The sequence below is a fragment of the Sceloporus occidentalis genome, unplaced genomic scaffold (assembly GCF_023333645.1).
Source record: "Sceloporus occidentalis isolate IW3139 unplaced genomic scaffold, rSceOcc1.0.p SCAF_32, whole genome shotgun sequence".
NCBI lineage: Eukaryota > Metazoa > Chordata > Lepidosauria > Squamata > Phrynosomatidae > Sceloporus > Sceloporus occidentalis.
The window spans coordinates 130,671-274,849 of NW_028317012.1; the positions used below are offsets into that span (position 1 = coordinate 130,671).

A 144,179-nucleotide genomic window follows, 5' to 3' on the forward strand; every position below is an offset into this window, starting at 1 on the left:
TTGGAATTTTTTATAGAGTGTTGTATCTTCTGTACACAGAATTCTCTGAAGCTGCTGCCCGGCAGCTGACTTGATGTAGGTGCCTGAGCACACATGTAAAGCATCCTGAGCTATTTTTCTTCACTACTTGTTTAGTTGAGAGATGATGATTTTCTCCCCATATTTGTACAGGAGGGATAATTTATTTAATTAAGGCTTAATCTTACTCTGCAGTGCCGACAACTGGATGGTTAAGATACCCTCCATGACCTACGTTAAAACAGAACTGCTTACTGCCGGAGCTGTTAAGTTATTCTTGGTAATCAGGTCACAGGCTAGAAGAAGTCCATTTGGGTTTTCAGGAGAAAGCAATTTGTAACTTCAAAAGGTACATCATGATGTCACAAAATTCTTGGGGAATTGTTTAGCTTTGGAATCTTCTGCATATTGGGTGAATGTGTAGCACTGTCAGCCAGTGGCCCATTGGGCCAGATGACCAGTCCGGGTCTGAGCTTCTGCATCATCTAGATAACTGTTCTTTGTTTCAAAAACGACTCAAAAGTAAACTATAAAAGTAGGATGTAACAACACGATAATTGCATGGATTGGTTCCAGTTTCTACACACATCAAACATGCGGCAGCAGGTTTCTTACACGCCAAGGACTTACCACCGATTAAAGAGCTGTGTAGCAACTATGGAGTTAAGCGATTACTTAATCCTTATGTTATGTTTCTGATTTTATCAGGAACTCCTTTATCATTCAGTTTGAAGTTTATAAAATTTGAATGCTTTTCCCTGTAGCGAGACAGCCTCCTTGGTGACAGCGTTTGCTTTCACAACTAGCACAAAACATTTCACTTGTCTTGCATTGTTCAGTTCATGTTTGTGCTGTGCTTGGCACGGTTCCCACCACAGAGAAAATGTATCAGAAGGTAGGGTGTGTGCGCAAGGTAATTTCATTCTTATTTACTAGATTCATTAATGCTTAGGGCTAATTTCAAGGGGCTCACCTATGAACCGAGAAGCCTTGAGTTTTCCTTCAGACCTTGACCCCTGCTTAATACGGTTTATTAAGAAGAATAACAATGTCGTCTTTACGTCAGCCTGTGGCGTAATTACGTTTAGGTTATTATAACCTAAAGGCTTTGTTCTTAAAACAAACTCAAATTTGCCCACCCGGAGCGTGACAGTTTAGGACTAGCCGAGTGCTAGGACATGGCAACAATTTGAACCTGTTCACATATTATAACAGGAACGTTTGTCATGATGTACCAGCGTGTAACTCGACGCACTCATCTTAATAAGAACATAAAATCACATGGCCTCCGCTACGAAAAATGGCCCTTAATACCCCAAATTCCCCAGAAACCCTTTTGCCCTACAAACTACCTCTGTACATAAACTCCTTCCATGCCCTCCTTCTCAGCCCTTTTCTTTGTTCTGCTCCTTTAATAGGGAAAATAGTAAAATCTATTCCAGTAAAAGCATTAACAGCAATAACTATAAAAATGGTGGAAATTGTTTTTCGATCAATACCGGGCATCCGGCCAGGCTGGGAAATATGGACACAGTATAAAAGATGAATGCATCTACATAATAGATTCTTATCCGAGAAATTACACCTGCGAGAAACCCTTATCCCTTATCTGGAGGAAATAAAGCTTTAGTTACAGAGTTTTGTTTATCTAAGTTGGCCCTACGAGCTGATTATATATACCGTATATATATATATTAAATGGAGAATAATGGCCTTTCTTGCTTTATGTACTATCTGCTATAAACATGAAAATGAGAAGATGTTGGAAGAAGGCATTGGGCAATTGTCCGAAACATTGTGTTCCTTGTATTTACTTCTCAGGCCCTTCTTCAGGCATCAATAAGAAGCAATAAATATGTTGACCAAATGCATTTTGTGTTAAAGTACATTTATTTGAAACATACTGTATGTGTGTCAGTATCTGAGAAACATCTTCTATCATGACAAATCTTGAAACATGCTTCCAGAAAAACACGGACAGAGAGTATCTCATCTAATAAAAAGCATCATTTTGGCCCCGACATCAGATATCTAATCTAGAAGAGTAATATTAAATTAGAAATGATTTATCTCTCCTTTCTCGCAGCCTATTCCGGGAAGTCTAATGATGCTATCCAGCCAATACGTACATTTAGCCATGATGGGATAAGGAAAGGTCAAATACAATAAGAGCTTCTTGGCAGATGATCAATAGAGTACTGGCTTTGAAATAAGCCATTTCCACTATTCTTGGGAATGCTGGTCGAATTATATGGTATGCATACATACAAACGCATGTACATTAATCTAAAATACCAGTTTAGAACAACCTACATGACATATTGGGATATATTGTATTACACCAGTGACTTCTAGTAGAGGTAGGTTGGCAGCTTTACCGATCGAATGGAAGTTATGAAATTGATTCCACCAGCCAATGTAAATTCCACTTGTTAGTTACAAAAGTAGAGCAAACTCTATTCTGAGGGACCCAACAGAGGGCTATAACACTCCGATGCAAAATCTCAATCCTAAATCTCAAACGATTGGGTTTATAAGGCAATGTCAGGACTTCTCATAGATCAGATCCTCTTCTCCCTTGCACAGCTTAGCAAAAATAAATGTATAGATTTTCCCAGCGGCCTTAGATATCCAAGCTGTAGATACTGACTCATGTCTGAATAGCCAGGTCCTGTTCAGCCACAGACTCCTTAGTCTGCAGTCCACCCATCCCCAACAGCGCTAGGATTGAGAACTGCATCCCATCACAGTGTAGAATTTATACAATGACACAACAGTAGCTCAAGACATGATAAACGAGACAAGACATGCTGCCAGAATAAGTTTCCAATCTCCATTCAGCTAAGAAGTACAGGCATAAATGCAGCAGTCTAAGTGACTTTCTGAGCCAACGGGCCACGGATCCGGCCACAGAAAGCTGGAGGTGAATAAGCCAGCCAGACAGACCCAAGTCAGAACTGTTTGGAGGACACCATAACAACCAACAACCATGCACAGGTGTTCTACCGACCCTAGATTGACTCTTATGAGATGAGGCCATTTACATGGTCATACCTATTTTAGGAAATTATCAATGTATGGGTAAAGCAATAAGCGCGGATCTGGTATTACCAGTCAAAACGTTGGCAAGAGTGGTCAAATTTTGAGCCTACTAAATCTATCTTCTCAAAGAGAGCAGAAGGAAAATATAGCACTTTAAAACCAACAACATGGTTATATAATACAAAAGTATGAAGCATAGTTTTGTAAATATTTAATTTTTAGTGATTAATTCTTGTAAGAAATCTAAATGCACTCACAGTGCAACGTTTAGGCTCAGAAACCTTCCTTATTTGTACTTGAGAATCCAAGTTTGTTGCAGTAGCTGGTAGCTAAAATCTTTCTATGGCACAATTGGATTGTTTGCATGAGGAACGTGCACAGCTTTCCAAACACAAAGTTTACACTAAAGAACTCTTAAACAAACCCATCACTGCTATTTTTCTGTATATTCTAGAGGAATTTCAGTTTCAGCAACGTTTGGTCAACAAAATTCTTCAGTGCTCTGGTCTGGTCTCTTTTACTCAAAGAGTTAATCCAAAAAAAAGAAACCAAAATGAGATTCCAGAATTATACATATTTTTTTTTTCTAGAAATGCTCCTTTGTCTCTGGCTCCTGCTTTTCCGCTGTCCTCAGCACCTAAGTCTGCAAAGTTGTTGGGTTATAATTCATATCAAAACTGCTCTGTAAGTGGTTTATCGAAAGATTTGCAAATGTATCTGATTCATTACCAGAGCAGCTGAGAACGAGGAAGGGATAAATTATTCAGCAGATATATTACGTACCTAATAATCAAGAGCTGACGGAAACCAGGCCACACAGTTCTAACATGCTTTTTGCTAAATCTCTGTCTAATCACTTTTAAGTGACTATATACTGATTTATGGTGATTTAAAGGATCTCGCCTGTATGTCCCATTAAAGGGGGTGGATTTACAAGGTTAATATACAGTGCGTCCTCTATGACCATAGCTGTATGCGAGTAGCCACTTTGAGTATGTATTAGTATTGCCCAAGCTGGTCTTTTATATGGGTTAAACATACGTGCTATACTTATTTACTGTTTCAGAGATACGAGGTTTAAATAATACAGTTCGGCGGGAGCATTTCAATCCCATAATTTGCTCTTTAAGATCTGAATTATTATAACTCCATTGACAATCTAGTGGCTTTTAAAAGAGATCGATTATGTCAATAATGGGTGGATTGTTCTTAAATATTGCTGTACCCGCTGATCGGCTATGCATCTCCTGGCGGCCGGAGAAACGAGCGAGCCGTTAGGGACAGGCTTTCCATTGATTGAGGGCAGTCAGAGGTAAACGTCTTTGCTTTAGAGTGAAATGAATAAACAAACATTTGTTTGCATCATCAAACATGTCAGTGCTGTAACAAAAGGGCCATGTGCCACAAATCGTTGGTGCCATCGCTCTACAGTCTCTGTCTGTTCTCTGGTGCTTTGTTCAATGTTTGTCACCATGATCACATAGGCGATAATCTAATGTCTTGGCCAAAAGACAACTTGGAACCCATGAATCAAAGAATTTGTACGTTAAGCTAGTTAAAACCCGTATTGCTCCAAAATCTAAAATATACATGCACAAGTCATGATCCTACAATTCACCTTATTGTTCATAAATGGTTCTCGTTGGTTCTCTTAGAGGGTTTAGAAGGTGCATGACCGCTCATGTTGACCTCATTAATGAGCCATGCCAGAGTGACAAAGTCTTAAGGGTTTGCTCGTAGTAGCACACTCTACACACAAATGTTAAACAAGAATGGGGCTAGGCATTAGGACCATCGGACAAATTGGTAAATTGATTCTAGTGACTTTAAGCTGAAGCTTCTCCAAAATACATTCTTTGAAAAAACAACACTGAAAGACAGAACAACAAAAGTTATATTTTCGCTCTAAACTATAATAAGTTTTTGAGTTGTATTTACGCAGACATCATCAAGCAGGCTTGGACTGGCCATCTGGCAAAGAAAGTAAATGGCCGGTGGACCGCTGGCCAATGGTGCCCCATGCTCATCCGATCTGCTGCTCCATCAGTAGATCGGGTGCTACGGTGAGCGATCTCCTGCTACATATGCCGGCGCCTGAACTAACATCATCAGGCAGATGCCGGCCTTAAAGTGCCTCGTCAGCACAAGTCCCGCACTGTCCTCAGGTATAAAAATAACATTTATCTTCTTGACAAATGCAATATTTGTAGTGCATGAAGCTGAATAAGCCATAATGTCCTAGGATTGTCTGGTTCCACTTATAAAGTAATCTTAGACTGTGCAAACAGAGGCCGCTAATGTGGCTCATGGTCTGCATATCATACATTTTTCAAATTTGTTTGTCCCCAAATCTTTCTAAATAGACTGGTAACCTTGACAATTAATTTTTACAAAAACATACAGTTGGTTTTTTTGTTACCCAAACGTCAAGAACAGATTTTTCAATTATCTCATCATTTGTAAAATGTTTCATCCATGTTTGCATTTTAGTTAAATAAGCAGAAGATGTTTAAGATTGATTGATGAGATGTAGGTTTTAGAAGGCTCCAGGAGGTCAGGAGGCTATGTTTCCAAAGTCCCTGTAGAGGCAGCTTAACAACTTTTGAATAACAATGTTTACTTCCTAATGGCATAAACCAGTGTGTAGGGGGGCTAATCTTTGGAAATCCCTTGGGCTAATCCAAACAAATTTAGCTGGCCAAATGGCAATGCTTTCTCTAATGGTTGGATAAACTTCATGATCTGACTGCTCAAGTTTAGCAGCTTTGCCATATGGTTTTTGGAAATATGTTGGATATGTCATAGACCACAGCAATGTAGGGCAATTAATGGAATTCCAGCCACTATTTGAGAAGTAACGATTTTCTGAATAATAAATAATACAAATACATTTGAGCAGTCACATATTCTTGATTAAGCGTTTGTGTCTTGTTAGCTCTGCCTTGTAGCTATCACCAGAGACAGGTACAGTGCCCATAACTTTTGCCATAACCATTTATTATTAAAGAAAAAATTGTTGCGTATGCCTAGTACTTATGGTCTACTAGCCTCATAAGATGGTTACCCTTGTTGATAAATGATGTGGGGATTGACACATTTTGTGTTTTAACAAAAGGAATAAATAAACACCCCACACAATTTATTTACTAAACCCTATAATCCACTCCAGAAGTGTACTTGTAGGTTTTTGTTTGTTTGTTTTTTTAACAATTTGTTAAGTGCTAGTAACTTTTTACTTGAGCTATAAACATAGTTCCATCTATGACCCACCAACTGTTTCATGTCTCTATATGTAGATTCTGTCCTTTCTTAGCCTAAAAAGTCATTCTTCTTTTCCTTGAAGCTACATTAGTATGATAATCATTTTTTGTAAACAATATTTAGGTACTAGACCCAGGCAAGTACATTTTCCAGTCCAATAAAACATCATCTAATGCAAGCACATTATGGAATTAAAAAGACATGGGTCTTCATGAACCTGCAGCCCTGATCCATTTCTCTCTTCTCAGTAAATAGCATGTCACCAACTGTATCTAGATGCAGTCAGCAGGTTTAGAGAAGACATGGATAGATAAAGCATGATCTTAGCTAAATATATGTGTTAATTTGCATAACTACTATTCCTTATCACAAAAATATATATTTTTGTAACATTCAGGTTCTTTTCCAAACGCAAATGTACTAAATATACAAAAGAATAATCAAACATGCAAATCAGCAGGAATCACAAAAATATCAATGGCACATATTTATGAAACAAAAATATAATTTTTAAAATTGCTCCAGATTAGTTTAACTCTCTATGCCATGCTATAAAATAGCATAAATAGGTATTTTTGTTAATGTTTTAGGGGAAAAAATATTATTCTTCAAGGTTTCAGAAAGGATTGCCAAAGAGAAGTGTTCAGTTAGTCAAGCCATGCACTGGATAGACAGGGAATGAATGAGGCGGTGGACTGATTGTCAGCCTTTGTGCTTTATGACACACCCTCCCTGAAAGAACTGCATCCAGCAACTTGTAAAGGAGAATCCACCAAGTGAAATCTTGTCTGCTTCAGCAAGAAGGCAGGAGGGTACATCTCTTATGCCTTTAAATGACCTTGGTCATTTGTATTTATGTTACACTCCCTTGATGTTTTACAGGATGTCTCTATGGATACAGGAATAAACAGGAGATAATAGTCCTACAGTCTTTAAAGCAGCATTTCATTCTACAGGCCAAGAGGAGAGAGGAGGTTTAAGGAAGAACAGAAGGCATCAAGAGGTGGGAGCAGAATTTTGTCTAAGACACACAACTCACCTCTCTCTGGCAAAAAGGCAACATAACCCCAGGTGTGTATTTGCTTAACCCCAGTAGTTATTTTAGAGGCTGATTTGCACATCAAGATTCTGCATGGCTCTGCTCTATTCTATTGCAGGTGCATACTAAAAGAAGACCATTGCATTGCTGTAGGGATCAAATGTATTTATTTTTTCATTATTTATGCCAGCTGTTCTATATTTTCTCCTATAAAACATGAAACCCCTCCTTGGTTTACAGTAGCAGCCAGGGATGTGTTCCTCTAATATGCTGCAGAATAAGGTCACACATGCAGAAGCAGAGTGAGGTATGCTTTGTTATAAACACAGCTCAGCCTAGTTCTATTTTAGAACCCTGGTAATGAATATTATTTTTGCCTCCTAGCTACTGTGTGCTATAGAAGACAGACTTTTTTACATCTGTTCAGAGAGGGTGGGAAAGAACATTCTTTAAACATGATTTAATAAGGTCATTGTATTTCTATGGGCTTCTTTTTTTTTGAAATCTGTTACACTGAACATCAGATTCAATTACAATGGATGGGAAATTATAACAGGTATATTGGTACCATTGAGACTGTATTAGCTGTGTGTATTACTGTGTTAATGAATGGACAGTGTACTTAAGTATGCTTCCCCATAATTGACTATGCATTTAATAAGTGATTTAGTGGGGAGGCATAACTTGTGTTACATTCTTGCTGTAAACACAATGTGCATTTAGACTGTTTATCCCAGTGTGTCTGGCTGTGTAGTACTTCTACCTCTGCATCTGGATTTAGCAAATAGTTGGTTTTGTGATATAAATGTGTAACTAATACTATATTCAAGCTATTTTCTTACACTGCAGCTGTGGTATGATATTGTGTTCACAGCTTTGTATGATTGTATCTTGTAGACATGTATCTACTGGGACATTAGTGTAGAACTTGTAGCAAAGTGTGTTAGTAAACATTATGTTAGCGTATGAATCATGAATCAGACTTTGTTGGTTCATATAACCATGCGTATGCGGGATATCAATGCACATCTCCAGGATGGCAATTCCCATCTTATTTAGCAGTGATCAGTTATTTTGATGGAATATTGGCATATATTATTACTCCATAATAGTAGCATTCCAGTGTTGTATGTATTATGGTTTCTATAATGTGTATCTGTAGTGTTACCCTGGGCATACTGTCAGTATGCATGTCTCTGTGATATTAATGTGTTATTCTGTAGTATGGTCCCATATGATACTGTGCTACTCTGTAGCATGGCCCCTATATGCATACTGTGCTTTTCTGTAGCATTGGTCCCTCTTTTTTGTTTTGGCATCACCTCCTTTTTTTTGAATGACCAAAATATAGGCGATTCCTAGTTTTTTCACATATGCTAAGTAGCTTTAACCCACAATCACCTTGGATGCATGCAATGTACCAATTAAACCCATCCATTCCAGAGGAATACTGCCCGCTTGGCACCGTTAGAACCTATTGCATTTCATTCTTTGGAAAGGCAGGCGTTAAACCTACCCCCAAAGAAACAAGAATAGCTCGAATCCTCAGAGAATGCCCAACATCTGTTGTATTTGTCCCACGAGATTCTGTGAATGCTAATCACAAAACACAAGACAGTACCTTGCCACGGCATACCGAGAACAGGCATTAACAAGCTTACAATCTAGAGATGGGCAAGAAGAACACTTGGGGTAATGTGAGTGAAAGCCCCCTTCACCAGCGTTGGGTTTTAATGTGTTTTAATGCCTGTTATAGCAAGAACACCATGAACTCGGAGAATGTTGATTCGATCACTATGGGAAGGAGACTGCTGTTTCCCACCCAGACGCAGGCATTCTCTGGGACACACACTGCTTACACCATTACAGACTATTGCCATGGCAACCTGCGTGATGAGAAATAGCAGTGACATGATCTGCCTGCGGGGATATAGAGTAGGGTTGTGTATCCGCATCTACCCAGTGTCACCAATTAACCACTTCCCAGCCAGGAATTGCAAAAGAACTGGATCCTACGGCGGCTCCTGTGTATATAAAGCATACCATTTTTTTATGGCCACAAAAAGCATATGTTAAATAGCATGCATGCATCCCTGTAACAGTATACAGCATTGTGTATTAAAATACATGTGAGCCGGCCTATGATTTTGCAAACCTTAAATGCTATTCCTTACATGGGTCGAATACCTACTGCTACTGGCTTCTTAATGAGAAACATTTAATATATAGCTTGCAAGTTTCTGTTATGTTTATAGATAAGACAACATTCTAAGGCATGGCTTATGTATAGAATGCTGCGTTGTATGGTTCTATGTCATATATAGAATGGGTAGGTGGGTGGGCGCTTCTGTATAAAGTATATGGATCAGAATAATGATTAAAAAAGTCTGCAGGTGACTTATGAGTATGTATGTATTCTGTGCAATTATTAAACACCATCGGCTGCATTCTCAGATCCTTTTTACAAAAAAAATTCCCCAATTTCCTGAAACCATCCATACTGTAACAATATTACTATCAGCCAAACAAAGTATTCTTACATAGACAGCTGTTGTGGCTCACCATTTAACCATATTATTCCATGTGATCTTTGAAAATGGTAATCCCTGGAAATGTAACTTGGCATGATGGACTTAATGGGGTTAATGTCCTCGGATCTGAGTGATCCCAACCCCAGCCAGATGAAGTCTTTATAGATGGGGCTACCATAAGCAGTTAAAAACAGTCACTTTGGGCCACTATTGGTCTATAGCTTATTCATCAGAGCATGGAGAGGGTAATTTTAGATTGATCATACCCTAGTGATTTCCCCACCCTGTAGCGGTTTTCTCCCATTTGTGCCATTGGCACAGACAGCTGTTTGAAAAACGGTGGTGCCAGCGAGAATAAAGAAGGAAGGTGATTATCTGCAGAGAATAGATATTGTGTATAAAAACTCAGGAAGCGCACACCCAACATATTCACTGTTAGGTAAACTAAATAGCCGCTCAAACATGAAGCATGATCAGATGGCCCTTTGTACAGGGAACACAAAAAATGTGTCATGTTGGGCTATCAACAGAAGTCCATATCAACTCTCACAAGGGTCCCTATCTAGCTTAGAACCTCGGTGATACCTATAGAATCAGACTGACTTTCTTTGCTCAACTGTTGCAAGTGAGCGGTGTTCTTAAGTTCGAAATCAATTGAATAGTACTTGCATCAAATCAAAGATGCTTGAGCTTGCATCGCTCATGGAAACTTGGCAAATTGGCATAGTGGTTAATGGAGATGGACCTCAACGAACATAAAACAGTCAAGAAAGCCTAAAACTGCCCATGGTAGAACTTTGTTCTTTAAACAAGCACTAACTTAATTAGTTTTTTAATAAAAAACATATTATTAAAATGGAGACAAAACAAATACACATGTAATGTTATGCTTCCATTTCAAGAACATCTGCTTTCACTTCAAAGTTTAATTTAAACTCCCACTATTCCAAAATGAAAACACTGCAGTAATAAAGGTATTTTTAAAACAATAAAGTGACCGTGGAGGATTCTTATACCTTTTGTTAATGATTTAAAACTAGTCGTGATGGATCATTTGATTCCAGTCTCCGGTCTCAAATATTTGTATAGTTAAAATTACTGCGGGTTAAAATATAGGGATTTAAAAGGCCAGCCACATGCTTTTTTTCAGGGACCCATGTATATTGTGGATACCTACCTTCCAACTGTAGATGTAGTGCATCATATCAAATACAACTATCCCGAGTCTATATCATGGAACTCGTGGTGAAAAACAATAGTAGAAGAGTACAAACAGTGGCAGTATTTCACGTGTTACTGATCGTCTTATAATCATATTTCAAAATCATTTACTACTGCAACCAAATATTTGGATTAACTTCTCTATCATCCGTGCAAGCGGCTTGCCGATAACGTTGTTTGCCAGACCAAGAAATCGCAAATATGCAGCCTTTTGTTTTCTACGTTTGCAGAACAATTATGTTGATGAGAGTTTATTGAAACTGATAATGATTATATGGATTGTATGGATACAGAAAACAAATATATAGGGGGTTACATGCATAAGCACGCGATTTTAGCACAAAGTTCATGAACCATAGACTTTGACGGCACATTAAAATCCATTCGGCTCATCTAGGCTGCCCGTTATTCCTGCTGTAAAGACTTAGACCTTAATCAGTCACATGTATGTTTAAATTCCGTTACGGTGTAAACAGATTTCACCATCCCGTTGTGGTCAATAGTAACTGGGATAGAAAGTGTTCTCAAATATCTCATAAATGTTGCAATACAAATATTAGTTTTGTGGGCTCTGATAAATAGGACAACGCAATGCTGGCATGATGGCGGCGGAATTCATTTAATTGGAAATCCAGCCTTTGTTTGCTGGGGGAGAAGCGATACATCGCCGCACATCGCTTCTTTAATGATTGCATAAACGTTGTATATTGGTAAACCAACAGGTGGCTTAGCAACAAGGTATAAGAACAAGTGCGATTATAGAACGTTTGTGTTGGGTGCCAGGTAGCAACTGCTCGTTGCCATTAAATAATCAGCAAAACAAAATATGTGTTCAGCTCTTCTTCCCTGAGAAAATGAAGCTGCTTACATATCCGTGTAATATTATCTTGGCCATCGCTCAAATGGCAGAAGATTGAGTAACAGAGCCAGCGTGACATGAGTACAGAGGAGAGGGTAACAGTACCGTATTAATGCAGTAACACCAAGCAAGCAGTAAAGATATGAAAGTATTTTACAGACGCACAATAAAAGTTTAAAGGTACAAATTACATTTGCAGGTGAATTACAGTCCATTAATGCCCTTCTGAAATGGGATCTGTTGTATTAATTAAACTCACCGCCGTCATATTATTTTTTTGTTGCTTTCGGAATTAGACAGATTTTGGGGGCTGTGCAAAGAGGCTTGCAGATGTTTCATTGCCAAGTCTGGCACGGATGCCCTTGCTCTGTCACCTTAGTGTGACAGGCGGGTGCCGGCAGTTAACAGGAGGCTTCGGAAGGTGTTATAGCACCCATGTGTTCATTCCTAATTTTCTACCTCAACAAATTCATTTTGCAAAAGTTAGAAATGTTATATTAAAAGTTAACTGCATTCTAATTCTGAGTTCCCTCCAGTAGGTTAACGTGAAATGTGAATTTAAGACACAAAAGCAAGTTTAGCTGCCTGGGTACATGTGCATGCGTGTGCACAGGTAACCCAACAGCACATACACCCAGTGCATTTTACCCTAGTGCCCAAGGCTCAGCCTTGCCTCCTTATTTTGAGGGTTGAGGTTCAGGGGCATTAAGAAAGCCTAGGGTCATCGTGCTCATCGCCAGAATAAGCAATGAACTTAACAGTGCCTCATCCGTGCCACTGGCAACTGTTGAATGGGCTAGGGTGCCATTGTCAGCAAAGTAGGTGGCTGAGATCTAATTAGACAACGTGTTTCTGCAGTCCATCTAATTGTGGCTAGGTTCTGTTTTGTTAGGTTCATATCACTGATTTAATTATTTTGGAACCTCCATGAAGCTTGAGTAAGACTGGACCTCACTGGCTCCATAAAATTAATAGTAACGATAAATGTTTTTACTGTCCCTTTAGAGTTGAACATAGCAAACCATCCCTATTTGTCTTTGGACAAATACATTCTACAACAAGCTGGACAACTCCTCTAGTGTGACATCCTATAAAGAATCATAGTGCCATAAATGCTACATGCAAAAGTAGGAGATGTTAAAGAGTGTTTAACAATCCTCAGTTCATTTCTGGTCAGCTTCAGCAAATTTGAAGCACCGCACCTCAACATGTTCTCCAACCTGGAAGCTGACATATTTAGGAAACATCTGGTTACAGTCTGAAACCTGAAGGTTCCACCTAAAGATTACATCATGAACATAATAGCTTCCGTACCTCCCAATTAAAATAGGTGGGGATAAACAGCAGTGAAATGTTAAGATGTGAGAAGGTCACAGATCCTCAGCTGTATTTTATTCCTTTTCCATAATAAGTGTTTACAGAACTCTGTGGGGCCATCGTGGCCTTCCAAAAAATTTTATGAACAGTGTATTTACTAGTCATCTTTAAGCTTCTTCCTGAAATTGTAAGATGTCTTAATGCACAGAACACAGTCAGGAGAGATGTCAACCAATGGAGAGATGTCAATCAATGGACAAACGTCCATCAATGGAGAGAAGACATAATACGCACCCATAATGACATCAATCTCAAACTTTAATTATTTCCCTCTTTCTTTTACTAGACTAATAAAATACAAGCCATGGCTGAAGATTCTGATATCGCGAACTTGGAAGAAAGCTTTCGGAAGTTTGCCATCTATGGTGACACCAAAGCAACGGGTCAAGAAATGACCGGGAAAAACTGGGCCAAGCTTTGTAAAGAGTGCAAAGTAATCGACGGGAAAAATGTTACGGGTACCGATGTGGACATCGTGTTTACCAAAGTGAAGTAAGTTGAATGTTGATAAGCTTAATATACACATTACGCTTAGTTTATAAAACAAATCTCATTGGGTTTCCTGCAGGACCCCAAATGAATGAGCTGGCAAGCCATTATTTGTCTATGACAACCCAATGCTTTTTTTTAATGTTTGAAAAGTATTTCCGCCCATTTGTTACATCACCACAAAGTTTTAAATGTAATCTCACAGCAAGTGATAATTATATATCACATGGGAAGAACAAGGGTGATGATGTAACGTATATTACGCTTTTCTCCCACAGTCTATGTTTGCTGTTGCCATTGTGATGTTTTGATGATGTAATTTGTTTTAACTAACCACCCCACGTGTGACATCATTGTTGCAATCTTGCGTGCTAACGTATTCCTTCAATTGCACATACAGACAGTCTAATGATCCTAATAAAAACATCTCATCTTGGCCTTTTAACAGTTCCGCCAGTAGAACATACAGAGTCTCTTCATTTCTTGTGATACAACAAACACCACTACACATATATATATATACTCTGTACATTCCTGGGGGAAAAACTGTGTATTTATTCAATTACAAGCAAAAAGCAGAACTGTTAAGATGTTATTATTGTGATTTGCAGAGCAAAGTCTGCCAGGGTGATAACCTATGGGGAATTTCAGAAAGCGCTCGAAGAGCTCTCACCAAAGCGATTTAAAGGCAAGAGTAAAGAAGAAGCATTTGAGGCAGTCTGCAAACTCATAGCTGGGAAAGAACCTGTCAGCACTGGGGTCACGGTAAGACAATATACAAATACACATTCAGGTTGTAGGGCAAACGTCATATTTGTGGTCGGCGGTGGAGATATATGGGAGAGATAAATTACTGGTGGAAGATTGCAGGAACTGTGTGCAATCAATGGAAGACCTGAAGACATGCTTTCTCATACACTTACTGGGCGGTGTTCAGAACGGCTTTCAGCTTTTAGAAACATAGAACTTGATGGCAGATAATGAGGTCCATCTAGTTGTCCCGTTTCTCCAGATGTAAAGACTCAGGCCTTAATGAGTCCTTGTTCTTGTCTCAGAGTCAGGACAGCCACATGCTTATCCCATGCATGTTTAAATGTCCTCACTGTATTGACCGCTTACGTTTCTTCTGGAAGGCTATCTCATCGGTAGAGTAAAAGCAGTAGGAGAGGCTCTATTCGGGATACGATAGGTGAACATTATGGGAAGAAAAAAACTAAATTAGTAGAACAATACCAATAAATGGTGAAGAAGGACAGAGAATAAACAGCAGGTGGCAACAGATAGCTCTCTTGCTGTTTTTGAATTAATGTGTTGATTCCCAATGGTGGTTAATAGTCTAGCAATGAATTCAAAGCACAACTTTCATCATGCTTTCTAAAGAACTTCATTTCATATTATCGTCCCGCTTTCACATTTGCAGAAAGCAGCAGCAACCGGAGCAGTGGAACGCCTTACGGACACATCGAAATACACAGGGTCCCACAAGGAGCGTTTCGACGAAACCGGAAAGGGCAAAGGCAAAAGCGGACGTGAAAATATTGTGGAAAACACCGGATACGTTGGCGCGTACAAACACGCTGGCACATATGATACTAAAGTGAAGAAATAAGGCGGAAGGGGTTTTGCCCTGCACCAACTCTGCTCCTGGGCAGGTGCCATTAACCCTTTCAATGCCAGGGTAGCTGGGCAGGCATACCTAGCATTGATTTGGTTAATGGTAATCCTGCAGTCCCATCTAGCACCAATGATAATGAAGAAACAATGACTTCTCCCATAGTCCACATCTGTATCCTGCTTCAGCTGGGAGAGCAGCTCAAAGATGCCAATGACCAGGCTGTCCCTTCAAAAGCCACGAAGAACCAAAAACATGGACAGACTACAGTATCACTGGGAAGGAACCGAAAGTTCTAATACACTGCTTTGTGCATTTTTTTTTTTTGAGGGGACATTATGACGTGTCAAAAAGCAGCTGCTCTCCCCTTTCCACAACCAGTGACCTCCGGCTGTTCTACATACCCTACTTTGGTTGGTATTGGGATAACTAAAGCTTCCAAAAATGAATAAAAACAATGCCAAGCCACGAAAAATGTAAAACAATTTTTTGTTTTGTTGTAATTGTCATCATTTACATTTGATAAGTTGTTTACAATGTCTTTTGTGTTGGTGCTAAGTGGGACTGCAGTTTTAAGCCGTATTTGCCTTGCTCCAGGGTGCTGCGAGGCTTCTTTCCATGGCTGGTGAAGACCTATCACCCATGAATTAGGCTGGAGCTGATCTCCAGAGCACATGGAATGTGGCAGATGGAGGATTCTGTTATAAATACACTGTGGCACTTATATCTTGACCTAAATCCTTAGTTAACTATGTTGTATTATGAATGGTATGTTGAACAAAAAATGATGTTAACCTTTATGCTTGTTACTTTTAATGCGCACATTTACCAAGCTATTCTATTTATCACCGTTGATGTTCCAGAGGTTAATTTCCCTTGCAGTCAGGGCTGGGATGATACCAAGTAGAACAGGAGCTCGTCTAACCACAACCATTTGTCTCATGCGCACCGCAAAATAAAATAACACTAGTCAAGTGCTTATTTACATCACATGGAAAATTTCGCACCATTGTGAAATTCCGTGCTACCCTGTCAATCAAATGTCTAACTCGGCATACTTAAGTATGCCAGCTAGCATCTTAAACCGACTTGTAAAATGCACTGCTTTGTAAATGTGGGTTTGTGTCTCCGATTACTACAAATGTATATATTTTTAGTCTTCTCTCTTAGGAAAAATACTTTAAAGATATGGCACCAGGACTAAAAAAAACAAAAACAAAAAAAACATTTTATTTTTTAAATCTTATAAAAAGGTGTGATGGTACAGAAATTGAAGCTAAGGAAATCACAGACACTGTGACCTTTGTATGGACACTAACTAGAATTGATGGTTGATTCCACCAACAGTTCAGAGTTTTTGTACCCACCAGTGATAATTTATCATTGCTATATTTATTACAATAGGTATGTATCATCAACACCATCACTACTGTCTTGATTAAATCCGGTGCTCTTTTGACCTAAGTGTCCAGACTTCAAAAATATATACAGTATATATATTTATAATGTTATGCGTCTTTCCCATTCCTAGCACTATTTATCTTTAATACAACGTATACCTTTGTATGTTATTTTTAAATGTCCGGATCAGTGTATTTGCAGAATGATTATATCATAAATGTGTAAATATACCGAACCCATGCTGATGTTTCAATGGGCCAATGTCTTTTCGTGGCAATAATCGTGTGCGCTTACATCATTTACATTATTTGGAATTTTGTTGATTTTTTTTGTTTATGTTCTTTTGTCGTAATTATTTTGCTTTCAACACAACATGTTCATGGAAAATTACACATTCTTGGCTGACTTATTTGCAAGAAATATACTGAAACACAATAGCATGGTGCGGGTTACTATACAGAAAGGAGAAGCTAAAGGGCATGTTAGGGGTATCTTATGTTTGCAAGACACATCACAATGGCCAAGGAGGTGGAGGGGCAACTTCCCTCGGGGCTGCTCTGATTTAAGACTATAGGCAGGAATTATGCCATGACTAGATCCTTTATGTGGCTCGTAGGTGTCTTGCTTACTAATGTTTTTGGGCTACGTTGTTTCAGAGCTGGACTTGCTTCCTAAGCAGAGTTTTGCCAGCTTTCCCCTGAAAGTAATACGTAACAGTAGGGAACAACTGATGACACCATTTCTCGCTTTCACATATTTACGGTTTACTGCTCATACATTTGTTGATAAACAAAAAAAAATGTTAACATTTGTGTTAAAAGAAAACATTGTAATCTCAAGGGAAATTCTGGATGAAGAGCCGATAATCTACAGAAACATCTATTCAAAGCAGCTTGAAGACGTGAGTGTGATATGAGTTTACACCATCTTTTAAATGTTTTTTGCAGATTAAGAATAAAAAAAAAAATGTAACACATTTCCATAAACACATTCAAATTGATAAAGGTAAAGAAATGAAAGATACGTTAATCAAGTTACTAATTGGAAGAATATATCCAGATCAAATCTTTTGACTGTCAAACATTCAGAGATTTGGCATAATTGAGGATATTTTATATACCAGGTCCTGAAACCGTAGAAAAAAATAAAAGAAATCAGAAACATTTCACAAAAAAAGGTGAAGACTATTAAGCAATATTTCTCAATATAACTTTGTTCACCTAATAAAAACAGGGTCAGACTGGCGATGACAGGCACTTTAAGGCCAGCAGCCGCTTGGAGATTTAATGGTGGCCGGCGGCCGGGTTAGATGTTGGCCCATAGGCTGTGATCTAAAATATTATTAGTATTATAGTTACATTCAGAGGTTTAATAAACCCTTTACTACTAATTCTTCTTTTGTGTAGAACCGCAATGACCAACTGGTGGCTTATGTTACCATTTAATTGCTTGCTGAGGATAATCGAAGCTATGATCAAAAGTTGAAGCCACATGTATGTCCGCTATAGACCAAGATGATGCTTTAAAGAAATGTATGATGTGCCTTGTGCATGGAGTAACGTTGCCATAATAATATTTAGAACTCCGTGAAATACTCATATAGGTATAGAATTGAAAAATAGTAAATTTGGTAAATATGATATGAATATTTAGTGGCAAACTGATTTGTATTAGATTGCAAGCTTTTGAGACTAGATGGGTCTCTTCTTCATGAATTGCTTGGAAGTTCTTTTATGATCTCGTACCTAATTATTCTTTATTTTTTACAATTTTCCAATAAACATTTTCCAAGCGTATGTTTACCAAAGTCTTTACATTTTTCGACAGCATGCTATGCAAAAAGCAGTTTTTGTTATAGATCTCGATCTGTTGTGTCACTCAGATCTCATTTTCGCTAGGCATTAACCAGCATTATTAAACAGAATCCAATCCCAAAAAAAGATGAGCCAATCAAGAAGACAGACCAGATGCATTCTGGGAAATAATCTACCCAAAAGTGCGTAAATTATTTAAAGAAATTGTATGGTAAATTAACATAATATCTAACTACTGACTGGTTCACTTGCAGTTTTTATCATTTTATATATTATTCATTTGATTTCTGGCATTATATCAATTGAGGTTAACCAGTTGTATTCCACACAGATTCATTCTAATAAATTCTATGCAGTGAGTTTGGGGATTTTTGGTTCTGTATTATTTAACTCTATTTCATATGAAAAATAATTGTTTCTGTATTAAAAATCCTTAATCTTTCTCAATCAGTATACTTATAGATATATATATGTGAAATATGATTACTCTGGAATAAATATATCTTTTTTTTAAATGTGTGTTTTTTAGACTTTTATGTCTACACCTTATTATATTTATTTTAACTAATAATAATAATATAATAATAATAATTGTTTTTTTTTTAATTTCTGGGGTAGGAAAACATTTGTTGGTGAATATTGGGTTAATTATAACTCTGATGTACATGATAACCAAGCCTTACTTTTCAGGAGGTGTATTTGGCAGATGAAAGGTTAATATTTCAATATATACATGCGTTGCCATGTGGCCTTGTGTTTTGGTAACAAAAACATGAAGATCGTTAGCACCAGGTGTTTTCAATGTTTTTGGCTGGTGTGTTACTGTTTCCATGGCGAGAAAGTCTCTACTTTACTTTTCATGACCCTGAATTGACAGGACCTTATACCACATTCACGTCTCCACTTTATCATTCCTTGACAAGAGAGAGACGTATGACAATTACCTCCAGACGGAATGAACCCCTAAGGGACGAGATGTACGGTCTACGAAAAGCCAGCGCGCCATGGAGCATGAGAATGGATTGGAACATGAATTGTAAAGCTAATCCTATGTTGGGATCAGTTGGATTTATTGAGTGGTGGAAGATGTACCTGAGACATTGTATAAAATGGGGAATTTGAGGGTTATTCTTATGGGTGGGTGCCTAAGTGTAGTAGCTGCCAATGTGACAAAAATCCACAGTAGAACCCTCCTGAACCAGTTCTGATTTTTATTAAGTCTAAGCAAGATGGCCAAGCTTCATTCATGCCGATTCACCACCATTTTTGACCACATCAATGCGATACGGAGCTCATCATACGCATTCTTCTAAGCCAGTCTATTCTGTTTTCCAACGCAGTCGACACAAAACATGTACAAAAATCACATTGTACCTCTCCCTGTCTATGTGATGTAGTCTCGCACATGCCTGAGCTCGTAGACTTCCTGACTCTCAGAACTGCCTCTACACAGCTGTCTCTCTAATATGACAACATAGCTGAGTAAAAACAAGAAGACCATCACTCTTTAAAAAGAACAAAAACTTTTTGTCTACTTTCAGCAAATTGTAATTGATGAGTGTGTGCGGGGCCTCGACTCCTTGTGGGTGGAACATGGAAGGCCGGGATTATACACATATGCATGGGTTCTTTCGAAATGTCCTTCTATCCATCAAATCCCCGAAACAGCAACAGAGGGAAGAATGTAAGATGACTACAAGTTCAAGAGGAGGAAGGGATGGCTATAAGTGCATAGATGGAGGAGAACTGGCATGTGTTGTAACATGAGAGAAGAGCAGGGGAGGGCTGAGAAGTAGGACATAGGCAGGAGTAAAGAATAGAAGGATAGGGGTACAAGGTTGGCACTGTCTTAAATTAAGTTTCACATCAAGATATATAACTGGCAATAAGCAGTTTGAGCCTAATTCTACTTATCATGTTCCTTACAGTAAAGCAGAGGTAGTCATCAGATAACGGCTCTCCCAAGACCCTCAACCAGCATTCATCTGCCCAAAAGCTGAAGTTAAAAAAACAGCTGGAGGGCTACCTGCAGGTTACCCCAAAGGAATGTCTGGCACATAAACACTTCTTCTTATAGATATCCCCGAAACACACAAACATCTTCAGTTTTAATCCCACATGCGGTGAGCGTACAACAAATGCCTGAGCAAGCGATTCCAGTTTTAATGAGTAAGATTATCACAATGAGAAAACATTGACAGCCCACACATTCCAGGTTGCTCCGTTATAGTTGACCTACAGCTGCCCCATGTGTTTAAAACTATGCAATTAATCGAATGTTCACGTTGTGGGCAAATGGAAACGCGGGTTCTTCAGAAATAGGTCCTATACACTTTTAAACTAGAACCTTCAGCAAAGAGATGGCGTGGGGAATATATTAATGGCTATTCCAGAGAGATGCAGTACATGGAAAACCACCGGTCACAAGTAACAGACCTTAGTCCGTCTCATAACCCTCAAATGAACCGTCTCATTAACTTTAAGTTTGTCCATATTCAGACACATGCCCCAATGGGAACCAAACGATCATGGAAGTCTCAAAATTCCATGTTCACAGCCAAATCCAGGAGTGCACCCAAAATACCCTGATCAGCAGCCTAAACTCTAGCTTAGTGAATAAACCCCCATAAAAGTTGATATCTACACGCCTTACATGATTTAAATATGCAAAGGAACAAAGTTTGAGTCAAAACTTTACAAGGGACACTGTATAAAGAACAGCATTAAAGAAAAGAAAATTTTCTTTAATGCACGTTGAATACGTTATATGTTTTATACTTTATACGGTTAACATAATATACTGATCCGTCAAAGTTACTCTCTTCAAAGAGTCAAAGCTTGGACTGCTATCAACTTATGTCTAGAGAAGGACTTTTTATTCAGTGATTGACTGCGAAGGATTCTTGTTCTCTAACACCCTGGCGGATTACACATTTTGGAAACAATTTTCAGCTAGGGTACTTTTGCTTCGTGTTGAACACTCTTCCCGACTGAGGCAAAGTCTATTAATACACGTCATATTTGTGGCACAGAAACTGTGTCCATAATGCCAGATGTCGCTTTAAAGCATCAGTACCCAGCACTCATATTTTATCCTCAACTGGTTCAGCCCCAGGATATTTATGGCGAAGAACCGAACCCTACATATGGGATGAATGTATACAGCTGTACTTAGAGGCAGGTTTATGCCTTTGGGGACTGTGTTGGGTCTTGAGTTGGAGTACAGTGATATTGTCTACCGGTGGGGTCGGTTACTTGAGAGGGGTCATATCTGATGGTGGGTAAGTGGTCTGCTGGTTAGTTAGTATAGTATGTAAGTATGTAAGCATAGTTGCTGGCTGTGTGTGGCCTTATTCTCATGTGCGCCATGAAAAGGGATGTTCAAAAATATGGAAACTTAGCTGATATGATTAAGCTTGATTCATAAGCTCCAAGGCAACAGACACTCAGATTCTGACTCCTAATGATCACAGAACAATGAGCTTTCTGTTATTGGCAAATATTACAATGTGAGTGCAGAGGAAGAATCCTTCATCGCTGACCTTAGGCTTTGACCACACCATATCCTCCTATGGGCATTCTGTGTACCGGGTGTATCAAAATATGTTTGAGACCTTAAACCTTTTGCCGTTTTTGAGAAGCCACAGAGAACATTAACATAAACGATTAAGCTCTGTAGTTTCTGAAAGCTGTTTAGTGCAGATGGTTTTAATCAATAATGTTTCCGTTATAGCTAACCATCGTAAACATGATGTCCTACTAGAAAATAGCCAGTAGAATGATAAGAACCATTCAGCCCATCTAGTTTGCCTTTTTCTCTTGATGTACAGACACAAACCTTAAGCAGTCCTTGATCTCATCTTAGATTCAGGATAGCCATATGCCTACCCCATGAACGTTTAAATTCCCTCACTCTATTGACCTCTATCACTTCTGCCGGGAGGTTGTTGAACTTATCTACCACCCTCTCGGTAAAGTAAAAGGGGCATTAAAGCATTGCTGTTCTGCGATTTCTTTGTTCTCTGTGTAAATATCTGAATGATGATTGTGATTGGCATAAAGCCATACTGGAAATTATTCTGGATCGTCCGCCTCCGAGATCAAAGTCCTTGCAGACGTATCTAGTCTCAGATATCTGCAAACACGCCCATGTTTTCATCACGTTTTGTTTATTTTGCCAACTCTCATGAATAAACTATATAGATAGCTGCGACTTCCAATAATCTCATCATTCCTATGGAACATCCACCAGAGCAGTCTTAAAATACACCGAGTATACGGACATCAACTGCAATGCTTTGCATTTATATGTACATTTTATGCAGGCAGTTCTTATGCACGTGAATTAGGCAGGTCATTCATATTTTATCTTTCATGGTCACTTTCCCTTCTCTTCCTTTCCCCTCGATATACTTTCATGAAATCAAATATTTCCCTTTGAATGAAAAGCCCTTTTGTAAAGCATTCTGGGTAATCAGATCAGAATACGATAGATTCTTTTAGCTTAGCACATTCATATATAAATCTGGCTGGAATACTTAGCTTTAAATCAACATGTGTCTCCGGTCCTTGACCCGCTAACACTCGCGGGAACATACTTACAATATGTTCGCAGTGTGGGGAAGTCACAGAAGTTGCATGCATTGTTAAACGACAGGTGTGGTAGGTTCAACATAGCCTTCTTTGTTTTACTTAGTCGTCGGTCTTGCCTAGCTTTTGCTTGGGGTGGAGGATAATGTTACCTAAGCTCTTAAAAGAATCCATAACTGTCTTTTTTCTGGCATTATGATTTTTATTTTCGCAGTATTTATCAGTTCTTCACTATGACAGAGTTTGGTTGGCCCTGGTTTGAGGTAGAAGCCTCCTCACCCATGCAATGGTATGATGCACCATTCTGTGTGTTCCTTGGTCTACTTAATAAACAAGCAGAGTTCCATCAATATAAGATTTGAGTTCTACTCTCAGAACAATATGGATTCCATTAGATGTTCAATACAAAGTAGCAACTGTAGACTACTACTTTTTGTGTGGAACCTACCCCACAGAGGGCAGGAAATTGTTCCTTGCAAGAAGTTACTTACTAAGCTGATCTTGAGTGCCTTCTCCATACTACTCAGCCCTCTACACTTAATAGATCAAGAAGGATGACCCAGTGACATCGGCCATCGTTTAGTAAGACTAACTTTTCCCCTTAATGGCATTTTCATTCTGACAACCTGATAATCTGTGTGAGTAGGATCCTGATGGCATCAGGAATGTCGTTTTGTAACATAAATAAGATACTTTGTTTATTCTGTTTAAGGCTCCAGGAAGTGAGTGTTTGTCGCAAGAATGGCAGTAGCTAATGAGCGACAGATTCTTAATTCCAAAGGTGACGTTGCAAGAATCTTAGCAATAATAACTCATTGCCTGCTAGAACAATATCTAGACAAAGAACGTATGCATTGTACACGTTGCCAGAAATGTTAGATATTAATGCAGATCGCACCAACTAGCACAGTACACTACAACAGCGACTCATCTTTCTCGCCTCCTTTCTGTCCCGAGGCAACATTTTAATGATGATGTCATAGGGATTATATTAACCACATTGTTGCTCTATGTAATACACTGAGTTTAAGCCATTATTTTACCTGTTTAGTTCTATGGAAGGCTGGCGGACATGGCCTGTCTGACAAATATGGATGTAAATAATTTAACACGTAACAGATGTGCATAAAGACCCGTCGGTAAAGGAGAGATTCTCAGGCTGGCTTATGACAATAGACCCGATACAGACAGCCATTACAGCTTTACCTAATAAGGGGGTCAAGATATGACATCATATGCCAACTCGTCAAGCCTCTGCTAGCATGGATCAGTGAGAGATCAGTAAAATATCTATGCCATTAATAGTACAGACCTCCTCTGTTCCATGCCACCTATAGAAACCAAGATTGTGGGGTTGAAGGACTGTTGGGACCCCTGGATGGTCCAGTTGCAAATGTACCCTCAACACCAGCAGCCTCTATAGAAGGGGTAAAGGCAATGACCCAGGAGTTAGTCCACATAGAGGAAAGAAATAAAAAACCATTGCAACCACCACTGTGCCTAAAAAACTTCATTCAGAAGTAGTAAACTCATTTTATTTTACACACATATGTCTTCTGCTGGGGACGACACAGCGTCACATGCACACGTAGCAATGAGAGATGTGCCAAGCCAGTGGCAAAGTGTTCCTGGAATCTTTTTTTTCCCCCCGACAGGTATGTGCTGCCCCCCCCCGGGAATGAAGGGAGTTATGTTTCCCTTACATAGTCTGAATCCCATTGCTGCCACGATATCTGCGGATGCATATTCTGTGTGCCGATAGTCCATTATGGATGAGTAAGTGTTAATAATAGCAAACAGCTTTTCGGTCTGGTGACAGTCACCTTCCCTGCGGGCCCAAGCAGGAAGTAGTGTGCTGTGTTTGTGTGCGTGTGTTGCTGGGTAGCCAGTGTTTATACGGGGACACACACGTTGTCACGCTTAACAACCAGCTCACCCTAAATCCATGTGTGGATGTCATTCTGCGAGCTCCCTCAAAAGGACATAAAAAGGAGCCAGGGTGGCTTATGCACTGGCTACATTATAACTCTTTCCATAGGGCAGGGGACAAAGGCTGCTACCGTATTACCCCTTGAAACTGAGATTTGTAGGATTGTAGTGGAACTCGCCCTATTATTGTTTCCATTTTTTTTTCATTGGGGCATGTGGTGACAGTAGCAGACCTGCTTGGGAAAGTTCTTTCCTGCCTGCAAAACTCACCCCTATAAAGAGTATAACAACATATATCGGCAAATAACTAAAGCATTAAGAATGCCATCTCTTTAATCAATGTGTATCCAAAACATACTGATAGGCTGAAAGCCTGTATTGCCATTGCAGCAGAGGAAAAACAACACATGACGTTTTGCGTCCATTTAAAGCTGCAAAGGGAAGAATATAATCAGACATCTTATTACTTTAATTTGACCTTCTAGGTTAATATTCGGTGTAGATCAAACCAGAAGTTCTGAATTCCTAATTCCAATATGGGGCATCTGGTTAATTCATTATACGTGGGAGCTGAGCGTCCTTAAACCAGACCACCCTAGTAAAGGTAGTGAGGATGCTTACCCAAAGCTACCCCGCTTTTGAATCACGATCTATCCAAAGGATCTCCATACTACAGCCAGACCACAAATAAACAATTATTAAAGACAGAGATGTTTCTAATATTAATTACTAAGCATTTTTTTCGTATAAGATTCTAACTAATAAATAATTGAGGTGCATTATATACACAAATATTACATATGGCTGTATTCCAGCATGTTAGTACAAGGCGTAGAGGGTAATTATTCTTTATAATCCATATGCTCAATATTCTGATGAGTCAGATGTGTCATTCGAACCCTGAACCATATTCCGTTATAGATTTTAAACAGAGTCAAGCACACAGCCCTGACTGCTTTAAGAATGGGGAAGAGACCCCCTGTCTCCTGACATCAAAATATGCAGCTTGGTTACACAAAGGTTTCCCCCACAAATTTGTACGACAGCAGTGGATCTTGTGGTCTCTGTAATAAAAACGGAATATGATGCGTAAACGAGGAGGTCAGAACAAGGCCAGGGTTTAGGAAGCAGCTGTCACTCTTGCACTGAGGTTTTAGGATATATTGTTCTATTTTCTAATCTAATCTGCACCTCCTACACCAGGAATGCAGAAATGTAACCCATCCACTGCCATAAACAACGAGAAGGATATAATCAATAATCCATGCGGTTTGTTTGGTTTTTAGTTAAACGGGGTTCTTGGACAGGTCTCTTCAATAAAGCATGGATGAAAATGTCAAAAGTGTCTTAGTTGTGCTATTATTGCTTAGTGTATTATTCTACGCTCAGTCTTGGTTACCCCAAACAAACCAATTTTGATGCAAATACATCAAGTGACAACTCACATTTGGGTTGCAATAAGACATGTAGTGTCACAGAAAGAATCTTTCCTTCTGTATCTGTAATACTCAATAACGTGAGCATTTCTATTAAATTACAAGTATAGTTAATCCTAGCATTATCTGTCTACTCATGGTGAGATGTCTGGGTGATGGGTGTTCTAGCAAAGTAAGAAAGGTGGTTTGCATGTAAACAGTGACCCCGGGAGCAATTGGTTATTCTATATGTGTGGGCAAATGCACAAACATCCTATATCTGCCAACAATCCTGATATGGCTTTGACAGTCCAGGATAGTGTCTTAAGTTTTATGATTATAGGCCACTGTGCATTATCAATACCCTTAGCTGCCATACAAAAGCCAAACCATGACACGGCACCTCCGCACAATGGGGTAGGAGACACACATGACATGACAATGTTGGGTGTCCTTATGAGGGAATCCAGAAGCTGCTACCCAATGGCGAGCTCCAGCCAGGCGCTGCTACCCAATGGCGAGCTCCAGCCAGGCGCTGCTACCCAATGGCAAGCTCCAGCCAGGCGCTGCTACCCAATGGCGAGCTCCAGCCAGGCGCTGCTACCCAATGGCGAGCTCCAGCCAGGCGCTGCTACCCAATGGCGAGCTCCAGCCAGGCGCTGCTACACAGCTGCACAAATGGAGCAGCCAAAATTTGACAATTGAATGACTGAGAATAAGACCCGAGAAACCAGGTAGTTTTAAAAACCTTATTCTATGTTATTGAAATTAAACATGGAAATTGTGTGATCTCCATAAGTTTATCTCTCTGACCTCCTGACTCCTAGGAGGTTGCTCCCAGACACCCTTTAATAGCTGGCATACATCAGATCTCACTTTAAGACATCACTGCTTAGACAAGAATCCTAAGCAGATCATCTCTATGCCAAAATGGCGAGAAAAATACCCACTGATATTTCTGCAGTGGCTTTTTTATTTACAGCTTGGCATATATTTTATTATCCTTCTATCTATTGTCCTTCTACACAACTTGCTCTACATTTTAAATGCCTTTACGTAAAACACACAACATGTATTTATACGGACATAGAATATGTAACAACAGTATGTAGGCTGATTTAGTATATAATAAACATAAAAACATAAAAGCTGCTCTTGTGCAAAGTATGTTTCAAAGATGTATAGACTTTAAAGGTACATTAAAGTGCTTGAGCACCATCTTCTGGATAAGGAGAAAAATGTGGTTGAACAACATACATGCAACAACACATATTAACTCCTCCGAGACGAGGTTAAAAAAAATATGTTAGCCAACATGAAAAAGAATATGAATGGAGCCCTGTCCCTCTGACACAGCACACGCTCCTATAGAACGTGGCAAACGTATATCCATATAGCTAGAAACACAGGTATATGTGACCTACAAAATATGGTTTCATATAACTTAATACAGGTAAGTCCACATTTTACCTTGATTCAGGTTACATCAAGTCTCCAGTCTAAACCAGACTTCAAGTTACATCATGACAGACTCATTAGCATCATAAATCCATACTATCGAGAAGGCAATAACTACTGGAAACAATCTTGCCACAATTTCCTTTCGATTCAAAAAATCCCATCGAACTGAGCTATTCTTGGAAAATAAATCTCAACTATATTAAAGGATTTTGCTTTAATACAGAGGACCCACTCGGTCTCTCAAAAAGAACAGAACAAGTGAAATACCCAAAAGATCTAATTTTTTTGTGTCTTACCTGTTAATCCAAAATGCTAGAATCTTGATGCCCTGGTTATTGTTCAGCGGCAGATACCAGTTCCTTGGTTTCAGTCCTGAGATCTTCAATCCCAGTAATGCAGATTTCTTTTTTTCTTTCTGTACAGGTGGCTCTTTAATTAGTACACATCTGAAATATAAATGCTGATTAATTCACTAGAGTCATACAGAGGTCATCTTCTAAAACAAATTGTAGCAGGTGAATAGATTCTGGGCCATGGACCCACCTGCAGTAAATTCCAATGTATGCTGGGTTCTTCAACTAGGTTACAGAAAAAAAACCGATATTCATGGAAAGTATTAATGTATGTGACAAGTTTCACCATTTGCTCCGAATTTATCATATTCCCAGGCACCAAAGCAGGGGTACTGCATGAACATAGGTGTGTCTATCAAAGATTGATGATATGCACAGACAATAGTTCTTATCACATTCATAGTGAGGGTTCTTACCTCAATTCTACACGACTCTAGGGCTTGTCATCTCAGGTTCCAAGTCTTCCTCAGGAGGAATACTATAGGTGTCCCAAAGCACTAAAAAAGTAAATAGAAATAATATTTATAATAAAAGATTTTCTGGGTGGGATAGAGGTAGAATGGGGAGATATAAGAAATATGAAAAATTGCTATTAGTGATACCAAGTACACAATCATTGCAGCTTGACAGAACTTACATTAAGTTTTCTTGTGGTCTCCGACCAATTTAGAAACATGACAATTTTAGCAACTCCAGCTTGGCCAGCTGAGCGCTTTGGAGTGGCAGTAGCTGCTAACATGGGACCACCTGATCAGAATATGAATCTAGAGACAGCTACATTGATGACAATAAACCAGACTTGGACCCCAGAAAGGGACAGGGGGTGCTGACCAATCCACTCCTGTCATGTCCACAAGCTCCATCATGGGAATGAGTTTTTAATGGGTGGTTTCAATGAAGAGACTATGGGCTATGTTTGTAGAGCTAAACCCAGAGCAAGGTGTCCCCTAACCTACACTTTGCTTTCATGTTATTTCATTCCTCCCGCTTTGGCCCTTGTTTCATCAAACACAAACCCATGCAGTGTTAGGACTGTTGCTTCCACACCTTTAAATTAACTAAACCAATCTATTCAAATTACCCATAGTTTTTTTCTTTTTGTTTGACAAGTATAATTGTTTTGGAGATAATTTGTTTTAATCTTATGGAAGCAGTTATCTTTTCTCCACCCACTTTGCAAAGGCTGTGTGAATTAATCAACAGCGACTTAAATGTAAGGCAGAGATAAAACGATGAGAAGGAATAATCACGCACACTTAGTTTTTTTCCCTGTGGTATATGCATAAGTGTCAGATAAGTATCAAAAAGTATCAAAATGAAACAGGTCCAATTCTCAGCCCAGTTGCTAATTTGTCCCTTGTTTCAAATGTTATTCCCGGTCTTTTATTGCAACTGGTAGCGTAAAGTAGTAAAGAGGTCATCCATCTTCAGAAGATCAGGTCTCATCCCTTGGCAGTTCATATGGCGCAGGTCCCGTGAGTTGATTTCTGCTATCAATCTTCTAGAGGATGAGCGGCTTGTTCTGCTCTTCATTCAGGTAAAGGGGTCTATTCACTAAAGGAAGAGTTGTGTTTAATCTCTTATACATCATGAAGGCCAACCCCCAGTGAGCATGCACTGCAAGATCTTCTATAATGTATAGTTAAATTATTGAGATTTCTTCAACATCCCCATGGCCATTAAATTATAGGAGTTCAGCCATTCTAATTGGGGAAGCCTACTGGTGTTAGCTTCATAATGAATATGTGATCGACAACCTGGAGAGATCCCATTATAACCAGAAGTGTATTGTGTATCGTGATCACCCAAATGGTCCATATGCCCAGTTTTGTGAGTCTACCATCACCCACCACCACCATTTAGACCTGCTGCCAAAGGCCAGAACACACCACGGGTGACAGTCACATGCAGCCAAGTAGGATATTTTGTAGATACACCTTATGATGCATTATTTATACACTTACCTGAAATTGGGTTCTTGCAGGCCTAGTTGGGACATCAGTATGTTTTATCTGCAAGTTATCATGCTATCATGTGCTGAATGAAATGCACCCAGCTTGAATATTTTTTCACCTATACATTAGCATGAATATGACACAGCACAATGTATAGGTGGAATTTTGTGCCCTACAAAGTGACCGCTTTTAATTTTGTACACTCTAAAATATGCAATTTGTCTTATTGCAAATTCTGTATTATCATTGTATGCACTGTCTTCATGTATGTAAATGTAAGCGTGTAAGCGTGAAAGACACTGGTTCTCAAGAAAAAAAACAAACAAAAACACAACTACAGTTGAGATATACAAAACATTGAAACATGCATACAAGGATAGCTTTAATTCTGACGGTTTCCATTTAATATTTAAATACCACACCAAACGTTTAAATTTAATGGTTCAAAGTCACATATATAAAATGTCAAACGTAAATTGCTACCCAGATTCAGATAGGGAACTACAAATGGTATGATTATCAGAGTTCACTTTTAAGAGACCTCGCAATATACATTTACCAAAATAATTCAAACTTTAAAATAGTTAAATATTATATGATTACTTTAGGTGCCCTAAATGGAAATATAGGCAATTGGCAAGCAAGGCGTTATCTTTATTCTAGAATAAGACATGCCTCTTAGGAGGCTATTAATTTAGACAAAATGTAAGGGAAGTTTAGGGATCTCTTTAAGACAAACTGTTAAGTTTCTTGTGCTTTTGGCTTCTTTTAATAAACATTGATTTGATGTAATACATTTCATATGTAAGTGTAACCATGTTTTTAACTGGAGCTGTTTGCATAATTAGCGGGTAAGAAAAATAAAAGTGTATTTAAGAGTTCAAGAAATTTTCAAGCTAAAGAAGAGGCTAGGAGTTTCCAAAACACATTTCCATGTATAACAGCTATTGCTTGTTAATACTCATCATGAACGAATTAAGAATCTCACAGGGTTTGGCCTTGCTTCCCCGGGGTCAGTTTATTATTTTTCAGGGCAGGAGCGGTGTTAAGCCATGCCCATACCTGGGAACTCTCAGGGTTTTGCATGGCTTCTCTGGGTAAACTCTGGGTCACAGGAGCATCCCAACAAGCCCCACTCCCTGCCCACTTCTAACAATGGTGTGTGTCCCGCCACGTCAGCAGGACCTGCATCCGGCAAGAGGGGGCTCCGGGTAGCCGGAGCCAGAAAGTTCCCAGGTATGGCCATGCCCAGTCACTATCCACGTCCCGACTACTCTCTCCAACCCAAGGCTGTCTGAGCTAGCCTTGCCCCATGTGTGGCTACCGCTGCCCCCGTCACAAAACCACGTCATCAGAAGAGTGACAGCCCTGGGTAGCCTATCCTGGGAAGTTCCCAGGTATCATTATTATACATTCAACTTTTAAAAGGAAATGCTAGCATTGTTAAACTTTTACAACACTTTACAACAATGTAAACAGTAGCTAAAATTCTTAAGCGAGTTTCTGAAAATAAATTAAAAAAAACAAAAAAAAACGCATTCATGCTCTATCAAGGTGCTGCCTTAAGAAAAAAAAAACAAGGGGCATAAGTACATTAATATTTCCATAGCCAAAAAATATACAGTCTAAACAAAAGTGCTTTTAAATAGAACATTATCATTTATATTATATACAATGGTATCATGTATATAAGTTCCAATTATGAATTAAACATAGATAATAATAAAACACTATCACTGGGGAGCACCATTTAAACAAAGGATTTACTCTATACTCTCCTATATATCTCCTAATAAAGAAAACAATACTCATTTTAAAAGTGATCTGTTCGGTTTCAAACAGTACCGCTTTCATTATTGTAGAATGTTGGCCCACTTAGATTCTAGCCTGGAACCTAGGATAGAGTTTTGATATTCCGAGCATACAAATAATGTGGTCATCACGCTCCATTCTGCTGACCCTGGTTCTACTAAAATCTTGTAAGTGGACACGTCTTTACCTGTGGCTGGAGTGGAATATAGATTCTGAAGATGGGAAGCCTTGCACACATGCACCAAAAGGTTTGAAAGGTTAACAAGGTGCAAGCCTTTCTCACAACTCAAAATCACTAGATCCATACAATATTAATACTACAAATAGTATTAATACCACTGTCCTTAAAGGTTTGTTTTTTTTTTGCACTGGTTAATTACCATGGTCAATACTGCCAACGATGATTAGAGATTTAAAATCACATACAGAACACTGGTTATGTGTGATGTAGCCATAGTGATAGTGTGCACAAATTTAGACAAAAAGTAAGAAACCAGCTCAAATGGTGTATCATTAAAATGAATAATTTGTATCCCAAGCACTATTGATTAACCAAAGCTTAGTTGTGTTGGGAGGAATCGCACCATCTCCACTCATTAACTATCCATTATAAGTCCCAATACCATGTTCTTGCCATTGGGACTGGGCCTTCCTAAATGAGATGGCATTTTTGTGTCAATACAATTCACCATTAAGTAATTAAAACACCTTTATGTAAAGCAGCTCTGTAGGGAATATATTAATTATTATTATTTATCCCCTCTTAGTATGTTCAGCTTGCTAACCATAGTCTGGTTTGTGTACAGAAGTCTACTAATTCTGGTGTACCTTCAGCTGCCAAAATCGTACTAAACGCTATTACAGAGATTTCACTCTACAAGTAATGTTTACTTGTACTTTATGTGTATTAATTCCTACCAAAACAGGACTGACCATTTAGGGATTAAGCTAATGCTTGTTGTTTGCCAAACCATTGGGCAGTTAAGAAAATCAATATACAAAATCAGTATGTGACCAAGGTCCGGTCACATTTCAGACTGGTTGCAATACTATTTACATTATTATGATACATGAAATGCATATTTTTAAGGGACTCAGAGGCTCCCTCTGTCATTAGCCACATCCCGCAGTCTTCTCAGGAGGGCAGTGTGGTTTTCAGGGCACATCCGCTTGGCCGGAGACTCGCTTCCTTCTTCTAGGATAATTCCTCTTTTCTTAGTGGGAGTCTCTCCTGTCCGGACCATGCTGTTAATGTCTTGTAACCTCTGTATCGAAGAATAAATGAAAAGAAAAAAATGTAATAGCAAATGGTGTTTTCTCAAAACGTGCTGCAGTCAGGGCTATGAGGGATGTTCTCATCAGACATAGAAGTATATGTGAAAAACAAGATGGTGACTCTCTACAGTTTCATCTATAGTGGCGATAAATGGGGCAATTATGCTGATAAGACACATTTTTGCATTAATTGTTATCTAGAAGTTATTATGCCTATGAGCCGGTCACGTGGGAAACAAATGAAAGGGTCTGCCATACACAATGAATACGAACTGTCCGAAAAGCCCTTCTTATCTATGTCTGACACTAGCTCACCTTTGCTGGGCTGAGGTTAAAGTAGTAGCAGATCTTTTCCCCAGATGTCATGGACGAGGCTTCAACATTGTGAGGGGAGATGTATATAGGATGACTGAGAGACAGCTGTACACGTCGCGGGGACAGAGCTTTTATTGAAGGGAAGGGCGAGAGTGGAGTAGCCTCGTTCTGTAAAAAAAAAAAAAAAAAAAAAAAAAAAAAAAAGAGATGCTGGTTACAATATTGCAAACATTAAGAGCAACATAAGGAGCAATGGTAATCCAAATGTGAGCCACAAACGCCAGTTGCCAGCACCGCTCTCCTGCACTTACCATATTAGCCTTAGAATACTTCTTTGCAAAGCTTTCCATCTTCTCAATGTAAATGCTATTGTAGAACTGAACAAGGTGCCCCCTTTCGTCTGCCTCCAGATCGCTGATGGCTCCGGTCGGTTGTGTGGGGGTGGAAGGAGCGCTGCTGGGCTGCGGCAATGGTAAGGTGCTACTGGACCTCACCACTGGACTGGGCTCACGGCTCTCTAGATAAGGATTAACAGAAACACCGTCGGGTTATGAACAGATAGCCTATATAGACAGACCATTGTCTCATCAACTACAAACTGATTTTTATTTCTTCTTCAAGTATTCCCTAAGGCAACTTCCCAAACCATTCCAGGAATACTATTTCTAGTGCTATTTTCCAGTTTTGTTTCAGGAGTTTTGTGTTTTCAAACTACACATCCTTTCACCACACGCAGCAGAAAGTTCCTTATTGGGATCTCTGGTGTTACCTAGAGGGGAAGTCTCTTGGGCATTAGGGTTACTGCCAGACTGCCTTCTGCATCTCTTTAAGAGGACACTTCGGTATACCTGTGGGAAGAAATTGAACCAGTTATGGAGGTTAATTTTGTACAATATATAGTCAATGGGGTTGATTCACTTGAATGTAACATAAAGTATTTTTTTTCTTAAGGAAAGGAACTTAATGAACACTTACATCACTCCTTGCATGGGGTTGAGTACGATAGAATCCCATGATGCTGTGGAATGATAGATTTTCTTTTGTGATCTGAACAGTGAGATAAAATAGAGGAAAACAACTAAATATGGTTCACTTTGTAAGAAGAAAAACCATCCTCATCTTAATATCTATGTGGTAGCTGATCCTATTTGAGTTCTCCCATGTATCTTACCTTGGCCATCACATACACGGCACACATCAAGAGCTGGTCTAGGTGTCGATCCTTCATCATGTCCGGGTAATGAACCAGGCTGTACTCTAAGCAAGTCCAGATTTTATCTCGGAGATCATCAGAAATATCCAGCTTCTGGCAGAGATCTTGGAGACGGACACTGGCTAAAGTGTAAACCTATTCAGAGAATAAACACAGTAAAAACAATGATGGGGAAAAAAAAAAACCATAGATATAATTATGAATACACATACAAATTGATTTGATGGAACACTTTTGGCAAGCATTATGCTATGAAAGATTCTTGGTCTCGTTTGAACCTATTTTGTGAGAATTACCTTTCTGCAGAATAGAGAAAAGGAGTTGGCCTTCTTCAGCTTAGCGCTGGCCAGGTTCTGCCGACTTGGGGATGATGGAACCTGTGTGGCAGTGATTTGCATCGGCTGAGGCGTCACTGGTCCTGCAAGAGCCTGAGCGGTGAGGGGTTGCACCGAACCGGCCACGTTGTGAGGCTGGCTGCTGACATTCACTTGTACGGGGAAGAACGTTATCCCTCCGCTCTCATTGGCAATGCCTGAGTAAAAAGTATTGCAGACTTCTTAGAACCGATTTAGCAGCTCTTATTACAAGTTTGTGTTAAATAAAATGCACGGCATTTTGTTATAATATGTCGATGAGCATTTTCAAACAGCTAGAGGTTGTCACCTTGCACAGGGATGGTGACCGTTTGGCCATTGTTGGCTGTCACAGTGGCAGTAGCCATCGTTACCAAGGTCTGCCCTGGAAGCGGAGGAGCACTAGCAGGCTCAGCTGGAGTAACGCTCTGGGAAGCTTGAGGTGTACTTGCAGCATCAGACGGGCTGTCTGTATCAATAAAGAGGCGTCTTCGTGTAGTACCAGCGGCGGGGGAGCTGTATCGCTCACTCAGAGTAACCGGGGAAGAGGGAACACCTAAAAGGAGAGAAAAGAAGAAAGAAAAGCTTTTGATTATGTTTAAACTATGCTTAGAACATAGAAAATGTGTTCAGTCTTGGTTTCCGACCATCTTCCATATAGACATCATCACATCTGATACTCAGACTTTGGGTCACTTACTCCTTGCTAGGCCTGCTGCATCAGCACGGATCTCGTTCACTCTTCTTGGGGTGAGAGGCGTGGGGGAACTAGTCAAGCTGCTACAATGCGATTTTACATAATGCTGAGGAGGCATGACCTGAAATAGAAGAAAACCAAATATCAAGTTATTTTGGAGTATTGACTTGAATTGATGAATGTAAAATAATGAGCACATTGAAAAGTAACGTTGAGCTCTTTGTTAATAGATGCTGTTTTGCAATATTTATTTCTGTGGCATTACTAACCTCCTTGCAGAATGGGATTTTCCCATCATTTTCTCTAATCTTTTCCCATAGGGGTGAATCCAACTCCCAGGCCATGCTCTCCAATATTTGCTCTTCAATATGTTTTAGATGTTTTACCATCTCCCGACAAAGACCATCCTCTGCCTTTATGAAGATCTCAATCACCTGCAACAGGAAAGTGTGGCAGCATGAATAGTTCAGTGTATGTATATGTGTGTTATATATATATATATATATATATATATACACACACACACACACATACATGCACACACACGTAACATCAAGTCCAGGGATGCATTATGGTACACCCATTACAAGGCCCAGGTGTCTCTCCTTCACAAGGAGCTCAGTGTAAGCTGCAGCCAGCACCAAGTAAGAAACCCACTGTGTGTGTGATTATGTGTGTATGTAACTGTATTTGTCTGTGTGTGTAATGTATGGTAAAGAGGGGTTAATTCTCTGAAACCGCTCATGCCTGGTAATACAGGGGTTGATTTCCTGAAACTGCTAATTTCTGGTAATGATTGTATTTATATCATAATTTAAATACAATATTAATGGTAGAAGTAAAATGTGGTCACTAGTGCTAGATTCTAGCGACGGCACCCCAAATTTCTGATGGCAGCCCTGGGAAGGGTCACATCATCCCTTGTCCACGTTAAGTAGGAACGGCGCAACTTCAAAACATGCCCGCAGTACATTTCGATACTGACAATATTTCTAATACATAAATTAAATCCCTGCAAAATGAAAATGTAACCTGGTTTTAACTGGACAGGGGCAGACATGCGAAGGAAGAAGAATGGTAGCAATAAAAAGGGGAAAGGTAATTTCTCTTTGCATACCTTATAAAATTCATAAGGCACCAGGTCAAACATTACAATTATTTGAGGGAAGTTGCCTGAAGGCTTGTAGGCAAATATGATAATCTCCAGACAGCAAGCTAACAGTGATCTGTGGAAGACATCCTGTTCCAGAATGACCTGAAATAAAGTGACATCATCCATCAGATTGCTTAACAGGGCAACGCCATGTCTTCTTAACGGAAAACCAAAAACCTTAGTTCACTTACAGAAAGGTCTGCATCACCAAGGCGCTTTTTCTCCTGGTTTATAATCGTCTCTAGGACCTTGTAATAGAACACTTCAGCAAAGCAGAAATATTTTCTTGCAATGTCTGTGGAAAGAAAAATATCTTGCTTCATCTATACTGGCCATAGTCAGAACGTGCTGCCATTGCATTTGTTTGGATGTGATGCTTCATAGTGAAGCGAAGTTCATAGAATCTTATATACATTCAAAAACAGACCAGGTTTCAAGGTTGGCTCTAGGAAGTGGGATAATGACATATTCTGTCAATTAGGTTAATTTAGCAGTACTCCACAAATCATGGTTTTAATATTTAAGAGATGTGGGGCTGCATATGAAATAAAACCTAAGATCCCTGAGCGTGTATATTGCCCATTACACAACTATATTCCTACATTATACCCCTCGCCGGAAAATTAGGTTGATATTAAGCTGCATCAGAAATACATCTTCAATTGCCATAAGCTAACTTTTTGGCTCATGCTATTAAAACCACAAACTGATTGAACCACTTAAGTGATCATTTTCCTTACCTTTGCAATATTGACTGTCTTCTCCTTCAGAAACAGTGTGCTCACAGAATGTATCAAACATATCCTTCAGCCGCTGCACAATTGCTTGAGTGGGATCTCTTGAACAAGACCTAGGGTACAAATGAGGTACAGGTTCAGTATAAGCCCGCAAGAGCAGGGCCCTCTTACCCTCCTGAACCGGTTGGTCTTAACATGTGTATGTTATTGCACATTTTGTATACTGTCTGCAGCTTATTAATGTAAATTCACTAGGCCACATCTTCTGATCTGTCGGTAGCCTCCTCTTACCTTAGCATCTGAAGTAGCCGCTCACTGGGAGATGGTTTCAATCCAGATAGGATGGCAAAAAGCCGGCTCACACTGTAGGCTGCGCTGGACACTGGCGTAGTGTACGGGTTGCTATCCCGTATGTATTTTACACTTGTAAGCGGGGTGGAAATCTGAAGTGATTTCATCTGTGATAAAGGAAATAAGCAAGTGCTACATGAATATACAATAGTGTTTCCAATATACAATGTTTCCAAATATTTTTTAAGGCATTGGCTGTATCGGCCAACTCAAATCCATACTATTATCATTACTGTGAAATCCACATCTTTATTGCCCCTGACCTGAGGTACAAACTCATTTGCAAACAACGATATGAACTAACATTAAAGGTCTTTTTTCACGCTGTCCTACAATAAAAGGGTTCATCAGGGAACATCGGGTCCTACCGCCACACTCATGCGTTCCTTAACCTTTTTCATGCCTTATAACCCTACTCAAGGAGCGAGGCTTTTGCTTAAATGTCTGTTGGGTGGACTCAGATCTTTCTCTTTCAACGTTTTAACATTGACACTGCCTGCCTTTTCTTGGCTTTAACAGGGGTAAAAATAAATAAAACAAGGTTGTGATTTCGACTCATTAGTTTTTTTTCTAATTACCATTTCAAAGTGTTGCTGTAAATTCTGAGTCAGCTGAGCCCTCTCTGTAGACCCAGTTGTTTCTGCAGAATTCAGACAGCGACCTATACTCCCGATCTCCTCCACCGCGTCCCCGAAGAAGACTCTCTCATCCAAATGTCCGGCAGACAGCACATATCCTTCGTACGCCTTATTAATGGATTTCCTGTAAGTGAGAGCATTACACGTATAGATTCCATAGTTGTTTTGTAGAAGAAACATCTTGCTGCAGAATTAATTCGGATTAATATTATATGCTGTTGGCCCTGTCGTATTATCAAGAGCGACTGCCGGCGGCATTCTTGGTTTAGCTACCTTACGCGGTTGCCCGGGTTCACCGTCACTAGAGTATCAATTACACGACAGATGAATGTAATTCACTTACAAGCACTCTGCAAAGTTCCCTGGATCCAGAAATCCTGTGAGTGCTTCAGATTTCCCCTTCAGGACCTGGAAAGTAGAGATGTCGTACCATTTTACTGGTCATGTTATCATGGAGTGTGCCCTGCGGTTAATTTACATATAGGGGCTCATGTTTATGTCTACAGACTTAACAATATAATCGTTTACATGGCCTATTAATGCGCTGCCACTAGTAGGAATGTAGAAAACACATTTTTAACTACTACGTGTAAACAGTTTTAGGTATTATGTCACTTAGAAAAAAACAAATAAGTTATGACCTAATAACAGTGACAGAAATAGGATGAAATAGGATGTAATAGGTTTAAACCCCTGAAATATGCTTCCTATGTCCCAAAAAGCAAACCTTTCTGTGGAAGAGTTTCCGGATATACGGCTTCCAGAAATGTTCCTTAATTCCCTTGGCATCTAGAAGTAAACCGTTATGGAGGCTACAGAGGGTCTCAATGATGCAGGGAGACTCAGCAGGAGGTTTAAAATCTTTACTTTGGAAATCTTCAGGAAGACCTGCCCAAAATACAAATGGTGTCCCGTAAGCAGCTAAAACACTTAGACTACAGTATCCAAAAACAAGGGAATTTACTTGAATTACGATACTATAATAACGAGTCAGCAATCATGATTAATTTAAACTAAATAATGTGCCGTAAGGCTCTTATGTTTCTAACGTAATGTCAGGGGGACAATTTATCATTTTTGTGTAGTTTATACCACTGAAATTGGGGTTCAGAAGCTCTCGGCGGTTGGCGCACTGAAGGGCATTCCCATAAACCAGGTCCAAAGTGCAGAGCAAGAGATGGTATGAATTCACCAAATCATCACTGATCATTGGAAAGTTTCCTATAAAACAAAAAAAAATCAGAAAGATGCTCAGAACAGATCAAGAGATGAATCAGCCAAACGGGCACAGAAAGGGGCAAATGCATATGGGGGCTCGACACAATCTCCCCATGTAAGGGGGATCCGTGATAATTTAAAGAACACATGATGAAGTGTCCCTTTAAAAATGGAAGATTCTGTATCTCAAGCCTCTAACATCTTTTAAAGGGGCCCTTGTGATTTCTAAAACCCTTAATCTGCTTACATGGTCCGGATGTCAAGTATAACAAAAAATGTAGAACTTTGGTAAAAAGCCAATATAACATATTCCGCAACACTTAATTACATCTCCATTTTATCACAAAAATCTGCTATGTGATGGCAGTGTCCCTCTCAATAAGATTACGAGGTCCTGTCCATGTATTGTAGAAATAAAAATCCCAACAAGCTCAGCAACCCAATGGCTTCCTCGTCATCATGAGAGTTGAAGTTCCATGACCACCTTTTGGGCTGTTCCAGCGGACAGGAAACGTCCAACAGATGCGGACCCACAACGCTGCCTTCTGTTTTGTGGAAGATATCTGCTGGGCATCATGAGAGTCGCATTTTAACAAGCGCCCTGACCCCCCCCCCCCCCCTATAATTCTCTGCAGACTGTATGATTTTAGTAAAACCGTGTTACAAAAAAGCAAAAGTAAACTCAACACAGGAAAGCATCTAACCACAAAACCAAAACAGACCTGCAGTAGCAGCACGATGGCGGCATCCGGTACGTTCATTTTCCAGAGTAATAAACCATTTACACGACAAAGACCCTTTTGCGCAAGTTTCATTGTCCAAGCATAACACATGTTCCTCTATTCCAGACACCGAGCCACATTTCTAAAGAGCAAGTCTGGGGCAAAGTTCTAAATCAATACACAACTATATTGTGAACACCCCACAATACACACACGCAGGGGTATTTTTTCATTTGAGAGGTTAACTATCACCCGATAGATCTGCTGCTTCCAATGATTTTTGTATAATAATAAAACGTACAACGTGCTATGTCATATCACTGCTGGCTGCAGAAGATAAACCCCCTTTAATTACCTGTCACCGCATCCAGTCACCTGCCCCCAGCAAGCAAGAACAAGCACCGGCAGCTGCGAGCGGCTGACAGACAGAGTCTGACTCCCATCAAGAAAGGCAGGGCAGCCCCGGTAGGAAACTGCTCCTCATTGGTCTGAGAGGCGACGCTCTCTTGCACAGACAAGCCCAAACTTGCCTTCTGTGTATAGTTGCTATGATAAGAGATGCTGAACCAAAAGGATTTAAAAGGCCAGCCTAGCTGAAATATCACTGCTCGGCACTTTTCCTTTTAATTAGCGACTTAAGAATGTGTTTTCCTTAAAAGGCAAAATGAAACAATAAAATAAAAGCAAAAACAAACAAAACAAAGCAAAAGGAAAACGAGAAGTATCTTTACTCGCTCACTAATACTCGTATGACTAATGCAACCGGCCACAGAAAACTGCAAACTGGAAGAAATACATACATTAAGCATTAGCCAATACTCCTAAATCATGACTAGTCCAGACAGGACTCGCCACCTGGGACTATATAGACCCGTGTCTCGCTGGTCCAAGGTAACAAGCCAGGCTTCTCACTGTAACAGCGTTCAGAAGAGGGAAAGTCATATAAATGTATCGTTTGCATCACTGATCTCTGATTTATAAACTACCCATTTACAACATCCACATGATAAACAAGCAAACCTTCGTTTGTTTATATTACAGGAGCTCTTCTAAAGCAACTATCGTCTGTGTGTTTGCATTGGCCGAGACACCCAAAAAAGTTTCTGCTGCTGTATAGCATTAGAATATGCGTTTACCAGAAGTAGCTGCACCCCTCTCACCTTGACCCTGCGCAGACAGGTGAAACACTTTAGCCTTCATATGTACTTTAATGCATATGATAGCTGAGTGGCCCCGAGTGAATAACACTTGATACATATCCCACTGGCCCAGTCCTTAAATACCAATATCTTCAATGTCTGGCTTAAAACCAACTCTCCAGATCTACACGTGCGGAGCTTCAATTTTCACAAAGAATTTAAGAATCTGAAATGTGATTATTACAATTACCTTTGGTGTAGATGAAGAGCACCCAGCAGAACTGGAATACCTCAGACACGGTACACGGCTGACGCCTAGAACAACCAAAAGAAGATCGTCATGCCTCTGACGAACACATGATCTCCACCACAATCTTAAGGTCACCAATATCACTATAAATCCAGGTTCAAACTACCTTTTTCCCCCTCAAGCTGAATGAGTATAACTTACCCCTTGACAACCACTAGGAAAGTATACAGTTCTAGAACACAAAGTAATTATTGGCGGCTAGCATAATGTTGCTGTACAGTGCTGCAGAACATGATGGCAATATATACCGTAAATGCATAAATAACACAACGAATCGAATACAGATTTTTTTATACCTGGAGTAATCACTACGGAAACCAATAATCTTCCTCTTATTTGTTCCCGTTCTGATATATTAATTATATAACAACATGTAATGCGTAAGGTTTTTGCTGGAAATAATAGGACCTTAGGCTTGTGCACCTTGCATCTTTATAACCAGGATTGGGATGGCTAAAAGGGGACAGTAATGCCCCTGTTTTTTTAGACATCAATGAGTCACATGGTTAATATCTCACTGATGCCCTTCGTTCACTGAAATGAACATTGTTTTACAAAGAAGCAGTCCTTGTTCACTGTTCCACCAGCTGCTGCCCACCTCTTGGCACCCATCCCGGTCTACATTATTGTAGTCCCAATTCTGTTTCTGGTGCAGCCACGATCCGCATGTTAATAACCTGGTTCTAGAACCCCTCTACCTACACCCACCTTTGCTTTCGACCTCTGTGCTGCCGTGGCTGTTCTTCTTGTGGGTTCTTGAAGACTTCTAGAAAGAGCGGATTGTATTTCTGGAACAAGACAGCAGTGACCGTGAAGTTCCGTTCCAGCTTCTCTGTCCTCCGACGAAATTCTTCTGGTAGATTTGCCATGTCCTCCCACTTCTTCATTTTGCTGAAAAACTCAATCAGACTAAAAAAATAAAATAAAATTATAACATAAGCTAGGATCCAAACTGTTGAAGCCTTGCATCAGTGAACAAGTAACTATACAATTATAATACGGTGGGGAGAATTGACCTGTAAATTTGAGGAGCTATTGGTAGTCATGCTGCAGTTCTGGTGCATTTCATGAAGGTAATGATTAGCTTGGTCGCTAGTTATGGACGCCGGCTGCCTTAACTGTGCCATTGATTAAATGTCATTGCATTATATGGAAGCGAAGATACTAATTAGACCACGAAAGCCAATAAGCTAGACCTGCATGTACACGGTTCCCATGATTCTGTAAAGGGATGTGCTTGTGGCAGAGCTTTTTAGGCCCCAATAGTTATATTAGTAACATGAACTGGCACAGAGGCCAGCGTCTGCTACAGCCTACGACTTCAAGGTGAAAATCAAGGTGGTACCTAAAAGTTTGGCTTATACATGGTTTGATACCACAGATTAAAACACTTTCACAGTCTTTCCTATGACGTACCTCAACTCTGAAGAGCTCAGGATTCTGGTCAACGACACATAGTTCCCCTCCACCGTCCCTCTGCCCACCGTCGGTACAGCTTGCCTGCATGCCACATATAATGCACATGCCAACCAGTGCAGGGAATTACCCTGTCAAAACAAGAAGACAGAGGTTGAAGACGGAAGTATCGACGTAGAAAAGGTAGATGTTACATTTTAATTGGAAGCCGCTGTGAAAGATGTAGGACTGCACCCATCCATCGACTGTTACCATGTAACAATTAATCTAAAGCCGGCAATGTTTGATGATCTCTCTTACAATAAGGACAGACATACACACTATTCATGTACATGACAAGCTTGATAAATCCCAGGAGCCATTGACCCATTGCTTCTAAAGTTCTTGCTACCAGCTTGACTTATTTTATATATTATTCTATAATCTGATGACCAGAGTATGTAAATCTCCAACCATATACACGTACTGTTCCTCCTAATCATAAACTGAATCAGATTGAGTCCTCACTGATTGATTGTATAGCTCTGAGGAATTTGATGGAGCTATATAATTTTAAAAAAAAAAATGAAATAATCTGTAAAGTAGACTGGTCAGACTTGGACCAGGGGGCCACAAACCTGTCAGAATCTTAGGATTCCTATGAAATCCAATCAAGTAATTAATTACATTACATCACAGAGAATCAATGAGGACTTCTTCATTCATAAGAAACTGACAGACAACCCTGGATGGCCAGGTTCTAAAAGAGCTTTGTGAGATAATCAGTAACACTGAAAGTGAATTAAAACAAATTAAAAATCGATTTTTAAAAAAAATTAAAAGAAAAAGCTAAATTCAAAATAGTTCTAAGCTTTGCTCTATTAACAGATCAAATTGATATCAACAGAGATCAGTGCTTACTGCCTATTAATAAATAGAGATGGGCATTATGAAGAGCAATTCTCGGTCAAAATTCTAAAAGTGGGGAAATCATTACTAAAACTTTCCTTATAAACTACAAATCAGGGAAAACATTCAAATGTTTACAGATCTAATAAATATTTTTAACACAAGTGTTACTGTGTTGCAGATGGAGAAAATATTTGTGGATATGGTGACTGTTCCTCTTCCTTTGTTTTTTTTTTTTTTTTTTTAAAACACGTATAAACTTTAGTTATCTTAATTTCAGTATTTATATATGCAAGTTCGTTAGTGCCAAGAAAAAAAAAAATTCTGCCTTCAAATGGAGGACTCGACAGTGAAATCAATTAAAATATCAATTACACTCCAGCAGCAGTCAGTGGGGACTCCATCGAACTACTCACCATACCAACCCCAAACAAACACCCGATTTCAAACCCTGTGATCCAGCGAGCTGTAAGCCTACAAGCCAAGCCAACAGGACCACCAAAGCAACCTGCGCTATGGCAACAGCATCACAAGCCAAGACTGATTATACCACACCAGACTACTGGTATCGCTGTACCTAAATAAATACTACGAGTGAAAATAGGATATAAAAAGAAAAAATGTGCTTTTTTGTCTTTATAAAAAAAATAATATATTGATAAATTGACTTTGTTAAATATATCTGGCTCTCAGGGTTGGACCCAGACACTGAGCGTTTTTGCCCCAATATCAGGGTGAAGGGGCAGATTCCCAGGGTCACTCAGTCTGGCACGGACTCCTTTCTATATGGAAAGTGCACAATGTGATATTAAAGGGATAATATATGGCATTCTCCCATCAGGCGTCTTCCACTTGATGTAAGAAAATGTAAAGTCATTATAAGCCAAAAAAACGCCATATGAGGTCACCGCAAAAATAAATAAAACTAAATAAATAATACATATTATATATATATATATTTTGCATGGCCTATTATATATCTGTATAACAGATAAAAAATACCTGTCCCTACATTTGATCGTCATTTTACTAAACATTTAACCCATTAAGGCAAGGAGTTTGAGCAATACTGTACACACTCCTCTGGCATTATTACATAAACACATCTGTCAAGCCCTTTAAGTCCACAAGGTGGGGTTGGTGGGTGTAATGCCTCCCGCCCCCGCTGTCACTAATTGCCCCCACCAGGGATATATACCCCATACCCTACTGGCAGGGTTACCCCAGGGATCGAGTGCCCGTGTAGCCCCTCACCTCCAGGGTATAGTTCTGGCTTATCCTGCCGTAGCTGTCCCAGGCCTCCCCCCGGGCCCTCTCGTCCATGTTAAGGCTGCTGCAAAGCTCTTCATAGCGGTGACGAAGCTGTTCCTCTCCATGTCGGCTCTCCTTGTCCTCCTCCTCTTCCTTAATCATCTTCAGGCCTCACCCGGACCCCTTCACGTCCCTGTCCCCAAGTAAAGCCACACAGCGCCGCGACTGACAACGCGAAGACATTTAAAAGTCTCGTCTCCGTCTGACAGCAGCGCAATGGGATTCACAGACACAGTTACGGCATTCTGTCACTGTAAACCCCCCTGTTCCACAATCGAAGCTACGCAGTTTTCGTAGATATGACGGGAAGCTGTGAGTGTAAAGGGGCGGGGTGAACTCTGCTAAATGTGCCTTTCTGATTGGACAGTTCTATTAAAGCGCCCAAGTCTATTGGTTAGTTTTACCTCTTAGACATTTCATTGGCTGTCGTTATAAATGTATTTGTTTGGTTGTAGAGTGGAGGATTGGACCTGAGCTTGTTGTCAATGAGACTGTAAACTGTGCTTAATGTTATGGTTAAAACAGATACAATCACAAGCAAAACAGTATAAACATTTACCCCCCCCCCCCCCCCCCCCCCGCTAATGGAGACTCCGGATTACCAAGTGTATGAACTACAATTATACAGATATCTAGGTAGAAGGCACAGCCATAAAACATTATATATTTATAAGATCTCTATAATAAATATATATCGTATAGTGTATTGATTAAGATATTAACATATGATACAGTGTACAAGGAAAGGCTGTCTGTATACATTTTAAAATTTTAGGGGATACCCAGCGAACACCATTCAAAAACCAACGGCATAAATATTGGGGATTCCAAAGCACTATACAGCCATATATTGCTTGGCCCTATTTAATTTATCTCAGTTATATTGCTTACTAAGGTGCTGAATACCAAATTGTTTGTTTTATGTATTTGTGGGTCATTATCGTTCTAGCAGCAACTCGGGAATCTGAATGTGTATGCGTTTTATGCTTTTTAGGTTTTGCCTTTCCCTTTCTTTATATTTTGGTGTATGACTGAAGGTGTTTCATCCAGGTGAGGGATTTCGCAGTGAAAAAGTGTTTATGCTTTGGCAGTGGTGGGTTATCCATCACGCACACTTGGCAAATGCCTGGAGAACTCTTGTGCTTATGGATACCAAGGCACAATATAGACTACTGTGGCAGGAATGGAAGGCTGACATATTTGTCCCTCTCTAGATTAAAAGTTATTTTACATGTTTGCAACTTATCAGCTAGATCCAGAGTTTTAAAAAAAAAATAGAAAAATGGAGGGTAAGGACATTCAATACAACCAAAAGTAAAAAAAAAACCCAAAAAATACACACTATGTCAACGGTGAAGACTTAAAATTACTAGATGTCCTCTCAACCTACACGCATGGATGCAAGGCAACCCTGGTTCAAACTTCTAGAAAAGCTTCAGAGGCCACCAACAAGCAGTTAGTGTGTTTTACCCCCAAAATAGGGTCTTTTACAAGTCTTAGATACATTCTATACCTCCAATTAAATATGTGCCTAGGCATAACATTATATATCATAGCATGTATAGAACCATGTGGTACTCATCCTTAAACCCGGGGGTGAAGGAGATCCCACAAGCACCGATGTTTCAGACCCCTCACTATATCACATCATCTTTCCCATCAAACATTACTTACGAATCATCATACCCAGGTCGTGTGTCAAAGAGATTTACATCACAGATAGTCAAAAGAATATGTTTAATAAAAAATAATTAAACTTCCATTTGCTCTATAGAACACCATAGAAAGAAATTCAATAAATTACAAAGGACTTTTCTCTGAAGACGTGTGTTCAACTACAAGCCGATTCAGACCACACAGAACACAACCAGCATATTGTATGTATCTGGAAAGTAAACAGAACACTCAGTTTGAGAAGCCAGGGGCTATAAGTACAAGTCATTTAACATCCAACATCCTCATACTATCTATGAACAAACAATTAATAAAAAAAATTTGGGCACAGAGTAGATAGTAATGGGATTTTTCTTGTCCTCCAGAAACGTGTACCTTCCACCGACTTGTTCTTCAATACAAAAGACCCCCCACCCTAAAGAGATCAAACTGCCCAAATGCATACTTAAGTAGGACAGTTTCTCAATTTGTCCATAATGGACACCAATATGTTTTGAATAAAAATATACATACCTAACTCATCCAACGTTTCACTAATGAGGTTCCTCAGAACCCACCAAAGATCAATCGGAATTGGTAACTTAATTCGGTTTCTAACCTCTAGAGTTTTAAGGGAAATACTTTTATAAACACCAAATTCGAGCTTGGCTCATTTTAACATTAAAATATTGACTAAACCTGAAATTTCTGGACATTAAGAAGCCACTTGTGGGTTAAGCAAGTTTAAACACTGTTTTTATAGAGATACATGGAAAGTCGCAGTTAATGACAAAAAAAAGGACTCAAATTACAAATGACAGCCACTAGCAGATCAGCATTTTAAGGCCCATAAATATTTCAAATGGAAAATGATCACATTATTGTTTTAAAAAATGCATATTTGCTTAAATCCCCTTTGGTGCTTATCAGTGCTGTATAGTAATACGCAGTCAGATCAAATGCACCGGATCCATCTTATGCGTAATAAAGCACAGATATCCCCTGGCTACAATATTACTGTATAAATTATAATTAAAAAATGTATTGTTATCAAAAATCAATCTATAGGTGCAGATATCTATCCAAAAGTGTAAGAAAATGAATGTATTCTCCGGTGAACCTGTATACAAGACCATCTTGGACCTCAGACACTTTGCACCACAGGGATGAGGAACATCAAAAAAGGGAGAAGGTGGCAGTAAAGAAATACCCATCAACTTTGGACTGCATTCAAAAATGTCCTAAGGGGAACAGGTCTAAAACAAGCCTTCAAGGAATGGTCTGTTATATGAAAATCCTTTCCTTCATAGACAGGTGTGGACACCTCGACCTTACAAGGTTCAAGAAAAAAAGCACCCATTGGCACTGCACCAGGTGCTGAAATGTTTTTAGTAGTTAAATCAATCATGCCAAAGGAAGAGCATGGAGATAACAGAAGGTTCCTTGGATCTCAACCCCCATCTACAATCTTCAATGTACCGAAGCCCTATCAGGCAAAGGGTGACATGGAGCAGGCTGATAAACCTTGTTCATCCAATGTAGAGTAGGCACTCTGTAATCATGGACTCTCATTAGTATGAGGAATAGATTTATGGCGTGATGCTTAGCCAACCCTTATTCTCTAATCAATTGATCGGTTTAAAGATGATAGACAATGGGGTCGACAATATTGAGAACCCTACATAGAAACACTATGCTTCGTGGCTAGCTCAGAAGACGTATAAACCAGTAGGGTCCACAGTATGCATACTTGCTCTCTAAGGGATCCTTTTCCTACATAATGGGAGGTCTATCTTCAATGACCTTAACTTGTACACTTTGTTTAATAATTAATTAGTTATTTGCTTTTGTAGTCTTGTACATGATAAAATGGATGCAAAAAAAATAAATCTATATTTACCTAAAATATATAAAAAAAAAAAGAGATAGGAACACAGATTCGCACCATAGTTTGAAGATCTAACCCCTCCATCGCCCAGTCCAAATTACTCTAAACACTTGAATTTTGCATGTTCTTCTCTGTCGTAAACCTTATTTTTTTTTGTAGTTTTCATCCTTTGTATACATTAAGAATGGGAACTGTATATGGGTGATCTCTTTGGGTGCCACTGCTACTACGATGATCCAATAAGACCATCTAAAAAAAGGGATTTTGGGCAAAATTTAAGTTGTGGTCTTAACACCATAGCAACCAAGGGAATGATCTAACTTTTTACACATCAAAAATAATTTATGATAAATATTCAAAAAAAATAAACCATACTTAAAATAAAATCATAAAAATACTGCAATATTTTTTTTCCGTCTGTCGTTACCTTTGTGCCTTGCGTTTAAAAGTCACTTTAACCAAATCTATAATTTCATTTACAGTTCTACAGACTAAATAAAACCCTGTGTCTGTTTAAAACACACTAGCTCAATAGCAATCAGCCAATTAACAGGGAAGAAATAAGTTAATGGGGGGAAATAAATATGCAGGTGCTGAGAACAGCACGGTTAAATACCTTTTCCCGTGTATTTTAACACAAATATATATTAGTTATTTTAATCTGTAAACACAGATTTATAGAACTGTACAATTTTGTTGATTTTGGGGGCAGATCCGCTTTAAGCATATATCGTAATGATCATTGTGCTTTTTCTAATCTAACGTTGTAAACAAACATATCCGATAAGGCAGGGCCATTTATAATAATAAAAAAAGAAAAAGAAAACCAAAGCACTGCATTTAAAATAGCATTCACTTCCATTCATGAAAGCGGCGTAGTTAACATACTAAGCCATGTATGACACATAAATAAGGATAATAAAGGATTGCGGGGAGCAAACAACTCCACTCGTTAATAGGGTCAGACTGCATTTTAAAAATATATATTTTTGTTTCCTATTCTGTTTTGTTAATTGCCATCTTAACGTGTTCGAAGAATGACCGGTGATGTGATTAGCGGCAATGCTAGTAGTGTGGACTCTTTTTTTTCAGCCTAACTATGTGTATAATGGAAAGGAATATAGTGCAAATTATTCATTTTTGCCGATATCCCTTTTTTTGTGCACCCTTTATAAAAAGCATCTTCAGGAAAAGTTCAAGGTGAAATGAAGACAGTGCCGTTTGAAACTTTTTCACCACATTCGTAAACTGTCCCAAATTATTGCTGAATTCTGTAAATGATACCCATGAAGGAAATAGCAAAAACTAAAAGGCAGAAATGAAAACCACAATGTACTAAGAGGATTCTGTGTTTCACTGCAAATATATTATTTATATACAGCTCTTATAGAGCAAAACTTTTTTTTTTTTTTTTTTTTTGTCCGTTTCAGTTTTTGTTTTTTTTTTCCATAAAATTACCCCGGCCCGTCCCGAGACAAAATTTATAATGCCTTTTGCTGTAATCTTCTTACAGCACAATGTGTATTTTTTTTTTTTTTCCTTTCATTTTTTGATATTACATACAAGTTCAGAGATCCTGCGAGAATATTACATGCAAAACGTTTGTTAAACGCCGTTTGCATTTTCAGAGCAAATACTGAAATGTTTGTGTCAGTTAAATCCTTGATGCACCCGCAACACACAATATTTACAGTTAAAATAACTGTAGGCGGGAGAGGGGTTCATGAGGGTTTCTAGTAGAATTTAAGTGCAGGGTATGGTCGTTTTCAGTCTTCCTCTGAAGACTCTGAGACTTCAGACGAAGATGATGAAGTGCTGTTCGATCCTGATGAAGGATCCACCTTCTCGGAACCTTCGTCAGTGCTGTGCTCGTTCTGAGAAGCAAGCTCCTTTTCGGGCTTCTCTTCTCGATTGGGTTCAGAAGAAGGTTCTGCGGTGGTGGTGGTGGTGTCCGGGGGTTGAGCCGTTACCGTTTCAGTACTAGCATTTGGTACATTGTAAACAGTGGGCTGGGGCACAGCTGGGATGTGGAGATTAAGGCCTGGAGTGAGAAGCATCCCTGGGTACAGTATGTTGGGTAACAGCAATGGGTTGATTGCTAAAGAGTTTGCGCTTAGTGCAGTTCCCGTGGACGTGGATGGGGGGCTGGAGTTCTGTCTGTGTTTGTCTCCAGTAGGAGACACCGTCCTTTCTTTGCTTCTATCTGCTTCTTTGCCTTCACTTGAGGATTTTTTCTCGTTACCGTCAGCGCTGGGTTCTGGAGACTTATTCAACAAATTTCCCAAGCCCAGAAGATTAGGCAACCCAGCCATGCTGGAGAGCAGCATAGGAAACATAGCGGCCATGTTTTTGGCATCTCCACCAGAAGCTGAGAGGCCAGCGGGTAAGCCTATCAACCCAGCTGTCAGCTGCAGGGACTGTAGGCTCTGGAGGTTCTGCTGAAGGGCTTGAAAGCTGGAGATGTCCATGCCTGGGATCAAACCATTGGCCAGTAGAGGATTCACACACACAGAATTGGCAGCCGATTTGGCTGCTGTTGCAGGTGCCTTGGCCATCTCACTCTTGGGCCTCCTCCCTCTCCTGCTCACCTCCTCTCTTACCACGGGTCCTGTGAGAATGCGGTCAAACATGCAATCTGGGAGAAAACCCTGGCAAAAAAATACAAAATAAATCATACTTAGAAGACCACATTCGGAATCAAAATTTTAGAATTAGTCTTTCAACAATTATAGTAAAAACGAGACCTATGTGGTCCCTACAGAGATGCGACTGTGGATACCTTATTTAACAATGATAATTACAGTGACATCTGCTTTTACCAATTAAAACCATGAAATGAATGTGAAATACAGTAAAATATATACATTAAAAAAAAACAACCGAAAGGACATCAACTGCTTCAAAACATATGTACAGCATGTCATACTTTAAGTATAGAAACTTTAAACTTTTACTTTGAAGAGCTGATTCAAAACCTGTGATGTGAATCTTAAAACCTGCCCTTGACGTCTGATAGGCTACATGCTCGATATAAACGTTTATTGGTAAAATGTTAACTAGAGCCGAAGGTTTGTACTCACAGACTGTTTCACGACATCTCCCCATTCGGGTGCCACTCCATACTCTGGATTTCCCTTTAGGAACCTGCACAGATCCTTCAGTGGAGGCGCAAAAGCACCCCCCACCTATAAAAAATGGATAAAAACAAATATATACATTACACATAGGGGAAGAATAACCTGAATCAATCTCTATGCAGGTAAAGCTCCGACTGAAGTTACTCACCTTGCGTGCATTCCTCCTGTTGATAAGCTGAACTCGCTCTTCTCCAGTAAGGCTGTTCACATCAAGTTTATTGGGGTTCCGGCAACGATGCCTTTTCTGCTTCGGCCGCCCATCATGGAGGGGCATTCTCTAATCAGAATGAAAAGGAAAGTATTCCTGCATTACTATTTACAGCCAGATCAGAGAGTGACTGCAGAGTTTACTGGCAAAAACCTCTATCACATGTTTACTGCTGAACTATAATCCAACTACCCTTAGCACAATATGGTGAAATGCCATTTCCATGGTCATGTAATATCAGTGCATATATATATATATATATATATATTAATTATACATAAATCTGACAGATTTCTGGGATAAAAAAAGGTGTAACCACAATAATTCAATAAACAACAGTATCACTCACTGGGATAAAAGCACCAAGGTCTTCCACGTAGCCAGGGTGCTCCTTCAGCCATCCTTCGAGGTCTTTTCTCTTTGGGGCATCATCTCCTGCCAGTCTTGTGCCATCTTTTAGGTTTATCACAGGAACAGGGCTCTCTGCGTCCTGTGGCCCCTGAAGTCGTGGGCAGGGGAGATTCTGGGGGTAGGAAGCAGACTGAGGCAGCACAGGGTTCAAACATGGAATAACCTGGGGGGGAAAAAAAAAAAAAAAGAACAGATAACATCAGAACGACCATATGGAGGCTGAGAGCAGAAATGTGGAGTTACTGCCACGTGGCATAAAGTCAAAGTAATTTTGCTTATTTTAAGGATTCGGCAAAATAACACATTTGTTTTTCCATTCTATTGCAGAAGCTGGACTTACGTGGTTAAGCCCTTTATTACTATTCATATAAAGAATATCAACACCCTCCACATTCTTCCTCCTGCCGCGTCTCTTCTTGACTACTGGCTGCGTGTCTGGTAATACGCCATTGGCATTATCCGTTGGTGGCTGTAGCCGATTGGGGGTACCTAGACAGATCAGAAAATGGTCAAATTAATCAAACTGCAGCGGAACGCGAGAATCTGATCTTTGCTTAAGTTAGTAAATTCTGCTTTCAATTTCTGGTTTAATAATGCCCTAGGGCGGTGAGGTATGTTTGCATGACATATACTCCATTTACCTGATACTGTTGTTGATTTGGGGAAATGGAACAAACTGGTTTCAGAAGCATTCTGGAGATCCTGGAGCCGAGCCAAATACTGCTGTTGACTCAGTCGTCCTTCATTATCCAACGGTCGCTTTTGAGGAATTCCCTGCTTCTGGAAAGTCAATTTTAGGCCTCCTTCCTGTTAAGTGAAACAAAGTTTGTCATTTAGCAAGTAAGTCCCCGTGCTTAAGAGAACAAACACCGCATAAAGCAGATTAGACCCTTTGGCGGCTCAAAGCTTCACATCAGACACCAATGACAAAGCGCAAAGATGGGAATTGAAAGATTGCCAATTTATGGGCTCAAAGCAAAACCATTCCAAAATGCTGCCTAGAAAAAAAGTAAAAAAATGTATATATATATATTCTATTAAAAAACCTGTTATCTTTCCCACTACAATGGTAACTAAATTTTTTAATGTAGACCCATTAAACTATTTCTCGTTAATTAAACTTCCTTGAAAAAGCCATTTATTTTACAAAAGCAGTTATTGCTCACTTTCCGGGTAAAAAAAGCTCATAAACATAAAATAAATATGCTTTAAAAGGATATCTGTAAAGCATGGGGAAATGCAACATATTACCAACTCCAGCAATGCATGCCAAGAGGGAAAAAAAAAGCAAGCCAAGTACATAAGGAAAAAAAAAACCATACAGGATTCAAAACTTTAGTCCTGCTTTGTAAAAGATGCAAGAAAAAGGCAGTTATAAGCAGCACAAAACTGTGAGCTCTGGGTATAAACATACACAGGTTGCAGGGTCAAGAATAACCAGCAGCAAACTGGCCACAAAATGGCAAGATTTGGAAAAAAAAACCCCAAAACACACAAGTGGTTAAATAGTAAGAGAGCAGGCAGCCAATTGAAAATATGAGCATGCTGCACACAGCAATCAGGTCCCAGGGCAAGAAAATAAATAAAACATACGTCATTGATTTTCACGGTAAACTCCTTTTCTGGTACATGCTTCTTCACCTTTGACAGCTGGGGTGAATGGCCGAGCTCGTCCTTGATGCCGACGAGCGACGCTGTCTGTGGGACAGGCTCGCTGTAATCGATGGCAGCTCCTGGGCTATCCATGAGCTTAGTGGTGTAGAAGGAGGCCACGCTGCTGCCATCGTAGCTTCTTCTAGATGTTGGCCACTTGCCTTTCAATACAGCCTGGCAAATACTGTCAAGCCTGTTGATCATCACACGATCCTGTAGGAAAGAACGGAAAATTCGGGTGACCGTCGGGAATGCTGTAGAACAGTAACAATTTTCTGCAGAAACAGATTATTATACTTTTGGTCAGTGGGGTAAACACTGGGTAGTACATGGGTGGCTGCACATGTAATCCCGTGCATGATGATCTTAAACAGAATGGGAAGAAATACTTCCTCAACTCTCTGAATATAAGACGCCCATGGGAAAGTGGTGACATTTAAAAATCTGATTACCTTTTATTTATTGGCATCACTTACGTACTGGTGTGATAATGCAACCTCACAATTTATTCTATATACACTATGATTACCTTAGGCCAATGGGGAGCTGCAAATATGAAGCCCCCTTGGACAAGATAATTGGAATGGTGGGTCCCATTATCCATCTGAAAGCTATCCTGAGTTTCATCTTGTATAGTGCTTATAGAGGCCACGCTTTCTTCATCATAAGCTTTCACATGAGGCACGCGGTCTGTTAGAGCAGAAAACTTGGATTAGTAAAGCACTATTCCATACAATGATCCAAAAAAAAAAAAAGTACTTTAAGAAGTAATCTAGCTTAAAAATTAAAATATATTTACTTTAAGTGACTAAATTATGAAGAGTGAATCTTTTTTTGCAATATGAAAGGAAACTAAGGAATATTTTTGAACTCACCACGTTTCTGTTCTTCATCACTGTCACTGTCCTCTGATGAAGATGAGGAAGAAGAAGAGGAGGAAGACGAGGATGAAGATGATGAACAAGAGGAGGATGATGAGGAGGAAGAGCTTGATCCTGAGCGAGAGCAAGACGAGGACGACGAGGAAGAAGATGAGGAAGATCTGGACGAACATGATGATCTGTTAGAGTCGGAATCAGAATCAGAGCTGGATGCTGAGCCTCGCTTGCTTATCCTTTGTTTCTTGGAAGTCAGGTTAGGGGTGAGAGGTTCAGTCCTTGCTGCCACCATTCTTCTGTCTGTTTCTGACTTAACAGCTGGTTTGTGTTCTCCTCCATGAGTTAATGGACCATTGACAGGACTTGAAGGCTCTGCTTTTGTTTTTGCCTTGTTCTGCTCTGAAAGTGCATAGTCTACCTCTGGTAAGGAGTTGTCCTCATTGGCCATCTCCCATTTTATTTTGACCTCATCACTTGTGCTCCCTTTAAGCTCTTGCATCCGCGGCTGAGGAGTGTGAGGAGATGCAGACACGGTTATCTGGCTAGGCACAGCTACAGGTGGAATAGAAGAGGTCCCTTTGCTCTGGTTGTAATTCTTCTGGGAAGCCATGAAGGACAGTTCTGGGTCACGCATAATGTGGTAGTCTGTCCTGCTTACACCATGCTTTGCAGCTCCGATTAATAGATCTCGGTCATGGGTGCCACACTCCCACCACACAGGCAAATCTGGATTCGGCTGGCATAACTTCAAGCACTCGAATAGCTGTGGGTGGCGAAGAGCCTGTTCCCGTACCTTTCGAAGGAGTTCAATGCGGTACAACGTTCTTGAAGCTCTCTCCTCTGTGATTGGTTGAATCGAGATGGTTGAATCTACATAATCTGAAAAACAAAATAGACACCAACATCAGTAACTGCTTCTTGGCAGATGCCCACAAGCACAATCCAAAGAGTATATAACATTGCATACCATCCTTAGTGGGCAGTCGACACACCCTCCGGCACATTGCCATGAAAGCATAAAGATATTTTTCCAGACTCTCATCTGTCTTCTTATGAAGTCTAGCCATAGCACGGAATTTGGTCCAGTCAAACTGCCCTCTTCCCGGATCAAATACCACTCCAAATGTAGACACCACTCGGTAAAAATCAGCCTCTTCTCTTCTAGTCCACCTAAGATTAAATATGTCAATATATGTGGAAAATCCTAATAAAAAACATCCGAAAAAGGAACTGATGCTACACAATGTAATGAGAGAAGGGGCTACATCTGATTGCCCCAAATTATCCACTATATGCAGCCTTCATAACACCTTCCATTCCTGGTAGCCACACATGGCAATGCAACCAGAAGAAAGCAGGATACACATGATATATACACCGAGCATAACAATGTCGAAGAGCAGAGTTACAAAGCAGAGTTACACCAACCTTTGCTGTCGTTCGATCTTGGCAGCCATTTTTGGATTCAGGGAGGCATCTTCGTAAGGTGCTTGATTCACTACCGTGTGGACTGGGAACATCGGTGGGACCTGCTGTACCTGCCTAATCTTTGTCGATCTCTGGAATGCTGTTATGAGCCGGCGGAGGCGTGTGGTCAGCGCGGACTGGGTCGGCCAGTAGGTCTTGTCCCCTTCTGTAGCCTGTCCATCTGCACAAATCACAAGAGAGTTTTGCTTATTGGAGCCCTACCTCACCAAAAAGGGGGTTCTGTATATTTAAAGGGATCCTGCATACTGTGTGATCATTTACAGACCCCCTTGCTAACGTAAGACTACAAATGAAATATTCAACAAATGAAAGAGCAGCTTGTTCATTAAGACAGGGAGATCAGACATGCCACACAGGACTAGCTATTGTATCATATCGTACTCAGCTATACACATAAGCTTGTCCAAGATCTCTGTAATATACTTTTCACAATAGGACTATACCTTTTTATATTTAAATATTTAAAAATATGTTCCAGGCAAACTTCTGTCAATGATCTGCCAAAGAACAAAATGGTTTTTTCTTTACCTCCATCTGTTATAACGAGGTCACCGGGAGATGAAGCGTCATCCTACGTAGGAGGAAACAGACTGTCAGGAACCACAGCAATGACTTGACAGGTAAAGCAGTGTTTACCTGTAGCGCGATAAATGTACTTCTACACAGCTGCCTTAAAATAAGTCCCGTCGAATACTAACATATGTTTATTAGTTATTTTAATATTTATTGTAACTCCATTACTTGCTACAGCAGTTGGATCTACTATGAGGTTTGCAGGCTAAGCCTTTTGAGACAGAGGTGTAACATGTATTTAGAGTTTTAACAGTAGAATACATCTTTACCTCTATGTCATCCTTAAATAATGCAGGAGCTGGTTTATACTCCGGATCTTCAATATCACTGGAGGGAGAGAAGGCTGTTAGCATGGAATGCCTCACTGACCATGACTATTTGCCCCTATAAACAAACAACCCCACTATGCCCAGTTAAAGTGTAGAACGTACCCATCCATGTAATCGTTGGCTCTCTGCTCCGCAGCCACTGCCTTCTCATCTGGTTTGCCGACTCGCTCAAGGAAGCAGAGGGTTGGATCTGCCCGGACTGTGTTGTATTTCTCATACCCTGATGAGAGGAAAAAAAAGGTATGTTTTTTTTTTTTGTTTTTTTTTTTTTTAAAGCACACATCACAGAAAACGACCCAATACAGCTATCCGCCACCGGTTTAGCACTCATACCAATAATATGGTTTTAAATCCTTTTGCCCATTACCCAGAAATCTTCTATGTGAAACGTTACTTACCGTGCTTATATACACCCATGAGAAGAGATTTGTCCGCGTCGGCATCCCACCAGTCTGCAGGTAATTCGGAATGATCCGGCTCGGGAACCCACAGGTCAATTTCACTGAAATTGTCACATCACCGGACAAAATGGTTAACGGAATTGTTGCAAAAAACTAAGTGCTATAAACATCTAATACCCTTAAACTAATACTGCTTAAAAGTACTTCAATACGGCTTCAAGAGAATCTTTATAGGTCACTTGCTGTTATTAAAAAGGTACAAAGTATACATAATGTACCTGCAATCGACTCCATCAATGACCTTCTGGCAGTGAATACCAATTACTTCTTGCTTGAGATAATACAGCATTCGCACCCTCAGTAACACCCTAAAAAAACAGAAGGGAAAAAGTTATATTCGGTTGCGTTTAACTCGGCAAAACCAAACGTATTTTAATGTTCAGTGCACCTGAGTCCAAGAATATGAGGGGCCATTCTCCAAAATGGAATATTAGAATATATCTTCAGATGCTAATGCTTAAAAATTAAGCACTACGTATTATTCTGGGGCCATCTTCACACTTTGTCACCAAACGCACAATAAAATAATATATAATATATGAGAGATTAAACCAGATTTGATACGGTGTATGAAAATTAATTGAGCGCTAAACATAATGGGCATCAATTAAAGGCAGGAATTGCAAGTTTATCCTTTAAGAGGGACTAAGATAACTCTTCCTAAAGATTTGGTTTTTCATCTCACCCACAACAATTCTAACTTTAGCAGGCAAAGGTGTACTTTGACATGCCGATGCATATGCATTCTGTGCAAGCTATAAACATTCAGCAAACATATCTTAATATATTGAAGAAAGTATGTATTTCTTACTTATTGCAGTGGTGTTTCAAGTGCTTTTTGTAGCCTTCATCTTGCAGGAGGTGTTCAGGATTGTATTTCCGGAGCCAGTCTGCTTTGTGGATATCAAAGGTGCTTGTCTGGTTCTTTATCTTTTTCCCTTTTCTTCCCCGTGGTACAGGTGCCGATAGACCTAAAAAAAAAATCAAAAAAACCAGAACATCAAGAAATAGCTGAATCGCTTAAAAATGACATAATATCTATAATAGTGGATTTTAAGTACTTAGATTGTAAATACCCAAGTGATTCTGTAGCTCCCTTGTCTGCCCATCCTCTGTTGGAGTGATTAGATCCCAGATGAAACTCTTTATCTTCTCATCTCCTCTGTAGTGCACAAGGCAATAAGCCAGGAGAGCTCTGCAAATGATCTCGACATCCTGCTCATTCAGCTGCCTTTTGAAACGACCGTGGGATAATATATCTCTCCATCTTCCCCACCTGAGCAGATAACACGCATCATATCAAAACAATTGAAACACACGTTTAACCTAGACAAAAATTCATCACGGACAAAAGGGCGGACATTTACCCATAGACAAGCAGGTTCTTCTCGACTCTGAAACACTCTGTCCTGCCGTAGCCAGTGGCGCGGTCGTATGGCCTACGTAACTTGGGCTTGTCGTCACCTTCGCTCTCAACTTCCGATAACTCTGCTAACTCGTCTTTGGTAGCACTAAAGGGTCGGGTCTGCTTCCTGATCCTCGGTGTGTCAATTACTAGACTGTTCTGTAATGGTCATAAAGCAGGTAGTCTCATTACTGTGACAACTAGAACCTGCTTCCAACATGACCTTGTCCAGACAGGCTACCAATGTACAGTATAAGAATGCATTACTGACTGTTCTCACACACTACTATATAATAAAATAACATTTTAAATTGACTGTTCTCACATTGCCATCATAGACACCCCTCCAAACTACTTATATTTAAATGTACGTAGGAGGAAACATACCCGTCCACTCATAGAGTCAATATCAATTTCAGCTTTTTTTGCCCATTTCTGCCAGAAGTTAGGATCATCCAAAGAGATATCTGTCCTGTTGCCCGAAGCCACAAAGCTTGCCTGTCAAACGACAAATAATTACTTTTTACATCATGCAAACAAATTAATCGTACCCACAACACCTATCCTTTCTGTTATGGAGTATTCAAAGCAGATCCATCACCTACAAATCCTTTAACATCATTAAATGAATACAAAATGTAAATGTTTTCTTTACATGTTATAGGCTACTTTACCCAAGGGACTCAGAGTAATTGGTGGCAAAACATGCACAACTAATCAATTCCTCCTCTCCTTGGTTTAGGGATGTCCATGGCACTCTTCTGAGCAAGACACACCTTAGCAAAAGTTGACCCTCTTCCTTCTGACTCAATGGTTATGGTCTTAGTTCTCCTCTGCAGAATCTGGTCGATATCTTCTTCACAGAACTTTGAGCCTTCGTCTTCTTCATCCATGATAGCCCCGTAGGCTCCTCGCCTTAGAAGATCTTCAATCTCTTTCTTGGATAGTTGCTGAATCTGTCGAAAGATTTAAAATCGGTTAGTCTGCTCCTCATTAAAACCACACAGGACAGATCCCTCCCCACGTATCAAGATATATTTGCTTCTGTAGAGTGCTCATATACAGATTTCTGAAGTGTAAATTTAAGAAATGAGCAAAAAAAGGAGTGAGCAGGAGAGGAAGTGCTGATAAAAAAATGGCATTAGAGAACATGCGGGGGGTTCGAGGGAAGGGAGATGCAGGAGGAGAAGAAATCATCAAAACGACACGTAGAGACCATAAAGTACCAAAATAGATTCTCAAAACTAATGCATTACGGTAAAAAATGTGGTTAGTATAAATACCAGGGACTAATGACAGCCTAATTTATTGCTGGAACCACACTCAATAAGCATGTTTGAAAGAGCAAGACACTTACACCACCAACACTGTTCTCTCGACCGCTCATGCTCTGCAGGACAGCTTTGTCCAGTCCCAGTTTCAGACTAGCGCGGTCAAACATCTCCCGCTCATAAGAATTTCTTGTTATTAACCTGTAAACCTTCACAGCCTTGTTCTGGCCTATCCTGTGGCAACGGGCTTGAGCCTGCAGAGAGAAAAAAATTGAAACGCTCATTTTTGCATCAGGCACGCTTCCATAATGATGATCGCGGTAAATCACGAGGAGACGGGATTCTGGTGGCTGGGGGATTCCGACACACAGATATGGGGAAGACAGCTTACCTGGAGATCATTTTGGGGGTTCCAGTCTGAATCAAAAATGATGCAAGTGTCAGCAGCTGTCAGGTTAATCCCGAGGCCTCCTGCCCGAGTACAGAGAAGGAACACAAAACGGTCCGAGTCTGGTTTACTGAAACGATCGATGGCTGCTTGGCGTAGATTCCCACGGACTCGCCCGTCAATCCGTTCATACAAGTACCTTGTGTAACGGTGAAACCAGGGCGTATGAACAATTACACATACAAACATGTCACGTTCTAACCTAGTTAATGCCAGCAGAGGCGGTATTAAAGAGTATGTGTAGGTCTGACCATACACACCCTGATGCCCAGGCTGTGCAGAGATCGAATGATTTATGGACTACGCATTTCTTTTATCTCAAAGCCTTGCAGTTTACTCAGTTAATCAGGCATAAAATGTACATTTCAGCAGATTTCAATCTCTAGACCACGGGCATTTTGCCATCTAGTACCATAGTAACATACTCTCTGTACTAATCGGATAGGAACAAAACCAACTCAATGCGATCGCACAGGCAAGAAAACTACAAAAAAAAAGCGCCACATTTTATCCTGGGGAACAGACATTGATTTATCAGGTATAAGGTATGATCTGTTCTGAGTGCATCTTCCTTTGAAACCACTGCATCTCATTCATAATACTTCACACCCGACGTTCAGTAACTCCAGGCTTTACCTTTTGTGCATCAGATAATCCTCCAGGATGTCCAAGCAACGCACCATCTGGGAAAAGATCAGCACCTTGTGACCTCCCGCTTTCATTTTCGGCAGGAGTTTGTCTATGAGGACCAGCTTCCCGGCAGACTGAATCATGGCCTGGAGGTAAAAATCTGGAGCCATCGGATTGTGGGTTTCTCGAAACTCCCCGAGAATCTTCTCTTCAGCACCTGGAACATTTGGTCATTACTGTGCAGGGCCGGTTAACAATATTCCATAGGGATAATAGTTACTGTTGAGCATAGCACCAACAAAAAATGACTATTATTAACATGTGGTCTTCAGTTGAATAGGATCCCATTTCTGGGGCCTATTTAGGAAAAGATGCAAACTCAAGAGTCATTAAGTATATTCCATTGATAAAATTAGAATAGGATACAGCACATTCTATCCCTTTAGGGGGCCTTGCACCTTGAAGGCTTATGCGACACACACACACACACACACACACACACACACACACGTTCTAAGCTTAGATTGGTTTGTGCTGAGCCAACGTTCCAAAGCATGAAATTATTAGTTCCACAAGCATCTCAGTTTTACGTCTAGTCACAAGGACCGTTATGGTGGAATAACGGTAAAATAATTCCACATTACTAGGTTAATAATAATAAATAAAATTGCAGATCAGTTACCTTTAATCAGATATGGATGGTTGCAGCATTTTCGAAGCTCCATCATAGTGTTAACCAAATTTGGCACATTGGCTTGCCCTGCGCCCTTGGACAAGAAGGCAAAGTTCTTCTCCAGGATGGCTCTATAGTATTTCTTTTGGATATTGGTCAGCTCCACCTCGATGATGGTCTCTTCTTTAGGAGCTAACTTCTTCTCCACATCTTCCTTCAGCCGTCGGAGCATCATCGGCTTCAGAATGGCCTGAAGTTTCTGGACCTGGAAGGAGCACCCCAAACAAAAGTAGAGGATGTGCTCAAGCAAAGGAACCACCAAGGGCAACATTATGGCTTTGTCGAATGAAACAAAATCCATGTTCATACCTGTTCTTCTGTCTTCAGGTCTCCAAACTCCTGCATAAACGTGGTTTCCGAGGGAAACCTCAGCGGCTCCAGGAAATGCAGGAGGCTGAAGAGCTCCTCCACTGTGTTTTGCAGAGGTGTCCCTGTCAGCAGCACTTTGTGTTCCTGTTGAGAATAAGAAGGAGCACTTCAGGCCTCTGGAAACATCCCAGGCTGCAGCCAACCATCTATCACAGCCGGAGGCTTTTCAGCCGCACAATACAGACTACGCTGCCAAGCATCATAACTTAAAACGTCAGGACTCTGTCAAGGAATATCTAACGAAGGGCTCATTTCCAAGCATGCGATACAGTAAGAGCATGCATTTCACCTACTCTGCAAAAATAGTCCCGTATTTAGGACATACACACAAACACTTAAAAGCAGTGTTCACATCTTTCAAACTGAGCTTGTAATACATTTCCGGTTCTAATTATGTGGCCTTCACTAATAAAAACTTGTCAATATATTAGAATGCTATAAACTATCCACACTGACATGATCAGGTCCAAACACAATAATGGGGAGTCAGAATGCATTAAAGAATGGCAAACATTTAAAAATGTACACCATAAAACATAGGACCAAGTACTACTGAGTGGCCATCAGGACCTATCAAAATTTCGTCATATGCAATTAAAGCCCCGACTCGTTAGGCACTTACCAGATTCATGAGCTTAAGTCCCTCTAGCAGCTTGCAATTCTTGTTCTTCAGCCTGTGCGCCTCATCGATTATGACACAGCGCCATTCAATAGCATTAAGCTCCGGGCAGCCTCCCAAAATCATCTCAAAGGTGGTGATGATGGCATGGAACTTGTAGGCACCCCGTACGATGCGGCCCTATGAAGGCATGAAGCGTCCCATTAATGCCCTGCCACAGATTCAGAGATTTGCCGATGGATCGACCCTTATATCAGACCAATGGTTTCCACTACGGTAATTTATATCCTCTTCATCATCAGCGCCTACTCATAATCACTACATTTCCTAAACATTACTCATGAGAGAGACCACGTTCTATGAAACAGAACTCAGACAGACATTAAGTATAAAACTTATCTGGTGTTCTGAGATAAGTACATCTGATAATGAAAATACCTGAGAGTCCCTGAAATACATCTCATATTGCTGGATCATTTGCCGGCTGATCATACTGCCGTGGTACACAACCACATTGAGGTCTGTCCATGTGCGAAACTCCCGTTCCCAGTTTGTGATGGTGGAGAGCGGAGCAATGATGAGAAAGGGTCCTTTGATCCCAGTTAGGAGGATTTCATGCAGGAATGTGATACTCTGGATAGTTTTTCCAAGACCCATCTCATCTGCTAAAATGCAGTTTCTCCTATAAGACAGAAAGCATAGTAAGCAAAGACATTATCTCAAATGTGCCTATCCCAAGATTCTAGATGTGGACTCATACTAGACTATTAGTCTACTTTTGCAGTACCTTAGAACAAACCATTTAACCAGGCTGTTGCTCTTCTGTGGCCAATAGCCTTTCACCAATCTGAAGCCCAAATACTAATAGCTAGTCCCAAGTAGTATACTATTACCCTTTAACAAACTATAAGAAAAGTGGCCAATTTCTAGAGATCTTACCTATTGTACCAGTTGAATAGCAGCCAATTGAGTCCTTCCAGTTGATACTCTCGGAGCTGGTTACCTGTTTTATATTCTCTTGAGTGATTGATCTTCTTCCAAGTGTTTGTGGGTGGTCGTTCCTATCGAGACAATAACAGACTACCGTTTAGCGGTTTGAACAATGAGACTAGAAGATGACTTATTTCATCAGCAGAGAACATTACGGTACTCTTGCAAAGACGCTTTAAAATATCTACGAATGTAATGTTAGCTGGCAGCGAACCCAACTTGGGTTTTGAATGCCTACCATTCTGCGGGTATCCGGTCGCACTGCCTGCAGCTGTTCAAACTCCTCAATTTTTGTTTGGTCGACATCCTCTTTCAGTTCCCATGTGCTGTCTTCGTATGGCAATGAGCACCACTTCACTAGATAATAAATAACGGGCTGAAGAGGGATAAAACACAAGATCAGAATATTGATTTGACTCATGGGGCACAAAGATAGGTACCAACACATTGAAACCTCAGATTATCACAAGCATTTTGGCTTTCTCCATCATATATCTTCAGTTCTGCTTCAGTCGTTAAGCATGGCTTCTCCAACTACGTGATGGTCACTAAATGCAGCTTTTTGACATTTCTACCAAACTACAGCTGGCTCAACAAGATATCTTGTTTTATCTCTCGGGTTTGACTTGGCAGAGCAACCCAGTCCCTTCTGGCACGGGAAACTCGCCAACAATTGTAAGAATGCTACAATTACATCTCCCACACACAAGAAATGTACCATAGAAAAGATATTTCACTTACTTCCCCAGTGTCTTTATCTTCACAAAAGGAAACTTCTAGTACGCGATCTACTTCCACATAGTCTGGATTAAACATTTCTTCTTCCATCTGCAGATGAATTCGGTTCAGGATAAATGAGTTAGGTAGAGTAACTGGACTCTTACAGGAAAGAAGCATACGCTTATTTTAAACACAGGTTTGTGAATCCCAAATAAAACAAGACAAACACCTTAACTTACATCAGCAAAAAAGTGCGCCCGTTGTGCCTGTCTGATCTTGAAGCGTTTTATTTTTTGCTGGATCCTTTTATCCTTCAACAGCTGCTGTTCGGTGGCCCATTCACAGTGTAAGTAGGAACTAAAGGGAAAAAGGAAACAGAATGAAATCGAAGAAGAACTCTGAAAATCAAAGACCAAGCTATACAGTATGATCTGCTCCAATATTCCCAACTACACAGATTAGGAAGGAAATATCCATGGGCTTCTAAAACCTATTGCTAGTTAGAAACCTGCTCGTTGCATTCTGATCCATCCAACAAGGTGGCTCCATCCTGTCTACAATTCTGCTATGCAACGCACATAAATGATTTATTACCACATAAACTAAATGGAATGGGCCATAAAAAATGAAGAAATTGAAGAAAATGAAGCTAGAAAGTCCACAGATAAAAATCCAAGATGACAACGAAGTGGAAATAAAGTGCTTTTGTTATACTCACTAATTTTTGTACTTGACGTAAAATTCTTCCAATTCGACAAACATCCCAGATGACGTCTGAAACATGCAGAAATTAAATCACAAACTAAAGTTACTTACACAAATAGACAAACATGTCATCTGATTGTTCCCTACCTCTTTCTTAACTATTCTCGAGGATAAAATTTTATCCACGATGGCTGCATCTTCTTCACTCGGGTTTTCCTAAGAAAAAAAAAAAAGAAAAAAGGTATTTGGTCACATCTACTCTCCTGCCTCGGTTATTCATTAATGAAAAATAACAAGGATATAGAACACATCTGCTCTAAACTGTACTAGAACATTATTGCCCCTTAAAGCAGGTCATGGCTACTCAACAACTATGATCCCAAGGACGGACTTACCACAAACAGCTGGAGCGGCTGCTCTGCTGGCAGGGATGGTGTGCTCTTCTTGGGTTTAACATTGGCCTTCGGCTCCTCTTCAGACTGCTTACCTTCCCCCTCCTCCGCATACTTTTTCCTCTTTACTTGGCGGTTGGATCTTCGCTTCTGTGGAAAAAGATCCACAAGTTTCAAGACAACTGGCTTCCCATGTCGGCTGAAGCCCGTGACAGAGGGGCTTCCAACCCATTGTACAAGAAGACTACTGAAGGTTGTGAGATAACCCTCACTGCTTGGAGCTTCTTCTTCATTATTTAAATTTATAAGTTATAGCCAATCATTGGAACTCCAGTTGTGGTGGTGTCAATGTCCATAGCACACAGAATGCTAATAATTTCCTATGGCCATAGTCATATAATCATAATAATCTTGTTTATTTCTGTCCCATTAAAATTCAAAAGAAGATAAATTGAGAGCGATGCTACCTTATATATAAATAAGCGCATAGCTTGAGTGATTTTTGACCCAACAAGCACCCACAGCAGCGTTGTGCCAACAGAAAGCTTGTCCCATTGTGCTTGGTGACTACTGGCCCCACCTGTTCCACCTCTGATCTACAAAAAGCCTTCATCCTCCTGCTGGCATGGAGCGTTTAGATCTGAGGTGTTTTATTGGAAGCGAGCATGGGTTTGTACCAAAAAGGAACGAAAAAGGGCTTTGATGCCGTTCCTTAGCAGTTATAATGACGTTTCAATTGCTTTATTTGCTAAATCATGGAAAGGTTCTCTATAAAAAAGCTACAAGGGAGCCTCTGAACTTTCCTTAGAAGACAAGTGCATGCATTCTGCGGCTCTATTTTAAAGCTGACCCTAAATAATAGGTTATTGTACGTGTTGGAAGACTGAGGCAAGCCTCCGCAATTAGCTTTTTATCCTTTAAAACCGCCAGGATAGATACAGAGGCGAAAGAGTGATACCCAGCGTGGCACTCGGCCCGACTGATGGCGGTGAATGAACGCACAATACAAGAGACCAAAGGAAAACAGATTGAGAGCAACAAGAAAACCAGGGGAACTGTGTGAAAAATTGATTTTACATCTTCAAACACTCAGCTATGCAACCCACCTGAGGATCGTCTTTTAATCCTCGAGGAGCCCCTTCTGCATCAGAAACGTCATCTGAAGATTCAATCTTCCTCTTTTGCTTCGGGCCCAGCGTAATAATGAGTTTACTGTAAGAACAGAAGATGCATTAAACGCACTATACCTCAACAACACACACAATATATTTTGCACTCATGGCAAAAGTTGCTGGTTTGGGGAAACAATGATTTCCCCCTTCAGGCCCAACCTAAATGTAAATTGACCATCACTCTTCCCTTTGTGATTTCTCTACTCATTGTACATTCCAGATGCTGCAGTCTTTTAGAGTATGAACCTAGGACTGTGGTGGGGCAGGTGAAGCAAATGGATGGGTGAGAAGTCAAGGGAAGAAAGGGCTACTTATTATTTCTGTAGAAGAGGAGATAGCATGAAGGTTTAAAGACGGGAGGAGTGGAGAGAAAGCTCTCATACGGTAACAGACATATAGCTACTCCGACCAGCAGCGAGATATGACGAATGAGGCAGATATTCCTATTAGCCCAGGGATACTGGCCTTGACATAACTCCAGCGAGTTATTCAGCAAGTCACGGCACAGAAGAGCTTGCAGTCGCTGGATTCTACATTTCTGGCTGTGTGGGTAGAGCTCCGGAAAGCACATCATCTCTCCCTGTGTAATGATTACAATGGAGGAAAAAGCAGCACGTTCACGTCAAGTGAAGACCATGTGCTGGCGGTGAGCAGTGACAACTTGGCGTTGACTTTGCTTCCATTTGCTTCACCAGACTCTAGGACTGGGGAGGTCAAGAGCTATGAGCCCGGCTGCTGCTGAACAACTGTACAAGTGCCATGATTGCAATCCAGCCCTTTAGCCACTGATTTCTAGGTAATGCGTATACGTGAAGTGGCCCTTACTTTTAGGACCTTTGGACAGCATCCTTTGTCTGATTTTAACCTCCCCTTTATAATGGAATCAATAGGCTATTCTAATAAATTATTTCCTAAGAATAAAGTGGTCAAGCATGGCGCGACAAGTCTATGTAAGATAGCCGGTCTAGAGAGGATTATCCCACAGAGGTCCATATAACCATTTCCCGTCCGCATCCCTGAGGTCATAAATAACAGATTGCTCTACCCTAACCAACCCTGTAGATACACATAAATAGGATGGCCTGTATTAAAAGGGACACTACGGCCTCCTGACAAATCAATCATGTGCCATCTCAAGTTGGATTGTGGAAGGGGCTAAAATCTCCATCTTCAGGAAGCCTGAAAGGTCCAAAATTAGTTTAGAATCTTTTCTGTAAATCTTAATTACAATATTGAACACTGTAAGGGGTTTTTGTCTCAAATACCAGAAGTATGAACAATCTCAATGATTAATTTCTCCGATTATACAGCTGGACATAAAGATGAGATAGGACTTAATTACCAAGAGTCTTCACCACCCCCTTTAATCGCAGGAACCTTAATCCGTGTAAGGTAATACATTTGTATAAATGTTATACGCCTTTATTGGTAAAAGGCTGGTTAAATTACAGGCTACATACCGTGATCCTTTAGCAAAAGACCTTATTAACAGCTGAAGATCTATGCTCAGCTCACGCGAGCTACGCAAGTCATACCGTTCTGTGACAGTTTGGAAAAGGAAAAGCTAACCAAACGGCACCAAAGAGCTTCTCATCCTACAGAAAAGCCAGCCGGCTAAGATGATAATCACAGGCAGCAGCCATGGAGAACCCTAAGAAAATCAGAGCAAGCTGTCCTCGCGAACACTCGGCCCATACTGCAGATCTGATAATTACGAGCTAGACATGGCATAGGATGAGCTTCCCCGAGTACAAATTGCTCTGCAGCTCGGGCTTTTTATATCAAAGCAGAGAAGCGACCTTTATTGTGTAGTCAAAGCAATTAGTTTACATCAAAGAAGAGTTTTGACGCTGCGGGCACCTAAACTCCTCGGCTCCTCCACCCTTCCTTGAAGGTATTATCAATCCGATGTCTACTCATCGGCTGAGAAGAGGCAGAACAGCGCTTAACGTGCGATTTATTCGCCTTCTGCCAGAGAGGTCTTTTTTAACAGGATTATCCTCATTGTCCAGTTTACTCTAATAATACCGTTAACAAAATTCAGGGAAGGTGATCTGTCTGTGCAAGGATTTTATTTCTAAGGGGTACTTGGCTCTTTTTTCCCTTTTTTTTATGTTAAAATAAATAATTTGTTTTATGTTTCAATATCTCTATATTCGATTCAGCATGAGAATCAGTGTTATGGTAACTGGTTTAGACCATGGTGCTATATACCCTTCTACAACACTACATAATAATGCAATATAATAATATAATACAACAACTGCAGCTTGCTCATGAACTATTAAAGTCTAGAGATACCTACAGCACTGCCTTGTATTTCCATAAATAAGATATGTATTATACACACTAAGTTAATGTCATCTCCATCATAAAATGCTGAGCATGTGTTTTGTTAACAGAATACTGACATTTTACCAATTCCTCATTAATCCTTTTAATGCTAGATAAAGGTACGTTTCCAGCACCATAACTGAAGCCCTCATAGATGGAGCATGGCGTGCATCGTAACACATGGGTAGCGACCTACTCCTCCACATAAAAAGGTCTCATGCATCTGTCAAAGTTTATTGCTAGACATACAGGTTCATATAGATACAATCTTTCCTAAAAAATAAAGTCCATGTTCCACGCATCTGTGAATAAGAAGTATTATGGATGCTCACACCTTCCTCTGTGGCAAGAATATTCTGTAACACCTTCTAGTATCTCTCTGATCGGGGGTACAGAAAGGTACTTTCTCTAGGTGGTGTTGAACTACAAATCCCATGGTGCTCTGCAAGGCTGATACCAAACAGCTGGGAAAGGGCCAAGTAGCATCAATACTTGGTAACTGATACAGAACAAAGACGGTGCACACGTTAAGCATGGAAATCAATTTGTTGTTTTCATATGCACTAAAAAGAAAAACCCAACCCAAAGTGGGAGAAAACACCACTTGTTAATATTCAAAGATAACTGGAAGTCTGTGTTCATGGCTTTTGGCTGCTAAAAGCTAATAATAATCTTTCACGCACCATACGGCGGATATTCATTCCATCTGCAATAAGAGATTCCATCATCGGCACTACATATCAAGCCTCCGCGCTGCTGAAACGACATAACCCAACACCCAACCGACCTCCTTCCCGATGGGCTGTTCATTCGCATGCACCTGCGACGTGCTTTGGAACGGGAAATACGACACGGGAGGAGGTTTAAAAAGGAGTGCGTTCAGCGATTAAGGCCTCATTTGTAGGCTGGGGTTAGTGGTACTCTCGCCACGCAAAAAGAAAAAAAAAAAAAATTGTAGGAATAGTATCATATGTTTTGCTAAAAACAAAGCACTGTTCCTTTTAAATATCAAAATCCCCACCTGGCTCAAAATCCCGTAGAGAAAGTATCACTCAAATTGGCCCCAACAACATAACGCAAGATGAGAACCCGTCTGCTGCGCCTTCTGCCAGATTTAAGAGGTTTACAGAAGACTATGGGAGAGGTTCCTTTTCTTTACTCCGCCCTAAAAGGTCTGCAAGGACCAATCATCTTCCTCCAAATAGGAGGAACAACTAAAAAAGTGGAGAAGCTTTCAATGAATCTGGCCTCAACTTATAGTGCAAACCCTTGTATTGGGTTATGTACAGGTTAGTATTTCATCAGAACCAAGACATCAGAGGGACACAATGTAAACGCACAAGTCTCCTACCCAATTTTTTTCTTCTCCTTAAGCTTTGAGGACAGCCCCGCTTTGTTTTTTTTGCTCTCTTTCTCCTTGGGCTTTGATCTGGCCTTCCTCCCTCGTTTCTCCTCCTTGCCTTCAGAAGAGGAGACGCTGGGGAAGTTCTCCGGACTCATTACACGTGGGATGTTCCTCTCACCCCTCTCCTTGGCCTTGGCAATTGCTTCTGAGATGATGCGGTTAGCCTTCTCCTGCTTACTCTCAGAGTCGGCCTTTTTTTTGGGACGCTTCTCGGACGCCGACCTCACCTTAGGATTTGAGAGCCTGTGGTACGTCCGGGAACCATCAAGCTTTTTGGAGGAGGGAGGCTGTGAAGCATAAAAGGTAATGATGTTAATACTTGGTATGTTTGAGAAACCCCACAAACAATTCAAATAATGCTTGAATAAAGTCTTAAAAACAAGAAAGGGTTCCATGTACATGAAAAAAAGATCCAGGTACCAAGTTCTGAACCTCGTTTTCTAAATGTTATAAAGCTAGAACAGTTTAAGGTGGTCTTCTCATCGTAACATCCAATGGAGAGTTTTTTCCACATACCCTTGATTTTATACATATAGTTATCCCGAATACAGTAAGGGTACCTAATCTTCAGTAAAATAAGAGGATTTCGAACAGAAGACTAATAGACAAATAGATCATTGCAGACCATACTGAAGGAAAATCCTATATGTCTCTTTAGCATCCTCCTTCACAAATACAGCTTAACAGCGCTGTGGAATATTAAGGCGCTATATATTATATATACACACACACGTATATGTATATATATACACACATACATATAAATCAATAAATCATAATTCTTGGGAAAGACGACAACAACATGTTCTTTCGTTATTAAGGATCCACCAGATTTATCAGCAAGAACGGTATCTCATACGGTAAATAATGCCAATTCAAATAACGTATTTTAAATTCTAAATAATGCCAATAAAATAATGGTAACCGTGATCTTAAATGACAATCAATCTGCCCATTCTCAAACATGAATCTGTCCTTGGCCTCGTCCTAGATTCAGGAAGCATATGCTGGGAGGCTTTTCCATTTCTCTACCACCCAGCAAGGTTTGAGCATCTATAGGAAGCTTATCACAGCCTAGTGCTCGACAATTTCAAACGCACCTTTTAATGTAATTCTCAGGCAGAATTTTCGGTCTTTCGGGTGGATGCCTGCTGGGTAATTTCACAGCAGACACAATGACCAGGAGGAAAGTGGGAGCAATTTGTTCACAGCCTGAACAGGTCATTAAGGTCTAGGTGAATGCAGCAAGAATGCATCACCTGCCCAAATGGCACACAGAACGGGAAGAAAGACCAGGGTAGCACCACCAGGGTCACGCACTAAACCAAGATGTTATGCAGACACAAGTATTAAATGTATGTATAGAACACATTTTGTTCATATCCTGCAGGCGTTAACGTGGACATGTAAACCCTACAATTCCAAACAAATCGACATGTCAGGGGTTGGTAACTGTAGTAGAATTAGGCCAGGGGACCTATACAGATGTGATTAAGTTTAGGAGACAGGATGGAACATCACTGTGCCCCATGCGAAACAATCCAAAAGATACATATACACACACACACACTTTATTCTCTGCTGTAGATTGGTGGTGTGCTAAACAAAACAAAAAAAGCCACTATATATTATGCAAACATCACTTAATGTATATAAATATACAAATATTTATATTATACATAAATAAGTATACTTTTGTAACTACATTTAACTAAAAACCTACAAATCTAACTATGAAGATTATATTATTATAAGAACTTAATATAAATTATTATATATATACTTACACACACAAATATATATATATTTATTTATTTTTTTTAAAGCACCTACTATACATACATATATAAAAGATAATACAAATACATACATTATATACATACACGCACATATCTGACATCAGATTCTGCTTATGTTGCCAGTAAAATGAATAACTGTTTCCGATGCAGCACTGCAGTCTGCAGCTCGTATTATTTCATTCTACCAGCGCCTCCATAATATATGCAGCTTAATATACAAAACATTAATTTATTGCCAAGAGACGCAGCCACATCAGCACAGACTAATTCTGTTGAAGCTCCCCCCTTCCCAACAGTTTTAATAATAATACAAATGGGGGGGGAAATGACTGCAGCCCTTCCCAAGCCAGTCCAAAAAAAAAAAAAAAAAAAGAATGAAATCTGGATGCCAGATTTCCACTAAAATAAAAGCGCCGTGTTCTCGTCTGCGGACGGGAGCAGCAGGCAGGATGCTCACCCTTCTCTAGGCTCCCGTGGGCAACTGCGGGAGATGTCAAAAGGGGTATCCACATGCATCTTGAGATCCCGAGGCACTGGGCGCCACTGGGTCTTGCGGCACGGTCGGAATAAGTGCTCTGATCTGTCCCGGATCCCACAGCTAAAAGGGGGGCTTCGGCTCGAAACACACAACTAAAAACAGTCAGGCACAAGCTCAAGATGGCGATGGAGCAGGGCCAGTTACAAGAGAGGTTATACAGCCCCGTCAGCCACCCCCTCCTCTTCTTCTCTCTTTCAGCCTTTCACTTACCCTTCCTCTTGGCCTCTTCACCGAAGACATTCTTGATCTCCAAGGATTTTTTTTTTAACCTCCAGGCAATCCCCTTCTGAAAGTAAACCACCCCCCTACCACAGAACAAGGCTTCAAAACGCAGGCACCGTCAGGATCTGGCTTCTTCTATCGAGGAGCGGCAGCCTTACACACCAACTATACATTGTGTATCCTGAATGTTATTATATATTTTTTTTTCTCTCCTCCGTCCTGATGAAGCTGGGGAGGGGGGGGGGGAGCTGGGAGAAAAGAAGAACGAGAGAAGGGATTCCTCTCTGCTGCGAGGGATGGAGGCAGGAGCTCGGTATACGGAAAAAAAAAAATGGTAAAAAAACGAGAAGGAAAAGGAGAGAGAAGGGGAAAGAAAATGCACAGTAGCATCAAAATGCATCAGCATGAATATTAGAGATGCCGATAAAAAAAAAAAAAAAAAATACACATACACAGCAGCTAAACGGGGATGTCCAGTAGAGGGTGCTGGGAAGCAGTTTCTCCTTGTTAAGGTCTATGGTTTAACCCTTTCGTCGCTAACAATCTCCCCACCCACATATACATATATACAATCACACAAATATACATCTATTTTAATTTTTACAGAGCCAACGATTTCTGCAGCGCCTCTTACGGTCCATACGTTCAGTTGGTCCGAGAAAACTAGAACTGACAGACTTAGACATTAGGGCCCGGCTCACAAGCTTGCAATCTAGTAGGAGTGGGGTGAGGAGAGACATAAGGTAGGAGGGAGGCGAGAGGTAGCGTTAGTAGTGTATTAGGGGTCGGTAAGTTCTAGCTACAGAGATTTCTCCGAAGAAGTGGGTTTTGGGGGGTTTTCTTGAATATTGGGAGGGAGATTGAAAGCTGGGGATCAGTGGAAGCGAGTCCTAGAGGTATGGGGCAGCACGAGTGACGTCTTGTAGACGGGAGAAGGAAGAGGTGATCAGTGAGGAGCCTTAGCCCCCAGAGGAACGTGAGGATCGAGTAGGGGGGTATTTTGTGATGAGGGCTGAAACGCATGGAGGAGCGTTTTTATGAAGGGCTTTATGTGTTAGCACAAGGATTTTAAGGAGCCAATGGTGGGCTCCGCAGAGCGGGGAACCAGAAGAAGATCATTGAGTAAGGAAGAGAAGCCCAGCAGAAGCATTTTAGATAGATTGCAGAGAATATTTATTATATATATATAATAAGAAAATGGTGTTTATTAACCCAGATCTATTTAGATCTTCTTATAAAAATATCTAACGATCCACACGGAGCAGAATATGTTTCCTATGGCGAATTCTCTGCTCCCCAAGCAGCTTTTTCCCCAAACCACAAAGGCCCTTCCTGAGTTGATTCTGATGGAATTGTTAAAAAAAATAAATTAATCCATCTGCAACGTAAGAAATGCCCATTTTACTTGTGTTCTTAATATCAATTTTCTTTAGTGATAGCCAATGGTTTCAGGCTATATTACATACATACAATAAAAACGAAGGTTTACTCTTAAACCAATGTGGTATATTCATGCCCAAAAGTGCCCCGTTATTCATCTATGGCAGTGGGCGACAGACCAGAACAGGAGGCTGAAATGAATGCCATGGTACACGCATACAGTAAGTCACATATACCCCCCTCCGTATGTTTTAACATAGGTTCATCTTATTTATTACTACTGTAATTGAATATTTATTGTATTTATATTTTAACCGCGCTAGGGGAACCGCTGCCGCTATATAAAACTAGCATAGCATCTATATACAGACAGCTATATCACACATTTTAAAAACGCAGAATGAAAGTTGAAGTTACTGACAAAAATATTAAATGTGAATCTTTGACGAGACAAAATGTATTTTATATAAATATTTTCATTGAATATGATGAAAAAAAAACTAAACAAAAACTTACAAAAAAGCAACACAAACAAAAACAAAACCAATTGTTTTTCCCCTGTGCAAGCAAGAGAACTGAACGAGTTGAGTCTAACGTCATTTGGATTCAGAGAAGCAAAAAAGGTAATGAGGGCGCACAGCTAGGACAGTAGGGCCAGCAGTCCTGAGAAAACCAGGACTGTTGGTATGTATGCGATACAGCCATGGAAATGTTTTTTTTTTTTGCACAATTTCTTAAAGCAGTTATGGACCAGGGGAGCAATAACTTCCGGAATGCGAAGAGATAACTTAATAGGGAGGGCTCGTTTTTTCCATTACGGAGGAGAGGACGGTAAAATGGCTGCTCACACAGCATGCGCATAAATGCGTATTTCTCATATATATGTTTTTTAGTGGAATCTGTAAACGCCATTATGTGGGTTCGTTTGGCATCCAGAACTGTAAAAACGAAGAAAAAAGGGGCAGATCATGTGGCTTTGCTCTCCTATTTCCTATTTTCCTGATTCATGTACACTAAGGATACAGATGTGATGTATGACCCATTACATCACGCAAGGACACCACCTCCGTAGCCATATCCCCTTCGGCCTCCTGCCAACGCCAAAGCGAATATCAAAAGCTTGCCGGCCGAGCTAAAAGGAATCGCTGCAGGTCAGGCCATGGGCAACGTCATTCCGAAAATCCTCAAACAATTCATAGGATATCAGCCTATAATAAAAGTATTACAGAAAAGCGGCTGCGTACCGTCCTAATCAACGTGGGCAGGCAGCGACACAAAACACTACCACGTCCACAAACATTCTGCCCCGGGGGTTACGTCCGTAATCCAGACCACTTAAACTTGTCTTAAGAGATATAGCCCTTAACGCACGCGGCATTCACAGAGAAGCACATGTTAATAGCAAAAAGTGCAGGAAAATCAAAGGGAGGGCTTTCCACGCATGCACACGGAGTAACTGTATAATCATTCCCTTTATCTTGAAGATAGATTGCCCTAACCAGTCATTCACAATTATCGATGGGAAACACTAAATTGTCATGTGGCGCAGAAGGTGGCACAGATAGGCTGTTGCCGTAAGAAACAGAACAACCTTACTGGAACAGCGCCCTCTGCAGGAATCACCCTGCTAATATACGCGGGAGCCACCATCCTGAATTTCTAGTAGACATTCTTGGTAACGTTTGTAAAAAGGAAGCTGGCCGGTAAGCGATCTTCAAGCTGGGTAATAATTTCTGTCACTTGGACCTGTATTTATACAACACTTTGAAACACTTATCACAACAAATAACCGGCTTTACACTTAACTTTAAACGATGGCACTCAGCCCACTGTACATATAGATACAATGTTCCCTCTGCACAACGGCATGTTAATTACAAGTGCGTCACCTTCGGTTTTGTTACGTGAAATATCACAACGTGACAAGGCACTATGTGAAGTCAATGTAAAGAAATAGCTGTGTATCTTGACATGTGCATTCATTTTTGCACTTTTTTGCAGGGAAACCTGGGGCATCAGACTGACCGTGTGTTAGCCACGGCGGGCTCAGGGTGGATTTGTGTTGGATGCATCCAGCTCCTCTTTTAATCAGCACTTTAATCGCTCTGCTGAATGCGAGCTTTTATATGATCACCGCACTCATATGTCAGTCTAGTTGGTCTAAGAGCAAGACGGCTTCATCAGTGACTTCTTCAGAACCCTTTCTTCGTGGAAGAGCCTCTTTGCTCGCTCTAACAACGCGTCCTTTTGCTTGGCCACTGCTAAGGGCTATTTTATACATAAAATAGTAGCTGCTCATGAAGTTGGCATGTTCACAAACGGCAGGGGTGGAATCGATCTCATTAGCTGAACCACCAAGCATTTAAATTGAGCGAGAGGACACCTCTCATTATAACCGGTTGTTAGATCTGAAATGTAGGCGCTGGTATTCGTAGCAGGTAGGACAGCAGAAATAACAAGCTGATCAGATATCAAGACCTGGCATTTCACGCAAATGCCTTTTTAAAAGTGTTTTTTTTCTACCAGAAGCCTTAAAACATAAGTACGATAATCTACCCTTTCTGCAAACGTTAACCCCAAGGGTACCAGGGGCATTAGAGGAATTACTTTGGCATCCTAGTACAGAAGAGGCTACAAAGCTACACCAGCAATGACCACCTTCCGCGCCTGCTGGAGAGCGGCGATAATTGTTAAGCGCGCTGTGCCGTCTTTGTATGGCTTAGCATTAAAAATGATTAGCGTGCGTTTAATTAAAACTCTTCGAGTTCTGCTGTATCAGGAGATATTTCTCCCGAGCGTCAGGTGAGCAACTGAGAAAATGGACTTGAATTGACAATTTTTTTTTTTTATCTTGAATTCAAAGATTCAAGATATCCGAGCAGAAATAAAGCAAGGTGTCCCTCTTTCTTCAGTCTTTTGTATGTGAAAGAGGATGGACTGCAAAAAACAGGCATTGGTGAGCTTTAAAAAAAAAAAAAAAAAAAAGAAATGTAATCTGCTCATTGCATTACCAACCAGGTACACCAAAAGATTTAATTATCAGAGAAGAATCTGATACGCTTATAATTCAACACCATGAGCAGAGGCGTTATCTAAAAGGAGATAAGACGCTAATTTCCTCTTGGTTTTAAAATCCTGTATCAGGAACGTGTCATATGAACTTATCTTCTATGTAAAGGGAGACTGCAGCTGTCATACACACTTTAATGCATATAACAGCGTAGAGGTCCCTTTAATTTAATGTGGTATCCCCCTTGCAAACGCATGGGAGAATTCTGCAGGACCCCAACATGCATTTGCCTACGTTCCCTGCAGGAGAAATGCGTTTAGATCACGTGTACCGACCAGTCTATGGACCTTCCATTGCGCCATTTATTTTAATGGAAGTGCTTTTCTGCCACTTCAAGCAGCTGCAGCTTCTCCCTAAGTATTCTTTCCGCCCCCCTTCAACTTAGTTAGTACTTTCACACGCATTTATTGTTTGCAGGGCTCCACGGGACACTTGAATGTGTCCCTTTAAACATATGTTTGCCATTGGTAGAGATTGGCTCAATTATTACATAAAATACTGTAAATTTGCTACAAACTTTCCAGATATGTTACAAATGACAATACTGTCCATTAAAAATACAGCACGTGGGCAGCAGAGAATCATTTGGACCATCAGAGGACCTCCGAAAGGAAAAAGAAAAAAATATATCTGAAATTTACTATTACAAAAAAAAAACCTCAAAATGCCCAAGCCAAGCGTGAGATAATAGAAAATGCTGTTGGCACAAGGAATGTACAAAGAAAACCTATTCACGGCATTAACCCCTTCATTACCGTCTAGTGCTAGCACAACAAATAGAAGATGAGTCGTGTTCTAGAAGGCGGTCACCGCAGTACCGACGTCACTTGTCTATACAAAGTACCGATTATTATTGTTAGAAGGAAAGATGGAGCACCCCACGGTTATCTGGTGCTTCTCCAACTCAAACATTTCCAGTGCCATGGACCAAAACTATTCCACTTAACACTCGGATGGAATTTAATGGGCTTTTAACACAAAATGGCATTTTCTGGCCCCACGGACTCTGGCACAGTTAAAATTCTATTGTTTCCTACAAGGAAGCGGTCGCATGTGTAACGCAGACCCGACCCGCTAACTTAAACGCTGTGTGCCATTAGTCATTAGCCACTTGTTCTCATGCGTTGCGGTCCCCTCCGAGACCTTGTTCTCCGCTGATCCCTCACAGATAATGTGCCACTTACAGCTTTGACAGGAGACGATCCTGCATGTTGAGTGCATCTTGTTTTAACCCTGGCTGGGGGCACTTCTTTCCTTTCCTTCGCTCGGCTTCCTGTTCACCCTTTAACCTATACGTCGGAGAGTACGGCCGGGCCAATGAGAGGGCAGATCGGAGCTTGGAGAGTCTCCAGCTATCTGCAATCGTCCCCCCCCCCCCCCCCGCAGCGTATCCCCCCTCCCTCTGTGTGCACCAGCGTAATAACTGGGATCGGATTACACCGCTGCCTAACAGTCCCTATCTAGCAGGAGGCTGGGGAAAGGAGGGTGAGACAAGGGCGACACGGAAGTAATATAAGCTGCAACCCTGCCTTCCCACTGAACTTTCCTATTATAGGTACCACAGCTTAAAACGGGACATGGCAAGGCTGGAGCACATACTGCATGTACCCATCACCCCCTGCTGAGCCATAAGAGCGAGTGCATATCGCTATAAGGATCCACGGTGAAAAGTCACTAGTGTTATCATACCGTAGAGTAAAAAAGCACAAGCAGCACTGTTAGAATAAAGGCAAAATGCAGAATACTGGCAGAAATACCTGGTTCAGGAGGTATGGGGAGAACTGTTCTTGGGAGCTTACATTCTAGTAGGAGTTAGGGGTGATATTGGACCTTCAAGCAAGACACGTGTAAAGTACATGTATGTAAAAAACCAGGGTCATAAAGTCAAATATAACTGTTCTTTTAGGCCACCTCACGGTCTACATATCTGGTTTCATATGCTGAACATTCATACAACAGATGCCCAATTAAATGTTTGCTCCAATTCAAGTTAGATAGGACCTCCTATGCTAAAGGATCATAGTGCAGAACAGTTAGGGTTCTCAATCACAATGGGGGGGGGCTTAAAAGGTGAAAGTAATTCTCGACAAGGAAAATAAAGAGACGTTTGGCTGATAGGTGGCTTCCAGATAATTTGCCCTTTCTGTAATATACGATCAATATAAAGAAAAAAATCCCAAACGCCTGTATCTTTAGGTTGTTATTAAGGTCTAGGGATGGGATAGAAGAATAAAAAATTGTATTTGTAATTTGGAGGCCAAACAATGCCAGTAGCCATTCGATCAGACACCTCCACCCATCCTTCCTCCATTTAGCAATTGTGCAATGCAGCAGACTCTGTTGGCATCATTAGGTGCATCCCTAATTCTGCTAAAAACAAATTAAAATTCTCTGAAATGCAAGAAAAACTTTGGGAAGAATTGTTTTAAGGTATTACTGGCCCTAGGCAACAGATCCCTAAAACAAGGGATTATTTATTGACAAACAGTTCACGCAGGCTTTAAATAAACAGCTAAACAAATGTAACAATAACCACATACACTGGCACCAGTAAGAGTGCTTTACGGAACCATAATAATCATATTCAGCAGCTAGTACAGCAGCAAAGTCTTTCGACCTATCTGCGCTTTCTACTTGCATCACATGACTACAAGTTAGACCTCAAGGGTCTCAGAAAATTAGTAAACATGAACAACTTTGCTGGAAAAACTTAATGAGTTTTCTAAATGTTGGACAATGTGTTGCAGAGTAAAAAGGTAATTCAAGAAAAAAAAAATAAGTGTGAAAGCCTACCTTTCCCCTGGAGGTCACACAAGGTCTCTCTTGAATCTGAATATGGTTGGACAGAGGCGAGGGCCAAGGATGAGGATCCTGCTGTGTAGTAAGGAGGTCAGTTGAGAGCTTTAGATGTTGACCAATATGCATATCTAGGTCTTGGTCCTCTAAGACAGTATGGCTTGAATTGGAGCTGTCATGGCCATATGAAGCATCATCAAAACTTTGTAGTAGATCTCCCTGAAGCAAATCCTCTGGATCCAGTCCTGTAAACGGTTCTGCTTGGGAATCCACCGGTTGTAGCAAATTGTCCTCCAAAGGAGAGAACCCATTGCTTTCCATATGATCATTAAAATGGCTTAAATGAGCTGAGGAACTGTCTGGAGTAGGGAAATTAATGGTCACCGGAGGCATTTTTGTTCTGTTGAAGTTGCCCTGAGGGTGTGAAGGGTGCATCATCTGGAAATTGTTTGAATGTAATTGTGCACTTGGATCTAGAATGTGCTGGTTAGTCTCTTGCTTTGTTCCTAGGTCTGAGAATGTTGGGCTTCCAGTAAAGTCTGATAATGAATGCACGGACTGGTTAAGGTGGTTACTGGGGAAGGGATAGTGAGCCGAAAAGGGTGGAGTAGCACTGACCGGACAGGAGGACATCGTAGTAGACTGGCCCTCAAAGGTGCTTTCCTGTTGCGTCACTAATGGATTGCCACAAAAGTGCATCGATGCATCTGTTTGAGAAAACTGTTGAACAGGAAGAGACGGGAGTGAAGTCGCAGTATTACTCATCTGTGGCTGTTGGGTAACACTGGTTCTGTGTGGTACAGAAACATTGACTTCCATAAAGTTTTTTGGCTGGCTTAGGTGCTCCTGACCTGAAGCAATATGATTTCTATTGTGCTGCCGCTGCATCGGGACTCCCTGTTGCTCATTGGTTTGAAACAAGGCAAAATCATGGTGTGCAGCAAAACTTTTGTTTTCCTGCATAGCCTGAGAGTGTCCATGTTGGTGGAACGGTGAACCGTTCTGACTAGGAATACTGGTAGCAGTCTGGTGGCCCCACATAGGGCTACCATCATCAGGGAACAACCCATTGCCTTGGCTAGGCGGGTGAATTGGCGAGCAGCTGAACTGTGACCGCGGAGAGAGGACGTTTTCCACCGGGCTATTGTATGATTGGTTTACCTGGTGTAGCTTAATACAGTCAAACTGATTCAATGCGTCAAACTCATTGATCTTTTGGTGTGTCTGAGAATCTTGACAATGATTCAGAGAGTCCACATGGAGAGGCTCAAACTCAGCTCCAAGGTTCAACTCATCGACAAGGGACACAGGGCCATGCTGAACAAAGGCATCATCCGAGAGGCCCAATGTATCGTCAAAGAGGTGTGCATCATCAAAAAAATCCATCATCGGGTCTGTCATATTGAACAATTGATTTAAGACTTGATCATTAGAAGACTAAGCCACGACTAGCCAAGTCAAGACCCTAGCCATGGCTGCATAGTTCCTTCCAACAAGATTTCGCTACATTATCAATACCCTATAAAGAAAACAGAATAAACAGAATTAGTAAACTAATTTGCAAAACACCAGCAAAAAAAAAAAAAAAATTAAAAAAATACTTCCTGAAGATGCCACTTTCAAGGTTTGGTATTAGTTACCCTTTTAAGCCTATTTTTCCCGCTATATAAACGCAAACCTTAATCAGTCTCTGGCTTAGTCTTAGATTCAGGACCCATATGCCTATCCCACAGACCAAGAATATCACCACTAGATGGAAATATGAGAAGTTCACTTTAATATATGGTTTTTTTTTTTTTTAGAATTATGATATACACCATGTGCTTATCAGTAGACGGCATATAAACAGGGCCAGTAGATTTTTGTTTATGTTTCCTGTAGTATAACTCAGCGCCATTACTAGATCCTCCCTCTCCCAGTAATCCAGAAACTGGCTTGTGCTTTGATGCCCCCTTCACACCGCACAGCCCCCGGACCCCAGCCATAATTATCCAACGGTCCTAAGTCATACACGCTTGGCGGATGTCACCAACACCATACTTGGCTTCATAAAGTTCACTGCTATGGTAGCAACTTTCTAACAATAGTGTATAATAATGCAGATTTTGGGAATGTATAGAACAAAAACAAACTTCCGTGTGCATACTAAGAACTTTGGGATTCGTTATCACGCATGGAACTGGTTTAGAAGGCCAGTGGAAGGTAGCGGTAAGAACTGATAATATATATAATAATAATAAATAAAAAAAAAGAAGACTGGCCTGAAATATCAATATAAAAACAAAATGAATGTATACATATATATAGAACATTTAACATAGCACAGGGTTCAATTGTCTTGCCCAGGTGGAACAGCACCTACGCTTACAGGCACCGTTGTAAATAAACCTGCTGGTTTTTTTATTTATTTCACCTAAGGGCTTTAGAACACTACTACTACTTTCCATTACAGGACCGTGGGAAAATTCACAACTACGAGGTCGTGATTCCAATGAACCCTTTCGCAGTCACAATACACCAATCCAAATGTGCGACGGCTTCCCATAAGCCATTAAATTGTGGCTCTTATCGGAGCTCTCATCTCAGATTCCCACGTTGTTCACCTGCTACACGGTGGGTTACAACAACCGCCGCGGCAGAAAGCTTTTGAATCTGTCAGCAGGACCTCTAACAAGCCTTCCGAGAACCTGCACGGATTGCGAATGTTTTACCCAAGATTACAGCCATTAACTGATTATTCCTTATTCAGAGTGCTCAGCACCCTCGATCATTACAGAACACCATCACAGACAAGCGCGGCAATAAGGGGCTCCAACGAGTCGATGAGGGAGATTAATCTGTTCCAAAGAGCAGCTGCATCACGGTTATACAACGCTGTGTATGTACCCGAGGGCAGGCAGGGATGAGGTTCTTTAATCCACCTGTGCAAGTGACTGGGTTAGACATTAACAGGTGGAGAAGAAGGAACAAAAACTGTGCCAGGTTAAGATTGTTATGAAGTGATAAATAAAGGCCCCAGCAGCACCCTCACATAACATTTAATGGATCAGCCCAACCAGTATATTAAAAGCATATTGTAGCCCAATCACCTTGGATCCCAATGGATTTCACTGCATGCAAATTATGAAATCCATGCTTTAGTTACCGGAGTTAGAAAATTACGACGATCTCCTCCCTCAATAGCCTCTGCAGAAAACAGGAAGCATACTTAAGTACGCTTCCTGCACAAGCGCTGTAGTAACACCATCCTACTCAACTGAAGTCACTGAGAGCAGTGCCAGCGAATTGCATGTATCAGAGCAAAGCAATCACATCAACCAGTACACGTCATGACAAAAGTATGTTTACTAACGACCTAGTAATGCTTTAAGGGCAGATCAGATAAGAAGTGTCAATTTCTGTACGAGCTGAAAGTTATATTAATATATTTGAGTACACCGCACGAGACGGTGGTTAACAGTAAACATTAGCAAGTCCCGATGACATACTTCAGCTTGCCCATCACTGATGGCACATTAGCACTGCATCCTGCGACTGCGAGCTGGAGAGTGAAATAAATCGACTTAATAATATTATTGACTTACTCTGGAAGAAAGAGCTATTGATTATGTTCAGTGCATTCGCAATGATTGCTCAACCAACAAGTTACTATCGCTTGTCTTTCACCAGGTTAACCATCTAGATAATGGCAAATGAACACGCTGCCGGCGCGTGGATAGTTAAAGTCTGAAACGTTTACTCCATTTGAAGTGGCCTCCACTTTGAAAATCCATGCCAAGTTGCTTACACAACTGTAAATAGCGATCATAGTTTGTATTACGAAAAATGATTTTGCTTACAGACAGAATACACATAGAAACCAGGACAAAGGTATGAACATTGACGTTAAAACGGCAGATGTCATGAATGCCCCGGGGGGGTGATAATTCCTCAATATAACAGCCATTCTATAATGTAAATCTATTGAGAGTATATATAATCCAATGGATTTGTTGGGGTGATTTTTCTTATTGTTCTTCTTGTTAACGTAAGGCGGGCTGGTAGTTCTTTTTTGCTGGCTAGTAAAATTGTCATCTTTTTTCAACTACTGAATTTAACAGCTAAAACTAAATGCAGCATTAGAAAAATAAATCATTTCCTCGGAGGTGGATTCAAAGAGAGGTTTCGGGGTCACAAGCCTTCGTTGCACCTTATTTACTTATATAAATATCATAATATCTAGAATGTTGTATCAGCTCGACGACTTATCTCTGGAGCGTCGTGTATTCAACGGAGTAGCTAAGGGATTAAATTACTTTTCTTCTTCTCTCTTTCGGTTTCATAAATTAGAAAGAACCAGTTCTCTTCCCTATGGTTTTCTAAGACACAGGAATGGAATGCTAATTGCGGAGAGAAAGCCTTTATTCAATGCGGAATATTGCAGAGAAGATATTAAATCATTATTTCTCAGTTTCTTCCAACGCTTGATGCGTAGCCCTGCCTCTAAGATTCTCCCCCGGCATGACAAAGAAACCATGTATCTAGATCTATATAGGGACCAAAAGCAATGTGTTCCTTTTACAAGTCCCTCAATGTAAAGTAGGAAAGAACAAAACCTCACTCAAGTCAATGGTTGGCAATTGCACCAAAAATTTGAGTGAGTTCAAAATGGTGGACGTGGATGGAATGATTAAAGTTACATCAACACAGCTTCTAGTTGGTTAAAGGGTGACTTAACACCTTCCAGAAGAAGGGTATCAAAGTCTCCAAGGTTCCACAAGGTGTCCCATGCTGAAATGATAATATCTAGTGTGAGGTTCAAATCCATGCTAATCCCTAGAGAATCTCACTTAGCCAGGCCTGCATTTCGTTGTTCATCTCGACAGAACTTCTAATGAATTAGGACTGAAACGGATGGGCTTTACGCGAGTGGAAAGGGGGTTCAGGAAAACCTCTAGGAGAAAATGATTGGACATCTTCAGGTGTTCTATGGACCAAGAGGAACCATTGTTTACCTTATTTTGTAAATGGCCAACTATGTTAATGATCCCAACCTACCTATCACAGTCTGGTACTTAAATATTTAAAAAAAAAACGGGGAGAAAACACAAGTAATCAGTAACTAGTTGGTAAAGAAGCAATATACATGCATACTATATAACTGGATATGGAAGTCACTGAGATGTGTGTTAAACATTAAACTGGCTGAGCAAACAACTTTCTGCAAGAAGAAAAATAGCTACAGTCGAATCTCCAGAGACAATTAATACTGAAACTCTACAACATCCCTCATAGGATCACGCCTTGCTAAAAACCATTTCACTTCTTCGCCCCGTCTCCTCGCTACCTCGTTTTCCTTTCATTATTACCGGCGTGAAAGCCCTTTCTTTACTGATATATATGCACGGTATAAATAATGTAGATTAAGGGATAGTACTGGAGCAAGACTCAGCCGTAGAAGTCTTTTTGGACTACAAGTCCTATAATGCAAAGCTATCACCATCTGGCAGGCCAAATAATGCTCTGCCCTGAGCATTTAAACCAATGACGTCTAACTTGTACTAGCCCAGCTGTTCATGGCTGGAGAGCTTCTAGGAAGCTGTCCACGGAAAACTGTGCAAAGCAAGGCCATGGCCTTATCTTCTTGAGCTATGGTGGTCGTTCACCACAAAAGCATTCCAGCAGAACTTCTCAGAAAACCAGCCCTTCAGAAGCAGTAGCTACCTTATTAAAACAGGTCAAGGACACAATTTTAAACATTTTTCGGCAAGGCATGCTATTTTCAAGGGGAAACATCAACATGAAAACGATAACTATTGTACAGAAAACACAACGTACCAAGAGTAGAATGTGAAGAACCTGATCTGCATAGTGGAGGACCCACATCTCCGTCCCCAAGCACATACATATGTCTACCCACACACGTATTGTGTATAAACTATCAGCAAAGTATCAAAACATTGCAAAAACACAACACAAAATTAATACATTATACATTTCCCCCATGTGTTACATTGTATAGAGTCACACCTGCATGTAAAACTAAGTGGACTTGACAATTTCATCAGACAGAGTATTTCTATTGCAATTTTGGTCTCCAAATGATTAAAATTAAAGCCATTATTACATATATCCAGAGCAGGGTTGCTTGTTAAACGCCCGTTCTCATGATGTTCCGTCACAGGACCTTTGTATATATCACGTAGAAGCGTGTGCCCACCTTAGAAAGGAACATGGTGTATATAATAAAACATTACTACGAGGACTGCTCATGGACTGCTGCGTGTCAAGCCTTATAGGTTGTAAAAAGAAAAAAAAAGGAGAATCTTCACGGAATGTCTGATAACTGATTTTATTTTGCACGCCATTTACTCGGACGGCCGCAGGAGAAGATACGGCATTGATTACTCAGACAATATGAATAAGCCAAAATGCGCAAATCCTTTTATTTCTCTAATCTTTTGGGGCCATTCAAAAGTACTCACAGTACCTCTAGAAACAGGCAAAACTGGCGAACCGATTCATCTTGCCCTGTTCTTCCCATCTTATGCCAGACGTAAATCTCCTAAATATGCATATGACTCAGCCCTTTCAAACTCTCTCCCACACCCTTCTCCCATGTGCACAGTTATTCATATCAGTTTAGTCATGTAATTTATATACAAATAGTGAATGTAGCTAGAGCCCGATCTGTATCTGGGGCAATTTTTCCTACAGAATAGACACATGAGCACTGGCACTTTTACCCCTTTACCTTGTCAGCTTTGTCCAAAAAGACCCATCCCAAAGAGAATGATAAAGGGTTCTATCCAGCAGAACCGAACAGAAGGGAAATTGTGTTCTGAAGGGTAGATAGAAAAGAAGCCTTGTTGGGTCTTGCTCTAGAACTGTGTTCTTAGTCAAAGTTGATACCTTGGCCCAACACCAAAAAAGATGCCGTGTCACATAACCTTTGGGATCTCAGACATCCCTTCTTCATAAAGAATCATCTCCGGAATGAGAAGCTCTGGTAGTGGACAACCAGTAAAGGCTCCAGAGAACAAAATCATACCACCTTTGATAGCTGTGGAGATAAGGGGATGCTCTTCTGCCTATGCTCCAAATGGGTATAAAAATGGGCAGGCATCAGTATTTACTTCTAAAAGCAAAGGATAACATCAACATTCTGTGTGACAGAGTTCATGATTATACCACTGATCAGCTAATATCCAGAAATACAAAACTCCAAGACCTTTTCTTTCTAGTGCACCACAGAGTGGCGGGTGGGAAAGGTGCAAAGTCTGCATGGACACTCCGGCATAAGAGGAGGAGGATTTACAGGAGTGATGTCTAACACGACTCCAAGGATGTGGAATGAAAGAGCACACTGTCTGCTATAGCTGAAGCGGGATACTGTTTGCTACTAGTCCAGAATGCGTCTGCTACATTCTATATGCTACTGACGGTAGAACAACCCTTGCCTTTTACCATAACAGAGAATCCACCATGTCAGGGACGCCCTAGCTTATCGGGTAATCAGAGGTTGCCATGGGTACTCCTTCCTGATAATGCTCCAGACAGAAGTGGGCATCAGCGGGCTTCACGTGTCACCAAGGTCACTATATGCTACGGCTCTAGAGAGCAGAGGATACCAAGGTCACACTTATCTGCTTCTTAATTTTAGGGGCAAAAGTACAGCGTGGGTATTCAGTCTACCACCGAACACACATTAACAGCGCCAGCTCCACAAAGCGAAGGTTATCGGATGCTTTGTATGCTTTTTCTCTATTAAAAAAAAAAAAGATTAATAAGGTATCTGAGCAGCAAGGATTTCTCCAGAGAACAGTAGATGAATAACAATAGCTCTAAGCACCTCTCTGAAGAAAAGGGGCTAAAGGGGAATTCCTGGTCTTATAGTGATCGAGATAGCTGGGTGGTATGAAGGGTTCTGTGTGCTGTCAGCTTCAGAGGGGATCCCCCCCGACTGCTACTCCTCCAGAGAGTGAAGATTAATGCAGGCAGGCGCTCAGTCTGCTGCTCTACACAAATACATGTGTGTGCGGAGGAGGAGAGAGGGTTGTTGCCTGCCTGTCAGATAACTGTGGGTAAGCACTGCCTGTCTGCCTCTGCTCCAGAAGCAAAGAAAAATATGGGGCATGCCCTTTTGCTAAAATACAACAGAGAAGTTCAAATGTGCGCCGCCTGACACAGCTAAAGCCAAAGATATCAAACAGTTTAGGCTACTGATCAGTGAGGGAAGCTGTCTCCGACTGATTAAGTTGAGGAGAATGGGGGCCACCCTGTCAGCTGCTGCTCCAGAAAGAGCGGAGCGTGCAACCTTCAAACACCAGCACCGATATCATCGATGTGAGTGCTGTCTGATTCCCCATACAAAAGGAAAGGAAGATACATGACCTGCGTGGGAGAAAACAGAGAGGAAGGGCCCCTGTCTGTGGCATGAGGGAACATGTCTGTGACTGCTCCTGATGTAATAGGTTAAAGAGGGGGGAGTGGAGAAGAAGGGCATCCCTTCAGCGTGGCCAGAAGGGGTGGAGTGACACAGTCTCACCCTGTCGCCGAGTCTCAGGCTACGCTCTGGAGACACTAGGAGGAGTTGGCGAGAAGACAGAGGATCAGCCCATCCGAGGCTGACTGTCAACATCCTACGTGGGTTCACTTTGCTCTAGAAACCCTGCAGGTGCTACACCACCTAATCGGCAACTCACAGCCTCCAGCGCCCACGCGTAAAGGCATAAGTAATGTTAAACGAGGGCATTAAGATAAGCAGCACAGTATTTATATTCTACATTTAAACATCAGCCAGTTATTAAGTCACTCAGGAAACAAACAAGTCCCAAGACAGCCTGCTTTTTTTGATAAAACGCAATATGTTTAAGATGCTGTTCCACTTACACAGAACTGTAACCGCACTCCCCAGCAAGCCATCTAAATAAACCTTAGCGGATACGTCATCTTATTGACGCATCGAGCGACCACTGCTTGCTTTTATGTCACATGGCAATTAGGTGTTCCTGGTAAAAACCATGAATGGTCCAAAACTCCACATGATTATTGATTTATTTCTAGGAATCACCTAGACATTCAACAATACCAGGAATGGTTTAAGTTTCGAAAGGCCAAACAGAACCTCCAGCAGCAATTATATATTGCGAGGTAGTTTAACCCCTTAACGGACATATGACATCAAATACATTTACGCCATGTAAATTTATTAACACTACAGGCAGAACAAGACTGCGGCTTGGCCCTGTAGACAATGTAAAGCCTCACCAAAAACTTTTATCAGCCACTCACAACACTAACAACTCAAGAATGACAGACCCATCTAATCTACCCATGTGTCTACCCATTACTGCCATGTAATGGATATAATCCTGATGACATGGGCCCTATTAGATGACTTTTAAAAGGAAAGTCCTGAGTTCTAGAACACCCTGCAACTTTTTTTGACATGTCATCAAAAAAGCGAAATGACCGGTTTTGACAGATTCCAAATCCAACAGGAAAACTTAAATAAAAAAGTATGGTGTAATCACACGCTGGCACAGCGGCCAAGTCAAATAACCAAGAAAAAGTACATTTAACTACTCAAGTCCTTCGATTCATCAGTCACCTGTGGTTGATTTCTGGCCCATAGCCAAGGCCGCAGACTATATCAGTTTATTACTATGAACAGGTACTTTACCTTTACTGTATGAACCTGTTAACCCTAAAAGGCTTTTAATCTGATCAGTGATTAACCCTACTGATCCTTGAGGCAGACATTAGCTGAACCAGACTTTTCTGAGATCAACACGTTAGACATACACGTCAACTGCAGGACAAGTGACGTCACCTGTAAATACTGTAGTGAGATCACCAGGGTCCACAATAAGTATTAATGACATCAGACTCTGCTCAATGTTTTAAATGCCAACGCGCAACTTTAAGGGACTAACATGCTGTCAGCCATTGCTGTCCCCGCAGATCTGAATCATATCGTCGCATAAGAACAAATATACCCACAGTTTAACCCTTGTCATGCCAGGGCATAGTGCCACACAGCGCTGTCACCACCACCAATATGACAAGGATTACCAGCTCCATGCTCTTCAAAGCAGTGTCAGCACCAGAGTATTCATATACATTAATGCCATACATGTTCAATCTTTGGGGAGGAAAAACTGTAATTAACCCTTTAAATAGCATAATTATTTATCTAAGAGAGGTAAGGCTGATGGCCCCATGCCACTCACAAGTCTATGATTTAAAGGGACCTCACGACACTGCTATAAGGGCAGGTGCCACACTACCTATGGCATGACACAGCTCCATAGCCAGCAGCACAAAGCTACAGTACCAAAAACACAAAACGTGCTGCCCCTGTGGACGTGACATCCCAAACCTTCATCTCAACTTACATAAAGGGGTGCCTATCCAAGTCAAGGCTCTGAAGCCAGAGCCGGAGTATCCACTATGCACACTAGGGACGTGTCTAGGGGCCCCCGATCTCTGGGGGCCCCAGGTGCTGTGGATAATCCGGCCGCATACCATTGATCCAGCGCCCCGCGCCCGTCATCTACTGGCGAGGTTCTACGGCCGCCCGGGTGATCCTTCTAGACATCCAATGTGGTCCTTCCGGTATCCGGGAGCCGCAGCTTCGGATAGCTGAGGCGCTGCACGCATGCGCAGGATGCCGCCGGAAGAAGACGCTTCGACAGAGTACGCTTACACAGGGGGCGGGACAGAATGTCTGACCACGCCCCTCATTTTTCAAGCTTATAAAAGCTAACTCTAGCGTCATTTCAGAGCCAAAGTGGTGTTTTGATGAACAGCAAGCAAGCAAGCAAGCAAGCAAGCAAGCAAACAAACAAACAAACAAACAAACAAACAAACAAACAAACAACAAAGCTAAGGGATGCTAGGAAACCTACTGCAACCTGCAACAGAAGAGCAACCAAAATAAGTGTGCAAATTCCAAACTAGCTCAATAAACTTCTGAAACAAGATGCTCAGAATGACATATATTTCCTGCATTTTTTTGTCTTGTTAAAAATAACGATTGAAGTAGTTGTTTTTTTACCATGGTTGGAGTACACCTCCCAAGTGACAGGCCTAGTTTTTAGACACTGTTCTACAGGCAGTAGTTATAAGGGGTCGGTTATGGAGGTCAGTGGCTGACTGTCGGAATATTGGTGCTTGTGTGTGTGCATGAATGTGTATGCTCAAGTGTGTAAGCAAGGCTGTGTATGTGTAGGTGTGTGACCATGGATGTGTGTGTATAGGTGTGTGAGCATGGATGTGTGTAAGTAAGTGTGTGTGTGTGTGTGTAAGCATGGATGTGTATATGAAAATTTGAGTTAATATGGCTGTGCAGACTGTATACACAGCAGTTTCAACCTACAAAGTCCCTGACTGGGTAAGTGAGCCTAGAAGAATTTAAGGTTAGTCACACCAAATATTTATTTGATTAAGATTTTTCTTCTGTTCACTCGTTTTCCATTTTGTTAAACAATACAAATCAACATGTCTATTTTTGAAAGCATTCTTACTTTGTTCATGTCTACCTAAAACTTTTGCACAGTACTGTTTATATACAGTATATACACTGGAATAACTACAGGGGTGATAGTGACCACCTCTGACCCCTTCTTGCTGGTCCAAAATTGTTTAGAAAGGGCCCTTCCAACCTGGTCATAACCCCTAAGGCGAAATCAAGGCTGCAGCCAGAGAGAAAGCTGCAGGAGCGGTGAGAGGTAAGGAGGGGCAGAAGGTGGGATATATGTATATGTATTTGCATTTATGTATGGATGGATGTGAGACATGATGTGTACTTGTGTGTGTAAACTTGGCTGTGCATGTGTGTGAACATGGTTGTGTACTGGATTGTATGTGGGCACGGATGTGTACTGGAGTGTATGTGGGCACGGATGCGTACTGGAGTGTATGTGAGCACAGATGTGTACTGGAGTGTATGTGACCATGTATGTGTACTTGTGTGTGTCTGTGTGTGTGAGCATGTATGTGTATATCTGTGTGAGCGTGTATGTGTGTGTGAGCACGGATGTGTACTTGTGTGTGTCTGTGTGTGTGAGCATGGATGTGTACGTGTGTATGAGCATGAATGTGTGTGTGTGTGTGTGTGTGAGGGCATGGATGTGTAAGTAGAGTGAGATGGAGTGTGTGTTAGTAAGTATGAGTAAGTGTGTATGATTTGTGTAAGTGTGTTTACATATGTTGTATGTTGGAAAAAGGGGAAAAAGAAGGCACAGATCAGTTGTGTGTGTCTGTGGGGGGGCAATTACGGGACATACTAGCTGTTGAAGTTTGGGGGCCCCGGGCCGGTTTTCGCACCAGTGCCCCGTGGTTTCTATTCATGCCCCTGAGTATATATTTATGTATATACATACACACACACACACACACACATATATATATATACTATATATAAAAAGTGCTATACATTTGTTTTCAGTATTATTTCACTACTATTTTGTTACAATTATGTGAATACCAGCTGTGTAAAGTGTGTTCATATATATATAATATTATACATTATAATGTTTATATTTATTATTTGCATTTATATTTATTTAAGTTGCAGTGTATAACATAGTGATTTGAATCCACACACCAGAACCCGCAATAAGGGTAAAGGGTTTGCAGACTGGCATTGTCACCCTCTTCCACGCTAACAGGAGTCAGACGTAGGATGTCGGTGTCAGAATGGATTATTTCACTATGTTTTCCCTCCCACTGTGGTTTTTTCCCCCAAGGCCTCAGCCAGGTTCTGCTGGAAAAAAGGATTCTTTTCCCACGCAGGCATCACGAGACAGCCTTGCCACGAATGTTAACTCTGCCTGTAGCAAGAGTAACGGCCGGACTGCAAACACCTTCGCTTGTATAAGACAGAGAGCTTTTATGGTACTAGAAATGTTTATATATTTATACTGGGAAAGGTTTGCTTTCACAACTGAAACACTGAAAGGCATTTCCTACTGGGGGTTACACACACACACACACACACACACACAGAAATTATATAACTACATAAGCAGGCATACTAAGACCTAATGTAGAATTATTAAAGGGGCAGTATGATGTCCCACATGGAAAAAATGTATAATAAACTACTTTCTTCAATATGCATTCTTTAAAAATTAAATCTCCGTAGGGAGAAGCTGTAGCCCCCCTCCTCCACCATCCAATGATTCTGATCGTAGACAACACAAGTAACCCAAAACTAGATAAGGTAATACAGCCTGAACTGGGCTTTATATTTCCCTGCAAGTGGATTTGGTCAAATTGGAGGACTGGACAGCCAAGAGGCGGATGAGATTTAATATTGACAAATGCAAGGGTATGCATTTTGGGGGAAAATATAGTCCTTAAATGAGCGGGAATTATTGTAGATAATGAACTTGGTAACAGTGTTCAATGTCAGTTGCTGCACAGGCCAGAAATACATCACCATGGTAAAAAGGTGTATTACATGTTTTTTCCTTTGTATTAGTCAATGGTAAGACCCTGGCTTGAGCATGCAGTGCAAGTCTGTGCAGCTGTTTGTGTGTTTCTATCTTGTATTTCGGTTGTCAGAAAGCAGTACATCTGGTGCAGTTCTGGCTCCAGTGATGGGAACACAGTGATTGGTTACTAGGATACAGCTGGATCCCGTCACCCGTGTAGCATCACCATTAGTTGAACAGGTTTTCACTCCATTGATGGAAATCTACCCATTTACTGTGTAATTCTACGAATCTTACCTATTGAGTTACATGGGGGTTCTCATTTTAGAGCATAGAACCCTTTTCTTTGGTGCCTATGTCTTTATTGAAAGATTTCCGGCTTATCACAATTTAGTGGTCTTACAGACCTGTGGCTGCATTAGGAAACTGCATGATGGCCGCAGACAGACCAGGAGCCTACAGAGATCAGGAGTTTGCAGACCGGATGCAGCTAAAGATCTGGAGACTGCAGACCGAATGCAGATAAAAAAGACTGCAGACTCGATGCAGACGCAGATCAGACGACTGTAGTCTAGAGAGATCAGGTGGAGATTACAAGGTAGAGGCAGACGGATTACCAAACTCCAGACTTGATGCTCACAAAAATTAGGAAATTGCTCAATGGATGCATAGGCTGAAAATATTATAGTGGATAAAGCATTTGGCAGATTGAAATGACTGAAAACATTTAGGGTTAATGAATCAGGGCATGATAACGCAAGAGCAGACATCAGGTATGGTATTTAAGAACAGGAACCAAGGCGTAGGACTAGAACCAGATAGGTATGCAAGAGAGGGACAGGGGTAATGTCTAAATTGGGTGGGCTTTCAGAAAGAACATTAAAAAATCATTAATCAAATCAGTAGAATGGGAATTAGTTACAGGTATAAATTTCTCACGAACATAATCATATTGGGTCAAGAGAATATGGAGTCTGTAGTCAACATACCAAAAGATGTGAGGTGACATGAATGTCTCAGATATATCCTCCTTTTTCTGTTGGTCCAATAAAATGTATCACCTTTGACTAAAGAACGAATACACTTAATTACCATTTTAATTTCAAGAATTGGGACAGCTCCATATAAGGTAAGGTGTGGTCATCATAGAGACTCACCTTCACAATACATTTCTTGAAGACTCTGTCTGCTGCCTTATATATCAGTTCACCTCTCTAACGTCTACAAATAGTCTACATTTTCTTGAAAACTCTGGAATGTGGCAGATCCCCTTCAAGTAGTTGGACATTTTAGAAAACTAGATAAAATCATGCCTTTATCTTGATTATGGACAAGCTGCCCCTGACTAGAGGCTTTCCACGCCACAAGGGCTCTTTGGAGAAACAGGACCCTGGCATTGTTTTTGCGTACTCGGGGTGCCCGTGTCACCCTTCTAATAGTAAATCAATGATTATCACCAAGTTTTGTTTTAATATAGTCAAGGATTTAAATAGTTTCAATTATTTACCAACTTACTTACAGCTTTACAAGAAATGCAACCACACGTTGTTAATAGATCAAACAACCCTTTCCACTACTTCACTTAAACGTCAAACAAAATAAATATTATATGATTTGCAAAAAAAAGACACTAAAAACAGTCCTTTACTGATATCGGTACCTCTGTCTGCTCCGAAGTTAATCATGACAAAGAGAGCGACAAATTGAATTAGCTGAGATGGAGACAAGACAATCGTACATCTTTCATTTATAATTTGAAAAGTACAAGGCTCAGTAAAGTAAAATTAATTCATGGGGACGCACAGCTATTTTTGTGATGTAAAGCATATCGAATTTTGTACAAGGTGGTAAAAAACCAAATGTTGCTTTCAACATTAAGGGTAGAGAAGGCGGGTATGGTAAGATCATCGATAACACTGGAAAAACTTTGATTGTGGTGGAAATGGATGCTGGTTTGTAGGCCACCTAAAAAAAGTCACTTAATTTGACCTGCTTGGTGACTTCTGTGGTGTCTTCTGTGGTGTCTATTAGATTTGAGGATATAATTGATGTTGTGATGATATGATCCCAAGAACTTTGCTTGCCTTCATAAAGAGAACCCTTGCTTGTTGTACAGAGTGTAGGGAAGCCAAAACATGTGGAGGCAAATTTCATACAATTCATGTTCATATGAGCTAGAAATTCAATATGGCAATGAAGAATTCCCTGTCTGATTTTCTCTGTAGTCCGATTTGTGTTATTGTCAAAGAGTCAAAGGCTCGGGGACTATAGATGGTCCAGAAAGAGCTCTGAGCCCATTTGTAATAAAGTTTAAACATTTTCTAAGGTAAGTAGCTGAGTAGGAGTAAGTAGAAGGTTAGAAGAAGGAAAAATATTAATAAAAAACAATAAGATATCCCTTCAAGTTGCTGGTCCTGTGTTACATTGGTATTGCATAAGTGCGGGTGGACACATCATTTCATACCCAGTTCTACATAGACAGAGTATTTAGGTCTAGGGCAGCACCATGAGAGGGGTGCCACATTTCGCAAGCACATATCTGCAATACTTGCAGGGGATGTAATGCGTTCAGTGAGAAATACACACTGCTGGACCACCAGAAGCGAACCCACCAGGACAAGGTAGATGTGACGGAGAAACTTAATAAGATGCAGGTTGAGCAAGATTGGGGACGATGAGGCGGCCCTGGCACTGGTAGACCGGTGGCCATCAAATAAGGTATGCCGATGGCAGACAATATGCCCCTGTTGCTGGATCCTGCTACTTAATTAAAGATATATACTTAAGTAGTATTCGTTCTTGACTACAAATTCCCCTCTGTTGCAGAACAATGTAGATATGAAATTCAAAGATTTTTTTTTTTCAAAAATGGAAGAAAGTAAAAAAATTAAATCAGAGCCTTTGCTTTAAATTGTATTGTAATGAGAAAATAGATAATAATGTTGTGACATTTCAACACATGGCATATAATTTGCTAGAAAACAATACTGATGTCAGCATGGCACGTATTGGTGCCAAGTTTTTGTTAGCTTAAATTTGACAATACGAATAAAACTAGAAGCAGACGTTATTCCTCTCTAGATTAAAACTTCGTTTTTAGAGCCTCAGCTTTGTTCTGTCTGACAGATAGCATAGCTAACTCATCAATCTCCCGAATGTAAAAATCTCTTATAAAGATAGTGAAATTGTGTGACATTTTCTCAACTGTTTGGAAATGTATATAATGTCACATGGTCTATTTATAAAGAAAAAAAGAGTAAAACGGCGATTGAAAAAAATGGTCCGGAACTGGTCCTGTATGTAGAAGTAATTTGTTAAACCATGAGCTATAAACTTCATTGCACATTATGAAAGGCTGATCCCAATAATTAACATTTTTGTGTTGGGGCCCATGTATAAAACTTAATCTGGGTGCAAACACTAGCAACTGCTGGAATTGTCCAATAGCAGGAACATTCCCCTGGTCTACTGAGGGCTGATCCCCCGATTGAGTGATTAGTTTCTCTAATGTGCTGCATCACTCAAGCGACATCTAAGAAGCCCAGATAAGGGAAAAAAAAGTGTCCCTCTTTCCCATTTTGAAATGCTGGGAGGTATGCGATTCCATTGTCACACAAGCATGTTTGACAGATTAATAAGGGGAAATATGTATATATATCAAGATATTACTCTGAATCTTGCATAACGACAGTCCAAACTTGAAGTGCCAGACAATCCTGCTCTGATTAATATGACCATAGGCTTGAAAGTGGTGATTGTCCACCCAAGGTTACCTCTTAGTTGTCTTTGGTGGCTTGCATTTAGTTAGGATATGGAAGTTTGCTGCCCTCTGTTGGTATTTTAAGGGAACAACCTTCCCATAAAAATGCAAATAAATAGATTTTGGCACCTAATTTTAGAAAAACCATTATAACTTATCAAAAAATATATGTAATTGTAGTGGTAGGTTAAAAAAAAATAGACCTTGGACCATGTAGAGGATGTGTATCCCCCATTGTTATGTGATTCTCTGATACCCGATGTATTATGCATCAAGGCGGGTGTGATGTCTCTGATGTCCTATGCACATTGCTAGTTGTTTAACACATATCAATGACTGTGTTAATTGACAGTGATGTCCTTCGACCGTCGCTCGCATAAACCCATGTTTAAATAAAGTGGATCACTGGACCTTTGCGATCCCGGTGAAAACTGGCCATGCCTCACTTTTGTCCACAATAAATGTTGGAAGGTATATAATTGTAATTTTGAGGATTATTTATAATTTAATACATGATATCTAGCAATATTTCCAAAGCTCCAGGTGGCATCCTGCCTGTTACATACACTTTCATTTGCTTGTCCACCGCCATTTCCTTTGGTAGTGTCGTTTTGTGGGTATTGGAATTGTGACTGGGTTAAAGTCACTCAAGCTCTCAAGCTTTAGTTCTCCCTGGGTACACTTGTTTATGGGTCCCTGCAAATCACTGATTTTAAAATCAAATATGAGTCTTTTATGAAATTTGTTTTGGCATAGACCTAATAGGAAGACCACCAAGACATTGATACAAAGTGTCAGTCTGTACATCAGCATATTGAGAACCCAGCTGGTATTCATCTGCAGAATATAGCTTTGATGTTCATCAGCTGTACTACTTCACTTTTGTTTCAAGTTCATTTTATCTTATTTTATTAAATTGTTACTGTTGGCTTCAGGGTCCAGGGTCTGCTCCTCTTTGTTCCCCTATTTTGACAGAACCTGGACTTCCAGATGGCCTCCATTGTGATGACCAACTCAGCAAAGATCCCAGTAGGGTTTTCTGATGCCCCTTGATGAAGGGCCGTGGTACCCACAATTTGACAAGTTAGCCCAGAAAAAAAGAAAAGATACTAAAACATAGGAAATATCTGGAATTTCCATCTCTAGGATCTTCGATAACTTGTGTCTTTTTTCTTTTCTTTTTTTCTTTTAGCAACTGCTCTGTTCTCTGAAGGTCTACTTTACTAGAACTATCAGACTCTAGTTTCAGAGCTTTTGTTATGGATCTCGGACAATGAAATGTAACCTAAGAGTCAGCTGGTTTTTAATCCCCACTGATTCAGCTATTAGATCCATAACAACGAACGTCAGGACAACCGCTTAACAGTACACAGAGGTTACTTGGCACCACCAAGCCTAGAGGTTACTATTCTGTAAAAGTAATTATACTTTGCTAATTGTAACTTACTTAATGCCAGTATTCATTCTGTCTTGAAAGCTGCAGATGTTTGAGTGCCTGCCGTGCCAATGATTTTTATTATCAGAAAAAAATCAATACTTTTTTGATCATCTTATATAAAGTCATTTTCTATCACAGTTCTAATGTGCAATATTTACTGGGATTCTGAATGTTTTCTGCTACTGCCAAGAAAAACAAGATCAGCCAAATATCTTTCACCTGTAGAAATTTAAAGGTGCTGTTCCGCTCAGTATGTGGTTTGATAAAGAAAAGTGTTTTTCCAAATAAAGCTAAAGCTATTGAGTGCGTACAATATATATATATATATATATATATATATATATACAGTTTATATACATGTAAAGCCAAGTGGCCCCCTAACTTACACACTCTAACACCTAATCACTCTAACACACTTTGAGAGCTGCGCTACTAGTTACGTGATGCAGCTGAGCCCTGACTAAGTGAGCAGCTGGCTGAATTTGGCTTTGGCCCAGCCTGGTTTGGAGAATATAGACTGGTCTGGATGGGCATTATCCCATATCCATATATATATGTATAACCAGACTTCTGGGTTAGCACCCCGGTTGCCGCTTTATGGTATTCAAAGTGTGCTTTATAATACAGAAGGGTCTCCTGATTTAGCTCCATGGTAAGCAATACATCTATATTAGATTAGATTAGATGGGACTTGCCAAGATTGGGTCATTTTGACGTAGTCATGGCAATAGAATGTGATGGAATCCCCAATATTTATTCTTTAGATTGGTGTTTTTATATAGCATATATCAATATTTAACGTAAGTCAAGTGTAAAGTATAAAAAGTAGCCCACCATAACCAGTAAACAGTCCGATAAGCATTGTTTTGCTTTGCTAAAAATGTAACAACATTTTGCCCTCTTTTCAAATTATACGCATGGTACATTTAACCTTACAATTGACCACGTGTGGGTTTTAAGGATAACAAATGGTTAACAGATGTCTTGATTGTACTAAAAGGTTCAATAACAGTTTCCAAGAGTTTCCAAGACTCCCGTTGTTATACAAAACTATCTTCGTATGTCTGCGTACAAGGGTTGAACATGACAAATGATTTTAATATAACATCGCTGGTCTGAACAAGTTAATAGAGAAGCATTAGCCAATTATTAATATACCCCCCCCCCGGCCCACACTGGGGTCAAGCAATGGTCTAAAGTTAACTTTTTAAGTACCACAGGTAGAAACTATTATCTAGCCATCTGACTTCTTCTAACCCTGACCGTTATCATGGCCACATCGCCGTTTGGCACCTTGCACACTACCATTCATGCATCACCATGCATCCCCATACTCATATATGCCGCGGTCTGGCCTTGCCATGTTGGGCTCTTGATGGTACTTTTGGCAGGTAGAAAATACACCCCCAACCTGAATAATTATGCTTTCGCGGTACTCAAAATGTATGGTATCGGAGTTTGAATGCCAGCAGAAAGAAGAGAAGGGCAGATCGATTTATACTACATAATGGCACAGACCATTGCCCCCTGGAGAGTGACCAAATGCCAGTAAACTCAGCATTTGTTTGAGCTGGGACTCCATTTGGACGTGTTAAGGTTTCCTTAGTGTTTGCCTACAGCAAACAAACAATACGTCTACAGATACCCAGCAGCTAAAAGCAGTCTCAGTGTAGTTGCCGGAAGTAATACTCGATCACCAGTACATTTTACCAGGGTCAGGACAGCAACAAACTTGTTACCATTCTTGCAAATACACACTTCACAGGAATGGGAACAAAAAAAAGTTTATATAAAAAAAATAACCAAAAAATAAAAAAAAAGTTTATATAAAAAAAGTTGGGTGAGAGATAAAAAATGTTTTCATAAGTGACATTTTAAACTTCGCCCCAGGCGGCATTATGTCTTGGGCCGGCCCTGGTCAGGAAGGTCTAGGTTTTTCACTGAGACGTCTGTAAGATCCATTTCTTTGTTTGTAGGAACCGATTGTGATTGTGATGTCATATATACTATAATCATCATTTTTAATTAAAACTCAACCACCCAACTACCCAACCACTCCTGGTGATAAACCAGTTCTTTGAATTCGGAGAACAGGTTTTGGTATAGTAGAATATACTAGCCATAAAAACACTAATTTGAAGGTTTAAGTATCATCACATAACAGTAAAAGCAGGATCTGCCAACAGGTTAGACCAACATCTAAACCCAGCATATTTCTCATACAATGTTTGTGTACCAACCCATCCATTGCAATATTCATCTTTTACTCCTATATCCCCTAGTTCCTCTTCCCCCCTACTAATCTCATATGGATTCTCCAGCCATTGTCCTATTTAATATGTACAGTTTTTGTTTACGTTACAGTAAAATTATAGAACAGATAAAGCTATTGTAAAGAATGAATAAGTGAATGTATGGGCAGACTAAATAGGCCATTGTGTTTTAATGTCATAATATATGATTCTATGTCTTAATAACAAATACAGCAACTGGATCAGTGTACTTTGCATTTTCAGTTGGCGAGACGCTTGGATATGGTTTACTTAAAAAAAGGTTCTTTAGCTGAGACTCAAGGTTTATAATAAGTTAATATTTAAGCATTCTCCTGGTGAAATGCAGAGAAGCCAGTGGAGCAGGACAAGTGCTAATGGAAACCACCTGGTGGCCTCGCAGCTCTGGCATTACTAAGCAGCTCACAGATCTGTGTGTTTATGTTGCCAAGGGGACAGAAGCACTTTCACTGTTGACAATACACCAGACCGGACTATTTAACTTGGAATAAGGAAGGATCTGTTCATTACACTTCTGTCTCACTCCGTGACACACACAGGCTGTCTGAGCATAGTGCCGCAATGGGCTGCAACTCCAGCAAAAGTACAACAGCAGTGGAGCCTTCTCAGAAGCCAGGAGAGCCGGAGAAGAGAGACGGTGAAAAGCATGAGCAGGAGAATGATACCGCACCAGGGGCTACCCAACATTCAGCGGACAATGACAACACGGAGACCAAAAAGAGCTGAAACTCCATGTTCCTTCTCATATACTTGAACAGATGCCAACTTTATTTATTCCTCACATCAGATTAAGAACCCTGTGATTTCACCACTTAAGAAAATACCCCACCAAAATATTTTGAACCTCCTAGGCCACCTGGCCAGATGCAATGGATATTCAAAAACGTCCCAAAACTGTTGAGAGCACCTTACAAGACAGACAAGTCTTCTTCAGGACCAGCATGCATTTAGGAATTAACTTGCAACAAAACTGTTCAAAGACTTTGCCATCTATCAAGTGAGAACGTGCTTGATAAAGAAATGTCTAAACTACGATCGTCATTGTCTACAAGTGAAAGACATTTTATGCAGATCTTCATCGTAGCTAAAAGTTGCCTGGGGGATATGTGCACAATGACTACATTTAGACATATATTGAATTAAATTATTTGGAAATCAAAGTCACGGCCGTTAAATGGTTTATGTTGCTGTAATAGCAAGCTGAGAAGTAATGCTGTTTGTTGCAATGGTGGTTAGTCTAGGATTTAAATATTCATGTATTAATTGAAACACATATGAAAATTTGAAATGAACTAATAGCTAAAATACAAGTATTATATTGCACTGTCCTGTGGCTTTATAAAGACATTTTCATTCTTTTGTAGAATACATCATATTATGTATGATATATTTTTTAGTTGGCCATGGGACTAGTTTGTCCTACTTGAAAGTAAATCCCACACAAATTAAGTTCTGTCTATCAAGTTATAGAATATTTTTATAGAATTACATTTATAAAAGACAAACATATAATAGATATGATTTACAGTCAAACATGAAAAGTCTTAAGAGGTGAATTCTTTCTTTCTTCTGATATGAGAGTGGTATTTTTTTATACAATTGTATTCCTGATTGATTGTATCGGTTGGCAATATTAATTTAAACTATCGAAAAGTGATCTTTATTTAAGAAAAAGCAATCTGCTGTAAATATTCTCGATTTTCAGAATCACACCTTTTCTTTTTCTCACCGGCTCCAAAATTAACAAACCAGCACTGTGATGTTATTCTATAGGATTATTTACATTAAAAAGCTTTAACACAACACTGAATTGACTCAAACTGTTAATTAGTAACATAATGGGATGAAAACAAATGTTGTGGTATAATGCTACTGTTTACCTGTTTTTGTCAGTTCCTCATTTACAAGAATGAGTAAAAACAATATTAATTTTCCTTAACTGTATCTGCAAACTTGTCCATTCTTATGCAAAGATAGCTAAAAACCGTTACTGTTAACGGGACCAACACATTATCTAGGGCCTCACATTTTACTGGACTTGCAGTATATATATATATATATATATATATATATATATATATATAAAGCAAGTCCAACAATAATATTAGTGAATAACCTGGGAGAAAATTGCAGAGCCCTAATTGGGGGAACTGAGAAACACAATTGTCCCAATAATGACTATTTAGTTGAGGGACAGACACAATTTTTTTAATGAAAATAACCAGAGGCAATACACATTTAATGAATTCCCCAAATAATTCCAGCGTGACACGGTTGATAGAGATGTAGTTTAGTTTACACTTTTTTTAAGCCACATTTAACAAACGTCATACCAAATAGAAAACTATTGCTAATATATCGTGTTTGGACCTTTCTGTGGTATTGTGAATAAATTGTGTGCATACCTGAAATTTAAGTTTAATTAATAAAAAATATTATGAGTTTGCTCAAGATTTGCTTAACTCTGTTTATATGTATTATTTTCTTTAATGAAAGATAATAAAAATATTCGGCATTATGCAAAAATTGGGCAGCGGACTGTAGAAAATGTTTGTTTTACACAAAACTTAACTGGAGCATTTTTGTTTTACAAATCATCAGCATGTGTCGTGGTTGAACGCACCTAGGAGAAGAATTGCGTTGATAATGATCACGTACAGGTATAAAGCGTCTGGCCCCGTTTGTTAGTACAATAGCAGGAGCCATATATAGAATATAATTCTGGAGGAAATTTGGAAAGGTGGTCTTCTTTCCATCTGATGGAATGGCCTTATTTCTGAACAGTTAAATGTCTACACTTTATGTATCCCTTTCCAATTAAACATACATACAAGCATGATTAGGTGGGCTCTAGGTATCCTTTCCAGTCTTATCTAGAAGTCTATATATAGAGGGATTTTTAAGCAGTTGCTTTAGATGCTAATTAGTCATCTATCATTACATTAAACGCTTACAATGGAACTGGGTATTACGTATAGTGACTGGCTAGTGGACACTAGTAGACAGATGGATAACCCTTAGGCGCTGACGTAGGCCTTACACAGGGTGGCGCCCCCAGCCGCTTCCCAAACCACACCACAAAGCACTGTCGTATGATGTCATAATCAGTCTACGGAGGCTCCCTCATAAACAGCCCAAAGAGCAGCAGCACAGTGGGGGCCTAATTGCCCAAGAGGGTGATCTGACCTCCAGTTCTGCGGCAGGGAAATGGTCCCCTGTGCATCTGCCACCCTAGGCCTAGTAGACTACACTCAAATCATCGCACATCTGCCTGTCACCAAAATGACCACAACTGTCATGTTCAACTTGCCCATAAAAGCTGAAGTTTATTTCTATCAACCTCTCGTGTTGCCAAGAGTCCTCTTTGGATGCTCTTCTGTTCTTGGAAGGTCCCTATAATATTTGTAACCCTGCTTTGAAACCTTTCTATCTGAGAGGGTGCTAATCACTGCCCTACATCCCCCTGCACGGCTGATAAGGTGTTAATCATTACTCCGGCTCTCTCTGATTGTGGCATGGAAGATGTTAATCATTGCCCAACGTACAGGAAAAGTTGTAATGACTCCAATCCCTAAGAAAAATTATTATATATTCCACCCTTAACCACATGGACATATTTGTCCAATTTTTTATTTCCACCAAAAACACCTCTGATGAAGTCTAATATGAAAATAGTTTAGCAACTAAGGTGCCAAAATCACCTGATTGTTTGTTTACATATATCTTGAGACTTAATGTTCATTTGTTCTCTGCGGATAATTGTATATATATATGTTTCCATGGTTACAATTGATCAACCTTTGCTGGCGTTTATACAGGTTTTCCATTTTCATCTCTGACTTACTCTGGCAGGTCTGGACAAGCCTCAAATGTATTTATTAACATCTATCCTAATTGGTCACTATGCTATAAAAGTAATTCATGCTTTGGGTAGGGCAATAGATTGAACCACTGAAATTGTACCCAGTGTAAATACCTAAATAAATACCTTGTTTTTTAATGAATGCAAGCAACTGTTACAATAAACTTTGGGTTACTATTTACTGTGTTAAGCGGTTTTGTCATTTTTATTCCACTCAAAAGAATTTAAGCTGGAGTAGTACGTGCCGACTGTCACGCAACGATCACGCGAGACTCAGGATTTTATACGTTTGCTGTAAATCTGCTGCTCATTTCTTTTAACGCTGACTTTCATTATGTCTTCTTTCTCCTTCAAAAAATCAGCAGTAAGATGGTGACAGCCACAAAAATCTTAAGGATTTTAGTTTACTAAAATAGATATTTGTTTTTACTTTGTAAACACTGTAATAGTTTGGGAGCTATTATTCAAAGTTGTTGGTTTTGTTGTGAAAGCAGATATAGAGAAACATAGAGTTTACCCATTCGGCCCCCGTCTAGTCTGCCCGTTTTTCCTGCTGTAAAGACTCAAACTTTAATCAGTTCTTGGTCTCATCGCAAATTCACTTTTACATAGCCCCTTACTGTACGTTTCAGTGTTACACTTATAGTACAAAGCATAACCACTACCTTTTGGCAGCCCACAGCAAAGAGAAGTCTGAACAATTCGCCAAACCTGTTTTCTGAAATGTATTTGCATATATATTAGTTTCAGGCATTTGCAAAGAAATTCAAATAAATCTGGGTTCCATACAATTTAGGCATAATCGAGTCACCTCTGTGTGATGATAACACAATAACCGTCCAGTCGCATGTTAAAAACGTAATCAATGTGGTATGGATTTTACATTGTCCATCAAGCAAAACTACATGTGATCGATAACTTCACAACCCAGGCACAGATTAACCACTAGTTAATCATCTCACAAAATAAACCCATTCTCTAAGAGACTTCCAATAGCTAGACATATTTCATTAGCTTCATATTCACTGGCAATTATTAATTTAGACCCGCACATACGGAATGATTTCACTCAAAAATTCTCAAAGATTGGGCACGGTTGCCATATACAGTAAGTTAAATGCTTTCTTTCTAATGATAGTTACCTAATGGCTACCGCCTAAGATTAGTTAACAGAAAAAAGTACAGAAAAGAAAAGATAGAAATTTTCAAGCACGTTTCTGGGATAGGAACATATTTGTACCTGCTAAAGCTACAGCATGGATATTAATATCATATCCCATATTGTGGTCAGAGATAGTCTGGATCCTGGCATTCAAAACTGGTATCGCATCCAGGTTATGACATCTAGAACATTCAAGGCAGTTATGGCATGGAGTTAACTACCAACTATGGTAGTCACAACACTATGGAATCTGCTGACACTATCTAAGTAAACATAATATTACAGATTCTGATGTTCTGGCTAGTGGTTTTCAATGGATGATATTATTTTTGTTTTGGAAGCATATTCAAAAGTTGTAAGGATATGATACACATTCAATGACATTCAATTATTTTCCATTGCTAGTTCCTTGCAATATAGTAATATTTAGAGACATTTTATTGTTATTAACAAGAAAAGACAACGGACCGATTAAGGTTTTAGTCTTTGCAGCAAAGAAAACGGACAGACTAGATGGGCTGAATGGTTGTATAGTTTCTATATCCCAGTCGCAAAGCAAGAAACAAAGATGATAAATACTGTATGTTATTATTTGGGCTCCTACTGTTTTCATGAACTATTAAAAGTAATAAACTCCTGTCCCCAATAGTATAAATATTACATTTAAATGTATGCCAGTTTACAGTCTACTTATTTATACACAGCTACACCCTAGTATTTATTTACTGGATCAAATTATTGGATCATTTATCATGTAATTTAATTGTGATTACATTGCCATTAGTTGGCCACCAGGTGGCAGTGCTGTTATGTATTAGTCTCAATGTAACAATTCAGCCTGTGCAATGTTTTGAAATATTTATATCCATGCTATTGGTTCTATAATTTGTGTTGATACAAAATAACATAGTAACCATACAAAGCTGTGAAATTGCATTAAATCCACAGGTGGGAAAAGTAAGATTCTTAGGGAGCGTTATGATTAATGTGTGTGCAGCTCATGTATATCATTGTGTAATTATTTTCGTTATTAAGAAACATTATTTAGATCTTTTCTACAATTTCTTAATCAGTTTCTATGACATACTAGAATATATTAAATGATAGGGAGGGATGAAACATTACATGTTTTTGAGATATTGACTGAAATTGATCTGCTTTTTTTGCTACTTGAGATTAGCAACTGCCACAGTCCCCAAATCATTGAGTTCTCTAATTACCATATGTAAGATTAGTTCCTTTGACCTTTATGGTTCATTTGCTGGACATGATTTTGAGTTAGAAGAAAAAAAATAATAGAGCAGATATGAGTTTAACTCACTTGACTTAATATATCTTCAAACCAAGCCTTTGGCTCAGGTTTCCAAATACCCTGTTTGGAGTAAAGACCTTAGTCTGCCCCCTATTTGGGACTAGTGTGGAACCCATGTTGTCTCTTAATGTATTAATGCCATATTATTGTAGGAGAGCGCATGGTGACATGTTAGCTACTTATCCTTAAATCATCCAGAAGCATTTTAGATTACATTGGCCTAAGGCTTTTATCCATGATGTTAAGTAAGAAAAGTATTACTAACTTAGTAGAAGAAGAAGATCTATTGGCTTAATGAGTCTCCATGCCAGGTAATTATGACCTAAAGCAAGTAAGCTTGTCCGAGTAAACTATCCACTGAATTTCTATTGAATATCACATGTTATTAGACTACTTTACTAGCTAGTATGGAAAGATGCAATTAAAAACATTTTTACAGATTAAATGGGAAACCAACTCTTAAAAAAAGGAGCGGGATTTTGAGAAAGCAAGAGTGGTTCAGAATGGAATAAAGCAACAAGAAAACAGAACACCCTGAGGTGTCTAATGCAACGTGTTTCACAGAATGCAACATTTAAAAGACTAATTTATAAGTCAACATTCCAACTCTCAATGGACAATTTTTTTAAGGATCAGTGGTATATGGAAAACCAATAGTAAAACATCTCCTATGCTAGCCATTTGTGCTTAAGTATGTTTGGCTACATGTGTATGTTTTGCTTGTTATTCTTCCCTTTGTGTCTGTATTAGACACAAAGGGAAGATATATTACAGAGCTTATTTACAAATACAGATTTTTTTCAGAAACAACAGAGGTGAAGACTGGTTGCAATTTGTTTTAAATAAACACCCTTTGGGCCATTGTACATATTAAATTTATACATTAGTATCACAAGCAATTATGAGTTCCATTAAGCTAACTAGCGTGCCGTGATAAAGTTTTCCCTGTTAACGACTGCAGTGAAAATTGCAAAATGTTATTACACTTGCGGTAATCTTTAAAAGAAGGTGTTAAGACCACATAAAAAAAAAAAAATAATGCGTTTCTTCAAGTCTTGTTCTTTTCCCTCTGTTGCTTGCAGCACCCAATCAATACTTGTTATTTTATTAAACAGTAGCCATGTGGATGTTTTGAGAATAAACAATAATTGAATAAATGTATAATGTTTCTTCCATCGAAGTTTGGATTAAAAATCAATCTTGTTACTCTCGGTAGCATAAATGCAGAACTCTGACCAGAATAGAACATTAATGTTCCTTTAATACTGCTGGAAGCAAAATTCAGACATGGTTGATTTGTCTCAGTCACTTTCTTTCCCACAAAAGATTACATTTCATAATTGGAAAGAACCTGTTTTTTTCCATAGCAACACATATCAGACTGAGGAAATATTCTATAAATCTTGAGGTCTAGTTGCTCTTTCAATCTAGCATATAATGCAGTTTAACAACCTGTACTTAATTACTCTGTATGCCTACGACAGTACTTTTTTTACAAGAAATTATGACATTATTTTCCATTGTACCCTGATTCTGCAGATAAAATATTCCTCCAATTTGTGGCCATAATGATTCTCCCCGTGTACTACATAAACAAAATTAACTGAGCAGATCAAAATATATTTTTGATTTGTACAGCAACAGTGTAGGTTTTCTTAATCTCTTGACACAAAGCTAGATGTATCAGTTAATTACCCATTACTTTGAAACTTTGCCTGAACCTAGGTGAAGACAAGAAGAGATTGTGAAAACCTTAGGTGGGTTGCCTGTAGTAGAGTACTACTAGTCTACTAGTAAAAGGCAACACATAGTTTTTATGGTCTTCCCTATATTTCTCTCATATATTATCCTCCCATCTAAGCAAGCCAATATGGTAATGGACACTGGCAGCCTGTAGATTTTCCACTTTGAAGGGAAAGGGAGCAGTAGACCAGTTGTAAAAGTTCTCTGGTGGTGGTATTGATTGTGAGTAGAGTGGGTGGCCAATAGGGCAGTTCACAATAGCATTTCAAGGCCCAACCTTCCCATACTTCTTGATTCACTTGAGTTAGATGAAATCCAACAAACATTCTCAAACTATACTTAACTTTGTTGAAAAAGCAGTGTCTGCACAAGCATGATGGGACTTGCAGTTCAACAAAAAACTGAAGATCTACATTTAACTTGTTGTCCAAGATTCCGATGACTTATCGCTTCTAAACCTAGGTTAATCGCCTTTATGTTTAATAGTTATACTTCACACGTACACGGAGGGGATCAAGATGTATAAGAATATAGAATTCACTGCTGGACTTTACTACATTGAAAGAAACACACAATTATTATTCAGTTCCTGCACATTTTATATCAAAGTGTAATCAAAGATTCATGAATCTGTAATGCAATCTTTCTTCTTATTGATTGATGGTGCTCGTCTCAACCAACTCAAGTAGATGTCTATGCAACATGAATTATGTCTGTCAGATATTATTTCTTTCCTTCTTCTCAAATCAATGGCTGCAGTGAACACTGTATTTTCAAATTGGAATTGAATGAATGCTTAAAATAAGAAGGTTATAAAACGACGTAGGTCTGTCAGTGTGTCAGAAAGAAGATCTAGCTCCAAAGGTCATTTTCATATGATGGACAATTGTCTGCTTGCAACATTATTCACAGCTGCTGATATAAAACAGCTTATAATTTACTTACTTCCTGGAGGAAATAAAATATATAGCAAGAGGCTGCATTAGCTTTAAATGCAGTATTTATGTTCCATTTGCACAAAATATTACAAACCTAGGCTACATATGTAATCATAAGATTACAGATCTTTTTTATAAGTATAAAGTGGATGGTGGTCAGAAAGCTGTCCATGATTCCAGGCCCACTCAAAATTTACCCCCAATAAATTATTAGATAGCAATGTATGGAGAGTAAGGCTAGAATATATGCTGTAGAAAGTATTAGAACTAAATAACAAGACAATACTTTTTTTTTTAACTACAGATGCAATAAAACCTGATTTTCTTAAACGAGGCAACAGACAACCTAATTTAGGTCAATACACAGCATTGAGTAGACTTCTGACTCCAGCTTGATCACTGATGTCCCATTACCACCCATGTCTGCTATGTACAGATTATCACATCTAGTTGGATTGCATCAAGATCTTCCCTAAACAACGCTGATTATCAACCAGGTAATCAGCAATACTGAAGGCAAATGTAGGTGTTTTCTCCATACCATACCATGCTCTGCTGAGATATCTAACAATTTGCTTAGCTGGTCTAACAATAAATTCACAATGGAGCCAATAATTTCCTAATCTGAGTTTGTTCGGGTGCTTCATCCCATGAATGCTCACAGAATCATCATCTAATTGGAATATTAATTGTCATACTTTTGTAATTTATTTATATGTAGATTTATATTATTTCAGAATCCATCTTCTGCAAGACTCGATTTTTTCCGCGGCCAAATGTCAAAACAGACTACGATGACCTTTGTGAAAAAAATTTGAATATTAAAAGTAAATGTTTTTTTTATTTTTTATAAAGGCAATCAAATATTTGGTGGGTGCGATAATCACACGCGGAACCTACGGAACCCGACATAAGAATGTTAATTTCATGGAAAAAGAAAAAACTATACAGATGAACCTCAAATCCAATATTCATTGTTTTTCCTATGATGTGAAACTCTTAAGTTGGAGGTATTTTGTTTTAACTGGAAAGAAAACAAGTAATGTGAGATGGAAATGTATTGTAAATGTCAAACTATGTTTGATCAACTCTCAGTGACCTTAAAATGCCATCTTATCAGGTTTAATTTAACAAGCATGATTTCTTGAAAATATCAAATATTTGACGGGAAAGAATATATGTTAAGCTACTGCTATGAATGGATGAGAAATATTTGACTTTTCAGTTTTTCTTACAATTTTTGGGTATATTTTCAAATATTTGATTTTCAGTTTAACCCCACAAAAAAAAACAGCACTATTCTCATCCATACTATTTCTCATGGCTCTTCTTATAAATAAGTAGAAATATTATTCTAGGAACCAATAGAACCAGTTGTTTGTTGGGATCAATACTAAAATGTAAAAAAAGGAATATCTATGGTCCATAAACAAGTCTTTAGAATAATGGTTTTAAACTATGGAAGGTTTTGCAATTCAGTATCAAGGGACATTTCTTGCTATTGTAGACAGATTACTATTATCCATGTCTTCTCAATCTGCTAAGGGGCTCCACCACTGGGTTCTCAACTATACAAGTAAATACAGAAACAGGGCACCAAAGACATTGGGGTCTGTTCACTAAAGTGATTTTAACTTTCCTCCTTCACTAATTATTATAAAGGGCAGCAGTGGCTGCAAAAGGCTAGCTAAGCTAGCTCTGCATAATTAATCATTACATTGGTAAGGAGACTTTGGAGAAATGTGCCTGATTAAACAATACATAATACACGGCCAACTAAGCTCTGGCCAACTAATACACGGCCAACTAACCCTTTATAATATATAGGAGCTGGAAATCCACTTTCAAGTTAAGTCTCCCTATGGTTAATAGACCTCGTTCTTCCCATGGGGCTACATTACTATATTTTAACTGTTATACCTGGGGAAAGAAAAACATACCTGAATGCAACATTTGAGTTCTGTGGCTTCTATTATTATTACATTTGGTAAAAAAAACATTTTATTAGTGTACTATAATTAGTTGTTTTATCAAATCCATAAGCTTTCAATCATTTCTCAATTTGTAATTAGCCTATTATGAACATTACTTAAATGATTTTAGTGTTAACTCTATTATAATACATTTACATGGAAGTGAAATTCTATAATATATTAACTTAGAACTTCTGATTTTCTAAAAAAAAAATGGTGTCATGACTGTTGAATATAACAAAGGTCACAATAATTTCAAAAGGCTTTAGTAACACAGAACAAGATGTAATTTACTGTACCGTATGTAAATTATTATAGTAGTTTGGAAAGGTGAGCTATTTGCTTCCCACAATGCAAGCAAATTATGCAGATGTAAAATTACATATATTGGGTTAGAACCATTTCATTATAATTACATACAATTAAACCATAAATACCTAACCCAATGTATCCAGAGTATATATATATATATATATGAACAGTAGCATTAGCAAGAAATACACCAGGGTAGGAGCTTGCTGTGTTTTATGTTTTACTACTGTAAAATATTGTCTGTCAAAAGTAAAGATGCCTGAAAACACTTTAAGGATGTTACTTTGTTCCATCTGCAACTGTTACAATCTTTCTCTCTCTCCCTCTCTCTCTCTCTTTGTGTTCATTGTACCCCAACCATAATGTCATTTTGACTATTATAATTATTATATGGCTGCGGTTATTGTATCCCCCCCCTTATTATACCGTTAAGTGCTAAGTACATCTGTTACCTACAAATAAAATACGCATAAATACATGCATGTACACATTCTTGTCTCTCTACATTTGCTTATACAATAACTCTATCCTTCTCAGGGATGGGGAGTCAAGAATTCCTCTTAAGAAAAAGAAAAAAAAATCTGTAGAAGAGCTCATTTATCTAAGGGTTGTCTACTTTATAATACTACGCCCCGAACACTGAATTCACCTATTTGTCAACATACCTTATACTGACTGAATTCTCCATTGAATTCAACTTGATGACTAACATCAACTCAACATAGCTAACTGATGTTAACACTGTTATTCGGCCTTTTTCATCACTATTAGATTGTAAGCTCTTGTGAACAGCACACTCCACTCAACCTGTGTCAGTGCATTCAAAGATTTTCATCTCTGCCATTTAGTGCTTTGCTGCCTAGCATCACATCCCCTGTATTTACCTTGTACCTTGTAAGGCTTTGTTGTAATGGTTCTGGACCTGAGAATTATGCGATAATAAATGACAAATTCAGAAAATAAAGACATTTGGAAGACACAGGAACGGCGCACACAGAGCCACAAATCCTTTTCTTATTAGTCTTTAACTTAGCATTACTACATTTTCACCATTATTTTAGAAATATCTGCTGTGGATCCGTGTATCTACGGTAATGAAATTCATTTCATTTGTAGTTACAGCACGAGGGCAGAAAATGTTTAATCACATTTAGACAGACTTTCATATTGAGCTAGAGCAAACATAATACATTCTAGCCACAGTGCTTTGCTTGTTATTTACAATAACCCTAGAGTTACCTCAATTCACGGTTTTTAGAATACAACGCTCACAAACTTTACAATCTTTGTGCTGGAACTTGTCCAATTTAATCTATGACCTTGAATGAGACCCAAGTCATGTTCTTACCTTTGATTTTGATTTTTCGCGAAGGCTCTATAAAACATTTTGCGCATGTTTCTTAACAGATTGAATTTGGTTGGTGTCGATAAGGAAAAAGAATACAACAAAATCTACAGTTTCTAATAAAGGTAGATATTTAATGTTTAAAAGAGAATAATTTCTGATAGTAAAAGAGAATGGTTATTTCGTAATGGTTCGGGAGCGGTTGGTTGCATTTTGAGATGTTACATATTAAGTAATTCTTGGTAATTCATAGCTAGGATAATCTCGTATGTTTTCTATAATTTGTCATGATAATGAAACTTGATCCTAATCCTTATTTTGCTTTTATTTAATTACCTCTTAAACCGAAATCTAATGAAATAATCCTTAATAATAACTTTTGTTATCACGCCGAAGATACAATCCTATAACCTTTAGGCGTGCCTAAAATAGGTTGACTTCAGCATAAGACAAGACTAACGGCCAGCTTAGCATTAAGGTTTTTCAGCTGAATAATTTTGGCCAATGTCGGCCATCTTGTGTGCCAGTTCTTCTGGCAATCAGGACAGTTGTAAGAAAGGACTGGAATGAAACAAATTGTTTAATATGGCTAAAATTAAATAAGGGAAATTTGACTGAAAGATGACATAGAAACAATGACATAGGAACAAGGATAATTTTGATATTGAGCTTGGCTTTCCACCCATTTGGAGAATTTTCTAAGGATGCCCATCTAAGCCACTTGGTTTTTCCTCATGCTGCCCTCCTAAAAAATGTCAACCTAAGCAAAATCCAGACCTCTTTCTCAGTTCTTTTTAATAGGATTCATGATACGTAAAGTCCAAGAAGGAAGATCTAGGGCATTTGAAAACTAATTGGGATCGGGGAGGCCTCACCCTGACACAAAGCGGTTCAGACTGGGTCAATGCAGAAAGCAGGAAAAGGTAAGTTATGCCCCATTAAATGACAGCTGACAGAAGCAGTGACATCGCAAAAAGATCGCTGCCAATACCTTTGATTTGATGTTTCCATTTAGTTAGTTAAATCTTCATTTATCTCCAAAACGTAATTATTCCTTTTTATAACCACCCACAAAGTAATTTTATATCGTAAGGAAAAGATTTATGCCTTAGTTGAGTTTAATTAAATTATCTCCCCAATTTCGGGAATAGATTGCTTTAAATTAGAGCAACAGCTAAGGTTATTTTAGATTTGCTATGGAGTTAGTAAGTGGAAAGATTTTTTTTTTTCCTGCTGACCTCATTTAGTATAGGTGGAAGTCAGCTATTCTGTGTCTATTAATACTTCAATAAAATGTGTCTTTTATGATCAACTGAAATAGTTGTCACATTTAGACCTGCATATTAATTGGCTGATAATGAGGTGTTAAAGCCAGTTCTTTGCAGGTATACTGATCAATCCCTGGGAAACAGAGATGATAAGTCCATTTTCATATTGTGTCTATAATTAAAAAGTGATTTATTCCTTCTAATAAAGTGCATTCATCGATCCTCTGTAAATGTATGGTTTCATTTACAACCTTTTAAATCATAATAATTTCCGTTTGTATAACAATGATTTTCCTGGGCAATTTTGTCTTTATATATTACAGTTGAATGTAGCTATCCATTGCATGAATAAATCGTTAACCCTTACAAAAGTTTTGAAACACCGACAAAGTTTTAAAACACTAAAGTAATAGTTTAGCATTGTTTCTACACCGTTATGAGTTACGCGGCTTTAAAAGCCTCTTCTTTCACCTATAAATGTTTTTTTTTAGAGATAGCTGTTCAGAATTGCTTTTCCAAGAGGATCAATATGACATTCAGTCATTTGTACCAGATAAACTCATAGGATATAGGACGAGTATTTGTTTGTTTTAGTATTGCTTTTCACGGATTTACTCAATGTCACATTTTCCATGAATCAATGACATGCTGAACTCTGACCTGTTGAACATATTTTCTGTACCCTGATACAACAAAAATAACCTAAGCCAGAAAATCTTATCTGATTTGTGCATTTTTGAGAAAAGAACCTTACTTTTTTTCTCCAATCGTCTAAAATAATAACATAGTATTATAATAGTCTTTTGGATAATTTGTTGGCAATCAAAATCCTTTGTAAGGTTACAGATTCCAAAACAGAATGTGGCTTTAACCAGGAATTTATTTTATCTCTGACTCTCATGAGGTCATTAAGAAATCCATCCCAGATACAATCATGTTCAATATTGACAATAGCTCATTAGTTGTTTCTTTCTCTTAACTCGAAATTATACAAACTGGTAGATGTTAGTAAGGTTGAACTTGATCGGTTTATTTTCTCAACATTGCTGCTACTATCTTACTATATAAATCCCATTCACCCTGTTTCGACTGAGATACTGCGGTGGGAAATATTTGTACAGATGGTCTTCTGTTTTAGGGATTTGCTTTTCCAACTGTCATTGTCTTCCAGCACTGTAGTGTTGACACTTGTCATTGACCCAGAACAACCATTTATACATTAGGGTCAACCATTTACTCTACCACCAACACTATAGTCCTTGATTGTGTATAGCCGCCAGGGCGTTGGTCTTTTCTGGAACAAAAATGTCCATGTATTTAGTGAAAACAGTGTTTCATAATTTTAAAAAGCAGTGTGCAAATTTCTGTTTACGTACTTTTTAAAATCTGTTTATTTGTAGCTTAGTAAAACAGATTTAACTTTTGCACTAGGCAAGAGCTCAGTGTGATCAATTTCCCCTGAGAGAAGCAGTGCTGATATAGTGTTATAGTTGAAGTATCATTGTCTGGGATTGATGTTCCTTGTAGAAACACCTTCAAAATCAGCAAGGAATGTTTTGGCATCTGAAACCACTTCATATATTTATATTTCATTTTGCAACATGTATTCTTGAGCTTCTATTATGTGCTAAAGTAAATTATATCAGCCTCCGCTAACATGGCTCTTGATTACCATGGCAACTATAGCTAGAACACGTGGCAATATACATCGACCTAAACAATTTCCTAAATATACAACAGTAAACACAGCCACTGCCAATTTCTAAAGTTGCAAATTATATGAGTTAACGCTTTTAAAAAAACTAACACAATTTAAGAGCCATTTATATCCCTCAAAAATGTAAATAATTTATTAGTCTGTTCATGTCATTAGTATATAAACATAAAGAAACATGACAAGAAGGACAGTCCCATGTTCATTGGAGATTTGGAATTGGAGATCTAGCATAGAATCCTTAATTATCTTTGTTTTAGTTTGTGATAAATATGGCTGCTTAATTAACCACTTGGTGACCAGACTGCTTTGTGACAATGTCTGTTTTAACATTTTTCAGGATAATAAGGGCTTTTAATTTTGATCATATCAAATTTACTATAAACAAATAATAAAATATGTTGATAAATTGTAGACTCCCTTTTCCCCCCTTTTTCTGACTTTTATTTGAAAAATATTTTACTAATCTACAAAAGCTCATTATAAAACCTGCTAGATAGATTCTAATATTTGTACTGAGTTGCCAAATGCCAAATGTTTTTATGTATTTTACAAGTTAATAGGCATTAAGTACAATTAGTGTATTGCTATTTCAAAACCATTTTTTCTAAATCTGGTCATCCTGTACCCATGTCCCATATTTGGGACATCTTTAAAGCCTGCCAATTCAACTTACCTCCCATCAAACCATAATTTTTGGAAAACAAGATACTCCAGGTTATTTCAAATGGTAGCATTTTACCTATGCATCTTTACGTATAATACTGCAAGCTACTGTATCAAAACAATCTAGTAGCTAGTAGTACAAGTGATACCCTTTGTTCATAAGGGGAAATATTAGGTTCCAATCTCGGCACTGGTCCCCAGATGTTCTGGGCAACCTGGAGGGTCAAGGTGGCTATCCGTTCTCTTGTATACCTGGAACCAATTCTACTTTTGTATATCCGGATATCCTAAGTATACTCAGTCTCGCTCTCGCAGAGCTTATACATCTACACTCCATACCTGAAGCGCTTGCAAGGTATAAGCATCTAAAAACCTGGTGGTGACATGGGTAATCAGGACGCAGATTTTATACAGCCTGTCAAACTGGGGGTGCTCGCTAAGAGGCACATGCTGTTGTCACAAAAATGCATAAAATGAAGGATCATTTCATACCTTTTGCTAGTAATAGACAGGGCATAAGTGGGGGTACTACAGATGGGGCTGGCACATGAATGGAGGTCCATGGCTGCTTTCCCAAAAAAAGAATTAGGGTTAGCTGCACAGAACTGCTGGGCGTAAAGGTTTGATTTGGAGACAATGTCATCTCCCAGAAAAGCCTGCACAAACTGCAAAGGGGGAAAATAATTGTACATCAATACTGATGTAAAGAATAGCAGTAAAAGGTCAGGTAAGTGGCCCATAATGATTAGGCGCTACCCACAGGGTGATCAATAAGCTGAACTCCTTTGCCCTGCATTGTTGATCTCAGTACCTGTGATCAACATGTAGGGAAAGACCCTCTTGGAACCTTTTTACTTTGTTTACAGAGAGTGATCACATGGTGCCCCTGACCCTTTTTTGTTGCTGAATGTATTATAATCATTGATGGCTTCCTAAGCTCTTTCCACCAGCAGGGCAATGCCAAATTCAAAATGGGGTGATCGCTTCAGAGAGTGATCACGAGTTGCACCAGCCTATTTTTTTGGCGTTGCTGAATGCCTCAATATTATCAGTTACTTTCTAAGTTCCATTACCCTCATACGTCAATTGTCATCAAGGGGATCCATATCTATTAAATAAAACACCAGAATAAAAACACACATATTTCTGTTTACCAGCATTGTTTGGTTTATACCTACCTAGCCACTGGATATTGGACCTTATTGTAGCGGTTTAGAAAGTGAAATACAGATTAAACATAATCAGAAGGCAATGAGAAGGAAATAAGATATTCACAGAAGACAATGTATGATTAGAGTCTGCCAGGAACAACGAAAAAGTGGAACATCCTATTATTCAACGTGTGTGAACTTCTCAGCATTGACACATTACAAAAAAGGAACAAAATGTCATTTCAATGCAGCATTCAGCAGCTGCCATGGTTCAGTAAATTAGTTTTTCTTTCTGGGAGTTTATTGAAAGTAGAAGATGCAACTATAATAAACCACATGTTCAGATGAAAAGGGAGGAATTCAGCAATTTGTAAAATGTGTTTACTGTTATAAGCATAACATTGATATGGAATGAGAAATGTTACCAGATAAGTGACCATTTTTTCCTTAGAGATTTTCATGAGTTCTAATTAGAGGGGTTGTGTGCTTTGATGTAAAACAAATGTATGACTGTAATCAAAACCTCTTTCTTTTACACGCTGACTTTTATTGGCTATGTAATATTTTTAGTTTTACTTTAGTTATCTTAAATGTAAAAAAAACCCCCAAAAAACAATGTAATCTAATCATAGTCCAAAAAATTTAATTTTGCAATTTTGGGGTGACAGAAACCCTTGTGGGTCATTATAATTTAATGACTTTAGCCCTGGGCACAAGCAATTCTAAGAAGAGCATATTATAACAGCAAGAATGTAATATTTCAAAACAACTTTGATCATAATGGTTTAATTAGTAAATAATAAGGGAACTGTATTCCCTGATTATTTTCCACAAAAAATGATAAGTGAGACAGAAGTTGAGTATATTCTTAAAAGTTTACCCACCAATGATGCTACTGGTGTTTGATGTGGTAGTCTACTAAGCAGCGAGATCTATGCCTTCATTTACCTTTTTTCACGTATGCTCCCTTATGGACCCATGCACTAGAAAAGTGGACCATAGTGAATAATGTCATAATCTCATGATCCCTGGCCATCTAGAAAATATTGAGTGGCTTAACAAAAAGTTTCTACTCTGGATATGATTTATTGGACCAACATACTAATGAATTATTTGAAATACTGCATTGATTTGGGGTTCATACAGTTCAAAAGTAGACTAACCTGCTTAATTTTAGTCCTAGTCCAGGCCTTTACCAGCAGATCTCAGATAGCCTTGGTGTTGTGAACACTTATTAAAGGGCATTAGAAATAACAAGTTAAACCATCATAGGATAATGGGATCTGCACTGATTTGTATTATTTATTGTACAACAACTATATTCTGTGAAGCACTACTGGAGATGCCACAGGAGAACTTAAGTGTTCAAAAATCTTAAAATAGTCAAAATATAATTTTAAAGATATATTTACATTTGCTGAAGGAAGGCAATTACATTGGTAGTGATTTTTAAAGAGCTTCTTTTTAACTTAAATGCTTCTTTTTACCACTTTACAAAGAAGTAACCGAAACATACATTCTACTTGAAATTGCAATGCCATTTACGACAGTTATGTGGACAATTTCAAGGAATTCATAACTGAAGATGAAAGACTAATAGACAAGAAAGAAATCATTCTGATTCCATACAATTGAAGATACAATATTTTACTTGATTGACTTAAACTATTGGAAATGTAACAGCGTGAAAGTAAAATGAGATTTAGTTTACAAAACTGCTAGGGACATCGATGTCATCTTGTAAATGACTGTAATTTACTTTTTGCCTATAGTTGGAAGTTGATGGCAGATAAAATGCAATGCTAAAGGAGAACCTGGTCGTTTTGATTAAAATTACCTGTGTTTCTTTTGATTGAAATAAAAGAAAAATGAAAACAATTGGCAATGTTTCAATAAATTATGTAAAAGTTTTATGGAAACAGGGATCTGGTACTTGTGCATTCTAACAATGTTTTTTCCATTGTTTAACAAATCCCAAATTAGACTGTTTTTTTGCAGCTTATACTTAATATGTATATGTTGTTGAGATGAAAGAACATCTAGGACGATACAAATACTTTTTTTTTAAGAGAAATTTAGTTTTGGACAATGTGTACTTTTTCACCAGATACACTAAGGCATTTACCTGAGTACATGTCACCTTTACTCTTTTACTCCTAAAATACGTTTTTACCCTTAATATTTGAGTAGTTGTGCATTTTATCTTTCTCACCACCCAGAAATGTTATTATATCCCATCAAATACAATTGTGCAAAACCCTAACCATCAACTCCATTTAATCCTTATAACTATCAATTTTACTTTTCTATAACAAACCTAAAACTTACGCACAAGCTTGAAAAGCCAAAAATTTTCAGCCTCGTTGGAGTTAGCCCTTCATAATGTATAGTGAACTCAAGTAGCTAAAACCCAATTCTCCTGCCAAGTCTTTAGTGAATAAACAACAGAGAGTCACTGCTAAAAACAATACCCCATTATGACCAACTGGCCAGGTAAAATCCAGATCAGACTAGCAATTGAGAAAAATTAAGTGAAGCACAGCCTTAATTTTATAATGTACTTTATAGCATAAGTACTCTTTTTTATGTAAAACAAATGCATGCTTTCTTCAAACATTATATTCTATTTTTAGATATAATAATTAATCTATTGCCATTTCAAACTATGCTTATTATTTTTCTATGTCATCATCCTGTTCAGCCCCCAGTATCAGCCATTGATTTATATAATGTGTTGGAGGGTAAATCCAATTACATTCTAGGTCATGTCAAGAGCAAAAGACGGGTGAAACATTAATCTTGATCTTGACATTAGCTACTAGCAATAATTGTGTCTTGGCATGACCAAGCATTCTTCACAATGTGATATCCCTAATCATAGTCCATTCACAGAACACCATGCTTGTCTTTGAATAGGAATTTATGGAAAAGATACTAAAACTCAGCAATGTATAACATAAAACATGTGTAAATAATGAATAGCGATGAAAATATATTATTATATTTGTCAGAAGCATATGAGTGGTACATTTCATTTCATGATGTTTGATATGGCCTTTAATGTAGGACGCATGGTTTTCCCCAATCACAACTCATTGCTCCATATAGTACTTAATGCAGTTATGAGAATGATCCCATGGTTCACATTTGGAATGGATTGGGATTCTAGAGTCTAGAAAACATCTGATAAAATGCAGGGATTGGATTGTTGATAAATTAGAAGCCACTTTACCCATGTCTCATGGAACTGTGGGTAAGTTAGAAGCATTTCCATCACACCTTATTCCTGCCTCATTAGATTGGGGGTAAATTAGAAACATATCTATCACAACTCATTCCTGCCTCGTGGAATTATGGATAAATTAGAAACATCTTCAATACAACCATACTTGATGGGCTTGATGGGCTTGAGGAGCATCCCCATTAGACCTTACTCCTACCTCACGGAATAGTGAGTAAGTGAGAAGCTAGTGTGTCCATAGTACTTAATGCAGTTATGAGGAGCATCCCCATTACACCTTACTCCTACCTCACAGAATAGTGAGTAAGTGAGAAGCATTTCCATCACACCTTACTCCTACTATTCTCTGAGTAGGAATAGTGGGTGAGGAATAGTGGATAAGTAAGAATCCTCTCCATCACACCTTGCCCCCACCTCATGGAGTAGTGGGTAAGTGAGAAGCATCTCTATCACTACATCATCCTTACTACTGCCTATATTTGTCCCTGCACTATACTTTAAGGATGTAAATTGTTAGCGTGGAGTCTAAACTTCTATTTTGCTTATAAAGAAATACAGCTTTTTGTGCTTTCAACATACTGTAATATTCCATGATTTAGATTTCCCTAGTTCAATAATGGAAAATGAAAAACAAACGCCGGGCCTAAGATAATAGACTTTCTTTCTTTGAGCCGAGAGTAGCTTTTTCACATATAAAAAGGTCACCAAATAGCTGCAGTCCATTAGGGAATGCTCAGCAAATGTTGGTTTGATATCTTTTATTGTAGTGAAAAACCAAGAAAAAAAAGTACAAAAGCATTCAAGCAGAGAAAGAAAATGGGAGGTTTTAAGCTCAATACTTGAAATGGTTCTGGAAGGAATAATGTTTTCCACTAATAGGGGAATCATGTATCTTTTAAAAAACAAAGTAATTGAAACACATGAAAACGCACAGCCTTTTCAAATATTTACCAATGTTATACTATAGTTGACTATACAAACTTTAACTCATCATGGTCTGTGCATATTATAATTTACAAATTAGGTTATATTTGGTAGATATTTACTTGTTATGTTTAACAATTATTTAAACAAGTATATTATGTGGTTTATTTCTTGTGATATATTCTGCTTCCCAGAATAATTCCATGTAACTCATGATTTTCCGTTTTACTTTTCCACTATGTTATCTCTGACTTTGCATTATTGTATCATTGCTGATATTTCCCTACTGGATTGCAATAGCATTCTCATTGTCCCTAACTATTTCCTTACTTTGGAGTTTATTCAATAAAAATACAGTTTGCAGGAGGGTTATGGTTTCAACTCACTGAATTCATTATGAATATTGAAGAATTATAGCTGGAATTTCCTCCAGTAAGAAGGACTGATCTGGCCATGGATAATACATAGCTCAATCAGTGAGGTGACTTTCAAGAATCTCATTGATTTTAACTATACATTATTCAGCAACATCCAGGTTCTTCTTGCAGAAAAAGTCTATTGAGGTTGGACCTCCATAGTGTGTAATGGAGTCCAGGAGAAAAAACTGAAACTCTCCTGCAGACTCTCCTAACAACTCCCTCTTTAGTGAATAAACCCCATTCTCCCTACCTTAGTTACACTATCTTATCCTCATACCACTTTCTTATTTTTTCATATAGTTAAAGCTCATTATGCCCTTTCTACTATTTTTTGCAATTTTGATTACAATTTCTTCTATACTGTAGGTGCCACAGTTGAACAATGACTCAACTTCTCCTGATTACAGTCATACGCAATTTACATATGTTTTTTTTATGTTCAAGAGGGCCACATCCATCTTTTACACAATATCCTTTATTACATATTTTTTAATACTATTGGCTTAAGAGGTGTAAGAGGAAGGGCTGTTTTTAGACTTTTTAACTTAATGGTAAAGCTAAGGGGGCTATTTTTTTTTTAAAATGAATACTTCCCTTTTTGCACTGTTCCTAGTGCAGTATGGCTCGACATCCCTTTTTAGGATCTCTCATACATTTTTCATACCAGTGATGTCATGGTGATCACTGGGCTCCCAATAAATTTTATTTGTTTTTTATTAAATTTATTTATTATTTCATTTTTCTTTTCAAAAACATTTTGGAAGGGGGGATTTGTTTCTCCCTCTCCTCCTCCTGATCTGTCTGTGCTGATCACACTGTGATCAGCAACCAGGACTCCATATTGCATATTGTGATCAGCCAGCAAGGGGTGTATTTGGAGATCGCAGTAAGGTCTATAAAGACCCTGCTGAGGCTCTCATGTCCTTGAGTAAACATCTAACGGGTGTCACCACTGACTCCTACCATAAGCGATAGCTGGCTTCTGCTGACATGGAATAGACAACCTGATCTGTTGTGAAGCACCAATGAAATGTTCTTGCCACTGCAACAAAGTCATGATGTATCAGTACATCCCAATGGGCATCTTGGCACAGCTTTTAAGGACAAACTAGTACAGCCTAAGTGGTGTGAAAGGGTTAAAAATACATGGCATAGGCATATGACTATGCTGACTCTAGGACCAGACCAAGGATTGATTAAGATTTGGGTCTTACATCAGGAAAAATGGTCCTAATGGGCCGAATGATTCTTATCTGCTGTCAATTTCTATATTTCTATGAGTTGGCATCTTCCAAATAATCTGTTTTACTACTTCCCTAAATGTGAAGGCCACATAAGAAGCATTTATTAAAATGCACAGCTCAAATACAATTCCAGCTATAGTTGAAGCTGTAACAAGTCCCTTTGAACAGTAGAGGGCAGTTTATAGCCAATGATTACTACATGTAATAAAGCAGCTTTTAGAGCTCAAAATATTTATCAAAAATGTAATGCAATTATGTTCATCTAATCCACTACTTTATTTTATTGTATTCCTTCTTAATCATATCTGACCAAATTGCTGTTATATAAATGGTTGTAGCAAGGATGCACACGGAATGCAGTATATAAAGAGTGCAAGCATAGATCAATCTGTATAAAATGATTCACCAGTTAATTCTTCTTTGTACTTTGTAATGGAAGATTGCTTGATGTTCAAATCAAATTCTGCTCATATTCATCCTACACTGAAACCAATTTATAATAAGCTTGTCTTCATTCACTTTAAATCTTGTATCCAAAGCAAACTGGCTCATTGACTATTCTGATTTTTCTGCTGAAATGTTGACTGCTCATATTTAGTAAAAAAAAGAACATTTAACTGGAGCAGAGATTGATAGATGCTTCTCAATATGAAGGCAATAAATTACACTTTAATCACTAACAATTACAGAATGTAAATTCTCCCATATTATGAGCTAGATTTAATTCAAGATGAAATTAAAGTCAAGGACCTTGTTGTAAAAAAGGCACAACATCATCATTTTAGATATTCCACTCGCATTGGGATGGATTTAATGCAAGATATAACTGTATCATTGAATACAAATCTTGCTCAGAAAGGAAAAATAGATAAAAACAGAGATATAATTGCTATTTATGATATATTAGTCTTTGGCTTTAAGACTATCCCATTATTGCTTCAACAAATCTGAATACAAACAAAATTACTAACACTACAGAAAAAACATTGTGGAATTATTATGGTTTGACCCTAATTTGGACCAATTTATGTGTCATATGAAGGATATTTTATATTAAGTGGAATATAGCCCCAAGATGAATTAAATTATTTTGTACCAGATACCCATCTTGGCCCTAATTCATTAAATATGTCTTTGTCCATCAGATTCCACCTCTGCTCCCGTTAAAGGGTACAATGTGTCAATAGAATTGTAAGATGCTCCCCACCCTGCATGCACTTGCTTCTAAGATTGGGAAGACCTCATAGTGGTACTGTCACGGTAACCCCCTAAGGCGGAGAACACATAGGGATTAGTTTGAGTTTGGGTGGACTGATGAATTCCTGGGAAGACTCCTTACCTGCCTGCCCAGTCCCTTCTTATGTCTAAGTCATCCTGTGCTCATTGGGGGGCACAGTGTGATCCCAAAACCCCGTCTGGTCTTCCCTAACCAGACTCCCATGAACTATCCGGCTATGGAGCCTCCACATGCACAAAAACGTTCGATGCGCCTGACCGGGACCTAGCCGCCTACAATTAGAACTGTGTCGCTACGGACACCCTTTGTCCCACCACATTGCTCTTTTGTGGTTACATTAAGCTCGTGGTTGTTAACACTCAGTGGTGGTTAACACTCTGTGGTGGTTACAGAGAGGGAGCTAGTTTGGGAACACTGGTTTTATTATCAATCATTAGGACCAGGATTTACCCTTCCACGGCTATGGAATTCTGGCCCGGCTACCACATGGACTATTCCTGTGGAAGTTTGGAACATAACATCCGTGGACCCTGAGCTCTCCATTGGTACCCCGGGATTGACGTCGCTACGCTTGGGATCACCACGAAATAGTGACTCTTTGTTGGGTGACCATTGCATAGAACTGTATGGCAGCACTGGTCTGTTTGGTGGTTGATGAGATTATACTTCTAATCCTATTATGTTTTTTGTATAAATATCTGTTCTGTCCTCAATAAACTCAGTTCTGTTTGTACCCTACACTAATCCCTTGAGCAATTGAGCATTCAGCGGCAAGGAAGATCTCTATGGTGGAGCTACTCAGTTGGAGTACGTGTCTCTGTCACAGGTACCCCCCAACAGTTTAGTGTTTGCCTATATGATAAGGTTATAATTTTGTGTACTGAACATGGACAGCAATGTTAAGATTCTTTATTGAGTTTATGGTAATCAAAGTAGAATTTAGTTACAATTAAACAGGCTGCACTTGAAAATGTGTTTCCATTGTATTTAGATATGCAATTTTGATGTCCAGTACATTAGTTAAGTACTACATTTAATTCCACCCCTCTTATATGTTGCTTGATAAATGAGACATATGAATAAAGGATGTGAAAAATAAGTGTTACAAGTGTGCAGAGGGGTTAGAGGTACCGGTGTATTTGTGGCTAGGAAGACAGGAGACGTTCCAGCCTGACAAATGGTCAGGGTACGGAAAAAAAGCAAGAGATTAGCACCCACCCAGCAAATACTATTTTAAAGCACTGATCTAGGCATAAATATTGGGGATTCCAATTACTGGTTGAAGGAACAAGATACAGAGATGTAGGGAGGAATACTCATAAACTGCTAGGGGTGTTAGGGCTAAAATTGCCTTCAAAATAAAATGTCTTGAAACTCCAAAGATAAGGACAACTATGAGCGTTATATTGTGCATACGACACTGTTGCCAAGCTCTTTTATTACAAATGTTATAACCTGGCCTCTTCCATAGCATAGTATTTTGACGCATCCCATTACTGTTACTGGCTTTGGAACTGCACTTAAATGCTATCAAACCCTAAAAAGGTTTAAAATTATAGGATTGGATTTCTAAAACTATTTTATCATTATTTATTTGATAGTCTTCCTGCACATCACTATAATGCTTTTTGTGTACCCTGGTTAAGTCTTCACTTGGTCGATAGTAGCCTTGTTTGTCACTGGTGACCATTCCACCAATCATTCGATAATTTAAATGTGTAGCACCAAAATAGCTGTACTGGCTTATACAACATTATGAGCTGGGGGTTCATCCAAAGGTTAATGTTTTTAACTAATTTCATCATCATTTCATTCACATGTACCTGCCTGTTCCACCTCAAAATGATCAATGGTAATACCGGCAATTCTGGGAAGACTGGGACCAGGAAAAAAAAGTTAGCAGGACTTTAATCATTTAAAGTCAGGAGCAGGCTTTTAAAAAAAAACATGACTTGTGATATTGTTAGCATTAGTTCTTTACCTTATTGTAGAAACACCAAGCAAACAAATTAGAAAACATTGTTTCTTGTAAAAAAAAGAACTACAGCATTATCTTATACAAACTGAAGAAAGATTATTCCATTGTTCAGTTAAAAAAATGCATCAGTGTACTCATCTACCTTGGATGTTTTGCTCAGTAATACAATGTTTCTTTTAAACTGACACAAAAAAACAATATCCTAAATGGCAATATTTAGCTTCAAATGACTATGTCTTTCTGCACACACAATAATTAAAATAAATAAAAAAGAGTTCTAGAGTCGACAGGAGAGATACACAATGAGGTTGGAGACTTATTTGCTTGTCAGTCATTATTTTTATGGGCTACTAAGCTAGGCCAATTGATTTTTCTTTCATTGCGTTCACATAAGAACCTTCAGCAATTGAATGCTAATAGTTCCCAGTGGATATTTTTGGTGAAAATTATTTCTTCTCAATCTTAATAGGAATTTTACAAACTAAATTGGATACCTATTTGCTTTTTGAGCCATTGTAAGTATTCTTTCTCTCTTTGTAGATAATATTTAACAGGAACAAATAATTACACTGAAAATGATTTAAATGATCCAACTGAATATTCATAAAACCTTGGCAGTACCTTTAACACTATGAAATAAACCAAAGTACATCCCTCTGCAAGCTGCGTTAAAGGAGATACTTTGTCCCTGTGTGTGTCGTGTTTCTCCGTCTAAACGGTTGTGTTTCAGAACCTTCATTCCAATGTGAACAAATTATACAAGCCATATTTATTTACACACATGCTTACTTGAACATATTTATTGTTTTTGAAGACATGCTTTATTTTTTAACCCTTTAATGACATTGTCCTTAAGGGGTTAATATGGTATGCACTGATCTTTGCACTAGAAATACCACAATGGATCTGGGTCCCTGGACACCGATTTGGGGATGGGACTAAGTCCTTTAGTGGGTCCCTACTACAGTAGTTCCCTAGAAGATCCAGGCCTCCTTTAGGTTTTGGAGTGGAGTGCAACTCCAGAAGAGGAAGATTTGGGACCTGGTTTACACAATAGTCCTACCACTTGGATCACGGTCACTAATCTTCACACAACGACAGGTAAGCACAGGTTACCTTAAGCTTCAAGGGAAAAACTATATATAGAAGTCATAACTACCAGCCTAAATGAACATATGTGAATCTCCAGAAATAAAACATACCTCCAACTATAAGAGAGAGGCAATACATTGGTGTGGTGACCTGGTCACACCAAAATAGCTAAAAAACATAACAAATTTGTGGAAGGGAGCCTACCGATAAAAATCAGGCTGAGCCAGACATCGGGCTAAAGCCAACAGGAACTCGCCCAGCTAAACATACTATAGTGTCATATAATGATTTTGAGTGGGTACTATTTTTCAAAGGACCTATGTGGAAGACTATGAACTTAAATCTAGGTGATTTAGAAATTATTAGTGTATGATCACAATAACTTCACTCTGATGGAACAATTACCTATTTAAAATTGCCGCAGCAAGCCCTTAAAATACAAAATACACAACCTTCTTAAGACTAATAGTTAAAAGGAAATACACAAGAACACAAGTTTGTGGTCAGACATTGCTTACTGACGTGATGAAAAACTCAATCTAGTATTCTAAACTCTTTCCTCCTGCCAATTCGCGAAAAGTGTGTTAAATGGCAATTCTTGTGGTCAAATAGAAAATGTCAACCTCAACTCAAAAATAATAACTTTGTGCTAATACACAGCACTTTATATTCAAAGCTGTCAGATTGCTTCAGTAGAGTTACACATCATCATTTTGGATATAATACCCAATTACTTTGGGTACTCATACCTGTGTTGGACTGAAATAACTAAGCAAACCTCACAGGATTTTGAACCAATAACACTCTTGAGCCCACTCTATTGTATATTCAGCTAGATAAATATTTTGTCAGTAAATATTCAGATGAATTGCTCTATTCAAGTTATGCGGTGGTACATGAAATAGAGGAGTCAATTAACCTTTTGTAGCAGACTATTATTAATTGTGGACTTACAAACTTATCTGCTCATAAATTAAATTAAACATCCATAATACCAATATTAGGATTCTGAGAAAAACATTGATTTAAGGTTAAAACAGGATATCTGTGATGGAATATTAACGCTAAAATAAGTCATAGGAATCCTGTACGAAACTGAAATGCAATGAAATGTGGTTTAGAGGTGAGAGAACAAATTAGTTTTTCTTTTTCAATTGGAAGATTGATAGAGGCTTCTCTCTTTGTTTCCATGTAAGTTCCCCTTAAGTCATCTCATGTATTCAGTAAAATATTCTGGGGTCAACTCTGGGTCTAAGACTGGTTTGTCCTTCTGGATCTTGGACTCTTTAGAGATTAGTGCAAAATCTACTGACACTTCTTTTGGTTAGTTTTATGGCAACTTGCCATTTAACTATGGTTTTGAAAGTAGATTTCTACACAGTCAATAAGGCTCATTTTTGACATATAAGGGAATTAAATGATGTGCTTTGCTTTTTTATAGGATGCCTTAACTTGTGTAAACCCGAGAGTCGCCGACACCCTGCCAGAATTCTGTGAATCCCAGTGCAATAATTTCCATTAAAAAACAATTTAATGAGTAAAGGTAGCTTCAAGCTTGTCAAGTGTTTGTAAGGCCTTCAGATACATCTTATGGAGGACAATAATATGAATGTATTCTTATTGCTTTTAATGGATTCAGATCTTTTATTGACATAGCCATGTTTTACATATATGAGAGTGGGCTGGTTTTCCAGGGGAAAACTGAGCATTTTCAATGTGTGGATTTATTTGTTTTAAATCAATGCACTTTTTGCAAGAGCACGTTTAATTCAGTACCAAATAAACTAACGTTATTTCAATTTATTTTTCTAAGTGACATTTCAGAAACACCCACTGATTTTAACATGCCAGCTTCAAATTCCAAGCAATTGTCCAGCCAGATTTGATATATTCTCATTCTGTGGTGCTAAATAACATTTTGGTAAATCACAGCGACTGCCTAGAAAATTTGTCTTGTAATCAAGACTTCTTCAACATGAATGCAAACATTCATACAATTAAATTTCCTTTGATATCATGCCACTACAAATGCGATGGGTATTAATATAAAAACATCCAGTATAACAGATGTGACCACTCGCCGTGCCTAGTTTGCAAATTTTGTTTGTTGCCTGCTGTAAGATCATCTGCTTTATTAAGGGACATATTTGGAATAGACATTTTATAAATCAATCATGGTTAAACTGGATCTTATATCCTCCAATATGCAGCCCTTCTATAAAGGGTCAGTTTAATGTCCCTGACAGGCTCACCAATGGAGAGTGTTTATTTAAATACTTCAATATGCATTCATCAAAAATATTCCGAAAAAAAATAAATAAATAAACAAATTTGGGAGGAGCTGCAACTTCAGAGCTGCAGCTCCCAGCCTACTATGTAGTCCAATAATTCTTCCCATTATTGGCTATTTCAAGCAGCCAATCGGTGGCAGGAATGCACTCCCATTGTTGTTAGACCCTCCACCTCCTGGGAAGTTCACTGAGCCAGTATGGAAACTGAGCAGTGAGTAAACCAGGTGTCAGATGTTTTTGGCCAAACAGCTGGGGGTGTAGAAGGGAGAAATGAATATTGGGGAGCCTACAGAATCCCCCCATGCGTTTGCAAGGGGGACATCACATACATTTACAGGACTCTCTCAGCTATTTGTTGAAGTGCATATTATAGTTGGAGTGTCCCTTTAACACATAACATTGAAGAAGGAACCCCTGAGGTCTTGAAAAAGTATATGTTTTACATCTTACTTTGTAAATCTTGGCTGATGGTATCTATTTTTCATTATCTCACCCGCTACACAGAAATGCTAAAAAGCTAAAGGTTGTTACTTGTATACAATGTTTGACGACAGATCAGATTAAATGAAATCCTATGGTGTTTAGCACCCTAGCAGAACAAAGGAGCATGAATGCACAATAAGTGCATTGGGCTGGTGACTGGCCTGGCCCAGGCGCGGTGTGGGGTATGGGGTCGGCCATCTTAGATCTGCCCACTTACCTTTAACTGCTTGGTGCCCTAGGCAGCCTCTATAGTAGGATTGGTCTTGTACTAAAATCATGTGGTGCTCTGTATGGGGTTGGGATATCAGATGTTAAATGACATTACCGTTATTCATGTAGTGCCAGCAGATTCGGTAGCATGGTTACAACAATGAAAATATTTAACAGCAATACATAGGATTGTCAATAACATTAATATGCTGATACAGAAGCACAAGTGGGTCCATCTCTTCTGAGTTTATAATCTAATAAATGAATACAAATCATTGTAAATCTAGTATTTAAATATTTCACTTGATTTATATCACATCATGAAGTAATCTGTCTCTGCATTTATGTTTCTGCATTTTTAGAGACCAATCACAGCTTCAGTTTTTAGACAAAATAAAACAGGAGGTGTGAATAGCGTAACATTCTTTACATGAAACATACCTTTTAAATTCTTTTTTCATTTGTATGATCACACATGCAGAATCCTGGGAAGAGTAACATGTTTTTTCATGAATACAGGCATCACAAAATCAGCGCCCTTGAGAAATAAAATTACCAGTGATTCATTTATAATTCATGACTTTTATTATCTTCCCACTACATTTAGTATGAGGTAGAATTTATAGCTTCATTTACATTATACTACATGAATAATGGTAAAAATATGCAAACCCATTTCTTTGTGATCTTCAAGGCAATTGAACGCCAACATAAAATACAGCATTGTAGCTACCGTGTAATACAAGCGCCAGGTGTGGTTACGCTGTGAAAAAGTCACTATAGTCTTTAAAATCTTATAAATGGTGTTTAATCATTGATGCTATGGGAAAAAAATAATCCAAATTGGATGCGTAAACAGATTCTCCTAACACACACAACACTGTTGTGTGAATTTTTGTTTCTAAACACACCAGTAATATCCGGAGACAATGCAGTTCTTTGCTATACGCATATTTTACGTATTTTTTGGCATTTGTGGATCTAGTCAATCGGGGATATTTTGTTTTAAGCTATAAGCCAATAATAATAATATTTTTTTTTACTAACAAATTAACCATAAAGGTATATAAGCATAGTACGTTTCAGTTTACAGTATGATAGACGGAAGGTACAGTAAGTGCATATAATAAGTACTGTAATCATACTCTCCCTCTTCTGGTGGAATGGCTCTCAGTGAGGGCTGGCATAAATCGAAAAATTATTTTAGGGGGCGGAAACTGGGTGGGGATTGGGTGGGGCATGGGGCAGGGCTGGGCGTTACTACGTTAGGAAAGGTAGCCTCTGCCTCGAAGAACTTAGAGTATAGGTAAGAATGGGGTACTGTTAATTAGTGTCTTCATAAATAACTAGTTTGCAAATTAAGTATTTGGGTTTTTTATTGATATGTGACATTACTAGTGGAGGGAGTATATTTCACCGATTGCATTTGGCTTCAAACAATTCCAATTAAACTAACAGCAAATGGATTAATATCAATTTAACCTTTTTGTTCTTCAGTAAATGATGTTTGATTTAATATCCTTTTACTAAGTTGAGGTAACCATTAATTTTCTGCTGAAAATAGATGTGAATATATTTCTTTTGGAGTTAATGTATCATGTTATTTTTATTTTAAAAAGGACACATAGGCCAGATTATTTTCTAAAGCCTAATGTCAAATAAAAATCATATTAATTCTTTTGCGCCATTCTCAAGACATCAATCAATTTCATCTTGGTGGCTCATAAAATGGGAATCGGTAATTCAGCAATGCTATATTTACTGCAGATGTGGAAGGCTATTAAAGACTCCTAGTACAATCAATTTGTATTGTGTTAGTACAAAAGCTTAGAAATCATTTCCAAAATCAATAAATGTACATGGATTGCAAAAAGCACATTTTCGCTTTAATATTTAATTCTCAATGTAGCATATGCGACGAAACAAAGTAGTATATCAATTCCACCTATAACCCGTGGAATGCCATAAGAATGGAATTGGGTTTGTGATTTACTTAAAGGTTAAGAATCAAGGGAGGCTCTATGCAAATGCTGTGACATACAGTGTGTGATAATAACGATTTATATTGTTGCTGTGCTAACCATGCAACCATGCAACCATGCAATTAGTATAACCAATTGTGGATTATTGATATCTTCACCCAGTCCATCCATAAGGTCCTCTTCTAGTCTTTATAAGTGACCTTGGAAGGACTGGCCGTTTCTTGCCCTTGAAAAGCCCAGCCAGGGATTCCAGTAATGCAGCAGATTGGAATACATTTGTGATGCAACACAAAGGCATCAAAATGGGATACCTAGAATTGCAATCCCATAAAAGGAACATGGAATGGATATAGACTTGGTGTACATGCTGCGTGAAGTCCTTGTGTTGAACTACAAGTAAAATACACAAAATGGCTTCTGGTAGGGCCCTAGAATTTTCAAATGAGAATGGCTGCAATTGCTCCTCTAGGCCCATCACCAGCCCTCCCCTGTAAATGAAGGCTACTGAAAAAGGATCAATTACCTCCCAAATATACCCAAAACCCATTAGATTAGCCATTTTAATTTCCTGTTCTTGGGAGTCGAAATTATTATTATCTCCGCTATCATTAGATCGCTAACGTTTGTTGATTGGTTCAGGCAGATTTTAAAGGGTGGATGTGAAAGGAGATAATTTCGTAATAGGAAAGTAATTTAATATGTAATTTTCGCCATCTTTCTGCCAGAGATCTCAGGTATACTGGGGCAAAACAGGTAAAACAACTGTTAAGGGATCAATTTATCAATGATGTCCCCGGCCTCCTCCAGTCTTAACCTCAGTTGTCATTTGTCTCTTTGAAGCTAGAGATGAACTGACCTTATAGATATTGTTTTCATTAGAACAGTTAATAAATCTGGTTTAGCACATAATGCTAATAATAAAACTTGGGGCACAATGTTTTAAATGTGAAAACCATGTCGGTTAGCCAAAGCGTGAATTTGGGTGCCATCTGTTCACAAATAAAAGAAAAGGAAATACTGTATATGGAAGGAAATATTTTAACAACATCATTCTTAGCTTGTATCCACATTATTCCTACTAAAACAGATCACCTGGTGTATGGCAGAAAGCAGCAAAATAAAGTAATATAGCACAAACACATACATATGTAGTTCTGCTCAGTATTCAGAGTTTCCATACTTTGGAATATATTATACCTGGTAATAAGATACACCAGACGTGCTAGTTTTGTAAGATATGTGGAATTATTTGGAAAAAAATGAACTTGAGAAAAAACTGTTAGATTCCTGAAAATGCTTTTCTCTTCAATATTTATGTTTTAACGTAAGTTACGAGTTAAACTGTTCGACTTCTCTATGTCTGATATCTATGTACAAATAAATACATACCTTAGACCTTGAGTATGAAAATCACTTGTATAAAACATACAGAGGAAATATATGGCAACAGAGGTTTGCATAAATGAACAGGCACTGTCCTGTATAAAGCCTTTATTATGGTCTTGATAAAGGCTGCGATGGGTTAGCTGAAACGTTGACCACCAGTTTTTGTATGTCACAACAAATTTGTGCATAATACTGTATATGTATATATATAAAAATATATATAATTGAAAATTGAGAACAAATGTATTATGCTTAATATTTCACTGTGTATGTATGATCCATATCAAAGGATTACTATGGTGCATGTTTGACTATTGGAACATTTCTCTTTGATTCAGTGTTTTGGAGATAATTGGGATGTCTGATAAAAAATGTATAATTTTCTATTAAACTTTAATTATTTTAGTCCAAACTTCCTCCTAATCCATATCCTTGACTCTAGTCTTTGGAGACATACTGCTCTGGAAGATACAAAAAAAATGCGTAAAATATTCTATGGGGTTTTTATATATATTAGCATTATTTGTAATCATTTGAGGGTAATTATTTAAAACGTATTGTTGTAAGGTTTCTTTTTTTTGCTGGTGCCATCTGCTTATTTTGTGGAATAGAATGTTTTCTGTTTGATTTAAAAGTGTTGTGATATTAAGTGTTTTTAAATTATTGTTATTATCTTTACACAACATTTTGATAAGGCTACAATACATATAAAATACTATAAAATACAATACCTTGTGTCTTCTTTTTGTTCTATTGAAAGATTTCTTCAAAGATGTTCACATTCTAGGTTCTACTAAATCCCATTTAAACAGAAAACAATAAGCTGACTTTAATGCAAACTGTGACTGGAATATTAATGGCAAAACCCCCCCTTTGGGAATATTTTATATGAACACGCTACAATAGTTACGAATCTTAAATACATACTTTATTGTAACTTGATTTTCTAAAGTTTCTTAACTCTTTTCCTCCTAGTGAATTGATTAGTTTGATATTATAAGCAAATATTATGCCATGGAAGATTTTTTGATGTAATCCTTTTGTAGAATTCTATACATATAATTATAATTGTGCGTATTACAATGTTATATAGTGTAAGAAAAGCAAATATTTAGAGTAGATAACAATTTTAAATAAAGCAGAATACAGACATTTGTAATGTTATGCTGATTTATTGCATATAGGGAATACTCCCATCTAAGTAAACTGAATTACACAGTGGTCCCAGAATAATAGGTCAAGATAAATGATGTGATTGTCCTGATTGTCTAGTGCTTGACCTACCAAGGTGGCAAGTTTACCAACTCTTCTGTTACTACACACACCTATTCTGCTTTTATAGGCTTTATGTAAAAATAATCTAGATTACATCTCATATAAATCAATCTTATTTTAGTAGAATATATTTCTGAAACATTATTGTGTATCTGTCCCCCAAAAGATCCTGATTATGAAACTGCATAGATTAGTTATGGACACAAATGATCAATGCTAATGGATTTATTTTTGGAAGCTAGAGTTGTTTTAGTAAAAGTCTGTGTGGCTTGTGAGTACGAAGGAAGTGGCCCAAATTTACGTGTTTTCTTTATGGCCAAAACTGGTTCCCAAGCTGACACCACCTCCTACTTACTACAAACATGATCTAGCACCCTTGTTTCCCCAAATAGCAAAAGAAGGTGACCTTTGTGACATAGATAACTTTCCCCTGCGCATTAATGTTTATAATGGTATGAGAAGTCAACACTGGGTAAAGAGAGGAAGACAAGCAACGTAGACTGACGCTGAAGAGGAACATGATTTATATTTTCCCTGTAAGACACTAGTAATAATAGTCTTAAAGGGGTACTAAGCCCAGGCCACTCTGTATCCAATATCACATAAAATACTGGTCACATTCGATGCATATATCCCTGTGGGTGTAATGTAGAATTGTAAATATAACACAAAAAATGGGTAGTCATCCAAAATTGCACTGATTCAAAATAATCACAGCCCAGTGGATACTTGACCCCTTACTACCCTTTACAATATCTAAATCAATGCTGTTTTATGAAAAAATTCAATCCACTTCCCAAAAATGGTGTCACCATTTCTGTCTAGTGCTATTTCTAAAAATATTTCATTGATCACAAGGGATTCATGATAATGTCAAACTATGTAGTTGTGTGACGTCTTTGCCAGAATGAATCAGCCCCGCAACAAATACATTCTAATAGAATAATGTTTGTTTCCTTTGAAGCTCTCTGGTTACCTGTATTGGTTTGAAATAAAGTGCTTTTGTGTACCCTGAGGCCTTTGAAACTAAAAGATCGGGAAACCATTTACATTTTCCATCCTGAATCCATTACTAAACAAACATTGAAAATAGCTATTACAAAACATTTAATTTACTTCCATAATGGTAATTTTGTTTCTCTTGTTTTTTTTGATGTTACAACTAAAGCTAGGTGAATAGAAATATGTCCTGAAGCCTTTTGGAAAGGATATATTACAAACAAGTGCTGTGATCTCAATTTAGACTGTGATATACCATGTTCGGTGTAATTAGTGCCATAGCTATATTGCCGCCATGTGGCCCCATCACCTAGGTATTTGGGGTCTTTCCAGCTGCTTGGCTCCCATGCTCTACAGCATGCCCTATGGAGGCGGTGGCAAGTGGACCACATCAACTTCCTATAATAATTCCTATAGTTAAAGAAACACTGTGCTTACTGTTAGTGCCATGTGCTTTAGTTATCATCTGTAGGCCAATGTCCCTTAAAGGAATCCACTCAATGAATGGGTCCTATGCTCACAATGGAAAATTGAAGTTAGCTGCCCTAGCACTGATCTAATTTAGCGCCCTCAGCTGCCCTTCAGGACCCAACTGACATCTTCCTTATGCCACTTGACTTTTGCGGTGAATGCCTGGACATGACGTCATAACAGGGAGCTTTAACTCAGAAGGATGTGGGACACCAGGTACAGTATACTACAGAGGATGTGCACATAATGCCATAATATCATTTGGATGATCTCTCACTTTGTTGCATTGAAGCTGTAGCATCCTGGCTTAAACCTATATATGCTGCTGGGTCTGTGATTTTGTTATATCATTAGCAAACACAATGTACTAGAACACCATGGACTACCTCAGAACGTTTAATATAAGTCATGTCATACATCTGTTGGTTGCTCCATAGGAGTTCCAATAGGCTACCTGTTCTAAATGGCATCAGATCAAAGATCATTTTGTCTATATAGAGGCTCTATATTAAAAATTGTACCAAGATCTGCATGATGGTAACATAAATGCTTCAGATGACGTTCTTGAATTAGTGTTGGCAAATTCGAGAATTAGTTGTTTTTTTTTTACCATATGACTGCAGTTTCTTATGATACATGTACAAGAAAATGTACTTTTACAATGCAGTAAGTACAATTAGTTTGTATACTTTAATCTTAATCGACTCCAGAATTTGCTTTGGTCCTTAACGATAATAATAATATGAGAATAATATAGAACCATTAGACTGATTTGTATAAATGTACAAATAACTCCCAACACCTAATGATTTTAAAGATTGGGCAGATGTCAATGTTAAAAAAACAAAGACAGCACAATCAATCTTGTCAATCTGTGACCAGAAATATAAAGGGTGAGGAAAATAGATTTATATTCAGCCCTAAGGCAAAATGATCATTGTTATATACAAATATGCAATGTTTGTCTCATTCCATAATAGCAATAACCCACAGTAATGGTAAACTAATGTTAGTGGTTGACTGGATGAGTCATATCTTTTTTATGTAGCAAAAGTAAATATTTTCTTTTTTTTTCATTAATTTCAAATACACAAAAATGTCAAATTCCTAGAAGAAAGAATATGGGATAAAGTTCATTTTTAATTAAAAAAAAATTGCTATTACAGTTTCTTTGTTTACTTAGCCTTTCTTGCCAAAAGCCATTTTCTCCCATTAATATAAAAACAAACGGCACAGATTTTAATAGTAAATTTGTTACAAGATCAATGGAAAAGAGGGTTCATCACGCAGCAAACTTTGTACTGAAAGACCCAAAATACATTTGAAGATACAAAAGACAGCATTTTGTTTCAAGGGACAATTGTAGGCTCAGAGAAAGGTGGACTTCTATCAGTAAATCTGGTAGAATTTACAGTAGGTCTTAAATATGGGGCACACTAAGGACTCTAAGGTCACATTTTCTGTTTCCAGCAAAAGAATGCCATTGTTTCAGTTGTTGCTGGATTTATATACAATGCTAACCATTTGAAATGCATAAGTATATATATACATTTCATAATACAACAGACCTTAGGTATAGGTTTCTATCCACACTCAGCGTTTAGGCCAAAATAGAATTGTTTAGGACTGTGGAGAGTGGAAAGTAGAAGATGACTAGAATATAAATAATTTCTTGGGGAGAAGAGCAAACCGGAACACTATCTTAATACTTTATACCATTATAAAGGTAGGAATATATTATGCTACATTTATGAGTTATATTGGCCAATGTGTTTCATTGAGTGGATTTGTGTTACCCTTCTTTTTAGATCTCATTAAAAATATCATACACACTCTACTGCAAAATGTGATGATTTCTTAAAACATTTTCTCAATATAATCTTTCTTAAAAATATTATATCAATGATTGGCTATTCCTCCTGTACTTTGGTACTGCAGCAATCCATAACCTTCGTCCTTTGCACATCTTCTGAGGTTTGAAATGGATATTTTGGTTAAACTTTTCCAAAACCTTCCATTTTTGCTCTTAACGTCTCTTCTAAGATAATCTCACTCATACCTCTGCAATGCAGTCTCTGGCGGTAGGAAGTGTTTCCTACTTTCATCTTGCCAGTGCTTTATTAAAGCTACCACTTGAAATGAATTCCATTTTTAGGGTAAAACATATTAAAACCTTCTTTAGATATACAGCATCTAATGTTTTTATCCATACTTTCATAAAATGATCCCGACCTTAGCGTTCACGGATATTCGAAAGCATTTTCTAAGATTTAAAGAGTAAAATTAATACAATGGTGTGGATTTTGATCACCTTACTAAAACACATGACAATCGCAAACATACCTCTAGTTAACCTGAGCAGCATGTATAGTATTAAAATTAATCATATGACTCAACAAAATAGCTTTATATTATTCTAAAGCCTTGCTAATAGATTTGAAAATATGTAACCAATTTACAACACATCAAAATGATGGAATATTTTACTTGGGAATGAAGAAGGTTTGGCATGAGCTTATTATAATTCTAGACAATTAAGCTCTTATGAGCTCGACTGAGATCATAATGTAGTTTGTGTGATTGTTGTCAAAGCTTGATTTTTGCTCTATAGCATTTTTTTTCCCCAGAAAGAATTAGCCATTTTGTTGTAGAAGCAATTATTGGGATTGTATGCAGATCCATACTGCGGCATGAAATAGACCCTGGGACATTAAGACCAGCAGGCCATAGGTCACAAGCTACACTTTTACATTGGTCTACGTATAGTAGGTTTTTGGTCACAGGTCCACTGGCCATTTTCCTGGTCCATATGATCATATGACTTGAATTGACTCTCATATAATAGTACTTTATCACACCAGACAGGGCCAGGTTGGTATTGAAAAGCATCCTTGTCACTTTAAGGCTAGCCTCCGTTAAATTACATTCAGGTGGCTGGCAGCTAAATAGGCACGGCTGCAAGCTACGCACTTACATATGTAACACCGAAGGACCAGACTTGCTGCTTACGTGCCATTAAAGGTAAGTGTCTGGCACCATATATCGAGGTATCAAGAAGAGTTTGCTTCACAGTCACCTCTGGAAAGTGAATATAAACCAACAAACATGCATAAAACATTAAAACTGCTGTTTTTAAAAACACAAATAGAAACAGAGTGTATTATAATTATTACCTCTTATCTCAATCAGCCTGCTACTTACGCATAGCATTAGAAAAGGGAAATGTATATCTCCCAGGATGGAAACATACATTTCAAACGGCTGAACATTTAAAACGGGCATGTGGGCATAACATCCTTCGGCAAACATATGTTGCAATAAACATGCAATCCAGCATGCAATTATTAATATTTTTCATATGCAAATCATTCAAAAGCACTTGAACCAAACAAATATGGCATAAATTAGGCAATACAGAGTGGTGTTTATTAATAAGAAAATCTCATTGAACACCTGTGGTCTTTCATAGCGTTCCAATAGAGATCGCATTGAGGATATAATTATACACTTTGCTATGTAACCATGTCATTATTTTTCCTATGGTGTTATTAAGGGAAAAATAGCCACATTTTCTCCATACATAAATCGGTATAGATTCTTAAAGGTCTCCAGCTGAGCGTTTCTATGTTGCATCAGTCTTAAGCATCATTTTAGCTTGTGATCTAGATTTCTCTCCTTAATAGCAGTTCTTTCAAGCATGAATAGGGCTTATAACTATTTTCATGAGCTTGATACTTGACCTACCTGGAAGATAAGCTGATACTTTTGCTCTGACAAGCTATGTAAAATGTTGTATTTTAAAGGTTTTTTTAATGTCTCAGCTGGAAAATATGCTTTACTTCCATACCATTGGTGATAATACTATTAAAACTATTACTGTGAAATATTGCTTCTGATTGGATATCAATAAAATGTATTAACAACATTGCTGAAGTTGACAAATTTTGTCAACAGGTCATCCATAATTAAATCAATATTTCAAAGAAGTATTTTTTAGGTAGTTTATTTTTTAATCAATAATATGTATATTTGTAAAATGTATTTCATTATTGTGATTCCTATACATTATTTAAACATTTAGTTAATATAAGGCTATGCAAAAGGTTTGCCGCGGAAACATATTTTCTTTGAGATCAGAGGTATTTACGGGAATGATCCATTTTTATTATTCTTAAAGATGGGCACAATGGGTATATTATGTATGTTACCTCGAGAGAGATAGATAGCTACATATAGATAAATGTTGTACAGTTTGTTAATAGGATTAGTTGGCATTACACACTAAACAAGATGAGAGATGTGTATTGGTAAAAATCCCTAATGCTGTTCTACCTCCTAAATTTATTGTAATACAAGGATTCTAGAGACTATAACGATGTTGCTAGACTAGTTAGTCAGCAATAATGATAATGGGATGATTACATTATTATTGTGGGTCACATTTATCTCTACAGAAATTAGAATTTGCAAACAAGACCTACATTTGTAAGCTGATATTCGGCTCAGGAGCCCATGCAGTCTGCACTGATCTATTTGTCATTTCTGAAGCTTATAGTTCTAGATAATAAACAATGGTACACTGCCCTCGTGCTAGGGAATTCATAAATCCATGCACATGAAAGTGGACAGAAGGCAGCTTATCTATTTCGTCATATACAGTAAAGGGCATTTTTTAAAACTTAAAGAGTTGTCCATCTCTAGAATTAGGGAATTTGATTCTGAACAAAACTCTTAAAAGGGGTCTCAGAAGACAAACTATTGAATATTTTCTTATGCTGATACGATATCATAATTTAATAAATCTTTTAGATATTTGCCCTGCCAACTGCTGAACAGATTTCTATATATTTAGCATTTTGCTGTAATGGTCAAGTTTAATAAAAAAAAAGGACTCTTAGGGGTGAACAGAGATGAATTAGTGCAGGGTTACCATGAGTAGTTCTCTTGATATTAGGAGACAAATAACTAGATTATTAAATTGATCAATTAACGTTAA

The 144,179-nt window shown here is 38.9% G+C and overlaps 3 protein-coding genes across 10 annotated transcripts; 1 reads left to right on the top strand and 2 right to left on the bottom strand.

The window, feature by feature from the left end:
- The first annotated feature begins 7,355 nt into the window (after positions 1 to 7,355).
- On the top strand, positions 7,356 to 15,446 carry LOC149298433 (tubulin polymerization-promoting protein family member 3). Its single transcript, XM_089487390.1, has 4 exons — positions 7,356 to 7,392; positions 13,635 to 13,840; positions 14,449 to 14,602; positions 15,258 to 15,446. The coding sequence occupies exons 2-4, from the start codon at positions 13,653 to 13,655 to the stop codon at positions 15,444 to 15,446; spliced, it is 531 nt and encodes a 176-aa protein (XP_089343516.1). The 5' UTR covers positions 7,356 to 7,392; positions 13,635 to 13,652.
- A 17,827-nt stretch (positions 15,447 to 33,273) lies between these two features.
- LOC149298434 (retinoblastoma-like protein 2) lies at positions 33,274 to 46,017 on the bottom strand. Its single transcript, XM_089487275.1, has 22 exons — positions 45,859 to 46,017; positions 43,717 to 43,847; positions 43,009 to 43,209; positions 42,241 to 42,305; positions 40,004 to 40,132; positions 39,639 to 39,799; positions 39,255 to 39,319; positions 38,852 to 39,035; positions 38,214 to 38,380; positions 37,926 to 38,035; positions 37,377 to 37,480; positions 37,150 to 37,287; positions 36,302 to 36,466; positions 36,036 to 36,153; positions 35,646 to 35,891; positions 35,279 to 35,514; positions 34,941 to 35,117; positions 34,745 to 34,816; positions 34,539 to 34,617; positions 34,081 to 34,286; positions 33,770 to 33,937; positions 33,274 to 33,444 (listed from the first exon to the last, which is right to left on the bottom strand). The coding sequence occupies exons 1-22, from the start codon at positions 46,015 to 46,017 to the stop codon at positions 33,274 to 33,276; spliced, it is 3,252 nt and encodes a 1,083-aa protein (XP_089343401.1).
- Positions 46,018 to 51,222: 5,205 nt separating this feature from the next.
- LOC149298435 (ATP-dependent chromatin remodeler CHD9-like) lies at positions 51,223 to 82,993 on the bottom strand. 8 transcript variants are annotated; one of them, XM_089487384.1, is made up of 39 exons: positions 81,610 to 82,993; positions 78,205 to 78,224; positions 71,734 to 72,074; positions 67,983 to 68,088; positions 66,880 to 67,026; positions 66,632 to 66,700; positions 66,498 to 66,553; positions 66,019 to 66,136; positions 65,801 to 65,887; positions 65,298 to 65,435; positions 65,009 to 65,130; positions 64,508 to 64,751; positions 64,073 to 64,249; positions 63,391 to 63,534; positions 63,031 to 63,286; positions 62,355 to 62,565; positions 61,662 to 61,857; positions 61,357 to 61,524; positions 60,776 to 60,955; positions 60,387 to 60,497; positions 59,962 to 60,158; positions 59,671 to 59,870; positions 59,406 to 59,565; positions 58,813 to 58,902; positions 58,532 to 58,635; positions 58,236 to 58,353; positions 58,074 to 58,131; positions 57,760 to 57,802; positions 57,172 to 57,391; positions 56,711 to 56,913; positions 55,741 to 56,622; positions 55,395 to 55,555; positions 54,854 to 55,078; positions 53,854 to 54,019; positions 53,546 to 53,701; positions 53,151 to 53,395; positions 52,742 to 52,870; positions 52,537 to 52,641; positions 51,223 to 52,104 (listed from the first exon to the last, which is right to left on the bottom strand). In XM_089487384.1, the coding sequence occupies exons 1-39, from the start codon at positions 82,991 to 82,993 to the stop codon at positions 51,223 to 51,225; spliced, it is 8,619 nt and encodes a 2,872-aa protein (XP_089343510.1). The 8 variants fall into 8 exon arrangements, with proteins under 8 accessions (XP_089343510.1, XP_089343506.1, XP_089343509.1 ...); XM_089487380.1 differs by having other exon boundaries at positions 54,806 to 55,078; XM_089487383.1 differs by lacking the exon at positions 78,205 to 78,224 and having other exon boundaries at positions 53,151 to 53,375; positions 53,553 to 53,701; positions 54,806 to 55,078; positions 81,590 to 82,993.
- Between the last annotated feature and the right edge of the window lie 61,186 nt (positions 82,994 to 144,179).

Coding starts and splice junctions, on each gene's coding strand:
- LOC149298433 (XM_089487390.1), top strand. CDS start 13,653: ATGGCTGAAGATTCTGATATCGCGAACTTGGAAGAAAGCTTTCGGAAG. Junction 13,841..14,448: donor ATCGTGTTTACCAAAGTGAA/GTAAGTTGAATG, acceptor TGTGATTTGCAG/AGCAAAGTCTGCCAGGGTGA. Junction 14,603..15,257: donor CTGTCAGCACTGGGGTCACG/GTAAGACAATAT, acceptor TCACATTTGCAG/AAAGCAGCAGCAACCGGAGC.
- LOC149298434 (XM_089487275.1), bottom strand. CDS start 46,017: ATGATTAAGGAAGAGGAGGAGGACAAGGAGAGCCGACATGGAGAGGAA. Junction 39,320..39,638: donor GGAAACTCTTCCACAGAAAG/GTTTGCTTTTTG, acceptor TCTACTTTCCAG/GTCCTGAAGGGGAAATCTGA. Junction 34,287..34,538: donor CCAAGAGACTTCCCCTCTAG/GTAACACCAGAG, acceptor ATCCTTATCTAG/AGAGCCGTGAGCCCAGTCCA.
- LOC149298435 (XM_089487380.1), bottom strand. CDS start 82,993: ATGACAGACCCGATGATGGATTTTTTTGATGATGCACACCTCTTTGAC. Junction 63,535..64,072: donor GACTTAAGCTCATGAATCTG/GTAAGTGCCTAA, acceptor TATTCTCAACAG/GAACACAAAGTGCTGCTGAC. Junction 58,636..58,812: donor ATTGATGGAGTCGATTGCAG/GTACATTATGTA, acceptor TGACAATTTCAG/TGAAATTGACCTGTGGGTTC.